This window comes from Molossus molossus, unplaced genomic scaffold (genome assembly GCF_014108415.1).
Source record: "Molossus molossus isolate mMolMol1 unplaced genomic scaffold, mMolMol1.p scaffold_m16_p_9, whole genome shotgun sequence".
Classification (NCBI taxonomy): Eukaryota; Metazoa; Chordata; class Mammalia; order Chiroptera; family Molossidae; genus Molossus; species Molossus molossus.
Genome location: NW_023425403.1, coordinates 55,686,989 through 55,831,167, shown reverse-complemented (window position 1 = coordinate 55,831,167; position 144,179 = coordinate 55,686,989).

The window sequence follows — 144,179 nt, the reverse complement described above, 5'->3', positions numbered from 1 at the left end:
ATATGAAAAAGTCATCTTAGAAAGTGGTCAAATAATGTTAAATACTTATTTTTTACAACCCAAAACAAAGTTGAAATACATATGTATATTGCATTCATCTATGAATATTCCAGTAGAATTATTTCTACAAACATATTTAAAACTTTGTCACTTTAAAAAATAAATTGATTATAAAATTTTTGATTACTTAAAATATAAGAATCCACTTGTTTTTCACAGCCAACAAGTTTCACAAAGGTTTTAATAAGTGGTGTTCAAATTCTTTCTCTATTTATTTGTAAAAGGGTAAAAGTGATTTTTCTGCATTTTCTGTTTCTTGTGATCAATAAAATTGTAAACAATGCCACATCCATTATAGTAGAATGAACAACATTATTGATGTTAGGAAAGGAAATGATTCCAATGTACTCAGTTATTAAATACATTGACTATATGACAGAAAATTATTTTCTTGGGAAAGAATAACTTTTATTGTTTCTATGAAATACAGAGAAACTGCAAGCAAGATATTTGATTTACTTGAGTGTCTAATTATAGTCATAATTGAAAGTGTTGATAGTTATGGTGCTTTTTATCTAACTTGAAACTTGCATCTATATTTCAGCAAGAATGCAGAACACAGATAAACCTGGAAAATAAAGCTCAAGTTTAATATAAAAAGATTATCCGCTCCTGACTCAAGCCTCCTCCAGCCATTCCCTCTCCTCGGCAACAAGTTTTAATGAAGACCAAGCAGATTGACCATATTCTGATCAATGACCTTAAGATCTGACTTATTATTCCAGATTGTCAAAATTACTTTTACTTTGCATTGGTTGGTTTCAGAGAATAAAAATAATTGATGATTTTAAACGAGTCTATGCTAATATTACTTCCTGCACTCCTCAAATACCTAGCTTTTATACTTTTAGCTTTTATGCGTGAAGAAAAGGTTGTCGTATTTCTCCTGGATAATTATATATTTACATTAAACATATATTTATATGGCGTGTACATTTCTTTAAGAATTAGCTCCAACAAATGTGATCTTTGCAAACTTAACCCTCCTTCTCTTCTGTTCTCCTGCTGGTGCCTCCTCTTGTATACAAGACATTCCCTTTGATGTCAACGGGAGATCTTGAGCAACAGAAAGAGGTTATTTAGAGGCATAAAGAGGAATAAGAAAATCAACTTGAAGGTTCTTATCTATTAGCTGAGAACAAAATCATGAAATGCACCATATATTTATTCATTACACCAATATAATCACCAGATGTATGCTTGCAGTTATTTTAATTATGGGCATTATTATTTCATTACTGTCATTTCCCCCCCTTTAGGTACAAATCAGCCTTCCACACTGGTACAATCTCATTGTCAACATACTAGTGAAGAAGAAGAAGAAAAATCCAATACGATTTTATACAAAATTGGTAATGCCTTAAAATCTTACTTTGTTTATTGGAAATAATTTAATTGTAATTCAGATCAAAGTGATTAGGTTTTAATACTTAGTAAGAGGCTTCTAATAAAATATTACTCTTTTAAAACATGTATGCTTTTATCTTTCAACTGCCTGTTATTCGCCAACTATCCTTTCTTTTTTTCTACTAGGCTCCAGCGGCACTTCCTGAATGACATTTCAATAGAACTTTCCAAATACAGTGTAACAAAGAGATCAAGGCCCACTGGGAAAATAGAGCAGATTTTTTTTTTTTTTTTTTTTTTTTAGTGAAATGAATAGTTTTAATTATGTCTTTTCTACCCACTTCATAGAACCTCCCGGCCTCCTCCCCCACACCAAATCCTAAGTCAGCAAACACAACAACATTCAGACCCGTTTCTTCACACCTTCTTACCAACAAGATTTAAAATCAGTGAGGCCTCCAAGCAGGTGCATTGTTCCCTGCATTTACACAGTCTGGGTCCCCTGTCCTCTGCCAGCTCATCGCTGAGAGAGATAAGCAGACCTCCTACTGCTCAATTATGATCTTGTTTTCAGTCATGCCCCCAGGATCTATAGCAATCTCAACAAGAGCTTGAAAAATGGACTTGTTTTAAAAGAAGAGCTAGCTGTTGCTGTGACGGATGACTATGAAACCTCCTCTTATTCAGGCTTTCAGAAAGGGTCAACCCTTCATTTCCAGCTAGTCTTTTCAGTACCTTGAAAACATTTAGAAGCGGTTATATTAGTGTCGATTACACTTCCATAAACCGTAGGTTTAATTGCAAGTGAAAGTCAGTTATCACGTAGGTATTCTGCTTTCACATTGCAGGTGAATCATTATGAAAAATCCTTAATCAGGGCACTTCAAACATTATTTGAATTCAGAAAAGGTACTTTTGATGAGGAGTGGCAAGCTCTGGTGGGTTGCTCAAAATGTTGGTTTTTAAAATTTTTTAAATGACACATGAATGTGTACAAGTATCAGCCACTAGAAAAAACAATTCCTTAGGAAGCAAAGTTTTTGTAGTCTACTAACTTTTAGTAGAAATAAATATTTCATAAAAACAAACATTTAGTTAAAATTTCTTGGGCAAAACTCCAAATTCTCTTTTATTCAACTGTCCCTTCCAAAATTATAATGCCTGTTTTTTTGAGTCGATATTTATTGGTACACGCATAATGTTATGGTGTGATGAAGGAGAAACACTGTCTAATTCAGAATATTCTTGAATTCAATCTCTTAGACTCTTTTGCTAGTTTGATCACTTCTAAGCAAAACTCTGTTACTTGGAGTGAGACAATCAAACTTGCTGGGTCTCATTATCTTTTAGCTCAGAAATCTTGTTACTTTGAGTTTATCTTCAAATGCACACTTTATACAAAAAACAAAAAATTTATGTACCACTTGAAGCTATTCACAACAGCTTTTGTTTAGAGCACAATTTATGGATTTAATAAATATTAAGTTTAATGGTATGTTTAAGGAATAAACATTAATTTGATAGGTAAATATTAAGAGTATAATTGGACCACTATCCCTGAATTCTTGTAATATAGTGTACTAGCTGTGTCTCATTTCAAGAAAATAAAGACATATAGAGTGAAGCCAGCAAAATGTACCTTTGATGCCCATTTGCCATTCACTCATCACCTTAATGACTTTACTTCTGCTTTACACCTGCTCCTTTGATTCTACACACACACACACACACACACACACACACACACACGCACAGCACTCTCACAGTTCCAATGTCCTGTGGCCTCTTGTTATTTTCTTGAATCTTAATTGGTTCTTAATTGCGAGCAATAGAAGGTGACTCTTTGTAGTTATGTAAAAAGGAATTTAGAGTAATATTAAGTAGATCACAGATATCTGGAGAGGGCTGCAAAACCAGATTCAAGGCCAAACCTCATGGAATATTGCCCCAAACCACAACCGCAGAGACACCCTAATGAGAAACCACCTCCGCTGCTATGAGTGCTGTCTTTTCCCTGTTGCTTGTCTGCACCAGGAACTTCATTGGACAATTGTTACAAGATCACTGTGGCTTCTACTAATGCCATCGAATCTTTTCAGTTACCTCCAACATCTGCAAAGGTGAAGACGCACAGACTGTTTCCTTGTGTGGCTTGCTTCTGCACTGAAGTCTTGTGTGGGTCTATCTGACCAGAGAACGTTAGAGCACATGCTCGTGTTCTCCTGGTACAGGAGACCGAAGAAAACCCAGTTTCTTGGGCTCTACTTTGAGGAGTCAGAATTCTCAATGCTGAAAATGTCCCACTTATAATAGGAAGAGTTTTCAAGAAGGAAAGAAGCATTTTCCATAAGTGTTGAAAAGTCTCACAGTGATCCCTCATTCTTAATGGTCCATCCATTTATTTCATCCATCTATGGTAAATCAGAAAAGTTAGAGAAGAAGGAGACTTGAGATGCCCTCTTTAAATAATTCAGTGTAGCTAGAATCAGACAGATGAGTCTGGAGAGGAAATCAGAGGCCAAATCTCAGAGGACTGAAGTCTGTCCCTTTACGGGGACACCTTGGAAGCTGTGTTTCAGCTGATGTAAATACAGAATGGAAGATGGCAACCAGGCCCACATTGGGTTCTTTGTATAAGCCGTTGAAATCTTTAGGGTGTTTCAGTTGTCACAGCTAGCATTAGTTATGCTAAATAAAATATAGGCCACATGGTAAATCAGGAAATTTAGAGTTATCCAGAAGAAGGGGACTTGAGATGTCTTCTTTAAATAACTCACTGTAGCTAGAGTCAGACAGATGAGTCTGGAGAGGAAATCAGAGGCCAGATCTCAGAGGACTTAAGTCTGTCTTGTTAAGAATCTTTTTTTTTTTTTTTTCCTTGAGGCTCTGAGGAGACACTGAAGAATTTTAATACCTTTTCCACCTTTCCACCTGGGAAACGACTTACCAATATCCTCTGCAGAGCTCAGCTAACCTAATACACTAAAATCTGCTTTGGCTAATAAAAAAGGATTGATCTTTTCAGCCTTCATGACTTTACTAGTTCAAATATGCAATGCTTTAAAATTACACAATTAGACTTTAAGTATCAGGCTTGTGTAGGGTAAAGGACAACTTGAGTTGAACCTGTGGTGTTCTCCGAATCATATGTAGTGTCTCATTTACAAGTCAGCCTATGTATAGCACCAGCTTTGGGAAAACCAAGGGTATTGCAACAGATAGATTTATAGACCTTTTAAAAGTAATGCTGAAGAAGCTAAACCAATTCACAGTGGTGTTCACCTGAGCTTTAAGCAATTTACTAGGACTGTATGTTTTCCACATATAACATGACCTTTAGAGAGTGAGTTTTCACCACTGGGAGAAAAGAGATCAGTATTAAAGTTATATTTTATTATTCAGAAAATAAATTCTAAATATTTTTAGTGAATGTTAGAGGAAAAGATGTAATTCATTGTAAGAAAAAAAAAAACTCCCCACAAAAAACATAAAAAATCAAATCAAAACAAAAAAAACAACAACATAGAATATTAAAATTTTTTTAACATGTATATTTTATTAAAAATCAGTATCCTTTTAAGATAATAATTTCTACTTGAGATTTAAAATCTTCATTTTATTACATCTTTCTCAAACAAATGAAAAGTCATATGAACTAAAGCAAGTTTCATGTCCTAGGAGTTTTCTATTTGGCTCTATGCAGGACCATTAGTAACTCCACTAAAGAATTAACTTTGGGGCATTCTTTATGTTGAAATTCTATATAACAACATCTATAATCTCATTGGCCTTATATATTTGGGGATAAATAGTGTGTTTATCAGTAAATCTTTACTAGGTTATGCTTCGTAACAAACAACCCCACTATCTCAAGAACAAAGACTTACTTCTTATCCACATTGCATGTTGGCTCAGATAGACTGCGGCATTCCTGGCTCTGCTCTGAATATCTTCATTTTGAATCCAGGATGAAGAAGTGGCCACTCTCTGGGACATATTATCCACTGGCAAAAGCAACCCATAGGACCACGCCTGGATGGCAGTGGGGAAAGAATATACTATTTCAAAGAGGGCAGCAAGTAATTGATAAGCCTAATCAATCATAATGTATAAAAGCATTTTTCAATGTGAACAAAAATAATAGTTTTTTTTTCCTTTTCTCTTCAGTATTAGCTCACTTATTGTCACTCTTCTATTTCTGCTCTCAATTTAGGAAATTAAACTCAATCTGTACAGATACACCAAATACTACTTACCTTTAACATTCAATAAATAATATTAATGAAGTGCTAGGATTGGATAGAAATCTAAGTATCTTCTCTGAAAAGATTTTGGAGGGTAAAGATTACCATCAGAAGTGGGTCAGTTTGCCTCATTGACTAGACAGATGCAGAATAGTGAAACCTTTAAGAGTGCAGTCTCTGGGTTCGGAATCCTAGGAGGTCAAATCTATCTTTATCAGTTCCAATTGAGTGCCTAAATCTCAATTTTTCCATCCGCAAAATAGGATTAATGATAGTACCTGCCTGTAATTTTAAAAATTCATGGAAACGTCTTAGCACTATTCTCAGCAAGTGTTCTTACAACGGTAGTGATTGTTTTCCTCTAGTCATTCATCCAACAAATATTGACTGTCTACTTTGTGTCAGACACTGTGCCTGGCACTGAAGGCACAGGAATGAAAGGCAGTATCTTGGCCATCAAGGCATTTCTGGTTTAATGAAGAAGAGAAGCGTAAGCAGGGCAGATGGCCTGATGGACACATGACAGAGGCAGTGGATAGAGAAGAATTCTGTTTAATGGGTTGTCAAGAAAAACCAGGTAAAAGAAAAGTATATCTAGGATGAGAAATCAAAATGTTTATAGACTGTAGAAAATACATTAATAGAAGGAATCAGAATATCATAGTATTTTCATGCATTCAAAGCATAGAGTGCAGAGTTTCAGTTTTGGATAATGAGAAAGATCTGGAGGTGAACAGTGGTGAACTTGAGGCTTAAAAATGGTGAAAGTGGTAAGTTTTATGTTGCGTATATTTTTTTCACTACTTGTATATATTTTAACACAATAAGAATTTTTAAATAACAGCATTGAAAGGGGCAGTTGGTCTTTGGAAGGTAGATGCACTCTGAAATAGTTATTAAGTAAAAAACTAACAGAACAATACATATTCCTTGAGATGGTTAGAATGGACTTTGAGGAGCGTAAGGATCTATTTTTTCTTGGTTAAAAAGAGATGCTATTTGCCCGGCCGGTGTGGCTCAGTGGTTGAGCATCGACCCCTGCACCAAGAGGTCGCCTGTTTGATTCCTGGCCAGGGCACATGCTCCAGTTGTAGGCCTGATCCCCAGTGGGAGGCATGCAGGAGGCAGCCAATCAATGTTCTTTCTCATCGATGTTTCTTTCTCTCTTCCTCTCCCTTCCTCTCTCTCTAAAAATCAATAAAGAAAAAAATTCTAAAAAAAAAGGAGATGAGATGTCCGGGCAATAATGGAAAGGACTACAGCAGAATTCAGAACTTGACAAGGCCACAGAAGATTGGGACTGAGGAAAGTCAGAAGCAAATCATTTTCCTGTGAGGAAGTGGGCCGCTGACTTACCCAGATGGTCCAGCTGGTATTAAAAAGCTTGTCTCCAGGATAATATGGTGACACCGCTCTTGGCTCTGTGTCTTCGCATCCTTATTCGCAATAGAGAGCAGTCTCCTAGTGTGATAGTGTAGAGATGAAAGTTAACCAGGGGTATAGAGTCTAAATCAGCATGTAAGGCAAAAGAAGCATGTGTTCAAACATATTCCTCAGTATCCCTCGTGGTGACACCACATTGGTGACATATACTTTCTTTTAATAAGCACAAGAGTCTCAGGATTGAGCAGAAGATGCCATCATCTACTAGAATTGAAGGACTATATTCAATATATATATATATATACACACACACACACACCAGAATCATGCTCACTGTGGTTGAGACACTTATAACATGATAGGCTTAAACAGAAGCCAAGGTTGAATGTGGAAACAAAATATTTTTGCATCTGCTTCCCTCCAAGACCCCCGTCCTTAATCAGTCTCATTGAGTGCTATGGTCAGCATATAGTTGTATCATTTTGCATTAAATTATATTATTATTTCATTGAGCTGTTATATTAAATATGTTAATTAAATCCTTAAATGATACAACTCCAATATAATGTATCAAAGTTTTGTTGTAGAGTCAGATTATATGAAAAAGGAAAGGTTTTTTTGGCGGGGGAGGGGAGGATAGGGATGGAGGGAATGGGTAGCTGTTTTATCCTGAAGAGTCCAAAGACCTAAACCAACTCCTGTTCAGTTACTATGGTCCCCTGATGGCAGTGCTTGCTGTAACCTTCCCATATGCTGCCTGTTCCATGACCTTGACCAAGGCACTTCAAGGGATGACCAGAGTGAAGGAAGAAAGAAGAAGGATGGCAACTAGGGAAAAAAGAAACACCTGGGCACATACCAAGACTGACTCTGTGTAGACAGAAAGGTGACCCTCAGAAAAACTTCAACACACACACCCACACACTTTTTGTAGCATCTTCTTTATAGCATATGTTTTCCTCTGCAGCTAATAGTAAGGTTGTTGTTTCTTTCCTCCTCTAAATGGCCTTTCCAAACATGCATTTTTAGACAGTTGGAGATATATATTGGCTTACAAATGATCATTTACTTTTCTTTTGTAGTTTCTACAGCCTAGAATCAAGAGTGGGGAAAACTCATGGTAAGTTGTCTTGGTCTTGGCTTCTTACAAGGTGGGTTAGAGGGTGCAGAAATTCTGAGTGCTGCTAAAAGATTCATTGAAATGGTTAAATAAATGTGGTTCCAGGCTGGGTTGTTAGAAAAGTGTAATAATTAGGTGGTCATAGCACCTTACAACTGGTTGTATTTTTTAGTTCCTAAGGGTTTCCATTTATGTTTCATATCCATGGGAGATTATGAAGGGGCTGAGAATCAAAGTTCACACAGAGTCTTCATAGGAGTGAAACAGTCAGAGAAAAGAATTTCTGAGTTTAAGATCTTGAAGGTGGAGCAGTTTTAGGTAATGATGAGGTTTAAGGTGTGGTCATGAATGTGGGTGCAAAGGTGGGTGGAGCTGAAGGTCATTGGATGTCATGGAAGTGTGCGACTATGGGTTTGCAAGGGTCATAAAAGTAAATTACTGGGGAATGGATAGAGTAAAGAGGAGACTGGTGGACCAAGTGGGCAAACTCTCAAGTCATATGGGAAGGCAATGAAAATCAGTGGGTGATAGCCACATGGAGAGGGAAGAGCTAACTGAGTGGTATCAACTTCAAAAGAGACCAGTTGCAGAAGAGAATAGACCAGGGTCAAGAGGTGACAGTGATTGATTTGCCTTATTTTGGAAAACTGTGAAATGGGGAACTCAGATTTCCATCCAGGTTAGAAAGAAAGCAGCCAGTCAGAAGAAAAGAACTATATTGTTTCAGAGGTTGTTGACAATAGAATAAAAATTCCCAAGGGAAATATGCGAGGGTGATGATAAATGCAAACAAATACACAAATAAATAAAACAACTGAAAACAGATGGGAGGTGGCAGGAAATCAGGTTTAATCTATTAAGACATCCAAATATGAACAGTTTCCAGGTTGGTTAAATCAAAGTTCTAACCACTTCACTCAAGAACACATGTTCTTCCCATTTTTCCTTTTGCTATATTTACTATTTGGTTTGTCCTTAGGTTAATCCTCCTTACACAGTGGAGAAGAAAATTGTGTTAAAAGTGCCCAAATCCTTCAGGAATTTTGAAAGGCTACATCCAGAAGAGGAACATGGGTATCCCTTCTGGGTTGTCTGTATCAGCAAGAAAACATTTACCTGAAGCTCTTAGATTTCTTCTCATGTCACCATTGACTATACTTGCATTCATGCCTGTTCCTAAACTGATAGCTGGCAAGAAGAATGATGTCACCATCATGAGACTGTAAAGTAGTTTCTCATGAATAGACTATCTAGTACATGAAAAAGAAATGAAGTTCTATTAACAAAGAGAAATTGTTGTTGAGCAGGCAACCAATAGCATTAAACAAACAAAACCTCACAAAAATATTATTAAAACTGATTACATTTATATTTGTTATCGGTTGTGTAAATAAAAATATAATTGTATTTTACTGCAGTTTGATGTGTGCTCCCATTATGTCATGAAAATTTCTCATATAAAATCACTAGCAATCTCCACATTGCTTAAACTTCTAGACCCTTCCCAGAACCCATTCCTGACATAGCTTTACCTTTTGGCTTCTGAATCATTTTGCCCTTTTGCTTTTTTTCTGCCTTCTCTAGTTACTCTTTAAACTTTTACTTTTTGCTTATTCTACACCAGTAGAATTTTGGCCCCTAGGGGACATTTGGCAATGCCTGGGGAGGTCTTCGGTTGTCATAATTGAGAGGGTGCTAGTAATATCTAGTGAGCAGAGGCAAGGAGGCCAGTAAACATCATACTATGCACCGGGCAACCCCCACTAGAAATAATTATTTGGCTCAAAAGCTCAGCCAAGCCAAGGTTGAGAAATCCTGCCTACACTGAGCTTCCTTTAACAGAGCTCCTCTGGGGTCAGTTTTGAATGTTCTTTTTCATTCTACCTTCTGTCGTTAGATTATTTCATCGTTTTCCCCTCAAGTATTAAGTATTGTTTACATACTAACAAATCCTAATGATGTATTTTCAGACTAGATGTCTTTTCTGAATTCCAAATCTAGATGTTTTAACTGTCTACTTGAAAGGTTTCTTTGTGTGGAAGACTTGATTCCTTAGTCTCTACTTAAATAGTATCTATTCTATTCATCCTGTAGGACTCAGGTTACATGTTGCCTGTTCAGGTAGGTCTTCCTTCATGCTCCAGTCTGTTAGGTCCATAGAGGTTACATATTTGAATGTCAAGTTGTTTTCAAATGTAAGTCCATGAAAATTATACATTTACCTACAATAGGCCAAAACATATATAGACTAACTAAATGCATAGACATCTTCTTTGCTTTTTCTTGGCATTGTATCAATTCAGTTTGTAATACAAATTATTTCACACTGATCATAAGAGTCCATCTATCTGTCTAAATATATGTGTATATAGAATAGATGTTTATCATATAGTAAAACAAAGCTATTATTACTAACACATTCTAGTGATTTAGCATAAAAGATTTTCAATATATAAAGTCCATGGAAGATGGTTTCTTTTTGGTGGGGTGGAAGTGGAATGTCAGCATGTAAACATGTACAGCTTTATCGATAGCCATGTCTTCATTTGGACTGGAAAAATCAAGGAGAGAGTTGTACCCATCTTTCAATAGCTTCCACTGGTCCATTGAACTTAAAATAGATTAATCTCTAAAGACAGTCAACTTCCCGGACACAGCAATTACCGTGAAAGATGGCAAGCCCAAGACATCCGTTTAATGGAAACTACCTTCTGATATAGCTCCTTGCATGATTCTAGTCTTCATTCTCTGCAGGCCAACTTCTCCACCTCTGCTGCCAAACTGTTCAATATTGACTTGTTCTTGCCTGAAAAGGCAGAGAAAATGAGTTTCTAAACTTTGCAAGATGTTCATCTGGAAAGGAGGCAAACTTAGGAGGCCTTGCCTTGAAAAATATTAAATCACCTTTTCTGAAAAATAAAAATAAAAAAAATCAGTGAAACCCAGGAAAATAAACTATGGTTTAGATCACATATGCTAAGATGACTGACCCAGGGTCAGTTAATTTGAAGAGGCTGTACCATTGCTTAGACCACATAGCTCCAATTTACTCAAGGAATCAAAGCAAAGATACATGTGTGTGTTTGTTTTATGAAAAATTTATTTTGAAACAACATTCACCAGATTTGATAAGAGGCATTAAAGTTGAATTCATATTTAAGTGGAAGACTTCAAAGAAACTTTGAAGCTACGTGGAGCATGAGTATAATATATATTCATTCATTCTTAAAATTAATATTTATTGAGAACTGCTTATGGAGCAAAATGTACAATTTGCTTCCAATGATTTAAGGAATGTCGAAACTGAAATGGTAATTTAGAAATAGTGAGATCCTATCCCCCTCCCTGAAGAAATTGAGAACTAGTCATACTGTATTAAAGTAGCTACTAAAGTATACTGTTTTTCCCTGAAAATTTTCATGAAACGCCTAATCCAGGTAGTAGCGATGTCTCAGGAATCTGGCCACTCTTCAAAGCCTTTCAGAGTTGTGTGCATTTTCTTCCTCTGCTGGGTGCTAAGCTCCTCTGGAGCATGTCAGTTTGTTATTCTGCAGGACACTGAGCAGGGCCCATTGCTTAAGGCTAGTATTCCCTGTGGAGATGAATGGAAATTCTCTGCTTGCTATAAAAGGTTACATGCATTTTAGTTAAATATATTTTTACTATTTTGAGACTTTGTGAAAGTGTAAAACATTTAAAGTTATGTATGTGAATATTGAAATTACATGCAATAGGTGATTATAAATAATCTAACTTTAAATAATAATAAAAAAGTCCTGTCAAATCTCTAAGATTAAATAAAATGCTTAATTTTCTTGTCAATTTATGATTCTCTGTTCTCTTCTATCTCTTCATTTACAGGCCAAGTTCTATACTGTAAGCCAGTAATTGTATATTTTATATTCAACACATATCATACTGCTAAACTACTAAATATCACTTACAACTTTCCACAATCTATTTGACTGTTACTTATCAATTTTTGAACCACAATTGCTTTCTAACACCTCTTGTTGGTTCATCAGAATCTGTCTAGATTGAGGCAGTTGTATTACTGCAAATTTCTTCAATTATTATATTGAATAAATGTAATTATAGGCCCAGTGCACCAGAATTTTCGTCTAGGAGTTTATACAAACTTCCATGGCTTACTTAGTGTCATCTGTTAAAGAGGGAGATTTCCAACTTGTGACTCTTTTAGTACTGTTGCCATTAGCGGGACATGGAAAATAATAAAATCAAGTGCTTACTCTGTGCCACAAACTGTTCTAAGTCTTTTGATCATTTGTCCTTCCCAGCGATCCTTTCACATAGATATTATTATTATCCCCATTTTACAAATGAGGAAACTGAGGCAGACAGTGGTAGAATAACTTGCTCAAGGTTATCTGATAAATGCTAGTGTGACTAAACATGTAGTTTGACTCCAGAGCCTACACTCTAAACCACCAAGCTCATGCATGACATAAAACTTGCAATGAATTTTTAAATAAAATTACATTTTAATGAAATTATAACCATTTTCTTAAATAATCCATTTAAGTTCCACTATATCAAGATAGAATGTGTGCTTGGGAAAAAAAAATCAATTTGGGTATTCTGCTTCTAGGCCTCCAGATGCAGTAAGAGTTATTAACAGCAAAAATGTGTGATACTATTCTGGGTACTCTCCAGCTCGGGAAATACCAGGAGCCAATTCCTTGTCTTTGTGGTCCTAGAAATGATAAGCTCTGAGGCATACACCAGTGCCTTCAAATATAGGTTTGATTTTTTTTCTTAAATCAAGGTTCACGCTGATCAGCATGCAGACCATGGCCTCCACGCTCTGTCACTCTCAAGGTAGGATTATAAGAGCTGAAGAGGACGACATCAATGCTTCTTCTCTCCTTTTATGAGTGTGAGGCTTAATGGATTACTGTATGGGAACAGGCAGGCACAGTTTTCATCTGGGGTGTGGAGGGGAGATTATTCCCATTAGTTGGGAGTGGTTTCCAAAGAACATTTCACCACCTGGCTCCCGCTGTCAGTGACCTGTTTATGAGAGTTCCAGCAAGCTGCCGGCAGCGACCAAGGCCCTTAACTAAGCAATCGGTGTGGTGGGATAATCCGATCCATCTTGCACATTAAATTAGTTTAGGTATTTGTCATTGCATCATGATAAGCTGCAAAAAAGAGAGACTTGAAGCATAATTCATTTAAAAACTACCATTAAATACCTATTATTACCAATCAACGAATAAACGTTTTCCTGTGCTTCCTTTACTCCCCGAAGACAAGGTCAGGGAGTTGAGGCGTCTTCATTTACTTCTTCACATCCATTTTTCTTCAGTTCTATGAAGGAGGACTTGAGGATACTAACAAGAGCAGGGCCTGGTGGTCTCAGCGGCTCACACAAAGTCCCCCAGGGGCCTGTTACATGCCACGGGCCTTGCTGAGGAGTCACATTTTTTTTTTCCTCATCTTTCAAAGAATTTTTGCTATCACCAAAATGTTTTACTGGGCTCTCGGGCTGGGAGGGGACATACAAACAAGAAATGAGACATAATCTGTACAGCAGAGGACATGTACACAAAGCAGTCAAGAATTTGCCTGTGTATCAGATTTGGAGAAAACTCATTATCAGAGCAGCCAGCCTCCAAATTGCCAATGGGAAGGGAATTTACATGTATTGACACCTAACGCGCTGTATTAGTTTGCTCAGGCTGCTATAACAAAGTACCACAAACTGGGTGGGTTAGCGGGTTAGCCGACAGTAAGTATCGTCTCCCAGCTCTAGAGGATGGAAATACAAGATCAAAGTGTCAGCAGGGTTGGTTTCTTCTGGGGCTTCTCTCTTTGGTTTGTAGGTGGCTGTCTCTGGCTGTGTCTTCCATGGTCTCTGTGTATGTCCTTGTCCTAATCTCTCTTTACAAGGACACCAATCAGATTGGTTTAGGGAGCATGCATATGACCTAATGTTACCTTCATTACTTTGTTAAAGTCTATCTGCAAATTAGTCCCATCCTGAGCTATTGGGGGTTAAGCCTCAACATGAATTTTGGGGGGATACAATTCAGCCCATAACCTATACCAGATCTTTGGTATATATTATTATCTCATTTATTCCTTACACCACCCCCAAGAAAATTATTGTTGCCATTTGCAGATAAACAAATTGAAGAAGTAGAATAGGAAAGTGTAAAGATCTGGGGCTTTCTAATGGGACATGTCCTTCCAAGCAGGCTGTGTGACCTTGGTTAAGTTACTTGAACTCTGAGCTTTACAAGAAAAAAAGGGGGGGGAGGGGATGAGTTTTGATGAAGAATCAGCCTTCTAAAGCAAGACAACACTACCTGTCTGCAGTTAGACAAAGAAAGTAAAAGTCTCAACTGACCAAGGGATCCTTAATATTTAATATTCCTGGATGATCACTTGACTACCTTATACATCTGAAATGTTTTACTGGACAAATAATGAGATCCATTAAAACCTATGTTGTCAGTGAAAAGCCTTTGTGAAATTTGGTAACTTATTGGTACAAGTTCCACCCTCCCTATTTGTATGGATTTTCATGAGGTCTCCTTTCCTACATCTGTGTAATGAGATGAATCCTTCAGGATGAGCAAATGCAATTATTTCTTGGAGGGACTATCTGTTTGACCTCTTGTGTAAATGAAAGCCTGAGATTTTGATGAATCAAAAACATGAGGACTGGTGACCCTCGTTTCTTACTGGTGAGTACTTCCCTCTTGTCTTTCTCCACTTCTTTTTTTTTTTTTTAAATTATAAACTTACTTTTAATTCTGAGTGTGTCAACTTATTACACCACAAATATTCTACTTCTTAGGATTGTTGTGCTGACTAAATGAGATAATATGGGTTTACTTGGGACATTGTCAATATTTTGAATATAAATGATGGAGCAAGTAACAGATGTCCTGAGATATAATCCCTTTCATTTCATTTGAGAATCCTTGATTCTCGGAACTGAGAACTTTCAATAGCTGCTGTTGCTAATGTTTTGTTATTATTTCTGAAATAATGAAAGTTTTTAGTGTGATAATATCATTTGCTAGTAAATATTACACACAAAAGTATTGATTAAGATTCATAAGAAGCCTAATTATTACATGATTTTTTAAGCTCCTGATTAAAAACAAAGTACAATGAAACTGATTATGTCCTGCAAAACATGGGCAGCTAACTTTTCTGACATCAGCCTTTTAAGAAAGAGTTCATTGTATTTATGTGTAAACACTTTTCTTGAAATTAACATTCTTCCACTGTCTGTTAATGGCAGCGATGACCTCTGGGAATTAAAGTTAAATGCTAAGTGTTCTTAAGAAGGCCTTCCATGGCATGCTGAGAAAAGAATTTTGTTTCCCTAATAACTTCAAAATGTTCATGAATATATTAGTTAAGTTTATTTTTTTAATTGCATCTACCTTTATGATGGAAGCTATGAAGCATTTCCCTCCCACTTTTTGGATTTTTAGAGAAGCTTGGTGGAAAACATTATAATATTTTCCGATGTACATCAGAAATGAATGTGGAATTATATCAACTATGCTGTAGTTCATATCTGGGCCTATACTCTGCTCTCATCAGTAGTATAAATTTACTGACAATTCTGAGGACAAATACTGGTGGGGACTGAAAAAATAAGAATACTTTTCCTCCCATCTTCTAAATTCTTCTAGCTGGGTTCGAATGAACAGAGACAGATTAACAGGAGAAAATCACATTTTAATACTTGCACATGGGAAATTTACATAAGCATGAAAATTCCAAAGACAGTGAAGCAACATAGGGTTTACATGGCGTTTTGGACAAAGGAGAAAGTGGGGCAGGGGGAGAACAAGGTATTCAATTTCAGAAGTGAGAATGACTGATTTTCAGGTTGTTGAAGACAAGTGAACATACATGGCAGGAAAATCTTTGCTAGGCAACTCAGAAACCATGGGGGATGGGCATATCTAGCTAACAAGCACCTACTTGCCTGAAGCCATTTTATTTACCATACTTAATTCAAATCCGGCTAAGGCAATATCCTAAGATTCTCTTCCTGAAGCAGGTATTTCTGTCTAAATCTTATAGGTAGGAAAGGGGAGGAGGACGGGGAGAACCAGAGTTTCTTTCTGAATCTTGTTTCTAAATAAAATAGCTGAAAATCACTATTGCAAAAGGCATCATGAGTATGGCAAAACTTTGGTTCCCTTCAATGCAGATTATGTATCTTTAATCACACATTTAGTTGTGATTTTTATAAATGTTATAAAAATTAAGTTACTTGCTTACTGCAAATGGTAAGATTATCTTAACACTTTTTGTAATAAATTGCTTTTTGTGAACTATCTGAAACCTAAGGAACCTTTTGTCCTGCCTGGTAGTACTGATATTTAAACCGTATTCTCCCCATTTAGAATAGAAGCTAAACTTTTAAAAAACCAGGATGTCAAATATTACTGTGTCTCATTATGGAGTTGAGGTTTACTTTAAAAATGTGTTTACTGATTTTAGAAACAAGTGAAAATAATAATTGAAGGGTTGTCTGTCTGGAACAGCTGAAACAGGGAGGCTGGAGGGGGACAGTTTGAAGGGAAGTGTGGGGGCAGAGGGCCAAGTAGTTGATCATCTAGATTAGAAAGAAGGTACTGCCCAAGGGTTGCATTTTGTAAAGCACCCTCTTGATTGGTTTCTCAAATTAAAAAAAAAAATTTAAAACGACTTTAAAAAGTGTCCACCTAAACCAAGTTTTCTTTTAATGCTGATTTCAAGTGGGCTAAACAGGGCATTCTGACGTGTAATGCTGTTCACATGCATAATGGGTTCAGGCTGGCTCTCGGCTTTGAAAAATGAACGTCTTTCATGTGCCTGGTTTGTCAACTTTAATTGGGGTGGTGCCTCAACTCTCTACTTCATTAAAACCCCACCAACGAAGAACAAAAGCAAGATACTTGTTTTCTATATGAATGAAAAAATATAGATAATTTTAATTAAAGTTGCAAAAAGAACTCCCAGAAAAAGAAACCTGGGACAGATCACGTATTCTTTGACAAGAAACAGTAAAAAAAATGTAACTTCTGATATTTAGTGATATTCAGAAATTATCAGAAGGACTGGGAATAGCTATTTCTTTTGTTGTTGTTGTTTTAGCCTCACCGGAGGACATTTTTCCATTTTTTGTTCAGATAGAGTGGAAGGGAGAGAGAGAGAGAAACATCGACGTGAAAGGGACACATCGAGTGGTTGCCACCTGCACGACCAGGGCCGGGGACAAACTGCAACTGAGGTAATGCCCTTAGTGGGAACTGAACCCAAGTCTCTCTGGACTGCAGGCCCACGCACTAACTGCTGAGCCAAACAGGCCAGGGCCAAATAGGTCTTTCTTACTGAGCATCTTCCCGCCAGGCTCCTCGCTTGCATTGTCTGATGTAATTTCCATAACAATTGTATGAGGTAGGGATTTCTTACCAACATTGGGGACCTGCAAGGTAAATAACTTGGCCAAGGTTCTCTAGCTTGTTAGGGGTCCAGCCCTAACTTGAACCCTACAGAAGCTCCTTACCACACTGTCTCTGCTTCCTTCCTTCCTCCCTTCCTTCCTTCCTTCCTTCCTTCCTTCCTTCCTTCCTTCCTTCCTTCCTTCCTTCCTTCCTTCCTTCCTTCCTATACGGTATTATGAATACGGCAATGACCATTCAAAAAACAGCAAACAAACAAACACAACAACAAAAAACCCCAAACCCAAAAGGGTATTTTACCCAAATAAAAAATACTTTAGTACGGAAGAAATGGTTTCCATATATTAGACTTCTTAAGAAGCAGGTTCATTTTTTAAATGTTTAACTAAAAGAACATGTTTTTAAAAAATAATAAATGTTTTCACATTATCTAATACTGTATAGAAATTACTACTAAAACAGTTTTAAACTTAGGGAATAAAAGGAAGACATTGGGCCCGGCCAGTATGGCTCAGTGGTTGAACGTCGACTTGTGCACCAAGAGGTTGACAGTTCAATTCCAGGTCTGGGCACATGCCCAGGTTGTGGGCCTGATCCTCAGTGGGAGGGCATGCAGGAGGCAGCCAGCCGATGTTCTTTCTCATGGGTGTTTCTCTCTCTCTCCACCTCCCTTACTCTTTCTCTAAAAATCAATAAAGAAAAATTTTAAAAAGGAATAGATTGTCCTGGTGTGGCTCAGTGGATTGAGCATCTTCCCATGGACTGAGAGGTCCCGGTTTGATTTCCCGTGGGGGCACATGCCTGGGTTGTGGGCTCGATCTCCAGTGGGGGGCACGCAGAAGGCAGCCGATTGATGTTTCTCTCTCCCATCAATGTTTCTATCTCTCTCTCTCCCTTCCTTTCCCCCTAAAAAAAATCAATAAAAACATATTAAAAAAAAAAAAGAAGAAGAGATTGGTTTTCTTTTCTAGAAAAACAGCTGCACCACCCCATTGCTTGAGAAAGAGTTTGCCGTGAAAGCTCTCTGAGTGGCACAGGCCATCTAGGTACTTGATATTTGATTAATCACGTTGTCTGCTATGTAATAGCTGAGCCTTTTAGGTATTAAAGAGTAGTTGCCAGCTTCTTTACAGATCACATCTTAGTCTTCTTTCTGGACTCGAGCAACCCAAGGATTGCTGATGTCCATCTGCTATCACTTGTAGCTTAAACAGCGAATGACTTTTCGCATTTATGTTTCACAGGTTCTTCTTGCCTCCTGGAGAATGTAGAGGGCAGAGGCCTGGTTCCGCAAGATGTCACTCCTCTAGCACCCACACGCTGTGTTTTAGCCAATGACACACTTTTCCTGCCTGGCAAGAACCAAACCACTGGAAACTTCCAGTGCTGTTTAAATAGACAAACACATTTACAAAACAATATACTTGAAATGGCTCTCAGAAGCACATCGTGGTCTTTATGGGGAGAGTGATTTAGAGTAATTAAGTATAGTAGACAGTGGCATAGAAGATGGAACATTACTAGAATAAATTGAATACATTTTCTCATTTGGAAAAGAAAACAGACACCTTTGGTGATTAGGGCCTACTGCCTTCCAGAAGAGACACTTAACTCTGTCAATTTGTTTCCCAAAAAAGATATTTAATGATGTAGTGCCCGGTGTTGCAATTCAACATAGAGCACTTTGTTAACTGCTTGATGTAAATGACAGATGCTTAATCTTAATGGTGCTGCGGAACACACTTTGTTAAGAAGGCTACAAACCAGATGTTCACAATACAGTCATTTCGAGAGAGAGGGGGAAAATGTCTTTTCACATGGCCGTGGGTGGAAAAAAAATCTGTCAGAGTAGCTAAGGAACCACGTGGACCTCGTGCATGGAAATAGGGTTCCGAACTGCATTCGTGTTCTTGAAATGTAAGATAACCCGCTTCGGGTTAGGGTTTTCTGGGAGTTCAAAAGATCAAGTCCACTATGCTTATGGCTTCCATGTTATTTGGGCTCAGTGAAATGTGAGTGTTCCTGTGGTCATAACAGAGATGGTAAAAAGCTCGGCATTTACAGCTGCAAGGGCAGGAGGTGACAGAGAGCAAAGGAACCTCATACCTTTTCATCTTTAGCCACACCTGCTCCTCCCGGAGTCCCCTAGGGTAAAACAAATGTCCCTTAATCTGTTTCCCTGACCAGCAGGCGATAGGTGGGGGAATGTAAAGTCACAGCTGTTACTTAGAAAAAAAAACAAACAAAAAAAAACAATCAAAGTTTTGAAATTCATATACATATAATGAGTATATAAATACCAGGTACCTTTGCCTACCTACTTGGTTACAGCTGTATATTATGTCACCCTCACCTTTTTCCCCCCCTCTTCAAAGCAACTTCTAAAGTTCATTTTAACCAGATTTTTCTTGTAAAAAAGGGGATCAGGTACCTCTTAGCCTGGGCCCTTGTTCCATGGGAACATCTAGGTATTTTTAGTTACCTGATTTAGAAAAAAAGGACTACCTTCAGGTCATCATTCCTTCCTGCTTTCTGTCCATTCATCACTGTATAGTGGCCCAGGTACCTGCTTTTAATGTAGACAACCATACTTATAAGGCAAAATGCAGAATCAATTCAACTCTTGCAAACATTTCTCTTTAAAAATCTATCAGAATAGATTAGATTATGCTGTGATACTAACCAATTCCAAAATGTCAGTGTCTTACACAATTCATGTTTATCCTGAGTGGCAGCATGGAGCCTCCAGAAGCCAAGCAGATGAAGTAGCCACTGGCAGTTGTGCCAGCGAGAACAGGAGAGTTCTGGAGCCTTTTGCACTAACAACTAAACACTCAGTTCAGAAGTGAACTATCACTTCTGCTTGCAAAGCATTGACCAGAATTAGTCACCTGGACAAACCCAGTACCAGGAAGGTGGAGAAAATAAGAAATACTCTGCAAAGAGCAGTCAGTTGCTTTTACACGAAGAAACCATGGATGGCCAAACCACTGACCAGCACCACCCCTATCCTGACTTTGAATTAATATATGCTGCCTTTCTGTGGTTTTGCTCAGAAATGTAAATATCTGCTCTAGTAAGCATGCATGATCATTAGAACGTTTCGCTTTTCTCTAATGAATAGTAAAAAAAAAAAGGGGGGGCACAGAAATGTTGTTCTTATGAAGGTTTAACCTTAATATGTTTTAAGAAATCTCAATGGCTATAGGTTGACAGGATTACTTTCCATACTCTATGGGCATTTAGATAAATCTAGTGGGAAAAACATCAAAATATTTTTTAAATCTAACTACATTTTCACCATTTTTCTGTAGAAAGTTTATAATTTGGTTTCATTATTTTATATCTTAAAGTTGGTATGAAATCCATAAAAAGTGTCAAGAGAAAGATAATGTGAGTTAAAAATACATTGCTATTTGAAAATTGACTCATCTCTTCTGCGTAACCCCTATTGGGTTAAAATGCAAATTATATTTTCACTTGTGAGAACTTTAGAAAGATTCCTTTGTGTGCAACTGTTGCCAAAAAATCAGCATGAATGGGGAGTTTTCTCTGAGTTCTGTGTATTGTACTTGGTGTAGCGGAGAACAGCAGGACAGCCCTGTGGTATACTGCTTGTCTATTTTTGTTTCACTATCTACATTCTAGTAAGGACACATAATAATTGCAACATAACAGAAGCTTTATGTTTCAACATAATGATTAAAGAATATCAATAATGTAGGCTCCAAAGAAGAGAATAGACTTAGTGCTATTTCCTTTTCAGTCTGAAGGAAGCCAGAATGAACTATCAATGAAGGTTATGGTCCATCAGCCTAGAAATCAATAGAAAAACAAGTCATTGCACAGCACAATTCCTTCAAATTGCAAGAGTCTTTATGAAATCTTTAGGAGCAGGAATATATCTTCCCAAATATACTTTGATTTCAGAACATATTGAGTGTACCAGACAGCAAAGCTGCACTTTGCTGAAGAGCTACCATATCAGAACAGGCACTAAGTTAGGTATTTGGAGTTTATTTTATTAGTACTAGGGAAACCACAAAACAGATAAAGCAGTTTTATGGCCTACATCTGGTTGAATAATAAAACATATGGCTGTACAGTCAAGAATGCGCAGCTGTAAGTTACTGTAAATACCCAACTCAAGATAGTGATGGAGATAACAGCACGGGGCACACAGTAAGGCTTATTTCTTTATACATCATAGAATGGATATTTATGATTCCCAGACGTTTGGGGTGGGATTTGCTAATTACTGTGGGGTTTGTGTTGTTCCTTTGTTCAAGTTGTTTTTGTTTATTTATAGTAGAGCTAATACAGATTCAGAAGGGACCCACATGCACACTTTCATACTTGATTTTATATTTTTTACTTGTGTCATGATTCTCTATGGCTGGTTTCTGACTAAATTCTCTTGTTGGTTTCAGAAAAATATACTAAGGCAAAAAAAAAAAAAAAACCCCAATTTTTTCCTATATTGTAGAGTTACAGTGTTGATGAGTAATATATAAGAGTCTCAAGTTGTTTCAGTGAAGAAGCTGTGAAACTAAAGATGTTTGAGAAATAGTGGAATAGAAAAATCATATCCTCACATCTGGTAAATTATTCCTCATATCACTAGCACAAAGTGCAAGTCAATAGCTACCCCCTGGTCATATAGCTATAGAAAAACAGGGAGCTCTAAACAAATTTATTTTCACACCAAGGGTATAATAAAAACAAGGTATTTGTTTATCACAAAATTTTAGTGTATTTTAACACCTTATGCCAAAGAACTACCCTTAGCCTAAGCTAAGCAGAAGAGTAAAAATGTTTAGTGAGTCATTCTGGCTTGTGGTTTTTGAACCACTCTGCTCAACTAAGGTAGAAGAGACCACCAGGCAGGCTGTGTGATAGGCACAGTTTTAGGAACCTGGGATGTATCAGTGAGCAAAGAAGAGATCTGTGGCCATCTGGGTTACATTTTAGTGGGAGGGGCAAAAAATAAACAACTGACATAGTAGATAAGTAAATTATATAGCATATTAGCATAGGATGAGTTCTACAGAGAAAAAAAAACCAATATAAAATAGTAGTCAGAGAAGGTTCACCAGCAAAGTGCTATTGAGTAATAACTTAAAGAGATGAGGGATTTAGCTTTGCAGATATCTCAGGGTAGATCATCCCAGCAGGAGGCATAACCAGTGCAAAATATGTAATATAAGCACATGCCTTGCCTGTTTGAGGAGTAGCTAGGTTACTGGGGTCAGAGTAGTAGTTAATTGTGGTGAGTATGGATTATTTGGATCTGGCAGACATCTTAAGTGCTCAGATATTTATTCTTCTTTCAAAAATGTTTTTATTGCATTTGGAGAGAGAAGAAGAAAGAGGGAGAGAGAGTTAGAAACATCAGTGACAGGGGAACAACTATTTGCTGCCTCCTGCACACCCCCTACTGTGGATCAAGCCCCAAACCTAGGCATGTGCCTTGACCAGGAATCCAACCAGTGACCTCTTGGGGCATGGGATGATGCTCAATCAATTAAGCCACACTGGCCAGACTCAGGCATTTATTATTAGTGGTATATAAACCATTGGACAAGTTTGGGAAGAGAAGTGACATGAACCAATTTATGTTTTAAAAGAACCACTCTAACTGTTGGGTTCAAGAGACTCAAAGGTTAAAGCAGGTAGACAAATTGGGTGACTATTACAGTAGTCCAGGCAAGAGAGGATGATGGCTTGGGCCAGGGTAAGGCTAAAAAAGTTGGGAGGAAGTATTAGATTTAGGCTGTATTTTGAAGGTGAAAAAATAATTTTTTCTGGCCTGATGGTCTTATGGGAGAAAGAGAGGAGTCAAGAATGACTCCAAAGTAGATTTTTTGTTGTCTTTTTATTTCGATTGAGTCACTGGAAAGATAAAGTTGCCATCAACTGAGATGGGGAAGCTGACCCTAGAATAGCTTTTAGAGGGGAGATGACTAGTTCAGTTTAGGACACGTGAAAATTGAGATATGGTATACCAGTTGTCCATGATCTTTAATAAAATAAAAAAATCCCATTTAAGTGTATTTATTTACAGTAAAAAAAATAAGTTGATTAATTACATGACTAAATTGTAGTACTCTAAGATATAGCAAGTGTTACCATAGTTGTAAATGAATGGCTGAAATTTGGAAGTTATGACTCAAATCACAGAGCTGGTAAGTGACCTACATGATTCTATGTCACTATTCTACGGATTGTGTTACTATTACATTAGACTAAAAAAAGCAAATGCTATTCAGGTGAACTTTTTCTTTGACTATTGTACAGTCTGAATCTTAGACCAACTCATTCACATATTGTTGATTCAAAAAAATATCTGAGTGTTGCCTGGCCAGTGTGGTTCAGTGGTTGAGGGTTGACCCATGCACCAAGAGGTTCCCCGTTCAATTCCTGGTCAGGCACATGACCAGGTTGTGGCTAGATCCCAAGTTGGGGGCATGCAGGAGGCGGCCAAACAATATTCTCTCATCAATGTTTCTATCTCTCTCTCCCTCTCTCTAACATCAATAAAGAAAAAAAAAATTGAGTGTTTTACTTGAGAACAAGATGATTTTCAGTTATCTTAGCAGAAGTGTAAAGAACAAGAGAAGAAATGATTTCAGTTCAGTTTGGATTTGTTGGTACAGATCTGCAGAATAACAGTTCTGGGTGCCACAGTGTGAGGGAACCATTGGCAAAGTAAAATGTGTCCAAAGGAGGCAATCAAGATGCAAAATGACATGGGGACCTTATCACATGAGGAATGATGGAAAGAACTGGGATGCTACATTGGATTAAGAAAAATATCTCTAACTGTTTGAAGAAGATAAAATTTAAGCTATGTGTTTAGAAGAGGGATAAAATTCCTGAGGGCTAACATGGATGGAGTTTGCAAGAAAGCAGAGTGAATCTCAAAAGAAGCATCTCTTACTGATTAGAATATCTGGAAAAGGAATGGCTTACCTTGTGAGCCTCTAAGATCCATTACTGGGCAGAGTCCAGCAGACAGTAGATGATCACTGTCAAGGATTTGATTAAAATAATTAAATTTTAGAATTAAAATGAAACTTACAAAAAAAATTCTACTGAAAGAAGAGCCAGAATAGTGAAACCCTAAAGTCTTGTCCAATTCCCAGTTTCTGTTGCTATAAAAGTTCTCAACTTCTGCCCATTGATTCGCTCTCTTTGTGCTATAGAACACATAACTTGAGCTCTCGTATGCTGACCATTGATTATTGCTTGGTTATTCTCTACTTGGCCCATGTTGCTATTCTTAAGCGTCTAAAAAGTTGAATTATAAGCTTTTCAATGGTCAGTTACATTGGTTCCAAAACCTGTTTATGCCTGTTTTACTTCCTGTTGTAATGACATGAATTAATTAACTGTAACCAACAGCATCTGAATATGAGAAAGGAGTTGTTATTTCTGTGAAATGAAAGTGATTGCTTTGGGAAATTCCCACAGGAGAATAATGAAAAATTATGGTTGCATTACATGTGGGAGAGAAAACTCTTAAAGGACTAAAAAATAATCTAGAAGGATTCTGCTCTCACATTGTAATTCTTGATATGTTTTTAAAGCAAATGAAACCAAGAATTATATGTGATGTTCTTATGGGTTGAATTTTGCTCCCCCAAAATTTGTATAGTGAAGTCCCAACCCCTAGTACCTCAGAATACAACTGCATTTGAAGATCACTTTTAAAAAGTGATTAAATTAAAATGAGATAGTTAGTATGGGGCCCTAATCTATGATGATTGGTGTCCTCATAAGAAAAGGAAGAGGCAACAGAAATGTGTAAACACGCACGCGCGCGCGCACACACACACACACACACACACACACACACAAAGAGAGAGAGAGAGAAAAGACCATGTGAAAAGACAGTAAGAGGATCATTTAAAGCCACAAAAGAGACCAATCCTGCTGAAACCATAATTTTGGACTTTCAGCCTCCAGAACCATGAGAAAATACATTTCTGCATAAGCTAGCCAGCCTGTAATATTTTGTTGGTAGCCTTATGAGGCAATTTATGCAGACACAAGAACGAATATTAATTAGAAGACTCAAACTCAAAAGTTTGGTGGAGAGATAGATATTTTAAATGTTAAATTAAACTATTAAGGTATATGCATGTATTATTTATTATGATTAGCTGCCTGATATACTGTTTTGATTAATACACCAGTAAAAGGTTCTTTTCTTTCAGACTGGAGGGGGTCTAATGTGTTTGATGTCACTCTTTTATTTGTTCATAAACACTTTATCTCGGGCTGTTTATCATAGCACCATGAGAGAAGTCATGAAGGACGTAACAACAAGACATTGTTCTGATGTTAAGGAGCTAAGTGATATGAGCTAGACACACAAATAATTCTCCTTCGAGGCAGTAGGGTGATGGGTCACTACTGAAGAACTTAAAGTGCTCTCAGGAAGGTGGGGTGTCCTCCTGGAGGTGATTAGAGGACATTTGAATTCACCTTTGAAGGCTGTAGGTAAGATTTTGACTAGTAGAATTAGGCAGGAGTGCTATTCTAAGTAGAAGGCTGGTGTGAGGAAAGGCACGAAGCTGTGGGAGGTCAGAGGACACTTTTGGAATGACCAGTGGTTCTGTATGACTTCAGTAAGGCATGGTGGTCAGAGGGTAGTTGTATGGTTTACCAGATCTTGCTTGGTACAGCTCTTCCTACCTGTTCTGGCCCCAATTCCTGTAACTTACTGCTTTTATCTTTCTGCTCCAGTGCCAGTACTCTGAGACCATCCTCACGTAGGATGTGCTTTATCACCTTCCTGCCAGCTTGGCTTAAATCTGCTTTAAAACACTTAGCTCAGGCATCTCCTTAGGAAAGTTGCACTATTTTCCTATCACTCCCATAACACATTACGACAAACTTAGTGGCCTAAGATAACACAGATTTATTCTGTAGGTTTAAAGTTTGATGTGGTCTGGCTGGGCTCAGATCATGATGTTGGTTTGACAGCATTCCCTTCCAGAGGACCTAGAGGCAAACCCACAAGTGGCCTTTCCCAGCTTCCGTAGGCTGGGGCTGCACCTTGGCCCACAGTGCCTTCTTCCACTTTTGCCGGCCATGACATCTCATCCACTGGTAACTCGCCCTTTCACTTTTAAGGACCTTAATGAATACGTTGAGTCCACCTGCAAAATCCAGGCTAATTCCATGAAGTCAGTGAGCTAGCAAATGTAATGTAATCTGCAGCCTTAATTGCTCTTTAACCTAATATAGATTCACAGATTTGGAAAATTCAGTCACGGACATCTTAGCGGGGCCGTTATCCTGTCCACGACAGAAACCTCCCTCGTTTCTCCCATCCCTGCCAGGTCAGGCTTTTGCTCTCATGATATCTTGTATACAGTACACCTCAAGCTTTACACTCGCTATGAATTAATTTATTGGAAGTTTAAACACTTAATCTGTGCACTTAGCTTGCTGAGGGAAGATGGCGTCTCTTTCATCTTGTAATTGATTAGTGTCTCTAATATGCGGCATATGGTAGTTATATAATGAAGTAGAGGGACTAAGAGATACAGGAATTAAATGCCTTACAAAATGATATGGAATGTACTAAATGATGATGATGTTTCTCAAATTACTTACTTGCAAAGTTTTGGGGGAAGGAGATGTCTGAGCGCTCTGCCCTGCAGGCAGTGGGCACCTGGAAATACGGCGCCGAACCTGCTAATACAGGGAGCAGAGTGAAAAGAAGACGCATGAATATATCTTCAACTGTTCACCTTTTTACCTTTCCTTTTTCCTATTAGTGAGCGAGGAATGAGGCAGCAGATAAGGAAATACCCTGGTGTTATAAAGAGGCTGAATTCAGCTGGGCCAACAGAGAGATTCTGGGGTGATAGGGTAAGCAAAGGCGTGTAGCTTTACAAAACAACCCTGAGTCAACATTCAGGCAGCAGAAGACCAGCTGCCTCCAGAGTGAAGTGATAAGGAGGCAGCATTTGCTTTTGCGATCCGCCCTTGGGTTTTGATCTCTCTGCCTGCCTTCTCCCTGTCTACAGCCCTTCTCTCCACCTACTCCAAATAACCATGCTTGAGTGTCACTCCCGCAGTTAGAAGTCAACCCACTCAGGTGAGTGAAATAATCCCCAGAAAGGTGCAAAAGAGGCTACGTCGTTCCACAAAATGATCTCTAAATTATTCTCAATTCCTCCTCTCTCAGAGGCCCAGCGGGATCGGCGCTGCTCCTCCCCATCTGAAGCCAGCCTGGGAGGCGGTCACGTCACCAGCCCGCCCGCCCTGGAGCCTGGAGCAGCACACGCCTTTCTCCCCCAGCAGGACTCATTAGCTGACACGTAGCCTTAAATATTTGAAACTTGGACCCTCCCAAAGATTCATGACCTCCAGATCTGATTGTTCAAAATCATTCTTTGGTTTACTTGTTCCCTACCTGTGCCTGCTTTTCTCTATTCTGGGGATTCTTGTTAAATTGCCTCCTCCTTCCCCTTTATGATGATCACGGTGTCACTTTATGCTCATATTTCTAATAATAATGGTCGTTTTCTGAGCACCTACTCTGTGTCCAGGCATTGTAAACTCATTGTTTCTACTGCAAATATGTTTGTTCTGCCAACTTGATAGCTAAAGAGACTTCCCCGGGGGTAGATCATAGTAAGCAACTGAGATAGGATGTCATGTTGATCTGACTCCAAAACTGGTCTGACTTTTCTGCTCACTGCCATGTGTTTGCAGACGGGAGTGAGAGATAAGGCAGTAGGGGGTGGATGGTGCCAAGGGAGAGAACATGATTCAGATAGGTAAATAGCAACTGAGCAAACTGTTGTTGTTGACGTCTTTTAAATGGTAGCTCATGAGGTTTCCATTAGCAGCCTGTTGGAGGCATCCTTAACATGTTTGCAAGGACAGCTTAGGTGGCATCTGGGAAGGATGGTGTTGGACTTGTCAGGTTTTTTTTCTCCCTTTTCTTCATCTTGCTCAATGGAATAAGTTCATGTATTTAAGACCAGCCAACTGGACTCAGTTACGACGATGCCAAAGTGACTAGAAGTGTCCAAAGTGTGCCAGTCAGGGGCTGGTTTTAGGGCACACTTCTCTCCAGCAGGCCACGTGGCTGTGTTGACCTTGAACCCATTAGATCTTCTTCACAGCTTGTTTGAGCTGGTGCTGCTCAGCCCGGATGTCCTTGACACACACCGCTAGGGTATTGCCCTCAGTCTTTTCCATCCTTTTCCCCGTGATTGGAGAACTTCATGAGGTTGCAGTGGTGGAGTCTGCTTCTCTGTGGAGGGCTCTTCCAAGGATGCATAGGCTAACCCTGAAGTCCCAGGGTCTTGTGCCACAGAAAAGGGAGTGACTATGGATTTCTGTGGCTGTGAACGCCTTTCGGCATCAGCTTCTTAACCTTCAAAGACTACTTTAGCTTTGATTTTACAGGGGAGGGGTGTGGTGTCAAGGGTTTCCTTCTTTGCTTTCAACACCATCTTCATAAAAAAAGATCTCTCAGCCCCAGATGTTTTATATCTTTTACGATCAGTTGCCCTGAACACAATAGATAGAAATGAAGTAAATAAAAGGTTGACATCACCTTTGATGATGTTCTGAAACAGAACAAATTCTGAAGAAAAAAATTATAAATCTTCAAAATGTAGCAACCTGCATACCCAGCAAGAAAGCAAATTGTTTATAATAAGAGCCGTTCAGTAGAATTCGTCCTAGAATTCACCCTTGCTGCAGGAGACCCACCAGGTCACTAATTAGGGAAGAGGGATGCAAACTAGATTGATTGGCGTCTAATTCCTGGGAAGATGACAAAAATGGCTTATCAATAAACTTCTACAAAGCCAGGGAAACAAATGAAATGCAGATTTGACAAATTAGTCTTGAGATTAGTGCACAGTGGGATGACTTTAGGCATTTAGTTTTGCCTCTTGCCCAGATAAAATCCTACTGGGAATCACTCACTGCTGCTTCAGCCCTTGCAGAGCGGAATCAGAAATCAGTACAGTGACATTACAGAATTCACAGCCTTCGCTTTCAAAGCAGCAGTTTGAAAAATAAATTTATGTGTTAAACATTAAGATGAAGTTTAATACCTACTTGTTAGAAACCTTTGAAGAGAGAAAATGGGATACTTTGTTCTGGAATAGATCACTTGCTTGAATTTGACATTACTTTTATCACATTTCCTTTGAAAGATGTTTCTGACTTAACACTTGACCTCTTTGAGAAGATAAAAGTCCTATATCCTATTGACAAAAATGTGTTTGTGTAAATGAAATACATTCTGTAATCACAAAAATAAGGCACAATGGCTTCAAAATTAAATGGTTTAAAACAAATTTTAAAAAATGCAAGCTTGATATACTCTCCAATTGTAAGCATGTTTACAAATTTACCATAGTGACATGGTACATATGCAATGCCCTTATGTAATACGTTGCATTACAATTTCTTTGCCTTAAAATTTTCAGAATAAAACATAAACCTTGTTGGATGAATATTTATGTTCTCTGTGTTTGAGGTAAGGAAACGAGAGAACAAAATCAACATATTTGTATCATAATGTTTTGTTGTTTTATTTGAATGAAACACCTAGAAACATATATATTTTTAAACAAATATGATTGCCTGGTTCTTCTCCCAGAGCTCTGGGTGTAAATTGGTCTACAGTGTGGTACTGGGCCTTGGGATATTTGAAAGCATCCTAGGTGATTCTAATGAGGTGGTCAAGCTGAGGACAAATGTGTTAGAGCTATACATTTTATCTGCAAACATGCAGTGTTTCTCAAACGTGGGCAATCATTATGTACCTTTAATTATACTCTTATACTCTGTTGTAAAACAGCAGCTCTCAGACTTGAGTTTGCAACCAGCATCACCTGGAGGGCACACTGGACACCACCCCAGAGTTTCGGATTCATTCAAGTAGGGTGGGGCCGGACAATGTGTGTTTCTAGTTAGTTCCCTCTGATGCTGATGCAGCTGTTCCTGCGACCACATGTTGAGAACCACTCTCTAAAACAGAGCTAATCACAGAATCACTTGGGGACTCTTTCAAAGAAGCTATCCAAAGTGAACTCTCCTCCTACCCGGGAGATCCTGACTCAGTAGATGTGAGCCCCATTCATATTTCTAACTAGCACTTCTGGTCATTCTGAAATGTGCTACATTTAGGAAATACTGCAATAGTGTAATTAAATCCGCCTCATTGACAAAGGGATGATGTTCTAAGCAGTGTAAAACTAAACACCAAATCAGTGATATTATGGACTGAATGTTTGTGTCCCCATAAAGTTCATATGTTAAATCCTGCCTGCCCCCCATGTGACAGCATTAGGAAATGCCTCTTTGGTAGATGACTAGTTTAGATGGCACCTTGAGGGTTGGGGCCCCTGCAATGGGATTGGTGCCCTTATAAGAGTCACAGGTGAGCTTGCCTCCTCTCTCTGCTTTCTGCCATGGGAAGATGCAAGATGTGGGCAGTCTGCAACCCAGAAAAGGGTCCTTACCAGAGCCCAACTATGCTGGTTCCCTGATCTCAGACTGCCAGCCTCTAGAACTGTGAGGAATAAGTTTCTGTTGTTTATAAGCTGCCCGGTTTCTGGTATGTTGTTATAATAGCCTGAGCTAAGACAAGCAACATTCAAAAGAAAGTTGGGGCATATATTATCTTTTTACCATCTTTTCGATCAAAGGCATATACTCAAATAAGAACCCCTTAAATGTATCAGTGTTTTGTGAGCAATGACATTGATTATCAGGTGCACAAGCACTTTTTAAAAATATACATTTTTATTGATTTTTGTGTGTGTGTAAGAAAAGAAGAGGAAGAGACAGAGAGAAACATTGATGTGAGAGCAAAATATCAATTGATGTTTTCTGTACACCCTCTACTGAGAATCAAACTCAAAACCCAGGGAATGTGCCCTGACTAGGAGCCCAACTAGAAACCTTTCAGTGCACTGGTAGGGCCAATGCCCAACCAACTGAAGCCCACTGGCCAGGGCCACAAGCATGTTTAAAGAATTCTCTCCTGGGGGCCTGGGCCCATTTTCTTATTACCCCCAGTCACTGATGAAATGCCTGTGCCATAACCAGGCCATGTACAAGTTTGTCACAACAGAATGCACTGGTATTCATGTCATGCTGTATATAAAACAGTTTGTCTTGCAAAACGCTTACATTTTATTAGCACTCTGCTTATATGTCAGTTTCACTCATTCTTAGATTTAGGACTCAAAAATTTCCTCACTTTACTCATGAGTAAAGTTGGCTAGCACATCAGCCCATGGTGGCTAAGAGATGGTGTCCCCACTGGTCCAGGTCACTTCTCAAGCCCAGTGGCTTTCCGTTTGCCTCACAGCCAGCATCCTTTCCCAGTTAGGAGTATTTCTTTTTGTGATGCCAAGTTACACAGATACATTTGGGAGAATTTAGATTTTAATGAAAAATACCTATCAATGTTTTATACACTATAGTATACTTAGTATATGCACCCATTAGATTTTTTTAAGAAGAGTCCATATATATGTAAAAAAAATGTATATCTTGCATCTGAAATTCAAGATTTTAGTGATATTTACCAATATTTTATTAATGTGTTATTAGTTACACCAGTATTATCACTGAAGCTGATATAGCCATCTAGGTTTTTGTGGTTTTTTTTTTTTTTTTTTTTTTTTTGATATTGATTTTAGAGAGAGGATGGACAAAAGAGAGAAACATTGTTCGATTGCCTCCCACAAGCCTGGTCTGGGGATCGAACTCACAACCTGGGTATGTGCATGGACTGGGAAGCGAACCTACAACCTTTTTGTGTATGGGACAATGCTCTAACCAGCTGAGCCACATCGGCCAGGGCAATATTTAAGCTTTTAAAAAGAGATCTGTTTTAAAGAATTGTATATCTGAAACTTGTAGACCTTTGTTAACAACGTCACCCCAATAAATTCAATTAAAAAAAAGAAAGAAATAAAAGAGATTTATTTCAAGGAAATATATTAAAAAATAATATGTGGAGATTACTTCAGTACAACAAACATTATGCAAATGTTAAAGTTTGGGAAGCACTTCTTTGCATGAGTAAATAATATTTTATTTAGATAACATGGTCTTGAATGTGGTGGATGGTCAAATAATTTATATGTGCAATGAATAGTTATTTATTGAGGAAGATTCAGACTTCCCAATATTATCTTGAATTTATGTGTGTGTGTGTGTGTGTGTGTGTGTGTATAATTTCCTTTTCAATTCTAAAGATTATGTTTTAAGGAGCTTTATGAAATGGCCATGATTCATTACAAATCTTTTTATAAAAAAGATTTCAATGAAAACAAAGCAATTTTTTTTTTCCTTTAAGGCAAAGAGGTTTCTTTTTATAATCAAGACAATATATTTTTTTAAAGTGGTATTTCTTGACATTTATAGTGTTGGTGACAAGGTCATAATTTCCATCGTAATGAGGTGCCTTTTAATAATGCATAACCCTGAATGCAGAACGCAGCACATGATCTCACAAGCTGTATGATGGTGAATATTTCCTACAAGGGGTCTAGGGGACTCGGAGAAGGTCACATTTTGACTTAGCAGTTCCACTGGTCTTTAGTCCATGGGTGTGCCCTAATCCAAGACTCTTCAAATAGTGTTTGAATAGACCAAGATGCTTTGAGCCAAGAATACTGAATTTTTCTGCTTATATTTCAGGGAATGGTTAACTGTGAATAAAGGTTCTCAGCAAATTCTCATGAGTTTTTAATGGTTACAGTGAGAATGAGTAGGCAGTGATAGGATTACATTTTGGTTTTGGAAGCACTCCTGGATTTTCTTATAGTTTTTTGAGTAATGTCACCTGCGGAAGCATGGCCAACGCAATGAGGGAAGGACGATTTCATAGTGTGCGCACATGTTTTGGTGGAAAGTAATGTATATAAGTAGTAAAACTTGTATACTATAGAACAGGTTTAAGAGGATATGAGAACAAATCACTCATTGTTCATGATTATTGAGGTTCTTCGTGTGTCATTGTCTCAGTCTGCAGACATCACAGTTTCACTTAGCAGTGTGGCCTGATTATTGTACTGTTTGTTATTTAAATATCCTTTTAAAATGGAGTTCTAATATTTTGCAGATAGGAAAAATAAAGCTTTCGTGTGAATCTTAAAAGCCATTTAAACCTATTGCTGAATGTGTGTGGGAAAGCTGCTGAGATACTATTAACAGGTGTCAAATAGAGGCATGGGGTTTTACAAAGTGTCCATTAGAAGTGCCCAGCACACTGTTTGGAACATCGTAGAGTTCAACCCATATTTATTAAATAACCAAGAACAAAAATCACTGTAACAGAATAGCTGATACATATTACTTGTAAACGTTGTGACATGTTAGACATCTGGTAGATAAGCACCTCCCACAACGTTCACAGGACCGCTCACGTAGCCCGAAGACGACCAGAGCGACGAAGCCCAGTCCACTGCCTGTGTCTTCTCTGTGCCGCTGTAATTGCGGTGATTATGGTCCTATACGATCTTCATGACTGCACCACTCCTCTTTCTTATATCTCAGACAGATTTAGATTATACCATAAATTTTGCAAAATTGCTCTTGTCTCTCCCACCTGTGGTTTTACTTTCATGTCTGTTGGCTTTAAAAAATGAATCATGAGAGCAAAACCATGGTGCCAAGTGTCTGCCTCAATTTATCAGAGTTTACATTCTCAGTTAATTGCTGATGTTGTATCGTCAGTAATACACACTATCAGAAAGTTATACATATTGGAGTAAAACATCGTTTATTGTGTGTTTTCTTAGGGCTTTGTTAAATGTTTCCAGTTCGTACCACTGGCTAACCCAATGTAGCCTTCTGTGCTTGTAGAGTGCTTAGAGTTTTAATGCATTATATATTTTTTAATCATCATTTTGTTTCTTATTTATTTCATTAGATTGGTAGCTTAGCCTTTGCCGACATTTCTTTGTGTTTCTTACTGACTTTGTTTTGCTTGCTGGGGAGTCACCAGTTCCTTCCCAGAGATGCGGGGTCAGGTCTGGCTTGTGGCTGCTGGGCTGGACTCCACGTCAGGGGCGGGGCTTCGCACAGCTGCCGCTGCAGTGATGGCTGAGCGGCAATCACACGGATGCCCAGTCCCCTGCAAGTCCTTCTTCACATGGTGATTACCTGCCTTATTTTCATTCTGAGAATTAAGCAAGACCTACCATTAAAGCAGCATTGCCGTACATGATTTAGCACCTGTCCAGAAATAACCTCAGGTTTTCTTAATTAAATTAGTTGCAAATCTCCAGGGAATAATCCAAAGGTCATTATTATCTTTACAATCCTAAAAACCTTATTATCTTTGCAATCCCCAAACCCTATCTCTAAGGAAAAACAAGTCTATTACCTTTGGGGAGTGTAAGTTACTTTGATTCACACAATGCTCAGGATAGTGGTATAAAAACAAAGAAAAACAGATTTTGTTCTTCATATTTTGTATATTTACATTCTTATTTTTGGATAGGATATCCCAAGCACTTAAAAAAAATTGGTACACAGTGCTGAAAACAATAAATTGTTAATGAGCTATTTTTTTTTTTTTTAAATCTTCACCTGAGGATATTTTTCTATTTAGCTTCAGAGAGAGTGGAGGGAGGGAGAGAGAGAGAGAGAGAGAGAGAGAGAGAGAGAGAGAAACATTAATGTGAGAGAAACACATTGACAGGGTGCCTCCCACATGACCCTCACCAGAGCCGGGGACAAACCGCAACCAAGGTATGCGCCCTTGACTGGAATTGAACCTGTGACTCTTTGGTCCATGTGCTGACACTCCAACCACTGAGCCAAACCAGCCAGGGCTAAAGATCTATTTTTTAACCTTCGACTAACTTTATTTACTGTTACTCTACCTGTTAAGCAGAATTATATATAAATATTTTACAGAAATATTATACTTTTCCAGAAGAATTATCCCTTGAAAGCACTCTAAAATGTAAAAGTGCTGTTACGCAAGTATTTTCATCTAGGGTGGCCATGCACGAGGAGTGTAAATATAAATTTAAGTATTCCTTTCTAGACATTCTGAAAAGTTTCTATTTCAAAATTTCAGAGCACAAAACGCATTTCTACTTTTTGATAGTTTGCAGTTTGAAACTTACGTTTTAAAATCCATTCTAAAAACCCCTCTAGTAAGAACTCGTCTTGGTACCCTCCAGCTCACAGCACAAGTCTTCTTCGCTCCCATCCTCACCACAAAGAGCCTCTGGCTCATAAGATTTTTTTTGTTAGTTCATTTGATACAGCTTTCTCTTCTAAGGACAAGCAAGGAATGTCACGAATAGGAGTTAATTAGTTAAGTCCTAGACAAGAGAAGATCAACAAGAAAAATCTTTGCTATCATTTCTGACCCAAAGGCTTCACATTTTCTTAGACTACTTTGCACAACTCTTCATGCCTTTACCACCTACAGTTGGGAATACTAACTTCCCAATCCCAGACATGGGCACCTAAACATGAAGGTAATTCACAGGCAGCATTTCAACTTACATTTAACTGCATAACAAAATGCTAAGGGCCAGAACATGTGTCTGTAGAGTCTCCTATTATTTCTCCTTGTACTACCATCAAATTTAAGGTAGGGAACTCTCGCAAATGACCCTAAGAAGTCAAGTCCTGTGAATACCAAAGAACTATTTCTGCAGTGGTCTTGGGTAATTCTTTCCTAGGGCTCAGAAAGTGGTCTCTATGGAGACCAGCACTCTAGAAATGATTTACCTTAGCGTGATTCATTTGAAGAGTCAGATTTTTCCAGCTAAATGCATAGTTATTTCATAAACCTATCAGTGGAAATGTTATATGTTGCTGAAATGGTATTTCTAATTAGGCATGAATATTATAATTATGGGAGTGATTAACCTTGTGCCTATCAGTATTTTTGTTGTACAGCAGCATCAAGAGAACTGTCAATTGAGTGGGGGAAATCATCTCATTAGCAATTTGGGTTATGACAGGTAAAGAGATGTGTCCGTGGCTTACTTGGAAACAATAGGTATTCTGTGGCTAGAACTTGAACCCTAATAATTATTCCGATGCATTTTACCATAAAGATTTTAGTGAACTTCACAAATAGTCCTCTGAAACAAATGAGTGTAAAATATTTACTCTATAGGAAAACTAAGGAATAAGAGGATGCCAATCTGTTAGCAATCACAAAGTAAATTTCTCCGATGGTCCAACTTACATGGAAAGGCAATTTCTGTCTTCGGGTCTAAGAATTGCATTTCTCGGTATTAGGAAAAGAACCTGGGTTATAGAAAGCTCGATGGCTTAGCTATCCGGTGGAAACTGAAATAACGAAAGAGGAGTGGTTTTTAGAGGATTTGAAGTTTAGAAGAAGGATGCAATAATGCAAGGAGAGTAGAGAAGGCTTTGAGTCTGTAATGTGACTTTAAAAAATACCTGTCATTTTCTTTTCTTTCCTACTTTTTCCAACATATTGATTATATCTTTGTGTGGCTGTTATTTTGATAGAAATGGCAGTTTTAGTTCCTTTTCTGTCCCTGTCCCCAGATGGCTGTCAATCTTGCTACCTGGGGTTTTACTGGTGTCTCTCTGTCATCCAGGAGGAGTGGGGACAGAACCTCTCCTGTGGCGATTGCCTTTATCCTGCTCTAGGAAGTAATGAAAAGATCCATCTAATTGAGACTATGCAATTACTGGACTGCCCATCTGTCTCGAAATATAGAGCAAGTTTTCATTTTGCCGTGAGGTGGACTCCTCGAGGGAATTAGTTTCCTGATGAAATTGGACCCTGGTTCTTTTTGTGTTTTTTTATTAAAGAAACGCTGAAGTAAATCTAAGGTACCATCCACTGAGATGCAGCCCCAGAGATCACTGAAATGAGGTGAGATTTCCTAGATTCATTGTGAATAATCAGTTATAAAATTGAGATTTGTGGGCTTGGAAAAGTCCATTTTGTTCATTTTCATAGCTTTAGGAAAATCCATTTGGTCCATTGTCCCAGCTAAAAGCTCGCTTTACCTGTGTGCACAGTGGCTGATCAGGAGCAATATATTTTCCTAGAAAGAAGAACACAGACTCTCTCTACCTGGCTACTGTTCTTTTCACGAATTGTGTATTGATTTATATTTTAATGAATCTTCAGCTGGCTTACTAAATGTAAGCTTCTCAGAGACAAGATGTTAATCTGTATTTAATGCGTGTATCATAAGGTTAAATCTGGCATGAAAGACAACCGAGATTACCACAGTTCTTGGTTCAGTGCTTTGCGGGAGAGAGCAGTAGCACAAATCTAATTTTACAAGGAAATCGCTGAAAGAATTGATGTAATAGAATGGATATGAGAGAGCAAGGTATTTGAATCTGCATGCTCAGGTGGGTAATAAGCACTTAGAAATTATCTCTGGCCACTGAAAAAGGCACATTTGCTCAAGAGAAACTACTGCTTTTTGATAGCCATGAGTCAGGTTATTAACTTTGCCTTTCTCAATTTTATTTTTTACTATTAAGGTGACTTTACTTCAAGCATATTTTATTTTGAATGATCCAAACAAAATGTATATGCGCATGTATGAATTTGAATATCTTTCTCTCTCTCTCTCTCTCTCTCTCTAAATGCACACACACACACACACACACATATACATATATATGACTTTTTGACATATATGGCATGAATATAATATACATATAGTATGCATATATTATACACACATATCCAGAATGCTGCTGGAATGCTGATGTTGGGCAAAATGGAATCATCGCCCACGGATGCTTCGATGAAAACTATATGCCACAGTATCGGCAGAGAGAACGTGAACGGCCATGCAATTTAATCATGTGTGTATGTGAATGTGTATGTTTATTTAAAAGAAAATAATGTAAATATACCATTTTGCTATAAAACGAATGAGTCCATTGCAGGTTTTTGAATTTCCTTCTGCATTTAAAAATAAGTTTTTGTTTTTTTTTTTTTAAAGATAAAAAGCTGAAAGTAATTTCTAGGTTATTTTCTTCCTTAAAGGCTGCGGAGTTTTGATTGCTGTTGCCAGGCGGTTGCACAGACTTGGTCCACTGGCGAGGTGGAGTGGGGCAAACCGGCAGCCTGCCGTGTGCCTCAGGGGCAGTGGCTGCACTCTCCTACGGATTTGACATGCCTGCACAGAGGCTTGGACTCTAAACATGCAGTGTGGTGAGTCCTGGGGATTGCATCTGACAGTGAAAAAAGATCATGAACCACGGTTCCAGTGGAGCAGGGACAATCTGAGATGCCCAGTGGTGAAGGGGATTGTTCTGTGAATTTCCTGGATGAACTGAAAAGCAAGAGAGAGAAGCTGATTAGATGCTATAGATAATTATTTAAATATTTACTATTCTCTCTGGGCAGTCTGGGGTTTGCAGTGAGCATTAATAGTACATTTATATTTGTGATGTCAGAGTATCCTTTTAAAAAGATAGCATAAACTCTAAAATAACATTTTTAGAAAGATGTGCTAGTTTACAGTAGGTTAAACAGCATTAGAACATCAAGAATACAATAGATTCACTTCTGATAACTCATAGACCTCTCAGTGGTTAGTGCACAGAAAGAACACTTTTGGGGGTGTCATTTCTCCCCTCCCGTTATCAATGTTATCGATGAGATACCTTTTAATAATAATAGTCCATTTTTGAGAGCCCTGTCAGTTGATGATAAAGTGAAAAGGAACTTTTACTTTCAGTTGGTGACTCGGCCATGTTACACTAACAAGGGAGCAAATGTAGTCATTTTATTCAGTAGATGACTTTCTCTGGGCACTGAGGCTCGAACCCTGTTTGAGGATTACAAGTTCCTGGACACTGTGAGACTTGCACGCAGAGTTGCTGGTCCCAGGCTGTCCCCAAAGTGAGTCATCTGAAAATGAAAAATGCCAAGCTGCCCAGGTTCCTTGCAAGAGGAACGTAGTGACGGCATGAATTTTAATGGCATGAATATTTAATCACTGAAGATGGGTTCTGAAGGAGGATTGAGGGCTTGGACTGTTTCTGGAACTGGGTTTGACTTGAAAACAGCTGGGACAGAGCCATGGCGAGGGAGATGAAGGAGCACTAGATACAACCTTCACCCACGGGAACGCGTGGAGGTGGGCATGAGCTCAGGGCTGAGAGCGGCCACTGAGCACTGGTGTGGCCTTCAGCATGGTTGGAAGGGCGCCAGGAAAAAGCACCCACTCCCTCCCCTCCCCATCTCTTTGAAGCAATTAGATGCTCACTCTTTGGAGTTCAGAAACCAAGAGGACATGTCTTGCAGGTAGGCTGTCTCCATAACAAACACCGCTGGTTATCAGACTGGCAACTATGGGCAGCAGGTTTTAATGAGGGGGAGAACTCAGAGTGGGGTGCCAGGGGTGGAGTTCTGCTTAGGAGGACAGGCCCTGCAAAGGCTCCCACAGTGTGTAGTTGGGTGGTGGGTGATTGGAAGGTTCTAGCAACCTTAGTGATGACATTGATTTCTCTCCCTAAGTGTCTCAAAGGAAGAGGAAATAAAGAATTGTGTCCCATCCAAATTCAAATGGGAAGTCCTAACCACCAGTACTTCAGAATGTGACCTAGTTTAGAAATGTAGTCCTTTCAGATGTAACTGATTAAGACGAAGTCACAGTGCTGTAGGTAAGCCCCTAATGCAATACGACTGGTGTCCTTATAAACAGGAGAAATCTGGACACAGACACATGCACACAGGCAGAATACCAAGTGATCATCAAGGAAGAGATGGGTGAAGTTCTGTAAGTCAAGGAACACCAAAAATGCCAGGAAACCACCAGAAACTCGGGGAGAGGCATGGAAAAGATTTCCCTCACAGCCCTCAGGCAGAGCCAACCCACTTCAAACTTGGTACAGTTTGAGCAAATGCTATTTGAATTTCATATGACCAGACATGTGTATAAAGGAAAAGGTGTGGTGGATGGATGATTTAAAATCTAAGTTGATAAGCCAATAATTTGATAGTGATACATTCACTATGTGTTTTGAGTAGTTTATTATAGATTTGTCTATTTATTGTATTATGCTTTATTATAGTGTATTATTTATTATATGCAGCACCAAGCTTGGCTTTCAGCAGCTGGTACCAGTTAAAATGCACAGCAGCCATTTTTAACAGACGTACACGGGGCACCGTTTGTCACCGTGAGAAACCACACCAATAGGTCTCTGAACGACACACACAGGCAGCTGGCTGCACTGAGCCTCCTTCACTACCTCATCACTGGGGCCAGAAATCTAAAAATCTAAAAATCCCAGTACCTCGTCACTGGGGACAGTGCCCGGGTCCCCATTGGAGCTGGTTTGGCAATAGACTCCTTTCTGATGATCATTAACATCTTAATGGAAACTATTTTTCTATAAGGCATGGTTATATACCACATGCAGTAGGAACTCATTAATATTCATGTGCACTTACAGTACATATAAATATGGTTGCACTTTTGTCCATTAAACAGTTTGAAGATCTTTTTTCTCTTTTGTGAAGAAGGGGTAGGAGCGGGAGGAGGAAGAGAAGGAAATCTGAGTTTTTTCCATTTGAAAATGAGAAGACAGGCAGTATCAGGATCTGGAGGAATTCAAGCTGTCTCTCTGTGGGGTTTGAAAGAAACGGAAATGAACGACAGCATCGTCATAACTCACTTTGACACAGAGTCAGATAAAGCTGGAGCCCAGGTCCCGCTCCCAGGTACCTTGCTGAAGTGTCCTGCAGGTCAGAGGGATAACAAGGAGACCTGTGGGAGAGCCAGCTCGTCAACCTCATAGATTGTGATTTTGATCTTCGAAGCGATGGAGGTTAAAGAGGGCAAAGGTTAAAATTCCTCTGGTTACCTAAGCATTCCTGAAGTCTAGATTAAAGGTAAAGACGTCCTGAAGACAAGAAACGAACCTTCTATATAATTCTACAAAGTAAAAGGTGACAGAAATCTGCATGGTAATGTCCGCAAAAAGGAAACCGCTAATTTTGTTCTCTCTCTTGCTGACAGTGCGTTTGCATCGATGGTAACTAGTTGTTACAGTTACCAGGTTTGTGTGAAAATATCAGCAGGGAAGCATCTGCAGCATGGATAGCCATCACTAGGGTGTTTTTCATCAGACAAATGGGCATAACTGTTCAGCCCTAGTTTGTCTTTATCCATTTGAGCTGCTTGAACAAAATACCATAGACTGTGGCTTATAAATGGCAGAAATTTATTTCTCACAGTTCTGGCGGCTGGAAGGCCAGGATCAAGGTGCCCGCAGATTCTGGGTCTGGTGAGCACCCACCTCCTGATTCATAGACTGTTCTCTGCCTGTGTCCTCCTGGGGTGGAGGGGGCCAGGCAGCTACCTCTCTGCAGTCTTTTTCACAACAGCTCTAATCCCATTCATGAGGGCTCCACCCTCATGACTTAATCTCCCCCAAAAGGTTACGCCTCCTAATAAAATCACATTGCGGATTAGGATTTCAACATAAGAACTTTGAAGGCGGGGGCCACAAACATGCAGTTTATAGCATAGTTAAAAAGAGAAGACAAAAACATGTTGAAATACACTTGTGCATATTACTTTTTCCCACTTGATTTTGGGAACGATCGTAGAATAGGCAACTTGCAGGGTGGAGCCTAAAGCAGTTGCCATCAGGGAGGAAAAGGACTTTTGAGGCAAGGGGGTGCCCTGTATGTCCTGGAAAAGGGCTGCGAACGCCAGCCCAAGGCTCCGCCCCGTGCTGAGAAGTAAAACATTCAAAAATAGTTCTTGTTCAATGAAAATAGACGGGGCAAAAATCCCCAGGGCTTCCTTTTCTTATGCAAGTATTGTAAAGAACAAGTTGCAAAATTTCTTTATTACCCCGCCCTTATTTTTTGGCAGTTTGTCAAAGTTCTTCTTCTTCTTCTTCTTCTTCTTCTTCTTCTTCTTCTTCTTTTCTTCTTCTTCTTCTTGTTATTCAAATCACTTCCTTTAGTTACTTGCTTGTATAGTTTTCAAATGTTTCATTATGAGTTTGCCCCATCCTTACCTAGAATAGAGTTGTTTTCCCCAAACCTAAGTTTTTGTTTCTCTCTCCCCGAAAAACTGTCTTAGCCGGGGCTCCACGCCCAGCTCTGTCCAACCTCCACTTCCATTCAAGCTGGGGGCAATTTCTGAGCCTTGCCTGGTTTTCCAGATTATTCTTCCTTCCCTGACAGCTGTTGCTAGGGCTTTGCAGGGAGGATCCCTTGGTCTGTCTTTCCAACTGTCTGAGTGGGTTGTGCAGGGGAGCGGAGGCTCACAGAATCCTGGTATTACAGACACTTCAGCTCTTTGAAACCTGGGCTCCTGTGTCTGTTTTCTTCGGTCCCTGTCATTCCGACCACACAGAGGGCCTTAATAATAGCAATAGAAGATAACAGTACTACAAAAGAGTTCAGTAAGTAGACTTCATGAACAATTTGGAGTAAAGGACAGGCTGGGAGAAAGGAGAGGTTTCTCTCTGTGTAAATATGAAAGGACAGGAGCCGAAGGGTGACCAAAGAGTCGCGGAATTATTGAGAAAGCATTTGAGGGAGCTCAAACCACAGGCATGCATAACTAGGTGGCAATGTGCAGAGACCCAGAGCAGATGCAAAGAGACATGCGTAATTGCTTTGGGTTGTTACTTCACTGTGCAGGCAAGAATCTTAAGAGAATACAATAAATAACTAAAAAGACTCTGAGACTCTTTCTTAACCCTTTAGTAATGAGAGGCTTTATGAGACCGTGGAAACGTGCCTTCTCTGACAACATGAAATGTATACATTTCGGTGCTGGAGAAACTTTGCTTAAAGATTTTCCTCAGCCTTTTAAAATGATTGTAGTAGGGGTCACCTGTTGGCATTTGCTTTTAAAACAAAAAGGAGTGTGTGGGCATTGGAATTAAGCTGCTGGTGGACATGCAGGATTTCATAACTGCTTGCGCGGAATAAAGGGAGAAGAGGATTGAAGGGGCTGAATAAGGACATGTGTGCCCTCTCCCAGGGCAACGGTGTAATGTATCTTCCAAACTTCATCTTTTAAAAACATTTATCTTAAAATAATGTCAGTGTATAGGAAATTGACCAAAAAGGTATGAGGAGTGCATATATTCCCTTTATTCGCGTGGTAGAAGGAATAACTCCCTGAAGACATCCAGTTTCTGACTTCTGTAACCTGTAAGTGTCGCCTTGCAGAGGGAAAAGTGGGAGCTTGCAGATGAGACAGCATTAGGATCTGGAGATGGGGTTTCCCTGGATTGTCCACGTGAACCCTAGATGTCTCCTTCATCAGAGGGAGGCAGAGGTTGAACTGACTATGGAACAGGAGCAGGTGACACAGAGACAAAGGCTGTGGCTGGGAAGGGCCAGGCACCAAGGAATGCCACAGCCACTGGGAGCTGACAGGACAAGGGACCGGATTGTCCCCTCACAGCCTCTGGAGGACCCACCCTGCCGGTCCCCGGCCTGTAGCCCACCGACGCTGGTTTCAGACTCCTGGCTCCGGAGCCTGCAGAATGAACCTGCGTTGCTGTAGGTCATGGTGATCTTCTAGAGCAGCGACGGGAAATGAAGAAACCCGGATTCACTTATTTATAATGCGTCGTCCAGATGCTTTTTCCTTCTCTCACTCTTTCACCCATGTATTTTTACACTTTATTATGGTTGTTGTTTTTATTCTTGTTACGAGGAATCATTGGAAAGTCGTAGGCCAGGACATTTTTCATACTGAAAGGGAAATGACAAGAAAGGTTAACCAAGGCTGTTCTGGGAAAACCAGAAGTGTCGTTATTCTGCTAATGCTATTGAAATGTTTCTGCTGTCGTGGCCAGTGGAGACTGTCCTGGCTGAGTGACTCTGTGCTTCCCGCAGCGCTACCAGCCCGACCCTTCGCGCACCTTCCACTGGACTCCGCACAAGCACACTCCGCGTCCAGGCTGGCCGCAGGCGCTCGTCCGAGCACACCTTCCCGACTCCGCCAGGCCCTCTCCAGCCTCATCCTATCCCCTTGGAGTTTCAGTGTCCTGAACAAGCTAGCTCCTGCTCACTGCCCCGCCGCTCACCTGGCCAACTTCTACTCGCTCATCAAGCCCCTTAACCTCGTCTTCCTCCCCCCAGAGAAAGTCTTCTTCCCCTGTACCCCAGCTTTTCACCCACCATCACCCTCACCCTAGAGGTCTGTTTTACGCATTCCCATCACCTTGTACTTGGTGTGTGTGACACTTACCGCAATTATAATTTCGTAGTAATTTGTGTATGGAGCATGCTGATGAGATAAGATAAAATAAAAAAGTGCCCCTCTCTACAAATCTGGGAGTGGGCAGCAGGTCCCCATGAAGCAGATTTTCCTGGTTAGGGGAAAAACGTCATTGGATTGCTTCCCCTTGGCCATATGGAGATGATGCAAGTAACTCCGGATTAGGTAAGTGAGGGGGAGCTGAATCACTGAGTCATCGTTTCGTGTTGTTTTTCTCTGTCTTAACAAAGGCTGTTCTTCCCTTCGGATCTGGAGTGCTGGGAAAGATGCAGGCATTTTCCTAAGGAGCACAGAGTCCTTTGAGAGGGAAGAAACTCAGCGCCTTGCAATGGACCCTCCTCAAGGTGTGAGACGCTGGAAGGACAGCAGAGTGGCCCAGATGAGACCCCTGCAGGAGAGGACCCAGACCCTCTCACTGGCCTCCCTGTGAAAAGACTCGGCATCACCTTTTGTGATGTAGTGTTACGTGGTTGGGAAACGCCACCTCTACCCCTTTCATTGTGTAACTAGAAAAAAATGTCTTTAGCTTGAACTTACTCTCAGTGGTCAGAGAACGTTGTGCCATGCTGGCACAGTAGAGTTGGTAGTGGGTGGGCACAGGATGATGCCCCTGCCATGAACAAAACAGTGAAGCTCTTAGGAAGGAGGAAATGGGCTGAGAAAGGGGACTTGGAGGTGCCAGAGACGGAGTTCACCAAGTTCATGGTTTTGTCCAGGGCTAAGGCTGCTCCTCCTAATCCAAATGCTTTGTAACTGTTTCTGGCTGACTGACATGAAAGTTTGCATAAAATAGGCTTGTTGAATAAGAACTGACCTTGATCTTTATCCAGGCCCACAGTGGAAATTTTCAATAGCAAAAAATCTGTTTAATAAATGCATTTTGTAAACATTAAATCGAATTCACCAAAAGTTTTTTATTTATTTATTTATTTTACTTTTATGCAGCTTTGCACAATAAGTTCCATCTGGGAAAAGCCACATTTTCTGGGGGTGGGAGTAAACGTCTTCTCTTTTATTCCCAGGAAAGTCTGTGAAATCATCAATTTCTCTGGCTCTTTTGACCAGAAAAATTGAACATCACGAAGTGATGGAAAGAAGGGGGCTGCCCATGATGAATCTGTAACAGTTTCAGCATGAATATTTAATTTTTAATACTGTGAATTGACTTTTTAGCCAGAGAGTGCTCACTGGAAAGGACAGAACCCTGTGGTGTATTAATTTCCTAAGGTCAACATTCCACCCACTGCGACAGCATTTCATTCTTCAGGTGTGTCTTTAGGAAATGACAGCTTTTGTCTGGGAGTGGTTTGCATTTCTTTTTAACAGGGCAAGAGGCACATCAGATGTGGGAAAGACCGTGAGGATGCATGACCTCTTCCGGGGGAACCCCAAGTCAAAAAAATCCCAAAGTGCTAGTTGCAGGTGGAGCCGTGAAGATGGGGTGTGTCCTTGCATCTGATCTGCAGTGCGTGTAGGTAGGCAGATCTCTTCGGAGTCTGGGCAATTCCAAGCAGTTCTCTTAGACTTAATTTATTTCCCCAATGACAGAAAAATATGCACATCTATGTCCAAACTCATAAATTGAATCCAGAAGTTTGTTGAAGCCTGAGAGAAATGCTCCATGATAACAGCCACACCTCCAACTGTGGAAAAGCCCCAAATCTCTTTAGCACAAAAAAGGCAAATAGTTTGTGTTGTTGGAGGCAAGAGTTTTGTTCCCCTCTATTCCTGTTGGTCTCTGCGACTCACATACAACATCCTCCAAATCCTGGGGAATCTACTTTAACATATGAGCAAGCAGGAACCTTATCACCAAACCTGAGTTCTGGCAGTGGCCACTTCTAAAGCGTAGTGCAGACCTAGTGTGCTTCGTTTAACCTAAGGAGACCAAGAAGTGGGATATTCAATAGGGAATAACACAACCCTGGCTCTCCCATGTCTGCCAAAGTTGAAGTGTTTTCCAAACAAGGTGACCATGTGGCAGGCCACCTAATCCTCAAGGACTCATTTCTGATCCAGAGTCAGCCATCCCTGACCAGTGGCTGCAAGGTGGCCTGATTTTAGAACTCTCACCCAGGGGGTGACTGAATGACATGACCCTTGCTTAGGGATTGTGAATGGAGACCCAGTGAGAGGGACTTGGGAGTCATTCGAGATGTAAGAAATATATTGAAACACGTAGAGGGCCCCGGGTACAATGAACCCTGGTTACATGACTGACTGACTGTAGGATCGCTTTTCTTCAAAAACCTTTTTTTTTCTTTACCTCTTGGTATGTTTTATTGACCTATTGTTGCATATTAATCTACCTCGAAGTTTAATGGTTGAAATTGACATGACTTCTTAGAATTCTTTGTGTCAAGAATTTGGGCAGGGCTCAGAATTCTATTCCATGTGTGGTAGCTGGGCTCACTTATTCCTGCATTTGTCTGACTGCTAGAGGGAGCAGGAAGGTCCAAACAGCCTTTGCTCTTGTGTCTGGCACCTTGGTGACTCCTTTCTCTCCATTTTGCCAACTTGGACTTCTGTCTGCATAGTCGGACTTCTTGCATAGAGACTGGCTTCTCAGAAGCAGGATAAAAAAAGGTTAGAAGCTAGGCTTAGAACAGGCACAGCATCACATCTGTCACATTTTAGTTGCTCAAAAGCAAGATGCAAGGCCAAACAAAATCCAAGGGAGAGAAAATAAGTCCTACCTCTGAACACGAAGAGCAGCGTGTGCTCAGAGAGGCAAAGAGTTGATGGTGGCCATCTTCTTAGACCGACAACCTGCTGTGGACTGAGTGTGCTCCCCCCGCCCCCACCCCAAATTTATATGTTAAATTTCTAAACCTCAATGGGATGGTATTTGGACATAGGGCCTTTGGGAGACAGTTAAGGTTAGATATGAGAGTGGGGTCCCTGTGATGGGATTAGTGCCCTTGTAGAAAGAGAAAGAGAATCAAGATCTCTTTCTGCCATGAGAGGTAACAGCAAGAGAGCAGCTGTCTGCAAAACAGAAAATGAATTCTCCAGGCCCTAAATGTGTTATCACCTTGATCTTTGACTTCCAGCCTTCATAACTCTGAGAAATAATTGCTTGTTGTTTAAGCCCCCAATCTATGGTATTTTGTTATTGCAGCACAAATGGACTAACACTACTACCACAGTACATATTTTTGCAATAATAAATCTTTCCACCCAAGATGTCCTGAGCACAATCTTATTCTTTGCAGACTGACAGAGCATATGTAACCCATCGGCTTTCTTAGCTGGTAAGCCTTCCTTATGACCAACCCCTATTGATACATGCAAGGATTTGGGGAAGGGGATGAAATCTACAAACATCCTCCGGAGGGAGAATCATGCTCTAGTTGGGAATACATGAATACAGAGACTTAAAAACTGACATGGACTAAGTTTTGAGACAAGGAGGCCTAAAAATAGAGAAAAATAAATGAGTAAAAGATGAGGGTACGTTGAGAATAAATTAAACAGATAACTGGTGAGAGTTTTTCAATAGAAAGTTAGGAGGATATGTCCATATGTTTCTCTTGTATACGTTAGGGAAAGCTCTTTATGAACTTTTGAAGAAACCCAATGACTTAGCAGAATGGGGAACTAAGACTGATTTCTTTTGAGGCTGACAATACAAGTGTCATAGATTCACTCAGTCACTTATTCATCCTTGCATGCCAGACACCGTACTGGGGATTCAGACTGGATACTACAAGACGGAGAAGGTCTATTCTTGTAGAGACTGCATTCAATGTTCAGAAGGAGGACGCTTCCCGCCTGTGTTGTGGATCTGGCTCAACCAATAAAAGCACCATGGGCTTCCTCTGAGTGTTCCTGCCCCTACTTCCTGCAACCTCCCCAGACACACAACCCACAACACACCAAGGGCCTGTACCACCCCCAGGGAGAGAGAAAAACAGCCCTGATAACACTCCCCACCTCTTTCCGCTCACACCCTGGGCTCACTAGTCACCAGCTACTTCCAGCAGAAATGCCTGGATCGCTCAGCTGGTAAGTTGTCCTGGCTTTCTTGGAGGGTGAGAGCTTTCATTGTACTTGGTTTTTGTTTGGAAGACCAGCTCCCGTCTGGTGGCCATATGTAGCCACCTTGGTTTCCCATAAAATGCCATAATGAAAAGGCAGGGCTCATAATATCATTTTAGTTTGCCATAGATGGGTTCATTTGAATTTGATCTATGTTTTATTCATCATGTTAAGAAGATGGGACCCTCAAGTCAGTTAATCTACTATTACGTTTTTCTGCCTTTCATACACCCAGGGAGAGTCCTTTCTGCTCCTGAACCTTTCAACACCTCCTTCTATCCCTGAGGCCCTAATTTGAGGGCAGGACTTGGTTCCCTTCACCCCTTTCATCAATCATTTTGGCTCCTTATGCAAACACAGACAGTTTTGTCATTATTCTAAATATAGGTGCTTTCAAGGAGGCTGGTAACCAGTTTATCTTGTTCTTTTCTATAGCTGATTTTACTTGTAGCAGCAGTAACAGGACATGCCCACTATTTTTCAATGCAGTAATATGGTTCTCTTCCTGATATAAACAACTCACCTTTTGGCCTTGTAGTTTACTCACTGGGGAGCATGATTATTTTTTTTATTGCCTTATAAAATAGCTTGGCTGTCACATTAGAGCTTAATTGGAAACACAAAATAATAAATTATTTAAATAGGAATATTCCGTCTACACAGGGAGGTGAAGAAAACAGCCCGGATTCAGCCCCTCTGGTGTCGCACAAGGGTCCCAGAACACGAGCTTCGAATACTACCTGGTGCCCAGGATGCCTTTGGAACTTCTCTGAAGTTGTTCCTGCCTCTAATTCCTCAATGCAAATGAATCGAATGGTTTTGTTTTTCCATAAGCAGGTTGAAAATTTCTTGCCATCAAATTTATTCAACGTAAATGATCTTAATATCTCAATACTTGCATTGTTTTATCTCTAAAATCGGTGATAATAATAGTTCCAACATCACAGAGATAGGGAAGGTGCCAACATAAGATCATCTGCATAAAACGCTTATCATAGGGCCTGGCACAGAGTCAAGAGTAAATAAATGTCAAGAATAAAGCAAGTCCAGTGCTTTCTTACAAACGTAGAGCTTTTGAAACAAGTAGGATCAGTGCCTTTTCCTGAAAGAATGAACTTGGACATTGAAAAGGTTGAGCTCTGGGGAAGGCAGAAATGCACTGGGATGGGAGCCGGAGCCCTTTGCTTTGTCCCCCTGTGATGGTTAATTTTATGTGCCTACTTGGCGAGGCTGTGGTGCCTAGTTGTTAGCTCAAACACTAGTCTAGATATTGCTGTGAAGTTGTTTTTAGATGTGATTAACATTTACAATCAGTTGATTTTAAGTAAAGTAGGTTATCCCCTTAATCTGAACTTCTTCCAATCAGATGAAGAGTCAACAGTGACCTTTTCCAGAGAAGAAAGCACTTTGCCTCAACACTGCAGCATAGAAATCCTGCCTGATTCCCAGCCTGCTGGCTGACCCTTCAAATTGTAGGCTAGTCAGCTTTCATGATCACACTGACCAATTTATATATATATAAATTTATACACGCACACATATATATGTGTATGTGGATAGATAGATAGATAGATAGATAGATAGATATTCCATTGGTTCTGTTTTTCTGGAGAATTCTTATTTACTTGAATTTATTTTTAACCATATCCTACATATTATTTTCATTATAAAATATTGGATTTCAGGGTGCTGATAAAAATGAGGCAAGCCTTGGAATGTTTCTTCACTTAATTCCTGAGCCATGTGGTCATGGAGACCGCCCGGCACAGATACACTCTCAAGTCCCTAGGAGTGTAAGGGTGTGGTGTCATTTTGTGGCTGCTGGCTGGGCATGTGTTAACTGGACTCTAATTCCTAAAGTTGCAGTTGGTTCCCAAATAGTGTTAGTTGTCAAAATGTAAAATGCTGTTTCGTGATAATTTGGGACCTATCATATATCATCAGGAAATCATTAAGTTGCTGTAGTGGAATACGTGATTTTGTCCACACAAGCACTTAATCTTTTGAAGTGTGGGGGTGGTTTGGGGGGTATGTCAAGTGGCCATTTATAGCTGAGTAATGGAGGGAGGGGAAATCTAGACATTTAACTAACAGTGTAACCCTCACTTTTCTGGGCCTTCTGTCTTGAAAATCAGGAAGTTGGAAGTAAACAATCTTTTCATTTCATTCTCCAGCTCCACAGAGTGAAAAGTCCTGCTCAAGATACTGCGCTGCCGGGTCCAGCGATTGCCACATGCCCTTTGCAGCCGAGAGCAAGCCCTTTCCCTGTGAGGTTTGACCTGCGTGACCAGTGCTGAGAAGGGAAGGTGGTTCCAGCCTGGTCGACGCCACCGCCTGGGCTGAGGAGCAGTGGATGAGGTCCTTTGGCTGGAAGTGGTTCGCTCGCCAGAGATGAGGTGAGAAACCAGAAACAGCCCTGAGGCTGAGGCTCAGGAAGCTGCCAAGAAGTCAGATATGGCAAAACAGAGATAAGAAGGAGAGCTGCATGCAAGAGGAACACAGATTTTTGTACATCAAATGTCAACATTGCACACGATTTATGGGCTGGACCTTTATCTGATACAAACTGTACAACACAAGTATGTTGGTATTACTTTTCTAACTTTTACAAGTAATGATACTGAGATTCAGATCATTAAATAGCTCTCCCAGAATATTTAAACTGGGAAGGTGGTGGAGCGAAGATTCTGACTGTGGTCTTCTGACTTCAAAATCCATAGACAATCCATGACACACCTGTGTTTTGAATGATTAAATAAAGAATGAATAAATGAAAGCATATGTTGACTGGCTTGTTCGTTAATTTATAACAATAAATTATCCTATCCTTTGCACAATCCAGGTAGAAATACTTTTCAAAGCTGTGCTTATAAGGATGAGGAGGCGCCTTTAACAAATGAGGAATGTGGGTATTGCAGGCTCTCTGAAGGCAGGTAGAACGCACAATGAATTCTGTCTTTTTTCATTTGAGAATTTGGCCAAGTAGGGCTCGAGGAGCTGAGCAAGCGTGGAAAGGTGCTGGTTTCAGAGACCTCACTGAGCCACCCATACATACTCTAAATTCTTTGTCTTTTCCCAGCCTGGGAATCAGTGACAAAAATCTCCCCCTTCAGCACTGAGCTGACACGCTTTGTAGATGAGATAAGTCACGTCAACTTGCATTATTGGCTTGATCTCATAGTTTGTCATGCATGCTTGTTTTGTGAATAGTTTTTGAAGAAAGAATTCATGACCATAGGGCATACTTAGGAGCAGAGTATACAGACTGTGGCCCAGGTGCTACAATCAGAGGGGTCTCTTTTCTCGGCCACTGGGAACAGGAAAAGAACCCCCCCTACACACACACACACACACACACACAGACACACTCCTCTGCTAGAGAGGAAGCCTTTCTCTGAGAAACAGAGGTGGGGCAGGGTCTCTAGAGAGTCATTGCTAAGTTACTCATTCTGTCCAAAGCCGCAGAGTTGTGAGGAGTGAGTTGGGCTCCTTCCAGTTCAGCTCTTGTGCCAGCATGAACTATCTGATCAAATCATATTATTGAATCACACAGAAAAAGGCCCTCATGAACTAGCTTCAGTTTTGTGGGTCAGGCAGAAGAGCTGGGAGCCTGGCAGGCGGCACGGGCGGCATCAGGATGGTTTCGGTACTGGGTTCAGGAGCTGAGCAAGGTCAAACCAGAGGGTGGACAGACCTTTTGTGTTTTTCCAAATAGTAAATGTGTGCATTCAACACTCTGGGGGGCAGGGTGATTGCAAAATTGGTCAACTATTTAAAAAATTTGAACTTCCTACCAATTAGAAGCAGAAACCCATTATTGATCCCAGGTTTGAATAATTTCAATACAAATAATTTAGGCTTTTAGAAAATGTTATAAAATAACTTTTTCTAAAAGAAATGTGGATCAGACATCATGTAGAATGGCAAATGCACATCTCTTTCTGCCCAGCTCTTCGGTTTGTCTGCAGTGTGCTGTGGCCACAGGAAGCCTGGGAAAGGTGTCTTGGGTCATGAATTCCCCACACACGTGCTGCGTGGTCTCAGGCAAGTTGTTTCACTTCTCTGAGCTTCTGTGCCCTCATCTATAAAATGAGGAGACTGGATTGAACGAGCTTTTCATTTCTTTCCAGGTCTAAAATTCTGTGATTCTTTCTTCCACACCTTGTTTGTTTGTTTGCTTTTTCTCTGCTCCTATATTGCTCAGGAAAGGGGAAGACAAAGGCAGAGAGAAAGAAAGTGAGCAAAAAGGAGACAAATATTTAATAAGCATCAGCCAAACACCAAGCTCTGAAGACTTAGTGTTTTATTTAATCCTAATAATAAATGTAGGAAACACATAGTATTATTGTCTCCTTTTGACAGGTGTGGACTCAGAGGTTAAAATTTGTCCAAGGTCACACAATTAGTATGTGGTCCTGCTGATCATTCAAACCCAAGTTTGAGGAATTTGGGAATGCATGATTTTTTTTTTTACATGCATTTTCCCACCATGTTGCACCTTGTCTCAAGAAGGGTAGAGAAATAGGGGGATGACATGGGATTGGAGGCAGTGGGAGAGGAGATGTGAGCTACTGAAGGGTCAGAGGAGAGGTGTTTTCTTTGTGATGTGGACAAATTAGCAGATTGAATCCTAGACACAGTGGTCTTAGCCTGTTCCCACCCCCTGCCCCAGAGGTCGCAGCATGTTCTCCATGAACTCCTCCAGTGACAGTCTTAACAGGGAGAGGCAAGCACTCTGGGACTAGTAGGATTCAAAGGGAGACTGGGAGCTGCCTAATGGCCTCTTGATACCCCTAATATCCTTGCTGAAATAGTTCAGAGACATAGCAAGGGAAACAGATCATTCAGGTTAGTGGGGGAGGAACAAGGACGGGCGTTTATTTCTCTAACTCCTCTCTGTAACAGGTCTCTAAAATTAAAATTGTAAGAACTATTCTAAGAAGGCAAACCTTTATGTTATAAGGTTTTAAATCCATCCAAGTAATCAAGTGCACACTCCACTTCTGTCATTTCATTCTGTGATCTTCCATGTGTCCGGATTCCCTTGGTGTGAGCAGTTAGCCCCTCTGCTGGGCATTCCTGACTGGGCTGTGGGATTCTGCAGGGAGTAGCCTCGGTGATGCAGGACTTGGTGCTCGTCCCTCTGAGTCAACAAGAAGCTGATTTCCCAGTAGGTCAGGGGGCAAGTAATGGAGGTGGGTTTGTTTAAATAAGTAGTAAACCTGACCACAGACTCTCCAGGTTCCTTCTTTCTGAGCAAGGAGGTTAACACCAACGTGTTTTCTTTGTCCCAGTTCGGGTCATTGTATTTTTAATTATCTCTATAGATTCAGTAAGACGCACCATCACTCACTTTCTGTCTTCAACTGGAAAGCATCGGTGCACAGCGCAGCCCTACTACTAGGAAACGTCTCCGGGCGCTCTCCAAACACGGCCGCATCCTCTTCTCCACTCCAGGCTGCACTTGCCTTTCCACCTGATGGCGTTCATGTGGCTCCTCAATAACGAAAGACAAGTGCCAGGGTTTGGTCTCATTCATGAACCCCTATGTGCCTTTTGTGGGTTCCTGAAGGCTGGAGGGCTGACTCTATGATCAAATGTGCCTCTTCTGCTGGAATCAGGTGGGAGCCCAGGTGGTCCCTGGATTGGCTTCCAGGGCCGGAAACGGATCACTGCCCTTGGAACCCACTCCTGGCCTTCCTGCTCTTCACGTCTCCCTTTGAGATGCAGCAGCCCTGGAAAGAGGGACGCTTCTGCTATCTGTGCATAGGAATCCTGGGGGTAAGAAGGTGATAGTTGAAGATCAGATATTCGGGGGAGGAAAAAGAGTGAAGGAGGGAAAGGAAAGTCTCCAGGAGAAACTCCACCTACATCATTCATTGTATCCAAAGCTGGGCATCCCTGCTGCACCTGAATGACCGACGTATGTCAGCTGGAGGACTTGGGGAGGCCTGTCATCAAATGGATGAGCTCGAGCCAACTTTCCCAGCTCTCTCACCCTCAGCACCACGGCCAATCTGGGTGGATACTTCTTCACGGTGGGACTGTCCTGGAGGTTGCAGGATGCTTAGCAGCATCCCTGGCCTCCACCTGTGAGAGGCCACAAGTACCCTCTTTCCCACTGTGACAACCAACTTTGTCTCCAGATATTGTTAAATGTCCCCTGGTGCCAAAACTGCCCCTTTGAGAACCACTGCTCTGGACCTATTCCTTTCTCTCTAAGCCATGTGGAAGGAATTTTCCCAGAGCAGCTATAACCATCCAAACCACTTATCACTTCCCAGGTGACACAAACTATTTGCAGACAAAAGCTACACCAGACCGTGGTGGTTGCAGAGCCCAGTGGGGGACTTTCGGGTTCTTGGAGCAGCCTCTCTTCTCTCATAGCCGAGAGGATCTGTCAGGAAGAATGCCCAGAGGTGGGGTCCGGGAGTGACGTCAGGACCTTGACAATGCTCACAGGGTCACTGATGGTCCTGGTTTGCTGGGACTTTCCTCAAGGTAGCACCACACATCCCACGTTCAGGGAAACCCCTGAGCTTAGGATGAAACGAGACAGCTGGGTACCAGGCTGTTTCTTTGTTAGGTTGTTGTTCTAAATGGCTTTGGCAGCTTGGTGGTCATTTTGAGTTTGGGACACAGGTGCTCCTAACTGCCAGCAGGAAAGGAGGGACCTTGGAGCCACCTTCTCGCTGGCCTTTAGGAAGCGGCAGGCATCCCAGGCTTGCTGCTGCTCTCCTGTGGGGAATGGGGCTGTTGCCTAGAGGTGAGAGTCGGTGAGCTTCCGGTAAGAAAGCGGGGCGGGAACCAGTTCTTGAGCTTTTGCTGAAACCCATGTCTGTCCGTGCTGAGACCCAGGGTGGTTCCTGTGGGCACCCAGGTCTGCTGACTGCGTGTGTGTCAGTGTGCGCCCACACTGGAAGGTGCTTTGCGGGCGGTCACAGTGGGGGTGCGTCTCTGCTGTCAGGAGCCTTGCTGAGGCTGTGGGTGCAGAGGCTCCTCCGGGCGTGTGAACTCTGCGCGCCCTTCAGATCTGGGGAGCAGCCCGCGGTTTATGAGCCAGGACGCGGCCTCTGGAGCCGGGGTGGGACATCCAGTCCCACCGGGGCCGTTGTAGCTGCCCGCCCGTTTGTTTTCAATTCAATCTTTTCTAGATTCCTTAAGTTTTAAAGAAGGAAACGTAGTCATTTTTGAAGGAGAAACAATCGATTTTTTTTTCCCTCCCTTAAATTATGTAGATGAAGATATGTCTACACTTGGTTAGTCTCATGTCTACCAAGATGTCATTACTTATAGAAGAGCCTGGGGTTTTCAAGAATAGTAACATGGTAATTTGTCTTTCAAATACTATTTTACTTATAGCAGCAATAACAGGAAATGTGTACTATTTTTCAGTGTTATAATCTGATTCACCCTTTGATATAAACAGCTTTATCTCATCTCATTGTTTATATCACATTCCTATTCCTCTGGAAAGAACAATATTTACCGCCGTGAAAAGTAATATATTCTTGTCTAAGAACGGCTTAAATAAGTAACAGATGGTCCTATTTGTGTGTGTGTCCCCTACCCCCACTCATTCTCCGTATTTGATCAGATATTAAAACCAGTATTTTTTGAAGCATTGCATGTGGCTGAACACACAGGTTTGTTTCCAGCTTGGGTTCTTATTTGTATGTGAGAATGGCGTAGCTTCAAGAGCTCTAAAATATAATATAGGCAATTGAACAAATTTATTTGCACTTGTCAAGTGGAATGTACTTAACAAATCTCTTTTCTAGTTCATAGTTACCCATGATCGTCATGAGAAAGACAGGCTAGAACTCAGGGTGCATGTTGTCTCGGCCACAAACGGAGCTCACGGCACCCTAGGCCCTCACCGTGCAACTTATTTATAACTTAGTTCTGATGCTAAAATTTGTTCTGAGACCATAACTGAATCTTCCTTGTCAACACAAAATTTCATTACTCCGCTTGGTTCAGGGGAAAGACATGAGATGAGAAGCCAGGAGGTTCCTGTTGCTGCCCTGATAGGCAAGTCGCCGGACCAGCTCACGTTTGTTTTCTAACCACGAAATGCAGACACCTTACCTACCACAAGGGCAGTGGGGACTGTAACATGAAGTCATAGTTATGAAGATAATTTAAAGTAAAATACTATCTAAGCCTAAGGTATCAGTTTTTTTAGGTAATTTCTATGTTGTAAAATGATAGACCCTTATCTGTAACACTGTGGGTGACAGGTTAGCCCTGTTGTCAAATGGCTTTCTCTCAAAGATATCTTTTCTTTGCAATCAGAGTTTCAAGGAAGGAAACACAAATATACCCAAGGTCAGTACTGCGAACTTCTATAAACGGTTACCCTGGAGCAGGGATTAGGGCTAATTCATTTCTGCGCGTGTACTCCACAGTCCTGGAGCCTAGAAGGTGTTTAAATGCAGGCTGAACAAACATAAATATTGCTGTGTATAAGCTGTTCTAACTTATTTTACAAAAATCTTTAAGTTTGAAAGTGATATATTTTGTACTCTCTGGTTATGCATTTTTGTCATCATTGAAATTCTTCTTTCCTTACTAATTAGAAAGGTGAGGTCATGATTCCTCATGTTGATATCTTCTCTTTGTCTGCTTTTTTTTTTTTTTGTGGTCTGAAAATAACATCTTTCATATCATTACAAAGTTTATACATGACTACCTTAGAAAATTTTAAAAGTAAACACATACAAAAAATAGTCACTCATTATTCCACAGGTATCACAAAGACAGATATACAATATATATTGGAAGTGTATTAAAAAAACAAGCCACATAATATATGTCTTTGTGTATATGTATATGTATTTATATGTGCCTGTATATGTTTATCTGAGTATATGAATAAAAAAAATAAGGCCAGGAAGGGTATATTTAAATGTGTAGATTTTATCTGGAGAGAAAGTGGAGAGGAGGAATTCAGAGAGAGAAATCCTTGTGGGCAGGAATGTTTGGAAATTGTATGGAGGAGGTAGGATTTGAGCTGAGCCTGGAAGGACAGGTCCAGTTTTGATAAAGAGAGACGATGGGGAAATATTCTTGGTGAAGAATGGCGTATGAATCAAGGTGTGGAGCAAGGCATTAGTGTGGTGGTTTAGGGTGCATGAGAAGTCTGGTCTCTCACTACTCTGCGGGGAGAGGGAGACACTGGACTGGGGAGACGGTGGAGGGATGCGTATGCCAGTTTGAGGCATTAAAAGCTTTGAAAGGGACGAGTGAAATGAAAAGCTAAGATTTCTTGAAGATCAGTCAGGTGGTGGTTGTGTAGGATGAATTGGAGGGGAAAGAGAAGGGAGATAGTAAGATAAATTAGAAAAGAACTATACTAATTGCTGGAGGAAGATAATGTTCCTGGAAGTATGAAATGGACAGAAGTAGATAATATTCTGAAGTCATAGGACGTCATGCCTGATAAGATATGAGCACGTAGAAGAAGAGATAATAGTTATAAGAAAAAGATAATAGCTATAAAGTTTAAAAGCCAAAGTGATGGTTTAGAATGATGCTATTATTGACAGAAGTAGGGAAAATAGAGACTGTGTTGTATATTTTTAAAAAAGCTTTATAAAATGTTTTTTACTGAAAAAAAATCCAAATTTCAAGAGTTGGTATATGATTTAAATTGTCAAGATTTTAGACTCCTGTTTCTTGGAAGTGTGATATAAAATGCTGAAAGGTGGTATGCTGCTGCAAATTAGGTTTATTGATTTGTTATTGTCAAGAGATAAAACACCTCAAAAATAGACATGCTAGCGACAAAGATACCCCATCAGCAGGTGCAGGTGCAATTGTGTAATTTTCTAGCATTGAGATTTACAAAAAGACAGCCTTGTTGATATTGGTACCAATGATGTCAAAATCGAATTTTTCTTTTTCCAAGCTCATCGGATCAGAAATACATGTCCATCCACCATTCCCCACCCCACCCTATGTATTTCCAATGCATGTGACAGCTCTTGATGGCACATGGGAGGAACAGATGACCCTCTCGTTCTTTTGTCAATGAGGTTTTCACAGATATACCCTAAGGACTTGATATTTTTTGACTCGGGAAAAGGGGATAATAACTAGAGGCTGTGATTTGAAGGCTCAGGACAAGAGGGCAGCACCAGGGGAGAGTGAATCAGGGAAGACCAAGAGGGGCTATCTGGAAATGTAGTCATTGGCTACCCGGTGTGCTCATGCCTGTTATTGCTGGTGGCCCACTCTAGTCTCCAGACTCACACAGCTGTCCTTTCAGGGCAGGAGTGATATTTGAGAATCTGGTAGGAGCTTGTGGTTTTTCATGGCATTTATGTTGCTCATGGACTCATATTTATGTATCATTTACTTAGGATTGTGTTGCAAAATAATTTGCACTGATGCAATTAACATCTATTCTGAAAAAGATACAAATGTAACATATTTTACTACCAAGTTTACCTATAAAATATCTTAATAAAACCATATGTTAGCACTGTTACAATCACAATAAGAATTATTATATTTTTATGGTAAAAAGAAGCAATATATTTGTTACTCTTATTATCTTTGCTTAAACATACAGGCCTTTAAGACTTATGCTTTAAAATTATTAAGAGGTGAACCAATTCCCAATCTTTTGGTATTAATTAGACTATTTCTGGCACTGTGAGCAGAAGTAGGTGAAGAAGATAACTCAATTTTTAAGTGAAATTGGCTGTTTTCTTAGTGTTCGTATTAATTTATCAGTTATCAAAAGTGTGGGGTTTTATTATTAACCAGTTCTGTTATTTCATTTATGCATAATGGTAATTTTCTGAAGCTTTGTTTTTAAAAAGCCGTCACGGACCGTCATAAAACCACATTGTGGACATTGGTAAGAGACGAAGTTGGTCCGAGCCGGAGCTCTCGGTGCGGCCGCGTCGCCCGGCCGGGCTCCTTCCCTCTGAGCCCGAGCACAGGCCCGGCTCCAGCCTGCTCCCCGGGGCGCTGCCCTGGCTCAGTCCCTTCGAAGCCCGCTTCTGTCGTCCCAAGTACTCTGCTAGGAGCCCAAACTCTCCCTTTGCGGTTATTTTATGTCTATATCGAGTTCGGTATCAATTGGTGGCTTGAGGAAATGTGGAAGTTCTCTTGTGAAAACACGGGGCTATGACATCTTCCCCAGGCAGAGCCAGCTGTGGGTTCGGGGCCGCGGTGCAGCCACGCGGGGGGAGCCGTGTCCGCAGAGCCGGGGCCGTGGCCTCTTCTTCCCCCGGCAGAGCCAGCTGTGGGTTCGGGCCCGCGGTGCAGCCACGCGGGGGGAGCCGTGTCCGCAGAGACGTGTACCTCGGGGGGCGGAGGGCGTTGCTGCCTTTGTCAGAGATGTGCCTCCTTGGTACCGGTTGCTCTTCAGCAGCGTGGGAGCTCCCACGGGAAGGTGGCCCCTCAGCTGACCTCGGGCTACCTGGTTTGGAAGAGTGAAAAACAGATCTCGGGATGACAGCTCTCACACACACCCTCTTCTGGGGCCACAGTGTCCTGTGCTCTTAGGGAAAAGGCCTTTGGTTTTGGGTGTCAGCCATAATAGATGGCCATAGATCCTTATTATTTACTCACTGATATTCTCCTGACCAGTTCATTTACTTGTCTGGCCAAAGACACAAACAGTATCATAGATACTCAGGCCTCAGAATTCATACAGCTGGCTGACACGCAAAAGACCTTCTGAAGTAAAAACATCTCAAATGTGGCAAGTTACCAACAGTTACAGGAAAAAAAAAAAGAGCATTTCCCCCCCAGGTTTCAAGGTTGTCATCTACCATTTGCTCCACTCTCTGAAAGATAGGATGTTATGCTTCATACGCATTTCAATCTGTTATCATTGTTTACTTCTGGAAAAACATTGAGTCGAAGAGGATTAATAAACATTTGCTTTAATTACCTATTAAACCATTTAAAAGTATACAGGATTAATATCTAGACTCTAAATAGATATTCTTAAAAGATAAACTTAAATTAATCCAATTAATCTGGGATTCGAACCCAGAGTTTTCAAGCCTAATGGAATATGTGTTTGGTATTCGTAATGATTCATCAGTAGGTAGCATCACCATTAAATTCACTAATAGTTTTAGTTTTAAGCGACAAATTAAATGTGTTCAAACTAATTAGGCATACAGCCTTTCCTTTTATTCATATTTCTTTATTGTCGATTGCTAATTTTTCGTCCTAAGGATCAAAATAATGACACCACTCATTTGCAATGCTTCCGTCCTTTAAATAAACAATTTTCTAATATTACTTCAAATGACGTTAATTTCTTTGCTCTTGGTACTCTTTTCCAAATACACGCAGGGCAGCGGCCTGCTTCTCCAGCTCTGAGAAGCGACTGTGTAAGCCCTTAGAATGTTCTCTTTGGCCATCACCATACTAGAATCTTACTGTTAATCTTTCCTAAGAAAAATAAGTATTTCCCCTTGAAAGCTTAGGACTTTAAAAATAACAACTACAAAGTGTTTTTATGTGGTAAATGCTCATCATAAATTATTTTTTTTCCTGAGTCCTACTGTGTCTCTTCTTGAAGAATGGTAAAAGGGGGGTGGAGGGAGTTTGTACTGTGACCCACCCATCCCCGGCACCATCATCTGACTCAATTAGCATTTCTTGGAGATGTTACTAGTTCTCTATGAGGTGACTCAGTTACTATGACTATTCTTTAAAAAACAAAAAAAACAGAAAAAAAACAAGCCTCTTGAGAGAGATACACCCCCACTGGGCTGAAGCAAGAAGAAAAAGCTAAACTCTGTTTAAAATCTGGACCTTTTGACCTGTGAACTTTCAGTCCTCTTCCTGTAGGCTTCTCCAAAAGCCGTAATGACTGGGATGTAACTCCCACTGCATTGCAAGAAAGCAAGCAGATGGAGGCTGTTTTTAAGAAGCTGGACTATGATTATGATGATGTTGGTCAGTGATTCAACTATTTCCATTAAAATTATTTGGTTCTTTGAAATAGGATGCCTTTAGCAAGGATCTTCTTGCAAATAAAATCCCATTAAAAACAAGAGAAATGCTAATACACAAACACACACAGTCACACACACATATACACACCATATAGCCATATGTAAACTGCATTTTGTTTTTTCACGTACCATCCTCTGTTGTTTCAGAGGCTATGGAATTCTATGCCAAGTGATGAAATGGTCTCCAACCAGTAAGTAAAATGTCTTTGAAATGGGCTTTCCAGAGCAGAGGTGAAGGTCAAACTTGAGCTAGTGTACCTAGGGCAATAAGTATGCCTTCCCTTGGGAGAAAGCCTTTGTTTACTTGGTTCATTAATATTATGCTTAATGGTTAGCACAGTTAAAATGTAGAAATAGTCACTCTGCTCTCTTGACCTTCCACTGAGCCAGGATCTAGCCTGGGACTCCCTGGGAGAAGCTGGAAGGCCTTGTGGTACAGATGACGTTCAAACCAGCATTCTGAACAACAATATTGAGCTAACCAACTCGGTTTGCTTATTTTGTGATTCAGGTCCTGGAAACAACTGTACCCACATCAGAGGACAGATGTGCTCACAACAAATGACACAGACCACTGACATGGGTGCTTGTAATTGCTCTTGGAAAATGTAACTGAGTAAAGAAGACATTTTAAATATCACAGCAAACCTTGAAGTCATAAAAAAAATTGATCAATTTGACTCAATAGAAAAATTTAAATTTCATGTCAAAGAACTTTCACAAAGTCAACTACAAAAGAAGAACTGGAACTAAATAGTGAAACATCATGGGGATGATTACTATTTTTGGCATGAAAAGAGGTTTTAAATGTTTGTAATAAAAACTCCAAAGAAAATTGGATAAGTGATATAAACAGGTATTTCATTGAATGGAAAATATGAATATCCAATATAAAATATGGTAAGCCTCAGGAAATCCAAAATCCATACAAAAGATATATTTTGAGTTGAAAAGGCAAATACTAATGTTTAAATTTGATTATTCTCTACTGGGTGTTTGGGGAAACAGTTCTCATATTATTGATAGATGCACTAATTAGTACAAGACTTTTTTTTGAAGAATCATTTGGCAATACCTACTATAATTTAAAATGTTCATAGCTGAAATATACTGGCTATTCCAATTCTAGCAATGATTCTATATAAATTATTGCATAACTGCATAAGCAAGAATATATAAGTTGCAGAAATTGTAGTGGTAAAAAGTTAGAATCAATCCAAATATCTATTATTGCACAAATAAAGTACATATGTATATTGGATACTATATAGTCATTGATAAAATATATAGAGCTTAATATACTAATATAAAAAATTATGATAAAACATAAAAATCACATTTTTTAAGATATATTTAATTTTCAGTGTTAAATGACTTTATTGAATCTTTTCTTTTTTAAAAAAATTTTTATTTACTAATTTGTTTTTGTTACAGATGTTTCTCACTTTTCACCCATTGACACCTTCCTCCCCTTTCCCCCCTACCTCATCCCCAGCTTTGTTGTTTATGTTCATTGGTCATGCATACATGTATATAAGTTCTGTGCTTTATCTCTTTCCCCCATTACCCCCCTTCCCTGAGGCTTGTCAGTCTGTACCCCACCTTTATGTCTCTGGGTTAATTTTGTTGATCAGTTTGTTTAGTTCATTATATTACACAAATAAGTGAGATCATGTGATATTTGTCTTTCTCTGCTTGGCTTGTTTCGTTTAGCATAATAATACTCTCCAGGTCCTTCCATACCATCTCAAAGGATAACAGATCTTTCTTTCATACAGCTGCATAGTATTCCATTGGGTACATGTACCATAGCTCTTTTACCAACTCATCTACTGATGGACACTTGGGCTGTTTCCAGATCTTAGCTATTGTAAATAGTGCTGCTATGAACATAGGGGTACATATATTCTTTCTGATTGGCGTTTCAGGTTTCTTAGGGTACATCCCTAGAAGTGAGATCACTGGGTCAAATAGTAGTTCCATTTTTAACTTTTTGAGGTAACACCATAGTGTTTTCCACAGTGGCTGCACCAGTCTACATTCCCACCAGCAGTGTGCTAGAGTCCCCCTTTCTCCACACCCTTGCTGACACTTGTTATTTGAGAAGATATATTTTTATATATTGTATCTGTGAGACAATTTTGGAAAAAAAATGTCCACAGTCTTGTCTCAGTGCTCACCTTGAAAGTGAGAGGAAGGTGCAGGGTGAGGATTAGGGAGACTGTACCTTTTTTTTAAATTTTTAAAATTTATTTTTTATACAAACGACACATGACTCTTCTAATCAGAAACAAATTATTAAAAATAAAAAAGTGACTGGATGGATGCTTATGGTCAGCTCTGAATTATCACACTTCAAAAATTGAATATCACAAACTAGGTGATTGAACAACTGTTCTGGAGGCTGGAAGTCTGAAATCATGGTGTGGGTAGCACTGGTGCCTTGGGGCTGTGGGGGAAGGGTGTGTTCCAGGCCCCTCTTTCTGGCTGGTAGATGGCCATCTTCATGTCTCTCGGCCTTCTCCCTGTGTGTGCCTTTGTATTCGAATTTATCCTTTTTATAAGGAACCAGTCATATTGGATGAGGACCCATCCTAATGACCTCATCCTAACTAATTATATCTGCAATAACATTTCTAAAACAGACCATATCTTAGTACTGGGAGTTAGGACACAATATGTGAATTTGGAAGGAGGAATATAATTCGCCCACACTCACCCTCAGCCCCGTTTTCCCACTGTGAGTTCACAAAGTAAATGTGAGGTGATCTGCACCAAGGGACTCGGTCATTCTTCCACGTATGGTAGATACAGTCCGACGCCCAGCCGGTATCTAGCCTACCCTTCTCCTTTTGGAAGAAAACTACCCTTTGGTTTGGGAGGCTAACGTGCTCACAAATCCACACTCTCCACACTCTCCTTAGATGGAGGTCACCATATGATCTAGTTTTGGCCAATGAGATATAAGTGGAGGTTTTGGGGTGAAATGATCAGAAAAGCTTTTGTTATACTGGTTAAAGTGACAAAATCAACCAGCAAGAGCCCATTGCCCTTCACCCTGCTGCTCGGAATGTATCGCGATGCCTGCAAGCGGAACGGCCCCCTTTGACCATGAGGACGAGAGCGGCCCTGCGAGACGGAGAAAGGCAAGTGCCCGAGTCACTGGTGGGTCTCGATTGGTGTTATGAGGATATAACCTCCCTTTGCTTACACTTAAGCAGTCAGATCCTGTGGTAAATCATTTCCCGGAATCTCAGTATCCCAATTTATAAAATTTAGGGGGAAGAGGAAGAATCTACCCTAATTCTCATAGGGTTAATGTGAGTGTAAACCCCCCCGAGAGACATGGAAAGTTAGTAACTTTAAAAAAAAAATTTTTTTTTCAATAACAGTTTACATTCGATACTATTTTGTATTAGTTTTAGGTGTACATCATAGTGGTTAGGCAATCATATACTTTTAAAGATAATACAAATATAAGGGATTATTTTCCTCATTTTTATAAGCCTTTACTTCCAGTGGAAGATCAATAAACATCTGTGACTTGAATTAATATTACTTAGCCTGGTTGGACAAGAGTACATTTCGTGAAATATGCTAGTTTTCGCTTTTAGACATATTGATGAAAATTCTATCAAGTGGCAAAGAATGTAGAGAGGCACCAAGAAGACCGGAAAGCTCTTGCCCTCAAGGGTATTACAGCCCAGAGATGGAAACAAGGGTAAATCAATACACTGAACAATTAAAGAAATACATTATACAATGAGTTCATCATGATTGTGGGGAATAAATTACATTTTACAATATTATTTCCCTGAAGACTCTTGTGCAGAGCTGACTGGCCCACACCGGTCCACCATCACCCCAAAGGGCCCCAAGCTCCTTTTTTTTTTTTTGGTATGTGCCCCTAGTGGGAACTGAAACCGGGACTCTCTGGTCCCCAGGCTGACGTTCCAACTGCTGAGCCAAACCGGCCAGGGTTTGAGATCCTTTTGGATAACACCTTACAGGTACTGAAAACCTGGTGGAGAAGTGCTTACAGGAAATCTGGGATGGACCATGAAAATGTATAAGTCATGCTTCCCTCCTTGGGAAGGATCCACACATTCTCAGAGAAAGCTTCGAAAACTAACACTTTTTAAAACTTAGGTTTACCCCCAAATAGTCATAAACATATTTGAAAAGCAAATCTATCTGGGCTGACTTTTGTTTCACCCTGTGTTCTCCATATTCTCTAAATTTCTTTTTTTTTTTTTTTAATTAACTTTTTTTTTTTTTTATTGATCTGAGAGAGAGAGAGGAAGGAAGAAGGAGAGAAAGACAGAAACATAAATGAGAGAGAACATTGATTGGCCATCTCCTGCATGCCCCCCACTGGGAATCAGGCCCACAACCTGGGCATGTGCCCTGATTTGGAATCGAACTGGCAACCTCTTGGTGCATTGTTTGATGTTCAACCACTGAGCCACACCAGCTGGGCGTAAATTTCTTTATGATCTTTTGAGATGAGAGTCCCGGTTGAAAACTCTGATGTTTCTTTAACTTGCTGAAAGTTAGTCTTTTTTTTCCTTGTGAAGGACTAGAAATGAAGTGTACATGATCAGGGGTGATGGGATTAAAGTATTTAATGACTTACAGAAGTATTCTATTAAGGAACAGAGCTCATTCTTATAAACCATGAATTAATTTTTATGAATTAGGTCCAAAGAGCTTAAGTAAAACACAGCTAATATTTCATAAGTAATTTCAACCTCTTTAATAGTACAAATCTCTGGTGTGTAATATTTAGGTAATGATTATCATAAAATAGATATCTTTTGAGGGCAATTATGTGTTCTCAATACTTCTTTACGAGGGAGCCGGGAGGAGGATGTCATTACACTTGACAGTATATTTATGTCACCTCCTATGATATTCTGATAGAAAAGTGGTTATCTTGCTATATTTGGGTGATTTTCTGGAAGCACTGAATACTGATTCTGTGCCACTACACCTGTTCAGACATGGAAGGCGGTGGAACAGCACCCAGAATATCAGCTCTTTCTAGGCACACATATTTGGAGGTTTTGTTTGTGAAAACAACAGTTACACCCACTGGGTAAATTCTCCTGGGGGTAGGTGGCCAGCTGCGGAGAAGACAGGACGACAGAAGATGAGCTAAAAAGGCAGTAGAGATACTTGGGCTGTGCCTAGGAAGTAACAAATGCATTCGAAGATAAAGTTGAGGATTTGAGGTCTTTTTAAAAGGAAATAGGAATGAGCTGAGAGAGGCGCCTAGGACAGGCAGCAAGCTAAACAGGTCCACAGGTTTTTGTTTGTTTGTTTGTTCTTTTACTTTTGTTTTAGGACTAATTTTAACATGGAAGATATGATATGATCATGTTTTCACAATTACTTTGAAATATCTTATTTGAACCTCCCAATATTCTGATGGGGTAAAAAAATGGACTATTGTTCTTCGTTTGTAGGATTGAAAACCAAGTGTGTGATCCAGTATGTAATCCAGTTAGAACTAAAACTGGAACTCAGAACCCCTAAAAGACCTCTAAAATCCCAAATCTGTCATTCGATGGCAGGACCTGATCTGGTACATCTCATAGACTCAGGGGTCAGCTTCCATCCTGAGTCCCGGCCTGTGTTGTTCCCAGCTTTGCTACCCATGTCTCAAAGCCTGAGGGATGTGTACATAAAAGTTATAGGGTCATCTCATGGCTGGGAAATATTATGGTTCCTGCTAACGAACCTATTAAGTCAATTATCCAAGTGTGAAAAATGGGAATGGGAGAAGAGAGATGAGTGAATTTCTGTTTTGTTCTTTTACAATTCAGAAAAGAAGACACATAGAATCTGGAAAACTGAATACTTGATTGTTTTAGTCTCCTTCATAGTTCTGGTCCAATGAGATATAGGAGTACAGCTCTGGATAGAACCATCTTCCCTGATAAACAGTAGAAGCCCTAGGAAAAGAAAGCCCCTCATCCTTCAACATTCCTCTTACTCAGCATTTGGACTTGATAGCTGGAGCTGCAGCAGCCATCCTGTGATCCTGAAGCAACCGTCATTAGGAAAAGTCAAGGGAGTCAGAGAAACACTAACCAAGCTACTAACTAAGGCCACCGGCCACTGAATTCTGCAGGTCTCAACCTGCTTACTGAGGTTACTGATAATCAGGTATTACTGTCTTAACTGATCATGTGTACAAAGTTATTTCCTAAGCACCTCTCATTTTGATAATGAAGTAATATGACAGATAAGAAGGAAGAAATGTTTACTAAACTGCCTATATTTCAAAAAAGCACTTAGTTTAAATACTTTTGTTAACTTCAAAAAGTTGCCCAGACTTCACCTATTTTTCCCTTCTGTTTGAGATTCAAACGTTTTTAATTATTTCGTTAGTACTTGCCCTGTAACTACATTGCTATCAATTGGCAATATTGTGTCTCATTTAGCATTAGAACCAAAAAGCACATCTGTTCCTGGAGATTAAAGATGGAGTTTTCCTGTCCTAACGCCCCCCAGATTAAATCACACATTTTCTTATTCCTTCTGTATATTAAAAATAGATATGTATTTTATACTGTAACCTGAGTTCCTCACAGGTCTCTAAAGTCTGGGAATATTACTGAGATACCATAAAGAGGGAAGATTCAGTTTCATGACCTTGTGCCTCCAGGATGGCACAGGGCTCCAGACCCCTCCTTCCAAAGCCCCAACTCCTTGTTCTTGGGAGTTCCTGGAAATGTCTCACAGGGCATCTGGAGCTGGTCCCTCATGCTTCACCTCCACTTGATCAGAATAACGCAAATGCCTGTGATGTACAGAAGCTCTACCTGCTATGTGCTCCCAACCTGCAGGAACACCCCCCCCCCCATGCCCATCCCCCATAGCTGGCGCGGCGTGTGTGGGGTCTGCCCTGGGTGAGCAGTCTACCTCTGTAAACTGCCGTGGCTGTCTCCCAGGTTCCTGACCGGTGCCTTGTTCCCTGGAGTCTGGGGGGGAGAGGGAGGGTACACAATTAGGCTGAATTTTGGGGAGATAGCACTTGCAACGTATGCTACAACATCAAGTCTAGACCTAGGTTGTCATTTAAAACAAGAAAGTATGCAAGTAACAAACAGTAAATCAGATAAAGACTTAGATTGATTTTTAAAGCAATGGTATCACATGATGACAACAAGACTGTTGTTCTGCCCCAGAAGCTCCTCCTTCCTCCTTCCTTCAAGCCCCCTCCTCGGCTGTGGAGACGGCAGGTGGGGCCTCTCCCATCCTGGGGGTGGGTCCTCAGCAGCCTAGATCCAGCTGGTAGACCATGGCCCTAGAGTGATGGATGTTAGCTCAGCCTAAGAAGAAGTGCAGCACAGGAGACCCGAGGGCAGTCAGTTCAGAGCTCGAGGAGACTTTCCCTTGCAGACCTAAGTTCCAGAGGAAGAGATGCACGCTCTCCTGCAGCATCGTATGTTGTGCAGATATTCCACCTGGAATGGGAAGCGCTGGAGCCAGGTGTCCTCGACACATGGAGCAGATTTGTTTTTAACACCTCCTCCCTGTTATACATATTTTTCTGCTATAATCATATAATCACCTATAATCAAGTTTTTCATATAGATGGACAGACTCAAAAAACCTCAAGCACTGTTATTTATACAATCTCTGAGCTCAGGTGGTTTACTTTAAAGCCACCGTGTAAATGCTGGAATATGTAGTATCTCAGGGACTGAGGACATTAGCTACGTCTGCAGTGAGCTCAAACAATTCCAAATTCTTAGAAAGTTACCTTGAGACTTCTGTGTGGTGCCGCGTTCAGGTGCAGCAGAGCCAACGAAATCACGGAGGTCTCTGCTACTCTGCAAAAGGATAAGGGATGATGTGCTAATTCGAAGCGCACATGTATTACCAAAACTCCACAGTTGCTACAGTGATTGCTTAGAAGTGGGGGAACAAAAGATTTGTTCTGGGAGGCACATTCTCATCCCTGACAATGCGTAGTTGTGCCAGCACACGGTGATAACAAGAAGCAGACTGTGAGTTGGTTTTATTATTGTTTTCACATTCACTACAGACAAGGCGCCCCTGTTTCCTGCACCGGCTCGGCCCTTGGCACGCCTTTGCTGCAGGGCCTCGCAGTCCCAGGCAGCTAGTTAGTCTGAGGTCAAGGCCAGGTACACAGGGGAGAGAGAAAGGAGTGTGGTTTCCCAAGGATTCTGGTGAGCATCTGAAGCAATCAGTCCTATGAGAGCATGTTTTCCTTATTGGGTAAGCAACACAAAGTCAAGTTCTTTCAGCCCAAATAGTTCTAACGGATGAGACCAGACATACTGGTGTTTCCATGGGCCCTTCTGCTCTGCTCATTCTGCACCTGTCCGTCCTGTTGGGTGCACAGGAGGGTGTGCCCTAGGGACCAAAGCACCAGGTTGTCTTGCCCTCTGGCTTCCAGTAGAGTTGACCCAAGGGAGCACTTCAGGGATTCTGGGTGGAGGGGGTGGGTGGGAGGCATGGCATTAACTGCTTGCTTCCAGGATGCCTTGAACAATTCTAGCAGAGGCTGCATTTCTCCACTACCCCCACCCCGCTCCTTCCCCTAGCTCCCCCTACTGTTTCCATAAACTCTACTGACCCCCCTCTCTCCCCTTGTCCCTCTGGGCCTGGAGTAGTGACCTCCCTGCATTGCCTAGTCCCTGGATGTTGCCCCTAACCCTGCCTTCAGCTCCCAAATAATCCCTCCTTTAAATGGTTTCAGTCAGACCTCTGCCATCTGTTGCTGGAACCCTGCCTGACACTACAGGTATTATTTCTTATGTTTCAATTGTTCCTTTATCAACACATCTTATTTCAAATCGTGTTCAAAGGTCCTAATTAGAATGCTTATCTTCTAAATCTTTGTGAATTTTAACACGACATCAAATTCCTTGAGGAGTTTAGCTTTTCTCGGACTTCATTTTAAATTCTCTCTGACGATTCGTTCTCCAGTTCTACCCTAGGTCCTATGCTCAGGTCATCATTTCTGACATGACCCACTTTTGCAGCCCACTTTTGAGGCAATTTTCCCGCAGACTTCAGGTTTGTAAAGCAATCAGTTCCCTTTTGGTTCTTAAAACCCGGAGGCCACCAGTGCGCATCCCTTTCTGCCAAGGCCTTGGGATGTGACAGCCTGTTTCTGCCATCAGATGCCTCCTTCCTGCTGGCATTCCTGTCTGTCTGTCTGCGGCAGAGCAGAAGACCAGCTCTCTCCTCCCTCACTGCTCAAAGGGCTCTGACACTGGCGCACAGGCTTCTCCTCCCGCTCCTGATGTCTGCAGGGAGCAGACAGAGATTAACAGGAATAATAAACATGGAGGGGGTGAAAGGGACAAGACACCTAGAAAGTATTACTCATAGTTCTTTTGTCTTCTTCCAAATAAAAATAGCTTTGTGTGTCGCTGCTTTGCTTGACTGTCTGCATAGACCTTCTCATGGGAGCACAAGTGTTGCCTGGGACGGAGACGGGCCGCCCAGTCGAGCCGCGGAGGCTGCGGGGAGTGGGGTGCGCACTGGCCGGAGCTGGGGCACCTCGGCCTCTTTGAAATGATCTCCTTTGCCTCACTGTTAGCCCAAACCTTTGGCTCCACAACCCTGTGAATATGGAAAGTATGTCTCTTTTTGCTATCTGAATTTTTTCTTTCCTGGGGTTTAGACCATCTTGGACTGACAGGGAATGATACTCAGAACTACTGGCCTTTTGAAAGCTGTATTAGTTTACTGGGACAGCTCTAACCAAATCTCACAGCATGGATGGCTTAAACTACAGAAACTTCCTTTTTTGCCATTCTGAAGCATCTTAGTTCAGGCTGCTATAGCAGAATGACATGTGGCTTAAAGAACAGACATAGTTTTCTGCCATTCCAGAGGCTAGAAGTCTGAGATCAGAGCGCCGGCACTGTCACGTTCTTGTCGAAGGCTTTCTTCTTGGTTTGCAGAGATGACGTCTTCTTGCTGTTTCCACACATAGCTGGGAGAAAAGCCATCTCTTCTGAGTCTCTTCTTATAAGGGCACTAATCCCATTCATGAAGGCTCCACCCACATGACCTAATTACTCTCAAAGCCCCTACCTCCAAATAACATCCCCCTGGGGGTAGGGCTTCAACATAGAAATTATGAGGGACCCAAACAGTCAGTCCATAGCAGAGAGGCTGAAAGTCTAAAGTCAAGGTGCTGGCTGGGTTGGTTTTCCTCAGGCCTCTCACCTTGACTTGCAGATGTCTGCCTTCTCCCTGTGTGCTCACAGGGCTTTTCTCTGCAGGCATGTTTAGCTCTTGGTGTTATGTGAGACATAGGCTTGAACCATTATATTTGCTACCAGAAGACTAGAGGGTCTGAGGGTCTGGGTGGGCAGTACGCCCAGGTTTTATCAATAAAAATAACTGCCCTGGCCTGTTGGGCTCAGCAGTAGAGCATAAGCTGGCGGACCAATGAGTCACAGGTTTGATTCCAGCCAAGGGCATGTACCTGGGTTGCAGTTCATCCCCGGCCCTGGTCAGGGTTGTGTGGGAGGAAACCAGTCGATGTGTCCTTCTCACGTTGATGTTTCTCTCTCTCTCTCTCTCCCATTCTCTCCTTCTCTCTCCCTTCCACTCTATCCGAGGATAAAGAGAAAAATATCCTTGGGGTGAGGATTTAAAAAAGTAAAAAAATGAAAACTAATGTGGGGTCTACTAGAGGATACAGATTGCCCTTCCTTCTTGCAAAATCTGATTGCTGAGATGGGTACATATCTGTTACTAGCTTCCTTCTATCACATTTTCCCCCTGCCTCTTGTTAATCATAAATAATGTGTAAACCCTTCTCTTGTGTAGTCTCCAGGTCCCTATTTCCCAGACTTCTTCTAGCTCAGAGTCTACTGCCTTGCTCTGCTCCAGTTCTGCCATTACCCTCCTTGTTAGGTGGTAGCTACAGTTTCAGTTACCAGTGGATTTTGTTTTAAAGAGGCAATTTCCCTTACCAACAGAATGAGCAGTTTCAACAGCAAATTAAAGGGAAATTCAATTAATTTCATTACAATAAGGCAGATAATATGGTCCATGTCAGTGGTTTTTCAAAAAAGCATTTGGCAGCAGAGTTGGGTTTTTTTTTGTTTTTTTTTTTCTTTTTCTTTTCAAAAGAAATTTTACTTGTAACTTCAATATGGAAAACAGAAAGTAGAAGCACCTTCTCATTTCCTTTTCAGGGGGTGGGAGTGGAGGAGCAGCATACAAAGAAGCAGGCTGCGAGCCCCTTGCTGAGCCCAGGCCCACGGGAAAGGCACTGAAGTCCCTGCTGCAGGTGGTTTCCAATGCTCTTGCTGCAGGTTGGCTAGTGCAGGACACACTGATGAAGGGTAACGAGAGGTCAGTCTTGGAGAGATGGGCAATAATTCATCATTGAATAAGATGATGGGGTGAAGAGCAAGGTTGTGTCTACAAAGTAATAAGCTGTCAACGTGAAACAGATTTAGTAGGGGCAAGTAAAAGGATTGCATTGTGCTGGGGTTATATTGTTAAAGTAAAGGGGTTTTTGAAACTTTTTTCTTTTAATAGATTATAAGAATAAAGGAGTTTTGAGGGTTCAAATCTTCAACCCCCCCACCCCTGCTAACAGTTAAATTATTTATTGGTAAAAGATAAGATTTAGTACTGACTAATATCCAATCTGAATAATATATATTTAAAAATGCTAAGTTGTTAAAAGGCATGTATTTGTGGAGTGACATTCATAGACACTTTCAATGACATTTTATATTATGAGTGTACAGTTTTTAGAAAAATTAAAAAAAATTAACAGACTTTATTTTTAAAACAGGTTTTCCCTGTTCTAAATATCTTGCATTAGTGTTACAGCTGATGGGTGAATATTGATATGTTATTACTAATTAAAATACATAGTTTCCATAGGGTTCACTCTCTATGTTGTACACTCTATGGGTTTTAACAAATGTATAATGACGTGTATCCACCATTTCAGTCTCATACAGAATAGTTTCACTACCTTAAAAATCCCCTTTATTGCGTCTATTCTTCCTTTACTCTACTTCTGAACCCAAGGAAATACCCATCTTTTTATTATCTCCAGAGTTTTGCCATTTCCAGAATGGCCTGTATTTGGAATCACACAATATGTACGCTTTCAGATTGGTTTCTTTCATGTGGCAACATGCACTTAAGGTTCCTCTGTGTCTTTTCATGGCTTGATAATCATTTCTTTTTTATTGCTGAATAATAGTCCATTGTTGATGTACCACAAGTTGTTTATCTACTCACCTATTGAAGGACATCTTGTTTGCTTCCATGTTTTGGCAATTATGAATAAAGCTACAATAAACACTCATGGTTAGGTTTTTATGGACATAAGTTTTTAATTCATGTGGGAAAAAAACCCCAGAGAAACAACATGCCTGCTGAATCATACGGCACAATTGTGTTTAGTTTTGTATCAAACTGCCAAGATGTCTTCTACAGTGTTTATTCATTTGTTTGACTTTTTTGTTTTGTTTTGTCTTTTTGTACTTATAGCTCTGGTCTCAGTTTTTTTTGGCAGTCAGGTTATTGTAACATTTATGAGGCATCGATTAGGTTTCTTGCCTATACTTTGCTTTTTTAAAAAGAGAGACCTTAAACAATACATGCAATTTTTATTTTAAGTTTTTAAATAAAAACCAATTTAAGGGAAGAAAAATCCAACAACAAGAATTGATTTTTTTCACATATGCTAATTTCTTAGAGGTATTAAAAATGTGAAGTTAATGTTAAAACTTAATTGTTAACACTGTGTTGCAAGAGTGTTTTCCAGGTTGCTTGCTAGTCCTTCCTATTTGTATTGTTTTCCTTTTGCTTTGCATACTTAGTTTGGGAAAGACAAAGATAGTAAAATTTTCCAGCTGTCTGTGTTTAATATGATTGTCAAAACTTAGCCCACTGAGTTACAGTTTGGTGGCTAAAACTGAGTCTAGACTTCAGGGCTCCAGCTTTGTATTTCAGTATTTTATCAATTAAATTCACCCACTTTCCAAAAAGGAAGGTATCAAAAGTATGAATATATTTCGTGGCAACGCCCTTTTCCAGATCAGTGTGAAGTCGTTCCATTACAGTCTGACAAAGTGTTATCGGGCGGAGAAACACAGAGTAACCAGGACATTCGAATGATGAGATTAGCTGCATATCTGAGGCCATTTCTCCCTATTAGCTGAGTCTTTGAGTACTGTTTTAATGATGGAGGGTCACCTCTCCTTCATCCGTGAACGAGATTTCTGCTGTGCCTTGTGAAGGGCCTGCATGCACTGACCGGGCCAGCAGACACCAGGCCTCGGCAATCAATGGACTGTGCTCTATCAGGAAAAAGGAAAATCCTTTCACTTCCTGGTGATGGGTTGACTTTTGGAGGTTTCTGGGGACATAAATATTGCTCTTTACCAGAAACAGTTAACATATCTAGGGGGAAAAATGAGAGATCTATTTTCTCAATGGAAAGTTTAGGCCTGATGGTGATAACACAAAAAATCAAGCTGATTTAGTGACAGGCCAGAAGATATGCAATAATAGAGTTATGAGACTAGGACTTTACAAGTGTCTGAGCCCAAAGGACAAAGGCGTACCACCCTGAGAACCGTGGTGAGTGAGAGAAGGTAGTCACAGCATGACTTCAGCATCCTGTAAATGCAGCTGGATTAATTTCTCCCTGTGTTTTTGCATCTTTTTTTCCCCAATATTTAACTATTACCTGTATTTCCTGTTTCTTGGAATGTAAGTGCAGGAGAAGGTGGTAGAGAGGTTCTTAGGTGAGGTGTTCTCGGCAAAGGCTTGGGTCCATGGGTAGAAAGCCATCTCTTCGCCCATTCATTTGACATAACTGAACCCGTCTGACAGTGCTGTGACAGAGTGTGGCAAAAACGGTTTCATGGCCACCCTCAGGATTCTGTGTAAGAATCCACGATTGTTTTCTAAAGAGAGTGTTTTGAAACATGCTGCAGAATGGAATTGTTTCCCCAGAAGGCTGAGAACACAGCCCCCTGCAATCACTGGGTACAGCGACAGCTCTCTGGTGTCTTTCCACTTGGGTTTCAGGGCGGCGAACACTCACGCTTTGATCAAGTGTCAAGAGTGTATGGTAAATCTCTCTCCTGAGAAGCCCCCTTTTATGTACTTTTCAGGCAGCCTGTGGGGTGGAGAGTGGAGGTGACCCAGCATTATGTGTTCAAAGTGGCATCTCTCTTTTGAGCTTATTAAGTCAGGGCTCACACACGTTGCACACAAAGCGAAAGCCTCCAGGTTCCTTCTCCTTTGATTTAGATTGTGCCACCATTGTTCCAGGTATCGCCCGAGAGAGCTTATTTCCATATGTATAGAGCAACGAGATGCTTTTTCCTGCCTGTTAAACTGTCATCTAGTGTATTTTTAGAAACACATAATCTAAAGAAGACAGAAGATGAGGCAGGAAATCTTACAGTGGCAACATTTGAACATTCTCTGCCACTTGAGGAATGTTAATTAAAAGATACCTCATTGCACTTATTTTAATTACCAAGCAACACTCGATTTTTTTTTCCCTGACAAAAAAAAAAAATTTACTTTAAACAAACTGCTTTGGAGGATAACCTGTTTTCTCTTCCACAACGTGTGTGTGTCTAATGAAGACTTCAGCTTCCCTTAGGTGTGGACGGTGTAAGGAATGTCCCCCTCTGTGTGCAATAATATAATGTAGTGTCAGTATCTTTATTCCCGGTCACATCCCGGATGCTGAACATGTGGTTGTCAGAGAAACACAAGGAACATATTATTAGATCGTTCATAATTAATCAGAAAGTTCTTATCGCAGGCGCTTCTGCTGGGGTGAACTGGAACCCAACAAAGGCAACGCTGGTGCTTGCTCCGCGCGATAACAAAGGAAGACAAAGGCAGGCCAATTCTGCCCTAGGTTTATGTGCAGGCTGTGTGTTTTGGTTATTTTTTTCAACCGTGCGATTCCGGCGGTAGGGAGGAATTAGAAAGCCCGGCTCTCCCATGAAGCTCGGAGCCCCTCCTTGATCCGATGGTTTCCTTGCCTCTGAGTCACTTCACAGCCAGGTGCTGACTAAGGCTGAGGGCTGTGGGAACCGGATTTAATGCGTCTGGCACGGCCTTTTCAGGTAGAGCCCGGGCTCCCCTGGGAGCACTCGGGTTCCCTGCCTGTCACGTCGCCCCCGGCTCGCCGGGGCGGGATTTAACAGCGGCTCCACCCCGCCAGCGCTGAGGCACCGGGCCCTGGACCTTGGCGGCGAGGCCCGCGGCTGCGGGGAAAATGAGCGCGCAGCGTCCACGGCTGTTTTGACAAACTGTTGTGTGTTTTTTTCTGTCTGAGTATCTGGCAGCGCAGGTGAAACAATGTGCTGCTGGTATCTTGGCTCGCCACCCGCTCTCAGGCTCTGCAGGGAGTACCAGGCCAGCCCTGCAAATGTTCCGAGCAAAGCTGTGAAAACAAACGCCGCCGATTAGTTGGACAAACGCACCAGCTTTCGAGCGCTAACTGCCCCGCTGCCCTTGCTCTCAGCCCTTTCCCATTCTGCTCTTCCGCCCTGCACTTATCAATTAACACCGCGGCGGCTCGGGGTCTTCCTCTCTCCTGCTGCGTTCAGCAGGATCTCTGCGCTCGGGCCCTCAGATGAACACCGCTTCTGAGATTTTTGTCTCCCAACACAATATATAATTTATTATTCCTTTTAACCATAAGGGCAGTTTTCATTATTGTTATTTTGTTGTTTTGTTTTGTTCTTTTAAATCCATGTCCACTCTAGAGATATGAGAGAATGCAGATAACAGGAATGATCTTTGAAGTATACATATTTTGGGCGGGACTTGGGGTTCTTCCCTGTGCAGTGACAGATGCGCATTTAATACATTACACTATTTAAACCAAAATGCTTCTGAACCTTTCCTGTGGCATGACGACCATCAATTTCTCCTCCTCCTCCTCTTCTTCTTTCTATTTTACAGTATAGTTCAGTATACTATGTCAATACCCCTGAAGTTCCAACCATTTGGGAAGAACTCTTCAAATTGGCTTGACATTTTTATGCCTTCCTCTGGTTTGAAGTGAGAGCCAACCTGGGATAAAGAGAACTCGGGTGTCCCTTTTGAGGTGAAATCAGAGTGAATTAAAAAGAGTGATTACACCTTTCTTTAATCAAAGGCTCCAGAGATCATGTTTCTTTAAAAAAAGAAACATCAAGGAGAGGGCTTGGAAAATTACTTTCATATTTTCTTGAGCATTTCAGAGCTATAGCACATTTTAAGAGTTGTCATTTTTTCTTAAATATCAGACCCTCGTATCAGTCTTTTGTCTGTGCCTGTCCTTCAGTGTACCAGGGAGTAGGGAGCTTGCCCTTGCTTTGTTGTGAAGAAGCAGAAGCTGTCAAGTGACTAATGCTCTTGGAATCTTACCGAGGCATTTATTCTGCCTCTGTTGCTATGAGCCCAGTGTTCTCTTTGTGGCATGTAACAATATAGGAATATATCCAGAGTATGACCCTGACCAAAGGGACTTCGTCATAGCATCATGATTTTGCTTGAAATAATAATCATAAAATGATTAAATATACCAATTAACAGAGTTGCCATATACACTAGGGTAGGTTGTGCACTGCACAAAGCCAAGAGATCCATTCTCATTTTAATCTATGTGAACAATTTTAAAAACAACAGTGATCGTGTTTGTAATTAGTCATATGGACTCATTAACTTAAAATAGTGTTAACACAGTAAAAAAAAAAAATGATACTCAAATTCACATAGCAAGGTTTTATTCAAACGTTTCACAGTGACTAAGAAGAAATGCTACTCCTTTATGGAACTTAGGAAATAAATTAATAATTTAAAATTAATTAATTGACTAACAGTAATTTATGTTAAAGTCCTTTGCATTATTCAAAAATAGATCATGTATTTTTAAAAAGAAAGGCATCATCAGTGGTTCAAAAATTTAGATTTATAAACAGCTCTTAAAAATAAATATTTCCTGTCAATTCCAAGAATTTGATTGGCTGAACTCCTCACAGATGCCAGGTCTGGTGCTTTAATTTGGTGAATAATAGAGAAAGGACTATGAAATATATTTTTGTTGAAAATTAAATGTATTTTTATTGCTTGACCTGAGACATTTAAAAATTATTGAAAGCCAGAATCAATTAGTAGTGCCAGATTTCTCTCATTTTTTGGCTTTTTCTTTACCTGTTTGTGCCCATTTTAATTAGAAAATAATACAATGACAGTATTAATTTTACCTGGCAAGCTCCATTGCTGCTACAATGTTGGCACTGTGGAAATGATACTTTTTTTTTTTTTTTTTTTTCCCTAGAGAATGTTAGAATTCTTATCGTTTAAAAACCGTATTACTCTTTTAACCTTTTTTCTAACCATACATTATTTATTATAAAATATAGTTCTAGATAATTAATTTTTGAAGAATACTCAAGATTAAGACTGAAATTTCATCATGTCCTAGGAAACTATAAAGACTTTGAAATTAAAATAAAATATAATCCTTTAATTTATATTTTTATTTTTGTTTCTTTATTGGCCAATTTTTAGGTATGAACATTGAAGATACAAAGTTAAATATTCTCAATCTCATTATATTTCTCTAGAAACTATATCAATGACTACAGATAACATTTAAAGTTATTGTACTTTGTTAAAAGATATTTGATGTGAGATTAGCTGAGATGAAAATACAAATTTTAAAAATATACAGTATATGTAAGTTAGAAAAAAACCACATTAGACCCACATTTGAGTTAAATGCTACCATCAATATTATTTCAGTGAAACTGACCAAGTGCGTTAGGGCAGTAAAACTCTATTATTTTTTATAATTTTGATTTCTTTCAGCTCATCCCTTTACTCTTTCTGCAATCTAGACCAAATAGAGTATTAAAACAAAAGAAATAAAATCTTTATTTTATTCTTTTGACATCATGTGTTCTGTATATCTACTAAGTAATCATATATCGATGGCTCTAAATTAATACTATGTGTAATAAATTAAAAACAATAGTGTAACAGTAGAATACACACATGACACATATTAACAAAGTAACTTTAATATCTAATGTTTAATTAGGTGTAGCTCATTATTATTATTATTCAGAACATCAATACCCATGCATTTGATAATGCATAAAATTTAAATCTGTTCAAAGTGGTGCCATGGAATGATATGCTATTTGATAAAATAAATCTGAACATTGTTTTCTTTGGCATAATTTCATTTTATGAGACAAGGGAAGTATGTGAGGTTTAATTATACATCACCTTGTATGTGAGGTTTAATTACTTTCCAACAAAAGGGATGAAACACCAACTTTTATAATCTAGGTATGAACTTTCCTAAGCCAATTATTAGATGATGCTTTCAAATGAATGCAGAATTTGGATCTGAACATTTTTGATACTAGTCTTTTAATTGCTCTTTTATTTTCATTCCTTAAAGCTATAGTTTAGGTAAAAACAGAGAAATAGGATGTTTGCAATCTTTCAGTAATCTTTTTAATCAAATGCAAGACATTAACAAAGAAGGAATGGGAATTAAGAATCCTGGACAACTTAATATTTTGGTTGGTCTGCTACTTGGTCCCCATTCTTGTATGCAGCACCAACCTGGTTTTTATATGCAACGGCAAAGCTTTCCTGGATTTAAGTGACTTTGATGGGAGCAGATGTCATGCATATTTCTATAGAATACTCATAATCATCTATTTTTTCTTGGCACAAGTAACACAGCTTTTAAATGTATTGTATTCTCAAATACTATTTTTGTGTGTAAAATGTAATCAATTATCTTTAAATATGCTCATATATTTACTAATTTTACAAAGTAACTTCTTACACTGGGGCTAGAAAAAGTCTCTGGTTATCAATTAAGGTTATTTTATACAATAAAAGCATTACATTTTACCTGCCTTCATATAGTGTTAATAAGATATAGAGCGTGTTCAAAGTAATTGTTTTGCTTGACAGTAATAACATGTTAATGATTTTGGAGCAGTTCAGACCTTGTAAGTGACTAACCTTTTTGCACTCAAAGTTGATTTTCCCCATTAATTAAATTAAAATAGCAACAGTGTGGTGAAAATGACTAGGTTGGTCCACTAAGAGTGTTTCATTTAAAATACTTTCTTCTTTTCACTATCAGTAAAGTATTAGGTAAACTGTGTAGGAACTTGGTTTAGTTTATTTTCACAAAAATGAATTTTGTCAGTATAATAGTAAATGTTTTATCAGATTTTTGCTTGTAGCCACAGCAGGTATTAATATATTTGTTGCAAAGATAGACTCTACAAATGTTTCTCAAGTCAAAGTAAATTGAGACGTGTTTGCAAATTTATTTTAAATGTGTGATATATTCTTTAGTTTGTTTTAAAATTTTGAATTATATATTTCTTCAAGGGACAATATGCCCTCACTGTGACACCTTAGTTATCTGGTACTATTTTAAAGTCTCAAAAAAGAAATTTCCAAGGGGAATGTACCATCAACTTCTGAAAATTTTCCTTCACAAATTATCTTTTTCCAAAAAGCAAAATTCCAGATTTCAGGAAACAGTGAGCAGCTGCAAAAAACATTCATGTTAAAATGTAGATCATCTTTCTATGAACATGAACTCAAAAGTAATGTGCAGGTCATGACCATTTTCAGCGGGCAGTATTTGGAGAATTGCTTTTCCTACTCGGAGGGCAGTAGTTGTTCATTAAGGTAGATTCAGCTGTACTCTTGGCTCTTCCTTTGTAAAATTTAGAAGATTTTCTTCTCCTATTGGTGCATTTTAAAAATAAAATACATTCTAAGAAATGGTATTTGAATTTGTGAGTCCACATTACTTTCTCAGAAATCTTCTAGTATCTTTAACTGTAATTTCCTAAAGTCAGGTTTGGGGTCGTGGGAGTGGGGGTGGGGACAAGGACAAAATAGCCTGTGACATCCCCAGGACATATTACAACATCCAGTCCTTTGAAAAATAAAAAAAAAAAGCCTTATTTATGGTTATGAAAATGCTTGCTATTTCCTTGTCTCTGAATGCCAAATATTTTATAGGACTTCTACATTTACAAGTCAAAGCAGCATTTTTATTTGAGAAATCCAATAAACTCACAGCTGACTACATATTCTCTATGAGTCTGTTTCTCTTTATCCAGTCTTAAATTTTTATGGTCTTAGGTGGTAACTTTAAAGGCCTATCATGAAACTGAATATTTGTCTTTCTGATTTGCTTCTGTTAAGAGGAAATACAAAGTATTTCCTTTCTAATGTAAATGAAAAAAAAAAAAAAGAAAGAAAGAAAGTCTGCCTTGAAGTAAGCAGGGCCTGCATCCCTGGCTGGATCCTGGTGCAGTCTCAGATTAGGAAAACCCAGGCTCAGGTTTACGGGGCCTGTAAATTCGGAAGTGACAGTTTCGATGTTTTGATTTGGAGACTGCCATTAAAGCTGACTCAGTACAACAGCTCCTTTTTTTCTACTTCCCCAGTTTGCAACAGGCCACTTTTAGATACCTGGGGCTTCCGAGTGACCACTGGGCAGCATTCTGAAGGGGAGCCCAGAGATGCCCCATTGCGGCTGCCTCAGAAGCTGTTCTTATCTTCACTGGTGTCAGGAGAGCAGTAGCTGGCTTACACAGCTGGGATCTGGGGGCTTCGGGTTTTATTTGCTGTCTCTATCTTTATTTCTTGTACCTAGATATCAGTTGCCTTTAAATTGGGAAAAAAAACCAAAACAAAAAAACCCTGCCATCTCCTTTGATAAGGGGATTTTGGACCTCAAGCTTCAGTATATATGAGCTAGATAGACATCTGTTAGTGGGAGTTGCCTTGAGGGAATAGATAATGGGGAAAATCTACATTGAAAGCAAAAGGCTATGTTTGAAGTCAATAGGATAAGTGGAATTTAAGCAGGAAGTTCAGCATCTAAATCAATTTAGTCATACTACTATTTTAAATGTCAGTGAGGATGGCGAGCGGCTGCCTCCCTATGTGTACAGAACAGTCTGGCTATGTGTCTCATCTCTTAGAGATCAAAGCACACTCGAATACCGACTTATCATGCAAGCAGATTTATCATCCTCATTGCTTTGTATTCCTTCTTGTCCTTCATAATTTTCCAACCTTCAAAGCTGTTAAATCTGAGATAGCACCATAAAAATGTTAAGTCACTACTCATCTGGCACCTAGTGTAAGTTATAGAGGCTGAGATTTGGGGACACATGTGGGTTCTGGAGCTACTTGATAGCTGTGTGATCTTGAATAAGATACTTAACTTCTCTGTGCCTTTCTTCTCTATAAAGATAAGATAATGATGATACCTACCTCACAGTGTTGTTCAGAGGCTTACATATGTTAATTTATGCAAATTAACCACTTAGAACAATGCCTGGAACGTTGTAGGGACTCTATTACATAAATCATCTTATTATAGTTCTTACCCACCCTGTAAGGTTAGAAGAATTTTTATCTTCTGCCTTAGTCCCTATTCCTTTGAAAGCAAAACCTGTGGCTAATACATAACCCCTGGAAGCAGGAGTAAAGGATAAACTGGGAGGGAGAGAAAGCCAATGAAAGGATGCATTTTGGAGTTGTCCACCAATAGGGTGACATGATTCCAGAGGCCTTTTGAAAAGGCTTAAGAACTGCATCTATCAAGTACTGGGGTATAAAAGGGAGGGGAGTGTTTATCCATCAGCTTCCATACACCCATCAATCAAGGTTGGTGAATGGATAGTTAGCTGTCCACCTATCCCCTTTGAACCTCTTTGAGTGCAACCCCATGGGTACCATACACAGTGGTGTGTTAAAGACACCCTGGTAAAGACGTGAAATGAAATGCTATCTCCTTGCACCGTCTCAGAGCTAGTGGAAGCTGAGCCCAGCTGTTGTCTGCACCAGTGACTGGAATAAGAGGTGGGGCAGAGAACAAGTTTCTAATACATCCCCATTTCATGGATAGGAAAACTGAGTCCCCATCAGAGAGTAACCTAGTTAAGCCAACTAATTAGTTATTAACTCACAGACCAGCTTTTATGAATCCAAAGCTTGTCTTTTTCGATTCTACCACATAATCTCTAATCATGGGCAAATCTCCTCCACTATCCTTACAGATGTATTTATTTCTGCTCAAAAGTGTGATTTTTAGCACACTTTTAGATGATTGAGGAAAATTTTTATATTGGGGAGTAATTCACAATGCAAAAGTTGTAGCATAACATGAATATCTCCAAATTTTAGGTAATGCATTTGGTTTCTGTTAGTTTCATTTTCTAAAATTATATTAAATATTAATAGAACTAAAAAGGAATTCAATAAAAAATGGAAATGTTGCTATTGATACATTTTAGTCTGAAATCATAATTACTAAAAAAGTTTTCTTTCTTTACACATTTTTGCTCTAAATAAGGTGTGTGGGTTTTCCTGTGTACGAGGGGGTGTGAACACTTCCCAAGGAAACGATACTATTATGATACTGTTTGCAAGTGACATGAATCAAACCCATTTGCTTTATTTTTGAGTCATACTTATATAATTTATAATTTTATTGTAATTACATATGCAGTGCATCCATGATTATATATGCAATTTGATCAATGTTTAAAAAAGGATATGACTAACATGTGATTGAGCATATTATTTACCCCCAGAAATTTACAAATAAGAAAGATCGAGAATTAGAAATATCAGTGTCTCTGACATAAAAAAGTAAATAAAAATACAAGTCTTGATCAGATTCATTCATATATTTGTTCTAAAAATGTATGTGGCAAGTATTGTTTTGGTGCTGGAGACAGTAAGATGAAAAGACATTTCTTGCCCTCCAGATGCTCACTGTGCCATTTAGAAGTGAGACAATAACTGAGTAGTTATAAGGATCATCATTTCTGGATTATTATAATAGTCTTTTTACTAATCTTTCTACCACTTTATCCCTTCCTGCCCTTGAACTACTTCCCCCACCACCAGCCACTGCTACCTCCTATTATCTTATTCCCCCCAATATATCCCACGAATCCATTTGAAGTTGCTGTCAGAAAGGTATTTTTTTCCTCTGAAATTTGTTCATACCACTTCCTGGCACAGAATTCTTCAATAGCCCATCACTGGATTCGGGTAAAAGATGTTCTCTATGCTTCCGCTGTGGCACAGACAGCTACCTGTCCTGTCTCAGGTCTTACCTCTTCCATTTGTTTCAGCTCGAACCATTGGCAACTCTTTGTACCGTGTATAAGCCTCTGTACTTTCGCAGTTTGGCTTAAAAGTGAGTCTTAGGTTGTGTGTGCTCATTTACTGATTTGATATGGAATTAAGAATTGCTCTTTATCACTGGTTTTGGGCATTTTGAATTTGATGTGCCTTTGTGTAGTTTTCTTCATTTTTTGTTTGTTTGTTTGGAGTCTGTTTAATTTCTTGAATGTGTGAGTTTATAGTTTTTATCAGATATGAAATAACTTTAAAAAAATCTCTAATGCCTGGCTGGTATGGCTTAGTAGTTGAGCATCGACCCAAGCACCAAGAGGTTGCCAGTTTAATTCCCAGTCAGGGCACACGCCCAGCTTGTGGGCCAAATTCCCAGTGGTGGCATGCAGGAGGCGGCCAATCAATGTTCTCTCTCATCGATATTTCTCTCTCTCTCTCCCTCTCCCTTCCTCTCTCTCTAAAAATCAATAAAGAAAAAAAAAATCTCTAATAGCCCTGGCCAGTATGGCTTGGTTTGTTGGAGTGTTGTCCTGTATACCAAAAGGTTGTCAGTTTGATCCTGGTTAAGGCACATGCCCAGGTTGTGGGTTTGATCCCTGGTTGGGTTGCATGTGGGAGGCAGGTGATAGATGTTTGTCTCTCACATCAATGTTTCTCTCTCTCTCTCTCTAAAATCAATAAAAACATATCTTCAGGTGAGGATTGAATAATAATAATAAAAAAAAACGCTAATAATTTTTTTGTGTGTGCTTTGCTTAATGTTAACATAGCCATTCCAGCTTTCTTTTGATAGGGTTAGTGTGCTATATCTTTTTCCATACATTTAGTTTATATATTTAAAGTTGCATTTTATATTTAAAGTTGGGTTTGTTGAAGTCAGCATATATGTGGGTAATGCTTTTTAAAATATAATTTCCCAATTATTGCATTTATTTGGTGTGTTTAAATCATTTATATTAAACGTAGTTATGATTGGGTTTAAATCTGCCTTCTTGTTTTTGTTTTATATTTGTCTCATCTGCTCTTTGTCTTCCTTTCTCTGATTTCTTGCATTCTTTTGGAACAATTTTGTGTTTTTGGTAATTCCATTTTATCTCCCTTTTGGTTTTTTAGTGATAACTTTTTGATTTGATTTTTTTGTGATTAATTTATGATTTATAGTACAACTTTAACTTATCACAATCTTCATGCACACATAAGAATTTCAATATATTGCCATTTATTGCATCTACTTTTTGTGCTATTATAGGACATTTTATTTCTATATTCATTATAAACCCCTCAATACATTGTCATTATATTTGCTTTAAACTACCTATTTGCTTTTGAAAGCTCTAAGCACTTTTTTTCTTCCATTACATCAGTCCTCCTTATTTGAGATTTCACTTTCCACAGTTTTAGTTATCTGCTGTCAAACTTGGTCCAAAAATATTAAATTAAAAATTTCAGAAATAAACAATTCATAAGTTTTAACTCGTGCATCATTTTGAGTACCATAAAGTGTTGTGCCATCTTGTTTGTCACACTGAGAACACAAACCATCCCTTTGTCCAGTGTCTCCACACTTATATGCTCCCCATCAGTTAGTCACTCAGTTAGCCATCTAAGTTGTCCGATTGTCTGTCATGATATCGCAGTGCTTGTGTTCAGATGACCTTACTTTACTTAATAATGTTCTCAAAGCACAAGAGTAGTGATGCTGGCAATTTGGATATGCCCAGGAGATGCAGTAAAGTGCTTCCTGTAAGTGAAAATGTTTAAGTTCTCAATAAGAAAAGAGAGAGAATTGTATGCTGAGGTTGCTAAGGTCTACAGTTAGAATAAATCATTGTCTGTGGAATTGTGAGGAAGGAAATATAAATTTATACTAGTTTTGCTCTTGCACCTAATTGCTAAAGTTATGGTCACAGTGCATGATAAAGTGCTTAGTTAAGATGGAAAAGCTTTATGTTTTTGGGTGGAAGGTAAGAACAGAAAACGTGTTTAGATTGATGGCAGTACATCGAGCTAGAAAACATTGAGCATATATAAAAATTTCATCAAGAGATATCCTGAAATGACACCAAGCCATTTACTGCAAGTAAGTTATGGTTACACTGATTCAGGAGTAGGTTTGCATCGAAAAATATAAAAATTAGTGGAAAAGCTGTGTTTCTTGATGAAGAAGCTGCTTTCATATTTTCGGCAGAGTTGAAGTTGGTTAGCATTTGGTATCTGCAATTTTAGGCATTCACTGGGGGTCTTGAAATGTATTCCCCATGGATAAGAAGGGGTGACTGTATTTTAAAAATGCTGCTCCACTGTCTTCCAACTGACATGATTTCCAATGAGAAATCTACTGTTATTCTCATCTTTGTTCCTCTGTACATGACCTGTCTTTCTTCTTTGGCTGCTTTTAAGAATTCCTTTTTCACTGATTTTTGGCAAATTGATTTTGACACGACTTTGTTTAGTTTTTATTTATGTTTATTTTGCTTGAGGCTTGTTGAACTTCTTTCATGTGTGGATATAGTGGAACTTCAGTTATTGAACTTAATTTGTTCCAGAAGGCTGTTCGAAAAGCAATTTGTTTGAAAACTGAATCACTTTTTCCCATTAGGAATAATGTAAATTGAATTAATCCATTCCAGACCCCAAAATGATTCCCTGTTTTAACCTTTCTTATATACTGTACAGGTCTAATGTACTGTCTAATCTATAAATAAACACTTTCTTTATTAAATTCATTGAACCACCCCTACTAGCCTTAAAGGAATCCCTTCCAGCATTCATTCCAGGGGTGTCTTTCAGGAGGTCAACATGCAGCATCTTCACTTTTTCACATATCGTTCACTCTGAAATGCTGTCACTGGCTACTTGCTTTTTGTTTATCAAATTAACAATAATTTTTCTACCTCTTCAGTTGCCTATGATCATTGTTTAGTGAGCACTTTCACACCCATAGCAACATCAGCACTTTGATGGCCTCTTTATGTTTTAAAATTGTTCTAATTGTCCATTTCACCAGCAACAAAAATAAAAACATGAAAATATTCATAGCACAATTTCCCGAGATGTTAACAATGTGAGGTTTAGCAGTAAACTGACTCAAACTTGCGAGTTCTCTCCTTTGTCACCTGAGAGACACTTTTTGTCCTGCTGAGGTATCAGCATGAAAAAGTTGTTGGGTCAAGAACTGAAGTTTGTTTTGACACCAAGATTTTTTTTTCCATGATCAACTTGGCCAAGAACCAAATTGTTCAAGATTGGAGACATTTGAGAACTGAGATTTGACTATATATAATTTTAATCAAATTTGAAAGTTTTGTCTATTATTCCCTTGAGTATTTTAAAATTCTTCTCCTTCTCTCCTCTATGTGAATTCAATTACACTTATAATAGGACTCTTGAAATTGTCCTGTAGCTCAGTGACACTCTACTCTGCAAACCAAAGCACCATTGGTTCCTCTAGAAGTTTCTACCTCTGTGTTCTTAACTCACAGACATTTTCATACTCAGCTTGAGTTGTCCCTTTTGGTGACTCAGCTTGGAAATTTTCCCTAGGAAGTAAGTTGGGGCAATCACAGGACATAGGACTCATCCTATTGTGTTTTCTGGCATCATTGTCTTTTTTTGTCTAGTGTCCAGTGTCTTAAATGTCCAAAAATTCTTGCTTATTAGTTGTTTCAGGTGAGAAAATAAATTGGTCTCTGTTACCTCTGGTTTGAAGTTTGGTTTTTCCAATGCCTATCAAAGTTTTAGGCCTATAGACAGACTTCTGCTAAAATTTTAATAGTTATAAAGAAAAACTTAAACCACAGGAGAACAAGTCTAAATTATCATCTAAAAACTAATAAATAATTTACATTATTTATTCTTTGGAATATTTTGTATGAGTCAGCATAATGGTAGATGTGGCAGCAAGATTAAATAGAGATAAGATCAAATTCCATCTTTACATTCCCAATCACAGATTTTTCAACATTTCAACATTCAATGAGGCTACATCAAAATATTTGACCAGGAAGTGATTGAATTGAAACTTTGCTGATGAATATTAAACTGATACTGAGAGGCAACATCACATGATCATTAGGAATATGGCTCTAGACTTAGCTTGCCTGAGTCTGAATCTTTGATCAAACTTGTAATAGCAATATGACCTGAATAAAGTAATTTACCTTTTATAATTTATCTCAGTTCCTTTATCCCTAAAGTAGGGTTGCTATGAATATTAAATGGGTCCATGTTTATAAAATAGTTACGTAAGTGCCTGGTATACAGCTAATGGCAATGGCTGTAGATAGGGAGTTTGCAATAAGACTTGCAGGTGAGAAGCTTAGCGAACAGCAGAAGCAGGTCCATATCTCAGGAGAAAGAACACAGGGTGATAAATACTGATCTATGAAGAGATTGCATGAAAATAATGACAAGAAAGGTAGAGTAGAGAGATAAGGGCCCAAGTATGTCTTGTAGGGAATTAGGCAGAAGAGTTTGGGAGACATAAGAAACACATCTTAAAGAGGAAAATCAGGACAACACAATATTACACTATTCCTGGGAAAGAGTTTCAAGAAGGATGGAGTCTATAGAACCAGGAAAAAGAGAAGGCCACTGCATGTGGCTACTGAAGAATCATGGGTGACTGTCAAGAAAATAATTTCCACTAAGCATGAAGTATGAAAACTGATTGAAGTAGGCATGTCAAGATGATGAAGTCATGGACAGTTTTTGTAGCCTGTTTCTTAAAGAAGATTCTGTGCTGATTAGATAACACTGGGAAAGTAGATTGAAGAGTGACTTTGGTGAAGGCAAGAATTCTCTCCCCACCCTTCCCTGGCATCACAATTTTGCAAGGACATATTGGATACAAAAAGTCTTGCTGAACAATTTCAAATATTAGAGCAGGCTGGTGAGGGAGGCTCTGTTTGGCAGTGTTAGTTTTTCTGCATTGTTTGCATTACCTGACACATAGGGACTCTTAGTACCGGGCCATATGTGTTTATATTTGTAGTACTTTCTTGCTTACTTACTTATGCATCAGATTTACCTGGTGATCTTGTTAAAATGAAGATTTTGGGGCTCTACTTTAGCGATTCTGTTTCAGTATGTCTAGGGTAAGGTCTAGAAATCTGCACATAAAAATATTTGTATAGTTTTAAAATAGGCAATACATTTACATGGTTTAAAAGGTACACACGGATATATAGGCTGAAAACTGCCTTCCTATGAGTGTTTCTTGGCCTCTCAGTTCCCTATTCCAAAGCATTTGATTTTATCAAGTTCCTTTGTGACTTTCAGGGAACTTATGAAAAGCGTCTGCCTTTTGTTGCTCTTGCCTTTAATATAATCATAGGGCAGGAGCTGTAAGTGAAGGAGTCTGAACAATATACGTGAGAGAGGAGGAAATCAATGGAAGATTTTACTTACAGATAGCATTTATAGTTGGTGTAAATATTAAGTAAAATCTCTCTTCTCAAGTTTTCAAAATGCAGATAGCAATAGTATAGGTTAGGACAAAGTCTTCAAATACAATATTTGATCTTCAAATACTGGATCCCATCTACCTCTGCTTCAATAGTAGAAATCTTGAACGTGTGTGAGGAGACTGTGCTCAATTACATATGTGTTTCTTTCTTTCTTCTTTTTTATTTTTGTTAATCCTTACCTGAGAATATTTCTTCCACTGATTTTTTTTTTTTTTTTTTAGATAGAGTGGAAGGGAGAAAGGAAGGGGAGTGACTGAGAGAGAGAGAGAGAGAGAGAGAGAGAGAGAGAAACATCAATGTGAGAGAGACACATTGATTGGTTGCCTCCCATTTGTGCTCAACCAGGGCTGGAGATTAAACCTGCAACCTAGGTATATGTCCTTGACCAGGAATTGAACCTGTGAACCTTTAATGCACAGGCCGATGCTCTAATCACTGAGCCACACTGGAACACTTTTTAAATTATTATTATTATTTTTATTTATATCAAACTAAAAAAAAAAATTAGCCCCTCAGTTTCTCTGAAAATATAAACTCTATGTATCTGCCATGCTTTTTTTTTTTTGATATTAGGTTATCGGGTCAAATAACATTGAACAGATTAAAAAGATACGACTTCTCAGCATCAAAAACATTTTAACAAGTAAACATGAGCACATGCAGCTGAATCCCCCTTGGTTCTGCCATGCTTTCGTTATTTACCTCACCCTCTGCATTTTCCATAACCCTTCTGTCAACATATGGGTGTTCAAGTTTCAAATATCATCTAAAGGCAAATGGCCTTGTCATTAATAAGACTTTTCAGTTCTCAACATATTTTTGGTAAAAGATTGTTATGACTACACATTAACAATAAAGAGTGAAGATTCTGAGAAGTTTTGTGTAGTTCTGCCTTGGGCTTTTTAGTTATGTTTCTTCAAGGCATTTCTTATTTTGTAAAATTATTTTTAAAAGAATAGTAATTATGGGAAATCCAACTGAAATATCAGTTTGGAGTGAACATTTCTCCAACTTCAGTTTTAAGGTCTTATGCAAAATCTCAGAATGCAACCACCTCAATGAAAAAATATTCCCACTGAGATGAGAGTGAATTCGCAGCACATGTAGAGCCTGGTGCAGAATTACAGACTCACTCCTTGAAATGCACTGGGGACATAATTTCAAGTTGGAGAGTATGCTTTAACATTTCAGCAGTGACAGGATGTTGCAGGGGCACAAAAAGGGATATAGTGAGAGATTATAGTAATGCTAAATATGAATGAAAAAATCAATTTAGTTTTCTTTTGAAAATGTCTCCTTCTGAATTATTTTGAAGATAGTATGTTCATACTGTGGTTATGAATGTGGTTTTCTAACCCCCAACCGCAACATTTACATCAATTTATGTTTAGAATCTGCAAATGCCCTTTAGGAGGTGGTCAATTTAAGTTGAAGGTAAGTAGAGGACATTATTTAAACTTAATACAAAAATAGAGTGATTCTTTATAGAATTGGAAAGTAAAAAAAATTTTGTGATTATTTTTGTTTTTTGTTTTTTTGTCTTTGACATTTCTACTGAAAGTAGCTATATAAAATAATTCAGGGAGTAATGGAAAAAATAGACATACATTATTCTATGACTTTTAGAGAGCTATTTGATATTATTCATAAATGTGAAAAATTAAAATGGGCAGGTGATGGTACTTTTGAAAGGATATTCAAAATATTCTAGCTTTAGAAAGGATACAAATGCAGCATTACTATATTCTATTTCCTAAAAGTAGAAAAGTATAAGTATTATAAATTATTTCTCTACAAAATAATTTTAGAAAACTTTGAAAGAACAACTAGTAGATAGATTGAAATAATGTTTTCCATTTATAGTAAGAAAACATAAATGCAAATTTAGGGGTTGCATCTATTTTTATGTTATAATAAGGGAGGCAAATCTACATTATAAAAAATGTCTATAGCTCTAAAATTTAATTATGTAATTATCACAGAAGTTGATGAAAAGCTTTAAAAAATAAACAAGAAGTGCAATTAGTGTATATATTTGGGAGGTTAGGAGAACAACAAACCTGATTGGAGCTAATAATATCTCTCAGCTTGCCAATTTAAAAAAAGTCATGGACCTTTAATATGAATAATATGGAAATATGGGGATGGCTTGCCACATTTTACCCAGAACTCAGAAAAGTAAAACCAATAACTATAAAATAAATAATTGGTAAAGAAAATAATGAAAACATGTTAGGTTTTAATTTTGTAGTAATCATTAAAAATGATACATGTAATTTATCTTAAATGATGATCAGTGATGGTTTCCAGTATAATAGTCACCTCTGTTTTGGAAGGTGGTGGATGCATCATTACACAGCGACTATGATAGAGAAAAATGTCAGAGAAATGTAAACTAGAAAATTATTTGTTAGGTGAGAGGATGATCTCTCTTATACATTTTAATATAATTGTCTTTGCAATTTAATTTTGTTTGAGAAATTAAAAGAGGCCTAAAAAACAAGATGCTCATGTAAAAAATAAGTCTAGTTTTTTTCTTTATAAAGCAGTTTTGCTACAAATTCTTAGATGCCATTGTATTCAAAAGGCCAAAGTATCACTACCTGAAAGAGATGGCATTTCAAGTCCCTCTAGGACCTCCCATAGAATCAGCTTTCCTGCCTTTGTGGCCTATTTGATCGAAAAGATAGTCCTTTCTATACTGATGATAAGTCATTCAGGAGATTTATTTCATCCGTTGAGAATCAAAAAGGAGAAAGGGGAATGGAATGCAGAGTAGAATTCTGAAGTTCAACACTTACAAAAAAATTACTGCTTAAATGAACACATTTTAACATCACACAGGATGGCCTGCCTTCATACTTATCTCAAAACACAGGAGTTGGGTACTGGCACAGGGGAGATGAGAAGAATAAGAATCACCTGATTCCTGCTTGGTCCAGACTGAGAACTGAAGGGAACACTGAAGGTGTAGGCTCACAGGTCTCCCTGCCAGTAGGCAGACTGCAATCACACGCTACTGCTCCATGCTTCTTTCCACTTTGAGGGCCTTGCATGCTGGTGTGGCTCTCGTTTCCCAAGTGCTGCTACGGTTTCCAAAGTGCTCATTGCTTTATCTAACTACAGGAGACAGTTTGTAGCTGAGTAAATGGAGAACAAAATTGACTGAAAGTAAATTCACCCATAAACCTGAGAATCTTCTTTGTCAAAGACTATTTTAAAACCATAAGCAAAGTTGCAAAACTTTATTATAAAATCAAATATGGGTTTAGAAAATAAGATAAAACTAAAAAACAAACAAACCCTGTTTAATCTCAATATGTTCCTTTATGATGAGACAACATTTTATTGTTATAAATACTGGTGTAAAGGACGAGTGTTAATAACTTTAGATTTCTTTTATGATAAATAAAAGTAAAACATGAAGTGTTTAGGAAAATCTTTATGTTGATAAATATTGGAAACTTTTACCTTTTAGAAATACTCTTCTTTAAAAGGAAAATTAGTTCTCTCTTCGATGTTTCTATCTCTCTCTCCTCTCCCTTCCTCTCTCTCTAAAATTAATAAAGACAAAAAAAATTAAAAACCAAAAAGCCCAGCCGGTGTGGCTCAGTGGTTGAGCGTCAACCCATGCACCAAGAGGTCGCCAGTTCGATTCCTGCTCAGGGCATATGCCCAGGTTGTGGGCCAAACCCCCAGTGGGTGGCATGCAGGAGGCGTTTCTATCTCTCTCTCTTCTCTCCCTTCCTCTCTCTCTAAAATCAATAATCAAAAAAAAAAATGTAAAAGGAAAATTAGAAATGTATTAGTTTATCTCTTTATGACATTGTTGCTCATTTCTCACTGATGATTCTGTGACTTATTTGATGTAAGCAACCTTTGTCACTGTTCAAGCAGGTATAAAACAAAGTCATTTTTGCTTTTTGTTTATCTTAAAAATGTAATAGATGATTTTGACATAATTTTTTTAAAGAAAAAATTTTAATAGCAATGGGCTTTTTTGATATAAAGATGTTGTATTTTATTTTTTTGGTTTTAATGTGCAAGTTCTAAATTTATTCCTTGTGTAAATGAAAATGGATCTTGCTGAAAGATTAAGAAAATAATTTAAATATGCAGGCTTGGTTATGATAAGTCTATAAATGAGGTTTCTGCTCATTGGAGGCTAATTCCCATTGTCTTGACCCGAGGAGCAGTTATTTTCCCAATTTTCAATTCTTTCTCTGAGCTCACGCCTCTTGGAAATGTGCCTTCCAGTGTCTTGTAATGTAAAATAGACACTTTAAAAGTTCTAAACTACACCACTAGTTTTTACCCCTTTCTTCCTTCTGTTATTTTTTACTCTGATTAAAGTAAATAAAAGCAAAAAAAAAACCAAACAAAAAAAAACACAACAGCACCAACTAAAAGAAACCAAACAACTATTATCAAGTCAACTTTTGCACTATTCAAGTCTTCCGTTGGTGAATGGCTTAAAATGACCCATTTGCATCAGAATGATCTCTCTTTGGCTTTCTTGTATAACTTTAAAATCACAGTATTTCCTTAACAGAAGCCCAGACAGTGTATGAATTGTAAAATTACTGCAGTTTGTACAACCAAGTCTTTAATTCTGTGTGAATTGGTCTCTTAGAATAGCCTCTTAGAATAGGCAAAGAAAGGAGTTCCCTACTCCTGGTCCTGTGTGTGTGTGATTTTGTTTTGTTAGCAGGGAAGTAAAGGCAGTATGCCTGCTACACAGTAGCATTATTGCTGAAGTTCCAGAATTTACAGTGTGAGAAATGAATGCCTGAACTTGCTATAAACTTCATTAGTAGGGGATGGCAATTTAAAAAATGCTCCAAAGGTAAGTAACAAATCCTCTAACACAGGGAATCTTTCTTCTTGATGCAAGTTATACCAGGAAGAAATATTGTTGTAATATTGTATAAATATTGCTTGTAATTATAATTTGTTGCAAAATAAGTATTGATGCAAATGTTTGGTGTATGAGACAGTAGTTTATTTTTTAAATTGTGCTAAAATATAAATAACATTATATTTATCATTTTAACCTTTTGTAACTGATTCAAAGGTATTAAATGCATTCATAATGCTTTGTAACCATCACCACTATCTATACCAAAAAAATGTTTTCATTGCCCCAATAAAAACTCTCCCCATTACACAATTAAAACCCCCCTCCCCCATTTCTCGTACTCTCTTTCTGTCTTCACAAATTTGCCTATTTTAGGTACCTCATATTAGTACAATCATAAAATATTTGTTCTTTTGTGTCCAATTTATTTCACTAAGCATGTTTTCAAGATCTATTTATATTGTAGCATATATCAAAATTTCATTCCCTTTATGGCTGGATAACATTCCATTGTATGTACATAGCACTTTATTTTTTTACCTAGTCATCTGATGACAAGACATTTGGATGGTTTCCACCTATTGACTATTGTGAACAATGCTGCCATGACCATGAGGGCACAACTATGTATTGGAGTCCTGCTCACAGTTGTTTTGAATATATATCTGGGCGTCACATTGCTGGACATGGAGTCGTTCTATGTTTAGCCTTTTCCAAAGCATCTGTCCTGTGTTTGTAGAGTGAGAATGTGCAATCTGAGTCTAGTTAATTTCTAAAGCACACTTTGCCATTTCTAAGAGTGCCATCATTTTATTTCCTCAAAATATGTCTTATTCATTGTGCCAATGGTAATGGAAGTGTTCTGATGATAGCTGAATCACTGCTGTTCTGGGAAATTTAGTTAAATGGTTACCCAGATGGAAATTGTTTTAATTAGATTATTCTATGGCAAACAGTAGACAATGGCCCACACCTTGGCACTTTCCCCAGGAAGTTTCTCCAGTTTTCTCTGCCTTTAATTTCTTGCTTCTCTCCTTTTGTCTTGGTTTCACCTGCAGATTAGTTACTTTCAGTGATTTTTCATTTTCTATAAAATCAAACTAAAACCTTGAGTACAGTATTTATTGTGCTGCCTCAATTCTCTGAACTATATTTACAATTCATATTTCTCTTTCTTTTTTTTGGTGGTATGTGCCCCTAGTGGGAACCAAACCTGGGACTCTCTGGTCCGCAGGCCGATGCTCAACCGCTGAGCCAAACTGGCCAAGGTTTCTTACTTCTCTTTCTAACTCCATGTATTCAAAGCTGGTGGCAAACATAATTCCTGTTCACACTTATCAACATTTGATCTTACTCTAACTTCTACCTGTTCACACTTATCAACATTTGATCTTACTCTAACTTCTACCTGCAAGAACATACCTAACCTCTGCCTATTCCTTTCTCAAATCTCAGGTCTCAGGCTAACTTCGTTATAAAACCTTCTGTTCCAACTCTTCTAGCTTCTCCTCCTGATCCACCTTCCTCTGGCTCTCAGGATGCTGTGTGAAAGGTCCTCAGACCTGCGACTTTTAGTTGGGGAGGCCTGTGGGGAACCCTGGCGGAAGGTCAGAGGAAAGAAGATAAAGAAGTCAGGGAATTTTGTTCTTGGCTCCTGCTGTGAGGTCACTTCTGGCTGGTTATGTCCTTTAACTAACACTCGCTGCTTCTCTACAGGAGTCCATCCGGCCCTGTTGGCTTTTGAGTGAACCTTTGAGAGAACACTCTCCCTTTGAGCTCCAGTGGCAACAGCTCCAGCTGCTACTAGCCACAGGGTGCTGGGTTGTGGTTTCCCAACACCCACACCTCAGGCTGCAGAGCTGCCTCTGTAAATCGGCCCTTTCAAAGTTCTCTAACGTGCAAGTGCTGGCTGTTTCCTCTTGGGACACTCGCTGCCACGTCTTCCTTCATCCCACCGAGTGGAAACTGATCTCTCCTCCCTCCAGGTCTTTAGAGTGGTTTGCCTTCTTTGATAGAACTTAACACATAACATATTTCTAGTGATTTGTGCATATATTTTTAATTTGCATTTTCAGATTATTAAATTTCCTAGTAGAAGATACTGTGTTTTGCTTGTTTGTACATTTCTTGGGCTCCTTCTCTGAGAGAATGATTCTATAAATGACTATTATAAAAGTCAGACTACATTTGGCTCAAGGAAAAGGATTTTGACAGCTCTGCAGATCCATCCTGTCCGTGGTATATATTGGAGGATATACTTTCAAAGGTCATCTAGCTTCAAAGAAAGAAACACGTTGATATGGATCAAAAGCAAATGAAAATTATTTTATTGTAATAGCTGTAATGACCATAATTAAATTGAGAATTTGAAAATGACCAGCTTCTTCTGTGTGGAATGATTCATTTTGAAGGAGCTTGAGGTTGTGCCATTTTCGGGCCTCCCAGTAATCAGACACATAGCGGAGTGTTTCTTTCAGACAATATGTTGGGTATGCAGATATTTCAGATGCAATTTTGTGAAGCAACATCTTGGAGACAACTCTGTTCAAATTAGGAGTTTCAGGTTGTTTGCAAACTCATATCCCTCCCCACTGTATAATTCCTGTCAGTACACAGACACGTGGCGGCATCAATCAGACAAATAAACAACTCTTTCTTAACCCAATGTCGCAGACCTGTTCAATAGCTCCATCTGGAAGTCTCAGAGATGGCTCCATGGTGTCTACTCACTGCCGCCAGTCCCCACCTCCAATTTTCCCCTTTAAGTAGTCAGTCCAACCAAGTATTGTCCCCACCCTCTTCTTTAAGACAACTCTAGTCAGAATCGCTGAGTGTCATGGGAAATTCAACAGTCAATTCTCAGTCCTCCTCTGGTTTGACATTTTAGGCACATCTGATATGGCAGACCTTTCTTTCATTCTTTTTTTTTGTTTTTATCTTCACCCGAGGACATTTTTGCATTCATCTTCAGATAGAGCGGGAGGGACAGAGGCAGGAAGAGAGAGAGAAACATCTATGTGAGAGAGACACATTGACTGGTCGCCACCCACATGACCCCAACCGGGGCCGGGGACAAACTGCAACAGAGGTGCATGCCCTTAGCGAGAAGTGAACTTGGGACGGGCCAACATTCTAACCACTGAGCCAAACCAGCCAGGACCAGACTTTCATTCTTAAGAGACGGTCTTCACTTGACCCCGGGGACACCCCTCTCTCTACAATGTCCCTTGACATCACCAGTCACATCCGTGTCCCTTTGGGGCTATCCTTCTTCTTCATGCAGGCCTCATCTGGGATTGCCTCAAGATACTCTTCCTTCTCCATATTCTCTGTCTGTAAGAATTGATCCGGTTCCATAGCTTAAGCTGCCAGGTCTGTGCAGAGGCCCTTTAGCTCCACTCTGGAGCGTGTCCCTGAGCGTGAGACTCTGACAGACCCAGACCTGTTCAATAGATCCATCTGGAAGTCTCATCGGCATCTCCAACAGTTAGGTTGCTTCAGAGAAACAGAGACAAAAGATTTAAGGATAAAAAAGGAGACTTTTTACATTGGAATTTGTTCACATAATATTAAGGTTAAGAAGTCCCATGATCTGCTGCCTGAAAGGTGGAGAATCAAGAACACTGATGCCATAATTCAGTGAAAGTCCAAGGCTCTGAGAACCGAGGGAGCCCATGGTTTAAGTTCTGGTGCAAGTTCAAAGACTCAAGAAATGGAGTTTGGGAGGACAATGGTGTAAATCCCAGTCAGAGTCCACAGGCCCCAGAACCAGGAGCCGATATCTGAAGTCAAGAGAAGATGGATAACATTCCATCTTATCAATATTTTACCTTGTTTTTCTTACTTAAAAGATTTTTTCTTGCCAGTCTATGAAGCTTTCTCACTGTTTACATTGTGTGAACTAGTCTACTGTATGGATGTACCATAATTTTATGTCTCCAGGAATCACACCCCAAGCCCTGTCTTCTCCCTCTCTCCTGAGTATGCTAGCCTGGATCACTATTTTTAGTGGCTCTGAGCTTGCATTTCACAGACTTCTTACTATAAGGAGCGTAATTAAACAAGGGCTCAAGCTGGGCTTTGAAATCCTTGCTGTGTTGTGCCAAGACCAAGCCTCTGCAGGGCTATTCCATGCTAAGAACTGTGCAGAGCTACCAAAGCAACCATTTCTGGGAGACATGAGATTCCTTGTTGGCTGACCTTGGCACAAGGATTCCTCACAGGTTTTGCCCACCCACTCTTAAACTGCATGACAGTCTAGGATGCTTCTGTCCATCCCGTCACTGCGATCAGACTTGCATGACCCTATGACTGCTCTCCCAGACATTCTGATTCCTTCCTGGTTGATGGGCACACAGGCGTTTCCAAAATGAAATCCGTGTCCACTGTATTCCACCTTGGCATCTGGTTCTGAAGACACAGGTTAATACAGCTCCCCAAATTTCCACTGTAACCCTGCTACTTAGGCTACCATCATCTCTCTCCTGGGCCCCTGCGATGGCATTATCAAGACGCCGTTATTGTTCTCTATCATTATGCTCTCACCTATTCCTGACCATGAACTTTTCCTGCAGATCTCTGAACAGCCCACTCCTTTTCACCATTCAAATTACCACTTGAATGTCACCTTCTTAGGAAAGCCTTTCCTGGTAACCTGCTCCGTCCACCAGATGTTCCAGATCCTCTGACCATGTTTTAATTCCTTCATAAATGATACAACTCACTGAATTTATATTTTTGATTATTTGTTTACTTGCTAATGATCCACGTTGCCCTCCAAAAAGGTAGCTCCATGTTCTGTATTATATCTCCATCACCTAGAACATTGCCCGGCACTTCATAGATGCTCAATAGTCTTTTGTGTAATGACTGAGTAGATGTGTTTTAGGGGCTAATAAAAATGACAAATTTGATGTGTCTGGTGTATATAGAGCAAGTTTGGTGAGCATATGACTATTCTTTATACTGGCCATGGTCCAAGATGAGAGCTGTGAGACCTCGAGGCAGCATTTCTATGTCCTGGAGGAGGCAATATTTCACAGAACTACTGGATATGAACTAAATATGCACATTCAAATCTGAGTGACTTGTGAATTACATGTGAGTTTTCCTCTGTGTCTTAAAATGTTATCATTGATTCGATCATGTTCCTTTGGTAGTAACAGATTGGTGCTACATCTATAAACAGACATGTAGCTAGACATTCATAAATTGGGTATCCTGGCAGGGGGAACAGAGAGCATTTATTGCTAGAATAAAACAGAAGACTAGCAGAGGTGGGGGCCAGTGTATAAAGAACACAATATTTTTCTAGAACTTGTTACACATGTCAATGTATGTAGATAAATATAAATCAGCATTTCCAGTGGCCACGATGGTCTAATAAAACACTATATACAAATACATGCTTGTTAAATAAATTTTTTCCTTTAAAAAAAATAATCATGATGATTAACATTTCTTCACAAGCGTCAGTCCACATCTGCTACAAAGCTGAGTAGGAACTCTGACTCCCAGTCTGTAACCTCTGGTGAGTGAACTTGCTCTCCTCAGTTCCTGTTCCCTGTTCTTTTTTGTGTTGTCTTTTTGAGTCAGCAGAGTCGAAGCCAGAGAAATGACTGAGATTAAACAACTAACTGCAGCTTGTACTCACACTGTTTTACTCCCTGGGATTGCAGACATTCATATTAGTTAGAAAATTACTGACCCGTTGTTATGTTTATTACTTCAAAATTCTGAAATTTTAATTTAATATTTAGTGATTTTTACAAGTGACTTGTCTTAATTATGTTCATTAAAATGTATAGTTCTTGCTGAAGAGTATTAATCTTTAAAAAAATACCACCAACTGCTAATTGTTCAGGGTTCCTTTTGGTTTGAGAAAGGGAGCTTTTCTGGATTTACAGGAAGTTAATTTGGTTAAATATAATATAGTTTATGTTTTTTTCCTGACAAATTAAGGCATTTCAAGAATAATATAAAGAAGGGAACAATAAATTTGACCCTGAAAAATTGTATAACATATCTATTCTATCTTCAAATAATGTGAAAATTAATTTGTTGTCTTTCCTTTAGAAAATAAAAAATTAAATCCAAAAATCCATAAAAGCAGAAAAAAATATATCTAGGTATATCAAGTGTTATCTTTAAGGGCAGAGACCTGAATACTTTAGCATTTTTTACCCCTTAAGAGGAATGAATAGTTTTGTTGTTTTATGTCTCAGCACCCATGGCCATTGTATTATCACGGAACCTAGAATTATGTTCAGGTACATGCTTATTCTACAACTGAAATATAAAAAAGACATACAATTATTTTAAAAAAATGAACAAGTCAAAATTAAAAAGTTAAGAAGAGAGCAGTGATGCGGATGTAGAATGCATTACTTTTTGAACTCTTTCTGTGGTCAATTACCTTATGATGTCTCAGAGTCTAAGATGGCTTTGGCTGGGTTGAGTCAATGAAATATTTATGGATCAAAGAGTCCTGGAGATGCTTCCTATGGGAACGTGTATAATAATATAGTATTTATACAGTGCAGTCTTTGATGTGCTCAAAGACTTTACAGACATTATATACTTCATCTGCACCACCCGTGTAGCAGGTTGGGGGTAAGCTTGAATCTTGTTTACAAATGAGTAAAAGGAATACAGAGCAGGACTCCACTGAGGTTCACAGTGGGGTAATGACAGAGCAGGAACCCCCTGTCTGTTCAAAGGTGCAAGGAAAGGGATTCATTTCATCATGTCCATAGGGATTTCCCCCTCCAAACTTCTGATTTCTCTGGACACTCAATATCTAGTGCTTCATGACCTTCCAGTTCTCAAATTCCACCACTGACTCCAGAGTCACAGTTTGCATGATTGAGGGAGAGAGGTCAGGCTGTGGAATGAGATCGTCTGGGGTTTGAATCCTGGCCTCGACAATCACATAGTGTGGGGAAACTGAACAAATCACTTATTTGAGCGACAGTTTCTTCATCCATGAGATGGAAACTCCATCTCTTCCTTGTGTGCTTGTTATGAGTACCGTTGAGATGATGTGATGATAAAGCCGAGCCTGCACACAGTAGGTCCCAGTTAGGGTGACCCCATAATGGTGGCAGAGGTAGAAAGTGGCTTCTTTCCTGCCCACCTTTGTTCAACAAAATAGAATGACTGACCCATTCAGTAGGTTTCTACTACAAGCAAAATAGTTGGGAATTGTGTCCTTTCTTATTATGAAGTCAGATGTTGGAAATCAGGTTTCTTTTTGAGGCATTGTTATTAGAAGGATGGCTTAATTCAATAGAATAACCTTGAATCCAGTGTGTATTAACAAAGCATGCTATCAGACTGAAGGTCACGTGGACTCTCAGTGTGGGGCCAGCAGCAGTGGCCACTTAGAGGGTAGTTTGCAAGAATCAGTGGCTGGGATGCGAAGCCACCTGGGCCAGGCGTTCTGAGCTTCTTCGCCCCCCCCCGGAGGCAGGTTCTTACATGAAAACAGGGTGGGAGAGGTGTAGATACTTTCCATAATGATGAGATAAGGGGAACTCTGGATCTAAAAAAAACCCTCAAACATAATAAAAACCTTAGCATAACAATGCTGGCAGGAACATTGAGGCTCCGTTTTCCAGTGCCCTTTCAGCTTACGTCCACTGTGGGACATGTGCTATTCCTTTCTCTAGTAATGCACGTTCAACCCCAAAGAACGTCAGTGGTATTTGTTCACTTTATTAATACAAGAAGCAATATATACACCCAAAGACTGAAGTCAGTCATTCTATTTATTTATGATATAAAAATTATATTGATGATTCTAACGGATATAATTGACTTAGAATTGTATTAAGTGATCTAACTTTAAAAAAAGTAAAGTTTTTAAATTGAATTTGGGATTTTCCATGTTTATGTACTATGTATTTGTGTATATTTACATAACATAAATTTTTGTATAAAAAACTTATAACACCAATGACATTTTGGTTATCTTTTATATCATATTATTATTAATAGCATTTGAAAATACACATTGTAGTATTTGACAATAACACCAACTAACAGATGAGATAAGAAAATGTTTTCTCTAAAGAGAAGAATAAAATTGTCACAAAGTTCATGCATTAAAATAAATACACTTTCATGATAAAGATTCATCATAGGGATTTTCTTAAATCACCATATTTCTTTTGAGGGTGCAGGATATATAGGCAGTGATGTGCTAAAAACCAGCTCTCAAAAAATCCTAATTTATATTTTAGCAAAAAAGTCTTGATTTGTAGTGTTTGCCAATTATCATTGTGTCAATATTCCAATCATGGCTCATTTCAGGTTGCCAAAGTGATGTCACTGAATGTGGAGAATGACAGAGTTATACCTAAATCAGGTTTCCGGGGACCACAAAGCAGCTCCCCACACGCCCTGGATAGGCTGCTGGACTAACAATGGCACAAATGGACCACATTAAGGGAGGAGCCAGAAAAACAGTCAACACTGGCAAAAAGCCACAAAAAACCCAGCATTCTGGAGTTGTTTAATCACAAGCACTTATTAAAATGCTGATGCTGTGAATAAAAAAACAAAGTCAACACAGCCTCAAGATAGGACACCTCAACTTCAGAACAGACTCCTGGCACTACCTCCAGAGTTAGTCTCATGAGTTTTTGCCAGGATTCTCTTCCTTTCTGTAAGAGAGGGTGCTCACTGTGTCTGCCTCAAATGATTGTTAAGAAGTTAAAGAGATCCCACAGGAGAAGTGTGTAGGAAGTGCCCCAAACAGTGCTATGGCACTGTGTTCCCCCAAGATTCATCTGTTGAAATCCTAACCCCCCAGTAGTTCAGCACACAACCATATTTACAGATAGAGTCTTTACTGAAGTGATTAAGTTAAAATGAGGCCATTAGAATGGGTCCCAATCCAATGTGGCTGGTGTCCTTACAAGAAGAGGAAGACGTTAAGGGCATGGAATGATGGCCATATGAATAGGCAGCAAAAGGAAGCTGTCTTCAAGCCAAGGAGAGAGGCCACAGAAGAAACCATACCTGCCAGCACCTTGATCTTGGACTTGCAGCTTCCAGAACTTTGAGAAAATAAATTCCTGTTGTTTAAGCCACCCAGTCTGTGATATTTTGTTTATGGCAACTTTAGCAGACTACACATAGCAAAAGCAAGGGCTTGGTGTTATTAGTAGTAGTAAATTGTGTTTGTTTACTTCAAAAAATAAATAAATAAAAAAGAAAGCCAAAGTGAGTAGAATAAAGACAACAATGAAAAAGTGGTTTAGGCTGTAAATGGGACTAAACATTCAGTCATTTCAAATGACTTGAGGATTTCTTATGAAAAGTGTACCAGAGAAAAAAGAAATGTCCCCTAGCAATTAAAATGCCCTCGTACAAGAAAGGGTATGGTATACTACTGGTTTTGGTGTTACTGGTATAGATCACATGTGTACATTGAAGTGTGAAAGCAGGTGTGCTTTGTCAAAACAGCAGTGTGTGTACCCAAGGGTGGGTTCCTTGTGATGTTTTAAGTATTCAACCAAACCTGTGCATTTAACATCCTGAGAGGCCCCATGGTTAAAATATCGCCTCTAACCCTGTCTTGCTTTGCAATGTGTATTTATCATGGATTTTTCTCTTTGCTTCTAGTTCCTTGTTTCAGTATTAAGTAAACTATCACAGACTGAAAAGACTTCTAACCCCTTAGGGGGTGAACTCCCGGGTCGAAGGCCACTTCTTCAAAGACAAGATAAATATGTCTAGTAACTCATGGGGAGAAAAAAAGAAAATCAGTCTCTCTTGACTCTAGCCGGGTCTACCATGGTTCCCCGAAGCAAGTGCTGACAGTGTCTGTGATGAAGAATAGAATTTCTCTATTTGCAGTGTCCTTCCCTGCAGGACATCCTCCAAGGAAATTTGAAGTGTGAACTCTAAATGCAGGCTGCAGAGAAACGTACATACGCAATCAAATCCAGCTATAAAAATACGACATGACCCACGCATCTTACTATATTGGAATCATAGCACTTTGGGTACTTTTATGGTGGTCATTAAAAAGTGTCCGTGAACTCGGACAAATGATGTGAACGTAAGGTGAAGCAGTTGTGGTACAATTCTGTTACCTTTTAAAAACCACCTTCAAAATAGGACGAGAATTAGGTAGACAAAGAGCAGCAGCTTCAGAGTTTTGTAGCTGTTTCATAGATCTTAAGAAAAATGCCTCATTAAAATAGAAACAATGGAAACATACCACTTTAGAGAAAGGAAATAGTCAGTTAAGTCAAGGATAAGACTTCTCAACATTTAAGATGCAAAAGAATCACTTGGAGGTCTTGCTGAAATGTAGATTCTGATTCAGTAGGTCTGGTGTCTGAGAGGGACCCAAACTGCATTTCCATTAAAACATGTTCTAGGCCAATGAGCTTCTTAAGACCAGGAGCTCTCTTACTTGTTTTTATCTATCCAGTATATAGTCTAGTGAATATCAATGATTATCTGGCCAACAAATGTTTGCAGACCAAGTGGTGGATATATTTGAAGCCAAAAGACAAAGCTGAGATAAATGCATTTTGTTTTTGCTTTATTCCTCAGGTTGCCTATTAAAAATAAGGAAGCATGCCTGGCTGGTGTGGCTCAGTGATTGAGCATCCACCCATGGACCAAGAGTCACTGGTTCGATTCCTGGTTAGGGCACATGCCCAGGTTGTGGGCCAAATCTCTGGTAGGGGGCATTGCAGGAGGTGGCCAATTGATGTTCTCTCTCATTGATGTTTCTTTCTTTCTTTTTTTTTATCCTCACCCAAGGACACTTTTTCATTCTTTGTTCAGATAGAGCAGGAGGGAGAGAGAGAGAGAGAGAAACATCGATGTGAAAGGGACACATCGAGTGGCTGCCACCCACACGTCCAACCAGGGCCGGGGACAAACTGCAACCGAGGTACATGCCCTTAGCGGGAACTGAACCCGGGTCTCTCCGGACCGCAGGCCAACGCTCCAACCGCTGAGCCAAACTGGCCAGGGCTCATTGATGTTTCTATGTCTCTCTCCCTCTCCCTTCCTCTCTTTCTAAAAAATCAATAAAGAAAAAAGAATAAAAACAAGGAAGCACTTTCTAAGAACAACAACTTTCAAACTAGGAATGGTCTTCAGTCATGACTTTTCTGTCAGTAGAGATGTTCAGGCATAAGCAGGACACCGTTTGGGGGTTTGTAATAACACACATCTATGGGCCTGGCCAACAGGACTCGAGAGCATTTAAGATTTTTTCCCATCCTGAAATCCTACAGGAATAAAGGGTAAAACAGATGGAGGTTAGTGAGGCAAAGCGATGAACAGTTTTGACTTTATAACCCTTCAGGCAGTCGTTTAAGTTCTGGCAAGTTCCTTCTATGAGCAAACTAAAAAAAAATGATGGTGACCACACCTTTTTCACAGTGTTCATGTGAGAATTAATCACAATTCTTTTAAACATTAAAGTGGCACACACTATAGTAGACAAAATACATCGCTGTTCCTGCACAGTGGTGTGCTGGTCAGTGTTTAACAACTGGCTCTCCTTCCCTCTCCCAGGCCCTGGTTGTAGTGCTTGCTGACTTCCATGGGGAAATTCCTCTAAATATTCTCATCACAGCCCATTTCAAGCTGGCAGTAGTTTAACAGTCTGCATGCAGAGTTCTTGAAGGTTTACCAGTTGGCTCTTGTGAGCCACTGAAATGAGTTAGCTACAGACACCACTGCTTCCAGGATTCCCTGCTTCCCTTTGCTCCAACCCTTTGGGCACTGACCCATAAAGGAGCATTCCTTCTCTTCTACTCATGTCTCATTACATGGAACAGACTCAGCACTTTAGTAACCCCATCTCGAATATTGGATGAGTAAGAAAGCACAGAAGGGAGAAGGAATTGGATTGGAGAGATGCTTACCCATCAGCTGACCTAATACAGGAGAAACTAGCCTAAGGGGGATGAGTCAAATGTCCTAAAGTCAACTCAGAAGCTGAACAGATTTGTTCCTGAGAAAAAGAGAATTGAAAGAGACTGTGAAACAGCAGGAAAACTGGGATTGAAGCCAACGAAATGGTGGGCAGGTGTGTTAAAACAGATGGCTTTTTTTTGGAGTGTATGCTCCTAAGATTTTCAATGTTTAGAATTCTCATATGTTTCTCAGATTAAAAGTACTGTATTCATGAACATAATTACTCAACAGTTCTTTGTTAAATAAATTCTGAATGTTTAAATCTATTCTTCCAAATTAGCCATTAAATATATGAGCATTTCTATTTGAACTTAATTTCATTACCTGACAAGTGTTAGTTCTTCATAGTAATGACAAAAGTATGATTAGATCATTATATTCAATGCATCAGAACAATTTTCGAATGATATGCTCTTCATGCATTTGTATTAAGTTATGGCCTAATGCAAGACCAGCTAGCAAATTCATTTCAATCTTTGTTAAAAGTGACATTCTCTGGCCAAGTTGATGTAAAGTCATACGAATAGTTTCATTCTTCCAATTATAAAATCAGACAGTAATGATTAAAGGGAGAATTGGGCAAGTTCACAGTTCAATACAGAAAGAAATTTCTGTAATGAAAAGTAGCACTCACCTGGCCTTAACATTTCAGTACCAGTTTTTCTGATTAGTGATCCTACTTTTACATGTAATAAGCATATACAATTATCAAGTCCCTCAAATTTATTCAGAAGTTAGTTAAAAGCGCTTGTTTTGTTTAATTTCTAATCGTAAACAAATGATAATATAACTGTTGATTATATTTCAGTTTTATGCATTTTGGCAATATTTATGAATCAGAACTTTTTAAAGGTAATAGCTGAAATTAAAAGCTAAATAAATTAATAACTGGCTGGTGGCATTAACACCTTGGATATTTATCAAAGCCTTTAAAGAACACACATATATATATAGTTTGATTGAATTTCTTCTTCTCTGAAGTTCTATGTGCTGATAAAAGAGGAGATATTCACAGTTCCAACTTAAGCCCCATTCTCTGTGGGTTGGGTGGTCCTTCTTTGTCTTTTTAGTCTGGACCCTAGGAGGGTCCTAGTGACTTTTTAGCTGAGGTGACTTTTAATTGTTATATCCAACCAGGTTCTTCTAACTTGGGGTTTTTAAGAAAAACAAAATGATTTAGTTGAGAAGAACTAAATTTATGTTCTGGGATGAACTACGCAGAACTACAGAAGGATTTTTAAGAGCTAGATCATGTACAAATACTTGAAGAAAATTATACATCATTTATGGCATAATTGCCTCTTGAATCTTGTATTAAGTAAAAACTTGTCCTCTCATCCTATGGGTATCAGTGTGGCTCTTACAAAAAACTGGCTGGGATTGTCTTGTGGTGCCTTTCTTTTGTCTCCTTGGGTATGTCTTTAGCTTTCTTGCACCATCCACTTTTGAGATATCTCTATGGGCTCCTCACTATCAAGAAAGTACTCAATACTCTTGGTATTTGGAAACACCTTTCTTTCTAGACTGTGTGGTTTGTTTTGTTTTATTTTGGATCTTATGGGTTTTCCTGGAGGCTATGATAAGGGTCTCAACTCCTGTGTGATGACATAGAAAAAGGTGAATGACTTCTCTGGAATACCACCAATCATGAGGTAGACTCCTTCTCCTCAAATCTGAGTGGGCCTTTGGGTCACCTCCAGGAACAGAGTTCTGTGACAGTGATGCTACATGACTTCTAGAGGGAGCTTAGCAAAAGTCCTACAGCTCCTGCCATTCTGTCTCTGAACCTTCTCTCTAGGAGGAAGCCGGGAGCTCCTGATGCCCTCCTGTGAAGAGCACACACAGCATGAGAGGGAGTGATACTCAAAGAGCCCCAACTGCTACAGCCCTAGATGTTTGAGTCTTCCCTTCAGCCATGTGAGTGAAGAAAACTTTGAGGTGACCCAAGCCCTGGGCACCTTCTTACTGTAGTTGAATGAAAGACCTTGAGCCAGAACTGCCTTGCTGAGCCCAGTCAGCCTCCGCATAGAACAAAATAAAGGACTGCTTTTTTTAAGCAACTGATTTTTAATTTTTTTTTTTTTATCCTCACCCAAGGACATTTTCTCATTTTTGGTTCAGATAGAGTGGGAGGGAGAGAGAGGAAGAGAGAGAGAGAGAAACATTGATGTGAAAGGGACACATCGAGTGGCTGCCACCTGCACGACCAACCAGGGCCTGGGACAAACTGCAACCGAGGTACATGCCCTTATTGGGAACCGAACCCGGGTCTCTCTGGACTGCAGGCCGACGCTCTAACCTCTGAGCCAAACCGGCCAGGGCTTGAGTGGTTTGTTATACTGCACTAGACAAGCAGAGCCACTGGGTCTTAGGTGTCCTACGTGCTATATTTCAGTATCCAACCAAGAAGAATCATTTCAAACTGATATTCTGACATTGAGGTTACTTGCAGACCCACAGTCCCTGACTCTGGAGATCCACATAATCCCATTCCTCGAGGCTGCTTTATTGGAAGGCCATTTCTCAGCATGAACCTGCCAAGAACCCATTCATAGTTCAACCTGATAAAACATGTTGGTTTCTAGCAAGTGAAAGAGGTTTGGGAAGATCACGTATTGATGGCACTTTGGGCTGTAGGAGATCTCTGACACTGGATGCTGCCATTTGACCACTGTTTGGCATCAAGGGGGCATATGTTTCAAGATTATCGACGTTTTCAGAATTTGGACAAATAGTATCCCAGATCCAGGCTGCTCTTTTTTTTCTTTTTTTTCCTGGTTTTACACAGGTTTCTTCTTTGTATCAAAGCAAACACTATTTTCTGCCTTGTTTTCAATGATTAAAGTTCATCTTAAGATTCAGAAACTCTGCCACAACAGTAGAACTTAATAAACTTAATTTCTATTGCTCTGTTATTATATTCTTGTTCCCTGTTGCATAAAACTATAAAGACAAGTGGAGAATGTGAATCTTGGGCTCCTTTTGAATGCAAAAGCTTCCCAAGAGTAATTGCAAATACACTGCAGGTTGCCTCTGAGGCTGATGTTCAAAGGCCACAAATCTATCTCATTTTCAAGCTTCCCGAAGTGTCTTTCAATATGATGTTAGGTCTCGGGGGTTTTGTTGTGGAACTGTTTTATATCTCTGAGGTATTGGTAATTCTTGTTAGTTTAGGGCTGCTGTGTCAATACACAAACATCACACACACCTTAGCTGAGGTAGCTCTGTAAATGTAATTGATGGCTATGTAAACAGAATTGTAATTTTGTTGTTTGTTAGTCCTGCACCTTCTTATTAGGTTTTAATTGATCGCAACAAAAGGCATATTTCATCACATCTCAGGATGAGCTTCTTGCACCTTGCATCTCACTGTGGCTGAGGTGTTTCTGGATATTCATAATTGCCGCCAGCATGCTTTCCATCCAGATGTGGTCCTCTGCTTGGATACATAATGACCATAAGATTTAAGAATCATTTAGTGAGCTGCTTATTTGCTGTAGTGAATATAAGACTAATGTCTGGATCACCCAAAAGCTGCGGAGTTGTTCCCAAAGGGATGCAGAGAAAAAAAACAACAACAACAACTATGAAGATACTTGGCTCTTGATGTTCAAAACTGGTGTTCCAGAAAACAATGGCCATGTAAGTCAGGCTATTATGTTGAGAACAAAGTTTCCACATTCATTTATTTCCACATTTGCCCTATTAAACAGGGTTTGGTGACCTAAGCTGATAGAGTTTTTTGCTGTTTAGACAAGTCAGGAAGGCTTTTGTGGAAACAAGAAGGGAGGCATAACGCAAAACAAGGCAAGGGAAGGCCTTTCCTTCTTGCTGGGGCCGAGGAAGGAGGGAGGCAAGCTAAGCAAGCAGATGTGGTGCCGATTTCTGCTGTGTCTTGGCCTTGATCTTGGAGATGCATTCAGCGGCAACAAAACTTTACCATTCCTGAACGGGACGAAGGGCCCCTGAGGGCCCACACCCTATTCATTCATTCATTCATTCATTCATTCATTCATTCATTCATTCATTATTTTTATAATTCTAATTGTCACTGACCTTCACAGGGGTCTCATCAGTGTTTTTTTGATAATGATGGATTCACAATTAAGTAGTATTGTAATTTAAGCAGAAAGTTAATTAGGACCATTTCACAGTGTACTAACCATGAGATAGATATAAGATTATGAGATTTTAGGGAGTTTTCCAGGTTTAATCTCTTCTCTATATTGGCACCTCAACTCCTGCCTTATTTGTCTGTTACCTGCCACCTTATCTAAAAGAAACTTGATGTCAAAAAATAAAGAGTAGCGTCAACCTTGTGAGCGGTTCTTACAAGCCAACTGGCTACAGCAGGACACAGGATTAAACCCGACACAAATGATGAGTCCTTCACGGAGGACAGTTACAGAGGGAGTTAGGGGAGCTGACGAGACTGTGGAGACCAGCAGCTGTGGGCAGCCTCCCGAGCTCCAGGACCGAGAAGGCAAGGGGGGGGGGGAGTTTTCCTAAAGCTTGCTCAACTGCAGCTGTGGAGGAGGCCCCCGAGACCACCCTGGTAGCAGAGATGCAGGAGCTGCTAGGGACCCATGATCCTGAACTTTACCCAGACCCTGGGATCCTGGGAAACAGCCAAGGTTAAGAGATTTCTCACCCTTTGTGTTCTGAGAAATGGCTTCGTGTAAGGAATTACCCTTCTCCTTGTGACCGAGGTAAGATTCAGATGCCTCCTTTGTCTACCTATGACAAGGCCCAACACAGACCCTCCAATTCCCATTCTTGGGCTCATAAATGATTAGCTGAACTGCTTATCCCCACTGGTCAATGAGAACAAAATGCGTGTTAGTCAAACCTTGGTTAAGCTTTTCTCCTGCCCCCAGATGCCTGAACTTTGGCCCACCCACAGCCTGAGCCAGAAGCCAGCCCTTCTGAGAACAGGCTGGCCCCAGAGTAAAACATTCTCTGATCTACATCCGATTGTGTCCCCTTTTCACCTCACTCCCACACACTGGGGTCTCTCTAGCCTTGTTTATTCCTCTCTAAAAAAGAAAACCCATTCTGCCTAACTCTGGAGACACTTGCAGATCTTATCATAGTATTGCAATAATCCCTTCATCATCTCTTACAGAAATTCTTTCAAGTATAATCTCTCCTTACTAAGTCTAGATTTCTTTTTTTTAACTGTGATATGACACAGCATCAAACAGGAAGGAAGTAGGGAAGAACTCACCCGACCTCTCTCTTCCTGTGCTCCAATTTCCCCCAGCGCCTCTCATTGCCTGCAGACAGCAGAGGTCTGCAGGCTCAGCCCTCCAGGGATCATCTGGACAGAGAGGCACAGAGAGAGGTGGGCATGGTGCAGGCTGGGATGGCACAGAGAAGGGCAGGCATAGTGCGGCTGGGGATGGCACAGAGAGAGGGAAGAACACAGTGCTGACAGAGTGCTCTTTATTCTTATTACTTATACTAGGGTGGTATTTTTGTCCTGGTCTATTTATTTTTACCATTCTGGATTAATTCTTCTAGTTTGTACTCTCAATTTCTATACCTCAATTTGGTCCTGAAATTTCTTTCATAATTTTAATATTCAGAAACTACTATTATTAAGAGTTTGATGTACATTACTTCCGATCTCTCTATATGTATATTGCATATATATGTATATATGTATATTGCATATATATATCCAAACATAAAAATAACTTCTTAACAAAAATTGTTTTATAGAGTATATCTAATTTGCAAACTATGTTTTTTTTTTTTTAATGTTTAGCAATGTCTCAGATGTCTTTGCATGTGAGCACATTTCATTATATTTTGATAATGACAGTTCAACAGGGATGCAGTCATCATTGTAAGAGATCACATTCTGTGAATTCAGTGCTTCTAACCTGAAGACATCAAGGAAAGTCACGGCTGGAAGGTGTGTTGCTTACATTTCTGCTATGCATTTACAATGAAGAAATTAGAACTACCAGAAAATGCTCATCTGTACTTCCCTGCACACTCTGATTAAGACTTCGTTGGTAGTTGTCACCAAGCATGTACACTGCAGTCTGAGTGAGTCACTGGAAGCCTGTTCAAGGGTGGCAAAGCAAGCAAATGGTGAAGTATGTTGAATAATGACATAACCAGCATTAAAATATGTGGTATTAAGGTACTGCAGCAGCAGGAAGGTCTATACAGTTTCAATACAAACGCTTTGAAGAGCCATGAACCATGTCATTGTAATCACAGTGTTGTTGTTGTTGTTTTTTTCCTGCATAAGAAATACAAAATTAGCCAGGAACAATGCAATTGACAATAAAAACAAAACAAAACATGAAGAGATGCTTGGACAGGTACACTTATTAGTCAATACACACATATGGTTTAGAAGATAAATAAAAAATAAGGAAAAGAGAAAAAACTACATGGTAAAAAAAGAATAAAAAAAAATAGAGAGAAAGTAAAAATTGAAACAAGTCCTTTCTATCAAGTATTGATAGATTTCCACACCATGAGAAATGTGTTCAACTCAATTTTTATACGTGAAAATTAGGTATTAATAAACAATTCTTTACCTTAAAAAATTCAAATAGTTCCTAAGTTTTTCACCATTATATATCATATAGCAAAGTATGTCCAATTTTTTAAAATATATTTGTGTGAGTTTTTGAATTGAATTAATTCTTTAAAGTGAAATTGTTAGTTAAAGGATATGAGCATTAAACATTTTAATAGATATTATAGTATTTCCTTCCAAAAAATTAGCAAGTTTTATACTCCCACCAGCAGCATATGACAGAACTTGTTTTCCTATGTTCTTGCCAACACTGGGAATTATTAATCTTTTAATCACTGCCAATGTGATAGTTGAAAATGGTGTCTTATTGTTATTTGAATTTAATTATTTGTGAGACTTAAATTAGGTTTTTAAATGATTAATGGCCCCTTCTGTTTTGTCCTCTATGACATGACTCTTTATATTCCTTGCCCACTTCAAAATAGATCAAGCATCCTTTTCCTATTGACTTAAGCCTTCAGAATATCAAGAAAATTAGCTGTTGTCAGATGTGTTGTAAATATTTCTCTCAGTCTTTCCCTTCCACTTTTTAAACTTTACTTACTTTTTGATGCAGAATTAATTTTCATTTTTATATATATGTATATATATATTTTATATTGATAATTTATATAAATTATATATATATTTTTTACTTTATAACATTTGCATTGGGCTTAGAAAACTTTCACCATGCCAAAATCATGAAAATATTCAGGCTTTTTAAATCATCTTAATGTTTTACCTTTAAGTGTTTGTTCCATCTGGATTTTATTTTAGAGATAGAAAGCGAGGTAGAAATGCAGATTTATTCATTTATTTTTTCAAATGACTGGTAAGTCCTGCCAACATTATGAAAAATAAGTATATTTCCTGGTATTCACTTGCAATACCATCTTTATCATATGCTGTATCAATGGATGGAGTTGTTTCTAGTCTAGACTCTCTGTTTTCTCTCATCACTATTTCTTGGCATCATCACTATTTTAGTTTATTATTTACAATTCTGCTTTTCTCTTTGCTCATTGGAGTTTTTCTGATTATTTGAAAAAATATTCTTCCAACTAGTCTTGGGAATAATTTTCTTAAATTCTACAAAATTATTTCATAAATTTGATTATAATCATGCTTAATCTAAATATTAATGGAGACTTTATCTTTATAATACTGAGTACTTTACTCATAAACATAGTATAACCTTCATGTATTACTCAGTAGAATTGTATCATGTGCTTTATATATTTTCTTTAGTTTCTATATTACATTATATCCGGACTCTTTACACAAAATATTTAGACATGACAGCAAAATTAATTGGACTTCAAGATTTTGTTTTTGCCATTTTGTAATTCTCTCCTTGTACAAGCAGTTCCAATATGATTTAGAAATGTTGACAATCCTCATGCGTGGGTCCACTCCACGGTTTGACACACACTGCCATTCGCATGTGAGGGGCCCCTAAGTGCGTCACACCCAGCAGAGCTGCTGGCACGATCCAGCCAAACTGTTAACCATACATGTCCAGAAACACGAGTTTCTCCCCACCCTTTCTACCCACTCGGAAAAGGAGGATCTGGGACGGGATCTTCAAGAGAGAAGCCGTTCACTCAGCAGCTACTGCATGACATCCGTCTGACAGACGTGCTGACTCTTCCTAACAGATGGGGACGTGGAGAGGTGAATATACAGGAAAGTGGGGAAGGTGGGCATTTTCTCAGCGTCTTAAGATACGTTGCCCGTAAAATGTGGATTTCCAATTCTGTTTAAGTTTTGTGAATCACAGGGACATCAGACACATGTACATTAAAATGTATGAGTGAATTCCAAATTCAGTTACATTTTGGATTATCCACTGTCTTTCAATATTTCCACAACTCTACTTCCAGCTTCCTTCACTTCCAATTTCCTACCTATAATTCTATTTCATACACAAACAGATTAAAATATGTGTTCTTACTTAGAAAGAAAAGATTGGCTTAAAAAAGGGGTGAGTGGATAATTTTTCTTTTCAAGCTGCTCTGAAATTTCTACTGGATCACTCTTGTACCTCTGTGCCAACCATTTACCAGTATATTGACATTGCAAAATCATGCCATTAAAAAAAGAAATTAATTTGAAAATTCATTATAAATTAAATATATTCTGTTCTGTCTTCCTTGAATGTGTGTGATGATATAACAGTTCATCTGCTCTTGCTAGGTTATTAAATTCCAAGCCAAAGTATCTTGTGCTGGGAGGGAAAAAGCTCAAACAAAATATGATAGATCACTTGAAGGGGTTTCCATACTTTCCTGAACCACAATTTTACTTTCATGCCAAATATCTTTCTTTGCCAAAATACACTCTGATTATGGCAGTAAATTTGGATAACTTAAGTTATAATTTTTGGAGCAGAGGAAATTCACAAAAAATACAGTTTACAAATTAAGAATGACTTGGAATGCACAATATTAAAAAAAAAAATCAGAAAGCCTATAAATGCCATTTTTCATATCACTTGGTTATAATTGGTTCAGGAAAGGTTAGCTCCTACATATTTTATCCCCATGATACATACAATACATGGCCCACTGAATTGCACATAATTTAATAACTTTCAAATAAGAAAGATGTTTTAAAAATAAGAAAGAAGAAAAGGATAATTTTTAACTTTCGTGTGTCATTAATATCAGATAATCTAGACAAGTCTTTGAAAGTTTGGACATGTTTTTTAGAGGTGTTCAGTCTTATAGAAATGGGTACTACGTTAGAGAATCTTATTCTTCTGCACACCAGACAAGGCCAGGAAAAGAAGGGGAATATCACAAGTTTGTCCCATGTGCATTATACAAGAAGACATTCAGCTGGATTTATATATTCTCTTTCTGAAATGCAATGATGGTAGGAAGGGTTAACCCTATTAGTCACTTACATCTTAAAATAGCTACTTTTTTTTTTTAAATCCTCACCTGAAGATATTTTTTTCATTTATTTCAGATAGAGTGGGAAGGGAGGAGGGAGAGAAGGAGGGAGAGAGAAACATCAATGTGAGAAAGACATCAGTTGACTGCCTCCCGCATTTCTCCAACCAGGACTGGAGATCTAACCTGCAACTGAGGTATGTGCCCTTGATTGGAATCGAACTCTTTAGTTCATAGAGTGACGCTCTAACCGCTGAGCCAAACTGGTCAGTGCAAAAGTAGCTACTCTTAAAAATATTTTTTCCTCCAAAATACCTTACTGAGGTACAATAGCCCTGAGCACAAAGGCAACTGGTTGGCAGAGGATGAGGATGGGTGTCTTGTCAAGAATTAAAAGTCACTTGGAGGTTCATGGAGAACAGGTAGATCTATGAACTACAATGTGTTGGCTTCTATACAGCCACAAAGAAAAATAAAGATTCTGTTTATTTGGAAAGGCACAAAATTTACTTAATGGAGTGGAAGAGATTTTGCCCAGGATCCTACACTTTCCAAAAAATTCATATTTTGTGTCGTTTTTGTTTGAGACAACCCAAACATCTGAATAGTTGAATGAATGTTGGAGTTTTCATTGGTGTATTTGGCTCTTTGTAGCGTCCTATTGTTCAGAAAACACTATGGAAAGAAAGCAAATAAACTACTTGATTGTTATTCTTTGGGAATGTCTGCTATGCTGAGAAATTGAATTTGAGGGGTTTTCAAAAAGGTTTAACAAATTCAACAGTTTTTGATTTAGCTCTTTTTATGTATAGATACTGTCTTAGACTCTGGGGATACTTTGGAAAATAAAAAATATAATAATTTCTACCTTTGTTGAACTCACAGTCAATTGTGTGTGTGTGTGTGTGTGTGTGTGTGTGTGTGTGACATGCTATAAGTAAGTTCATAATGTGTTAAAATTATTTTTATCTAGTATTTCATTTTTATATGATATGGTAAGAGGTATATCGTATTAGAAATTGTTAAGTGTTATTAGAGAAATAATGTGGTAGAGGTGAGGTTGTGTTATTGAAGAGAAGAGACTGAGGGCTCACTGAGAAAGTATCATTTAAGCTAAGACTTGCAGAAGGTAGAAGAACGGGTTGTGCAGATTTGGGGTGGAGATGTGATTCCAGGCAAGGAGAGCTCTGAGGTAGAAGCATTCCTGACCATTTTAGGAATTCAAGTTGGCTGATGGAGCGCACTGCCATGAGTGGGGAAGAGCTATGGAGATGTGGTAGTGAGGTAACAGAGGACTGAACTGGAGTGGACATGTATGTCACCAAAGAGAATCTGGAGTTCACTCTGAATGAAATGGGAGATTATTGGATCATTTTAAGAAAAGGGGTCACACAATGTTTTAATGGGATCACCCTGGCTGCTTTATGGAGAACAGACTGAGGAGACAGTGGGGCTGTTGGGGGACCCCTGCAATAATCCCAATCAGAGATTAAGGTACCTAAGTATTGCAGCCATGAAAGTAAAAATATGTGGTCACATTTGGATATAGTTTTAAGGTGAAGCCAACCAAATTTCGTTTTGGATAGGATACAAGGTGTGAGAAGGCTTATGAAGTCAAGAATGATTCCCTGGTATTTTCAGGGATGGAGGTGAACTGAGAGGGCAGGAAAAGGGAGCAGGTTTGGAGGTCAGCATCAATAATCCAGGTAGTTTTTTTTTTTTTTTAAATCACAAACATGAGAAAACATTTGGAAAGCATTACTTGAGAACTAAAATTAAAGAAAATCTCGCCCTATTTGGACAAACACATGTATCTTTGTTTAGGACAATTTAGCAAAATGTGCTTCATTTTTAAAAACGTTTTTATAATTTTATTATTATTACTATTTTTTAATTGTCACCAGAGGATATTTTTCTATTTTTCTTCAGACAGAGTGGGAGGAAGAGAGAAAGAGAGAAAGAAAGAAACATTGATGTTAGAGGGACACATCAATTGATTGCCTCCTACAAGACCCAAGACCCCGGACCCCGACCAGAGCCTGGGATGAACCAAAACCAAGGTATGTGCCCTTGGCCAGGATTGAACCTGTGATTAATTGGTCCGCGGGCCGACACTCTACCACTGAGCCAAACTAGCTAGGGCAAAATGTGGTTCCTTTTGATGTGTCATTGTGGTACAAAATCTTTTTAATGTGGATTTTCTGATTGAAACCTAAGAGTGAAAGTGAGGTCTGTGTGGTAAATTTAAGAAATGTTTATGCTTCTTGGTTTTATTTATCCCAAGAAAGCACTAAACCATATTAAGTTGAAAGTTATTCATTTAGTGTTAATAATTTGGGGACTGAAAATTTACGTTTCATTATTTCAACACTATTAATTTATAATCCCCATAAGATTATAGACATTTTTGTGTTTTGTAATATCTGATACATTTTTTTGAAGTCTACATTGATTTCTGTTTCCAATAAACCAGAGCTTTGCTTTTCTGCTTAGTTCCTATAACTCTTCTTACTTTTAATGTCTTCTGTCCTTTTCTATCTCCTCCTACTCCATGACTTCTAATCTTCTATCCTCTCCATTGGGAAGGTTATATATGCAGCTTTGGTTTTAAGCCATTTCTAATCCTTTGGAAAAGGTAGGTTAAGTTGATTAGGAAGCATTGCATCTAACATATAAAATGAAGAACAGATTATTTGGAGTTTATCTATGCTTATTACTATTAGCTTTGTATTATTAAATTCCATTTCAAAATCAGGGAAATAAATCTCTCATTGTAAAAAACCACATTCCAAAGTCTACATAGGACATGGTGCTGGACAAGGCGAAGAAGTTCAACTATAAAGAGAAGAGTACAGTGATACCTCGGTTCTCGAACGCCTTGACTTTCGACCAAATCGGTATTCGACCAGGAGATTCGAGAAACTTTTGTCTCGGAATCCGAACAAATATTTGGAACTTGAACTTCCGAGATGAGCCGAGTTGAGCCGAATGGCGTTCATTCGGCCCAGCGCGCCTTGCTTGCGTCCTCAGTGTGAGTGCAGAGAGAGAGTCACGCTTTGTGGAGAGAGTCACGCTTCACACTGAATTTACCCCTTAGACATACTGTACACTTTTATTTCTTGTTGAGACTTATGTTTTTCTACATATTATATACAAATTAGGCCAGTAAATAGGCATTTTCTGGGGCTTGGAATGAATTAATCCAGTTTCCATTATTTCCTATTGGGTTTCATTGCTTCGGTTCTCAAACAATTTGGTTCTCGACCGTCCTCCTGGAACGAATTATGTTCGAGAACCGAGGTATCACTGTATATTAGTTTGGTAGGACAGCCCTAGAAAATACCATAGACTGTGGGACTGAAACAACAAAATTCCTTTTCTGATGATTCTGGGTTGATTTCTTCTGAAAGTTGGTTTCTTCTGAGAGTTGTCTCCTTGGCTTGGAGATGGCCATCTCCATCTCTCTGTATTTTCACATGGTTTTCTTTCTGTATGTCTGTGTCTTAAATCTCTTCTTATAAGGATGCCAGTCACATTGAATTAGGGCCACCCATATGACCTCATTTTACCTTAATTACCTCTTTAAAGGCTCTGTCTCCAAATACAGAGATATTCTAATCACTGGAGGTTAGGACTTCAACACATGAATTTTGAGAGGGACACAATTTGGTCTACAATAGGGAGGATGGGCTTAAAATATTTCATCTACAGTGAAAAAGAGCCCCCTGAAATTAAATCCCAAGGCTTCAAGGAGAAGCACATGGTATTCAGATTGTCAGGACATTTCCCCTTAGCTTCTCAAACACTGAGATTTGGGAACCAGAAAATCGGGTCATTTCAATTCATTCTTGAGGGACTTTGCTGTGTTTAGAGAGCAAAAAGCATGAAAAGAAAATTTGTTAGAAAGTGAAACTAAGGAATTGATAATCCTTTCTTAGTGACAATAACAAAAATTCATAATTAGTGATTAACTTTTTCTGTTGGCAGTTTGGCATTAGTACGTAATACTTGAACATTTCCATGTACACACTACCATTGTTTCACTTTTCACAAGATTCAAGTAATTTGGGGTTTTTAGGGTATAATGACACAATTCAAAGAAAAAAATAACTATTTTCTAAAACAAAAAATGATAAGGAGAACAATATTTTTACATTTTGTGTAAATTTCTTCTTCTTTCTTTTTTTATCCTCTCTCGAAGACATTTTTGCATTTATCTTCAGATACAGCAGGAAGGAGAGAGGGGGGAAGAAAGAGAGAGATACATCGATGTGAGAGAGACATATCGACTGGTGGCCACCCACACAACCCCAACCGGGGCCGGGGACAAACGGTAACAGAACCCAGGACTCTCTGGTCCGCAGCCAACACTCTAACCGCTGAGCCAAACTGTCCAGGGCTCGTGTAAATTTCTTTAATGTCAAGGTTGATAAAAGACTGCTGAATTCTTGTGTCTGCTTCTCATTTGGTTGGTTGAGATATGTGGTCTTGGCTGAAGCATATGGAGACAATCCTTCCTTACCCAGATGTGTGATGGGAACAGGTAACTATGCTTAGTCTCCCTAGATGCTGTACCAGAACTCAACAGGTGATCATTACTTAATGGTTAATTACAATGTGGAATCTGAAACTGTATAAATCAACTTCCTGAGGAGTTACATCAAAATCTATTGATTTGTCTTGCACTTTGAATGGACTTTTTACCCATTTTTAGAATAACAGTTGTCTTCTATGAAAAAACTACTGACTGGTTGAGTGCTTTTCCTTGAGACAACTATTGTATTTGAGTATGCAACAGAAGCTCTTCTCATTTTGCTGCAGAGAATATTTAAAAAGGCATGTAATCAAAGGTCAAGATTTATAAAGTTAATAGTTTGTATTGCTCCACCGATGACAATTAAATGAAACTGTAATTTTCTTTTATTGCAAGTGCATGGTGGTGAAGAATTCCATGTCTCCTAGTATAGTTGTGTCCCACTGTCTTGATTCAAGCTAAGGTGACAGCAGTTTTAACCAAAATATTTTGGGTTCATTAGTGCAAATGTCAACACAGTGGAAAAAGGAAATGATATCTTAATATCATTATGAAATGGTTTTGACCTCCTGGGTCCCCCATAAGAATCCGCTAAAAGATGTCCATGGACCAAGCTGATTTATGTAATGTTGATTTAAAAAACGATTGATTTATGAGAGTGTTGAAATCTATATTATTGAATCCTCAAAACAAACTTATGAGTCTTTGGCTCTTATGATTTCATAGAAGAAGAATCTGAGGTGTAGAGAGGTTGAATAACTTTTCCAAGGTTGCACAGTCAGTAACTGGTACAGCTTTGACGGGACACAGCCTGTCTGGCTCTAGAGCATGTGGTTTTAACTACTTAACTGTCCTCATCTGTCTATTGTGTATCTCCCATTACCTAATATTTAACTATGTTTAATTATACTGCTACATCCTCCTTCACAAATATTGTTTACAATGACACCTCTTTTCAAAGAAATGAGAAAGATGTATTTACAGGTGGCTTTTGCATTGTATTCAGGTTTTCAACTACTAAGCTTTGCTTTTTTTAAAAACAGTTAACCACACATTTTGTATTAATATATTTATAGAGAGAACATGTGTTAAACCATTTTCTTTGTGGTAAAACTACTTTTTGAATATATTTATAAACAGGTTCACACAAACCCCTGAAGAAAACTTAAAATTGATGCCACATGATAATGTAGAAATTCTTATTTCACGTGGAATGCAAGCTTTTCACTAGGATGTCAAATAAAAATAAAGAAAATAAGAACACTGGTGGAAGGGCCCCTTGCTGAGCATCCTTTCAACAGTGAGTCAGACAAGGTGACAACCCAACACACAGTTTCTTAATTGTACATTTCTGTCTTTCTAAGGCTCAAAGTGTCTTTTTTCTTGGCAGTGGACAGTTCCTGAAATCAAAGTACTCCAGTCCAGATCAGGAGTATTAGAGTTTCTTCCTCTTGGAATCAGTGACTTCGGGAGGAAGGCCGGCTGTGGAGGTTTCTGCAGCTTCCTTTCTCTGAGGAGTTCCAGCAAGATGCCTGTTGCCCTGGCCGGTCTGGCTCAGTGGTGAGAGCGTCGGCCTGTGGTCCAGAGAGACCCAGGTTCGTTCCCGCTGAGGGCGTGTACCTCGGTTGCAGTTTTTCCCCGGCCCTGGTCGGGTCGTGCAACCACTGGATGTGTCCCTTTCACGTTGATGTTTCTCTCTCTCTCTCTCCCTCCCACTCTATCTGAACAAAAATATAGAAAAATGTCCTCGGGTGAGGATTAAAAAAAAAGATGCCTGCTAATCCTCCAGCCCTGCAGCCTCATGTATCACCAAAGTGCTATTGTGACTGAGCATGCTCAGAGGACTGAATAAGAGGGCTTAGGCTGCCCGAACTCTGGCGAATAACAGCTGCACATCCTTGTGGGTTGACTCAGCTTTCGGCCTCCTTTAGGGAGCTCGCTTGCATGTGGATTGCCATGGAGGAGTCCTGTGCTGAAAAAGACCTTCTGTTTGAGGGCGCAGGTCATCCCTTTAGGTCAGTCGCTAAGTCCTGCTGCCTGGCAACTCAACTCACAGTGCAGACGCTCCCTGGAGTTGCTTTCCTACAAGTGTGGGATGTTCAGTTGCTGCCTTATGATGGGTAGGCAGCACAAAAGCAGGTCAGGGGCATGCTTTCTGAGGACGTTCTCAGGGCTCCTCCCTGTATTCCAATCACCAGGCTGTGCCCTCCAGCGACGTGACTGCTGCTTCTTGGCTTTGCCTGCCATGGGCGCCTGAGGTCTTCCGTTTGCTGTGTCTACCAGCAGTCAGTAGCTCCTTGATTCCCGGCTGCATCACCTACTCTGCTGATGTGTGCTCAGCTTTCCTGTCCCATTTTTGTACTTGCCCATCCTGTTTTTCTGCTAACCAGACACTGATATGACTCTCAGCAAAATACAGTAAGTATGGCAGCATTTCCTGTTAAAATGCCCGAGGATATAATGCCAGTGATTCTCATGTCAGTAACATTGCTTTCAGTAGGGGCAGAAAACACGTTACCCTTTTCAGTTCTCCTGAGATAAGCATCTATGAAGACGTGTCTGTCCTCACTCCAGTATACATGCTCACAAGCACGCACGTCCAACTTGTTCTGTCGTTATCAGTAACTGCAATTCATCACATCCAATAGGATTGTAACTTGTGACACAATGTAATTCCTTATATCTCCCCTTTCACTATTGAAGGGTAAAAATAAAATGCATAAAATGGAACAGAAAAGGCCCTCTGATCCAAAGATTTTTATTGACATCAGTCTTCTAAATGAGCAAATGGACTTCGTAGACAACAACACAGATTTTATCTTCATTGAATCAAGAATCCTTTCGAGGGGGGGAAGGGGGGACATCTGTAATACTTTCAACAATAAAGATGGAAAAAAAAAAGAGAATCCTTTCAGTCTTTTTATCTCTCTCGATGACACAAATTCATTTTTGAATTTTATGAGATGTCAGACTTCCTGGCGTGGTGTGAGAAGCAGCTGGAGGTTGGAAGGAGAAAGTTTCAGGTCATGACTGACACAGCATGATGAGGGCGTGGCTTTCGGGCGAGCTGCGAACTTGGCAGTGAATTACAGTATACAGGTGCTTCTTAGGAAGGCTCTGACTAGATAATTTGTGAGTATCAGCCCCTAGATCAACTGCAGGAGCTTGTGAATGCATCTTGTCTTTGAGAGACGGGCTCTTTCCTTAGCCCAGAGAGTGTGTGTGTGGCTGTGACAATGAATTATGGCAGCCAGTGGAAGGGGGATTGTAGATGACGCTGATGAAAAGTGCAACCATCACTCAAAGTAGCTTTGACAGAACCTTCCAATCACGATTCCACTTCCTGGCCCTGGTGGATTAAGTTAAAAAAAAAAAAAAATGCTTGAAGTTCCAACGAGAAGCAAGCCACATCTTCATAAATAAACCTTGACAACAAAGGTGCTTGAAGATATATGCTCTTCAAATTTAACAAATGTAAATCACGAGTGAAATATCTGTGTGACTGCAGTGTCCTACTGACTGCTGGTTTCCTTTTTGTTAATAAAAACTTATTTCTTTTTATTCTCTTGTTAAATTCAGGCATTTCTTGCCTCACCAGGACTTGAAATAAGACTGGATTTCACATGAAAGAAAGCGGGAAAAAGTAACTTTACTTATAATTTCAGTCCATAAATATGTGCATGAACTTATTATTTTAATAATTTATATGAAAATCTAGACAAAGTTCCCTGCTCCCTCCCTCCAGGTACTCACATGTATTGGTTATTTCTGTTTGTCCTTTGAAGTTTGGGTTGGAAGCTTTAAAGGTATTTTCTTTTTTTAAATTTTTTAAATTAATTTATTTTTTTAAATTAATTTTTGTTACAGATGTTTCTCCTCCCCCCCCCCACTGATTTCCCCCTTCCCCTCCCTCCCTGCCCTGTCCCCAGCTTTGTTGTCCATGTCCATTGTTCATGCATACATGCATATAAGTTCTGTGGTTTATCTCTCCCCCACTACCCCCTCTTCTGGGGATTGTCAGTCTGTACCCCACTTCCACGTCTCGGGGACTACCCCGTTCCTCAGACTGTTATGTTCATTATATTCCACAAATAAGTGAGATCATATGATACTTGTCCTTCTCTGTTTGGCTTGTTTCACTTAGGATAATACTTTCCAGGTCCCTCCATGTAGTCTCAAAGGATAAGAGATCTTACTTTCTTACAGCTGCGTAGTACTCCATTGTGTATAAGTACCACATCTTTTTTATCCATTCGTCTACTGATGGACACTTGGGCTGTTTCCAGATCTTAACTATTGTAAATAGTGCTGCTATGAGCATGGGTGTACATATATTCTTTCTGATTGGTGTTTCAGGCTCCTTAGGGTATATTCCTAGAAGTGGGATCACTGGGTCAAATAGAAGTTCAATTTTTAATTTTTTGAGGTAACTCCATATTGTTTTCCATAGTGGTTGCACCAGTCTGCATTCCCACCAGCAGTGTACTAGAGTCCCCTTTTCTCCACACCCTCGCCAACAGTTGTTGTTTAATGATTTCTTGATGGCGGCCCTTCTGAGAGGTGTGAAATGACACCTCATTGATGTTTTAATTTGCATCTCTCTGATAATTAGTGATGTTGAGCATTTCTTCATATGTCTCTTAGCCATTTGTATGTCCTGTTTGGAGAGGTGTCTATTCAGCTCCTCTGCCAATTTTTTAATTGGGTTCTTTGTCTTCCTTTTGTGGAGTTGTATGAGCACTCTATATATATTGGAAATTAATTCCTTATCTGATATATCATTGGCAATTATGCTCTCCCATACAGTGGGTAGTCTTTCCATTTTGATGATTGTATCTTTCGTTGTGCAGAAGCTTTTGAGTTTGATGTAGTCCCATGTGTTCATTTTCTCCTTTGTTTCTATTGCCTTAGGTGATGTATCAGTGAAAATTCTGCTGCGTATGCTGAAATTTTGTTGCCTACAGTTTCTTCTAGGATTTTTATGGATTCATGAGTCACATTTAAGTCTTTTATCCATTTTGAGTTTATTCTTGTGTAGGGTGTAAGTTGGTGGTCTAGTTTCATTTTTCTGCATGTGGCTGTCCAATTTTCCCAGCACCATTTATTAAAGAGGCTGTCCTTACTCCACGGTATGCTCTTGCCACCTTTGTCAAATATTAATTGAGCGTATTGCCTTGGGTCTGTTTCTGGGTTCTCTGTTCTGTTCCACTGGTCTATAAAGGTATTTTCTATCGTACTATTTTTACTGATGTTCACTTTTAATCTTATGTTATAGGTGGAAACATAATAATTTCTTTGTGATTTTCTTTCCACAATAGCTTTCTTTTCCTGGAATCATCACTGGTAGCTTTTATGATAAGCAAAGTAGAAATATGTTATTAAAAAATTCCAAAGGCATAAGTTTGCCAATCTCCTTCGTGCCCTAAGAGATAGATGATAGCACCCTTGTTCCTGACAGTGTATACATCCCCATATGACATGTTAACATGCAACTAATATATTTTTTTCTAGATTAAAAGACAATTAGCTGCTAATTTTTACTTGGTTACTTTTTAAAAGTTAATAAATTACAAAAAAATAACTAAAAATATAGGTAGAAGATTCCACTATTAAATAACAAAAGGTCAGGAAAATGTAATAAAACTGTAATGTATGAGAAAAAGTCTTTTTTACACTGCTGATTATATGTGCGAGTTTAGAATAAAGTTATAAGGAAAGAAAAATGAGAAAGAAATAGTACAATATAGGGTAAAATCAAACTGTTAGAAATTTACTTAGTAGTTTTTATTTCTCTCTCTTGAATTTTTATATTAAAAAAAAACATGGTTTATATATTTATTTGCTTTCCCTGTAGGCATTATGCCTGATATAAAACAAGACTAAAAAACAAACTAGAAATATTTAAAATGAAACTTTAAATATATCAGGGAACACCATTTATGAGGTTAGAATTGCTCCCTTATCAATTTTCTCTGAGCATTTATTAAAGAATATCTTTTGTTTTAATTTGTTGGAGACAAAGCAGCTTAGAGACATTTACACTGATGAGGAGGGAGCTTTAATTAACCTTCATTTCTGAGTTACTTTATGTGCATGAATTACAATATAACAGGGTAATTACCTAATACCTTTTGTGAAGAAATTCTAATAAAGAAAGAAATTGATTTATACATAATGAAATTCAAGCTGTTCGTTTTATTTCTCATCAAATTTTTATTATTAAAATGGTTGTTAACTCTAATTTTGAGACCATTGAAAAAAGTTTCTAACTTAACATATAATGTTGAAAAAACTCTATTACTGTAATTTATTTTAAAGTAAATTAATAGCCAAGCTAGAACTGTAAAAATGATGTATTCTTAAAAGTCATTGTGTGCAATATGGTGCTCAACTCCATTTTATTTCCTAGAGAAATTAGACATAAAGGTCTAAAGTTTACTCAGCTATGGCAAATTCTAAATATTATTTCATTAATAAGAAGATATTTTCTGGAGCTTTCCATTTAATAAATATGATTAAAATTTTTTTTTGGTGGCTGCCATACATTTTTTTTTATTGTTGACATTATTACAGATGTCGCGATTCTTCCCCCCCTTACCCACTTCCATCCAGCACCTCTCCCACCCCTTTCCTGGCCATCACCACACTGCTGTCTGTGTCCATGGGCTAATCTCTTTACCTTCTTGTATCCCGTCCTTCGATCCCCATCCCTTCTGACATCCACTTCTAAGTGAGATCATATGGTATCTGTCTTTCTCTTATTTCACTTAACATAATCATCTCCAGGTCCATCCATGTTGTCCGATAGGGTAAGAGTTCCTTCTTATTTATAACTGCATGGCATTCTATTGTGTAAATATACCACTGATTTTTTATCCACTAAATAATATTTAGTCTGTCATTTAAAATAATAATTGTGAGCTGCTTTCAGATTAATAAAAAAAATATTTTTTTTTCTGAAAGTAACCAATGAGAAAAATAAAGTGAATGCTTTTAAGATTACTTTAAAGTTTGGAAATCTCTACAGTCGTCTTGAACTTACTAAAAAATACAACTTATGGATAATAGTTAAAATTACTCTTATGCCCTGGCTGGTTTGGCTCAGCGGTTGGAGCGTTGGCCTGTGGACCAGAGAGTCCCAGGTTCGGTTCCCGCTAGGGGCGTGTACCAGAGATAAATAAATAAATAAATAAATAAATAAATAAATAAATAAATAAAATTACTCTATGTTCACTTTCCTTTTCTTAAGTTTGGTGAAGCGTCAGGTAAAGTTAGTATTGCTGGTTGTGCTTGGAAACAGTCTCTTCTTGTCTTCTTAACGCCAATGTGGAAGGAGAACTTCTTTTAATCAGGGTTGTGAGAGAAAACTGGTTTGCACATCTTTGTTCTCTGGCAATAGATTTGTTTCTACCTCTTCCCCCACACGTTTCAAGAAAGGTTTGAAGAGAAAGGATATTGTTTATACCAGATACTTCAGAACAGACAGTGGAAGCTGAAAATAGCAGCTGAAAAAAATTGTGACCAGTTTCCCTTAATGAAAGATATTCAAAAATAAAATGTCCTCATCAGGTTTTTATCTCACACCTATTAGTTAAAGCAGAACTTTTCTCTATGTTTAATGTTAACAAAGCATAGTGTGAACACATGTGTACACTCATATATTCTGCATCTGTAATGTGTAATCACTAAAGATATGACAATCCGTTTCAATAATTATAATAATGATATATATTTTTTTAAATTAAACTTTTGTTTTCCAAGGACTATCGTGCACAATATATAGTTCATACATATAATACAAGTATCACAATAACTAAAATACCCAGTACGGTTATTTTTTTCCTTCCAGTCTTCTTTTGGCAGTTTGACATTGTATGAGCAGAACCTTAATGGGAGAATCTAAAAATAATACTTGGAGTAAAATTGTATGTGGTTAACATTTTTTTCACAGTGTCTCTTCAGATTTGCACTACAATTAAGAATTTTCATGGACTGGAAGCAAAAGAACAGAATGCAGTAATGTGATGATTAATAGCAAACTGACTGGGTATTGGTAGTGCTGCTGAAAATTTTGTAGGGAAGGCATCTGCAAAGGGATTGGTGGTAGATTCCTCCTTCCCTGTTCTACTGGGAAACCCAACAGGTCATGCTCATCAAATACTTCCTTCTTACTAAATCCACTCAAGTTTCAGGTTTGAGTTTGCTTATATTCACAGCAGCATTTAACAGAGCTAATGGCACACACTCTTTCTAAGCATCCTGCTCTTTCTCTATCTCTTAGATAATAAGATTCAGTTTTACTCTTCTCTTTGAGCACTCTTTTTCAGTCACCTTTGTTAATTCCTCTTCCATTGTGCATCTCTTGAATGCTGGGAGTTATTCAATATATTTTCTGAGGTTTCTTTTTTCCCCCAGCTACTCTGTCCTCCTAGACAATTTATTTATTTCAATGTGCATCTTAAACACATTTCAACTCTAACCCTTTAGTCCAGAATTATTTTGTGAGTTGTAGGCTCTTATGTTCAAGCATTAACTAATATCTTCAACTGGATGCATTCTTAAGTGTATCACTCTTGATATTTTCTCTCTTCATACTACTGGTTACCACTTCATGTTTGTTCTCCTCATCTGAGGATTGTTATTATTGATTTCTACAGAGAGAGGAAGGGAGAGAAAGTCAAACATCAATTTGAGAGAGAAACATTGATCGGTTGCCTCCCACAGGTGCCATGCCAGGGATAGAAACCACAACCTAGGTATGTGCCCTGACTAAGCATCAAACTCACAACATTTCGTTGTAGGAGAGGATGCTCCAACAATTGAGTCACCCAGCCAGCACTCCTAAACAATTTTTTTTATCTTATTTTTAAATTTTATTAATTTATTTTTGTTACAGATATTTCTTCTTTTTTCCCCATTGTCACCCTCCTCCCCATCCCCCCCACCCCATCCCCAACTTTGTTGTCCATGTTCATCGGTTATGCATACATGCATATAAGTTCTGTGGTTTATCTCCCCCCCCAACCCCCGCTTCTGAGGGTTGTTAGTCTGTACCCTACTTCCACGTCTCTGAGTCTACCCTGTTCCTCAGACTTTTATGTTCATTATATTCCACAAATAAGTGAGATCATGTGATACTTATCTTTCTCTGCTTGGCTCATTTTGCTTAGGATAATACTCTCCAGTTCCCTCCATGTAGTCTCAAAGGATAAGAGATCTTTCTTTCTTATAGCTGCATAGTATTCCATTGTGTATATGTACCACTGCTTTTTTATCCACTCATCTATTGATGGACATGTGGGCTGTTTCCAAATCTCAGCTATTGTAAATAGTGTTGCTATGAACATGGGGGTACATATATTCTTTCTGATTGGTGTTTAAGACTTCTTAGAGTATATTCCTAGAAGTGAGATCACTGGGTCAAATGGCAATTCAATTTTTAAGTTTTTGAGAAAACACTATACTGTCTTCCATAGTGACTGCACCAGACTGCATTTCCACCAGCAGTGTACTAGAGTCCCCTTTTCTCCACACCCTCGCTAACACTTGTTGTTTGATGATTTGTTGATGGTATCCATTCTGACAGGTGTGAAATGCCACCTCATTGATGTTTTAATTTGCATCTCTCTGATGATTAGTGATTTTGAGCATTTCTTCATATGTTTTTTAGCCATTTGTATGTCCTGTTTGGAGAGGTGTCTATTCAGCTCCTCTGCCAATTTTTTAATTGGGTTCTTTGTCTTCCTTTTGTGGAGTTGTATGAGCACTCTATATATATTGGAAATTAACCCCTTATCTGATATATCATTGGCAATTATGCTCTCCCATACAGTGGGTTGCCTTATCATTTTGATGATTGTATCTTTTGCTGTGCAGAAGCTTTTGAGTTTGATGTAATTCCATGTGTTCATCTTCTTCTTCCCTTTTATTTTTTCTTCATGTCTGATTGCTATGGCTAAGACTTCCAGTACTATGTTAAATAAGAGTGGTAAAAGTGGGCATCCCTTCTTGTTCCTGTTCTTAAGGGAAATGTTTTTAGTTTTTGCCCATTGAGTATGATGTTGGCTGAAGGTCTTTCACATATGGCCTTTATTATGTCAAGATATGATCCCTCTATTCCCACATTGCTGAGCGTTTTTATCAGAAATGGGTGTTGGATTTTGTAGAATGCTTTTTCAGCATTTATTGATATGATCATGTGGTTTTTATCTTTCATTTTGTTTATGCTGTGTATCACATTTATTGATTGAAAATATTGTACTAGCCTTGCATCTCTGGGATGAATCCCACTTGGTCATGATGAATAATTTTTTTGATGTATTGTTGAATCCAATTTGCTAGTATTGTGTTAAGGATTTTGGCATCTATATTCATTGGGGATATTGGCCTATAGTTTTCTTTCTTTGTAGTGTCTTTTTCTGGTGTTGGAATTAGAATTATGCTGGCCTCATAAAACGAGTTTGGAAGCCTTTCTTCTTCTTGAATTTTTTGAAATAGTTTGAGGAGAACAGGTATTAGTTCTTCTTTGAATGTTCTGTTAAAGTCCCCCTTGAAGCTGTCCATGCCTGCGCTTTTGTTTGCTGGGAGAGTCTTGATTCCCTCTTCAATTTCCTTAGTTGTTATTGGTCTGTTCAAGTTTTCTATCTCTTCCTGGTCCAGTTTTGGGAGACTATGTGTTTCTAGAAATTTGTCCAAAACTGTCGAATTTGTTGCCATATAATTGTTCATAATATTTGTTCACAATCCTTTGTGTTTCTGTGGTGTCAGTTATTAATTCTCTTTTCATTTCTCATTTTGTGTATTTGGGTTCTCTCTATTTGTTTCTTGGTGAGTGTAGCTAAGGTTCCATCAATCTTGTTTATCTTTTCAAAAACCAGTTCTTTGTTTCATTGTTCCTTTGAATTGTTTTTTTGTTTTTTGTTTTCATCTCTATGTCATTTATTTATGCTCTGATCTTTACTACTTCTTTCTTTCCAGTTGCTCTGGGGTTTTCTTTTTGTTTGCTTTCTAGTTCTTTAAGTTGTGAGGTTAGATAGTCTATTAGAAAATTTTCTTGCTTCTTGAGGTAGGCCTGTAATGCTATAACCTTCCCTCTCAGAACTGCTTTTGCTGTGTCCCATAGATTTTGTGTTGTTGTGTGTTTATTTTCATTGGTTTCCAGGCAGTTTTTAATTTTTTCCTTGATTTCCTCAGTAACCCATTCATTGTTTAATAACATGCTATTTAGCCTCATGTGTTCAAATGTCTTTGCATGTTCTTGTTGCAATTGACTTCTAGTTCATGCCATTGTGATCTGAGAAGATGCTTGATATGATTTCAATCCTCTTGAACTTGTGGAGACTTAGTTTGTGCCCTAACATGTGGTCTATCTTTGGGAATGTCCCATATGCACTTGAGAAGAATGTAACTTCTGCAGTGTTGGGGTGTAATTCTCTGTAGATATCTATTAAATCCATTTGGTCTAGTGCTTCATTGAGAGTCTCTGTTTCTTTGTTAATTTTCTGTCTAGAGAATCTATCCAGTGATGTCTATGGGGTGTCGAAGTTCCCTGCTATGATTGTATTGCTGTCGATTTCTCCTTTGCAGTCCTCCAGAAGATTTTTAATATATGTTGGTGCTCCTATATTGGGTGCATTTTTTAATCAAGGTAATATCTTCCTGTTGGATAGGTTCTTTCAATATTATGTAGTGACCTTCTTTGTGTCTAGTTATGGCCTTCTTGGAAGATTTTTTTCCATCCCTTCACTTTCAACCTATGTGAATCTTTTGTTGTGAGGTAGATCTCTTGTAAACAACATATACATAAGCTACTCTGTGCCTTTTTATTGGAGCATTTAATCCACTTACATTTAAGATGATTATTGATATGTACTTTTTATTGCCATTTTTGTGCAGTGTGGTTATACTTTTCTTCCTATTTCTTCTACTAATTGCAGCAGTCCTTTTAACATTTCTTGCAGTGTTGGTTTGGTGCTAATGTATTCCCTTAGCCTTTTTTTGTTCTTGGAAGCTCTTTATTTGACCTTCTCTTTTGAATGATAGCCTTGCTGGGTAGAGTATTCCTGGATTCAGATCCTTGTTTTTCATGACCTTGATTTCTTCATGCCATTTTATTCTAGCCTGTAGTGTTTCTGTTGAGAAGTCAGCTGAGAGCCTTATGGGGGTTCCTTTGTAGGTAACCTGTTGCTTATCTCTTGCTGCTTTTAGGATTCTCTTTAATTTTTGGCATTTTAATTACTATGTGTCTTGGTATGTGCCTGTTTGGGTTCTTCTTACTTGGGGCTCTCCGTGCTTCTTGAACTTGAATGCCTTCTTCTTTCAGCAAATTAGGGAAGTTTTCTGTCACTATTTCTTCAAATATATTCTCTAACCCTTGCTCATTTTTTTCTTCTTTGGGGACTCTTTTGATGCGAATATTAGTATGTTTCCAGTTGTCCCACAGTTCTCTAAAGCTGTCTTTCTGTATTTTAATTTTTGTTTTGTTGTGTTTTCTGATTGGCTGATTTTTTCTACCCTGTCTTCTAATTCACTGATCCAGTCTTCAGCTTCCTCTAGTCCACTGTTTAGACCTTCCAATGTGTTCCTAATTTCTGCTATGTCATTCTTCATTTCTTCTTGGTGGTTTTTCATTTCCAATTGGTTGATTTTCAATGTTTCTATGTCTTTACTCATGGTGTTGATGTTCTTACTCATGCTGTTGAGCTTCCTCAAGATCATGGCTCTGAATTCTACCACTGATAACTTGCTTAACATTTCATTTATCTCATCTTCAGTAGAGGTCTCTTGTTCTTTCATTTGGGATTTGTTTCTTTGTTTCACCATTTTGGCTATCTCAGTGGGCTTTGGAGCCTGCCAAATTTTTTCTGTGGGTGTTGGTGTTGTTTTTTTGGCTCCCTCTACTGGGTTTGAATGAGTGTGGGAAGACCCACATTAAATACCACTGTCAAGTGTTACTTTTCTGGGTAGATTTGCAAGCCCAGGAAAGGTTCAGTTATTCTCTAGCTTTTTGCCTGGAGGCTAGTAGTTGTGATTACTTGAAGAGCCTTGGTTTCTCAGTTGAATGAAAAACTTTCTCAGTGTTCTGCATAAAAGGATTTCCTGAGGATCTCTTTCTTCCATAAGAGATACTGGTTGTTAATGAGTCTCAATTTTCATTTCAATGACCCACCTGGGGGGGGGGTGAATCTCTGAGAGAGGGGCCACCACCTCTCCCCAGAGTCCTGGGAAAGAGTAAGATGGCCACTGTCCTGTGTGGCTGCAACTCAGCAAAAGCTCTTAGTGCCCTCCAAATCCCGAGTGCCCCCACACTGTTCCAGTCCTGTCTGCCCTTCCTCTGCCGGAGCCCAAGGTGAGTGGCTGTGGCTATTTTAGTGCTCTGTCCTGGCCCTCTGTGCTGTGGAGTGGGGTTGGGATTTTAACCCTGAGGGCACTGCTCACAGCTAAGACCGCTGCTGTCCGTAGGCTCCCAGCCCCCCTCTTGTGCCTCTGCAATCCTACTACAATCAATTCAGTGTCCCTGGTTATATGGTCCCGGCAAGCTGCTTTTCTGTTCCTTTTTTTTTGATGATTTGTCTTTATTTTAGTTGTAATTCCTGTTTGGTCCTGGGAGATGATCTGTGTAACTTCCGTTCACTCTGCCACCATTTTGGAATTTCTCCTAAAGAATTCTTGAATCAATCATCCATGCCTTTCCTTTGTTCTAGACCTGCTATAAATAAGCTATGACCTGAGGATCAAATCTGGCCCACTGGTTGTTTTTTTGAATAAAGTTTTATTGCAGCACAGCCATTCAAATTCTTTACATGGTCAACAGCTTTCACAAGCTAGTGTTGTCTCTCTCCTTCAGCATGTTATTCTTATGACTGAAAGTTGTCCCTGAATCAGATGTTCAACTTTGGGGAAACCTCTTGTGACCACTGGAGTCTGAGACAGGGCTTCTCCTTTGTGTTTGGATAGCACCATGTGTTTCTTCTGTAGGCTTTTTCATGCTAATGGACAATGCCTGCTTGTCACTTGTGATGGTTAATTTTATGTATCAATTTGGCTAGGCCACAATACTCAAATATTTGGTCAAATAGCAGTATAGATATTGCTGTGAAGGTATATTTTAGACAAAGTTAGCATTTAAATCAATAAACTTGCCCTGGTTGGTTTGGTTCAGTGGTTAGAGTGTCAGCCCGTGGACCAGAGAATCCTTGGTTCAGTTCCCTCTAAGGGCATGTACCTCAGTTGCAGTTTGTTCCTAGCCCCGGGTTGGGGTCCTGTGGGTAGCAACCACTTGATGTGTCTCTCTCACATTGATGTTTCTCTCTCTCTCTTCCTCCTTCTCTCCCTCCTGCTCTATCTGAGGATAAATGCAAAAATGCCCTTGGGTGAGTATAAGAAAAAAAAATCAGTAGCCTTTGAGTAAAGCAAATTATCCTCCATAATGTGGATGGACCTCATCCAATCAGTTTACAGCCTGAAGAGAAAGACTAAAATCCCCTAAGAAAGATGAAATTTTCTCTCCAGATGGTCTTCAGACTCAACTTTTCCCTGGGTCTACCTTGCAGATTTTAGATTTGCCAGACTCTACAATTGCATGAGCCATTTTCTTAAAATTATTATCTATGTCTTTCTCTCTCTCTTTCTCTCCATCTATCTATCCATGATCTGTTGTTTCTGTTTCTCTGCAGAACTCTGACTAATACACATGTCTGTATATTCAGTGCAGGAGGCAGGGAGCATGTCTACCTTGCTCATCATTACTCCACCAACTCCACCAGAGGCTAGCACAGTGCCTGGAATACAGTAAATACATTTAAAATAAGAATAAAGACTGGCATGTCACCTCATGTAGACATGTAGCTGAAAAGGCAATACGTAGGGGAGAAAAAAATGTTTGCAGTGAGAGGAAAATGAGTCTGTACCTGAAGGTGACTCAAAACAGTTCTCAGTGGAGACAAAAGAAGGGTCCTGAATATACCTACAGGTTCCCAGTGGGACAAGAGCTCTGCCAATGTGAATAATATGAATGCTGGTAGCATGCCAGTGAGGAAGCATGGATGAAATCTATCTAACTTTTAAAATTTCATAAATGAGAGAAATAGACCCATAAGATGAGGGCTTTGCTCTCTATATACACCATTCCCTAATGGAGTGTTCTGTTGTTGCAAATGATCAATCTAACACTATGGTAAGAACACCAGTTTCATGGGCCACCTGTTCTAAGGAACACTAGTAAGGGACTGTCCAACCGTGGAAGTATTCCATGAAGCTAGTCACCTGAGGGAATTGGTGAAAATGCACTGATGTGAATGTAAAATCAACCTTTTACTTCATGATGGGAATTACAATGACCACGCCATCTTTAAAAACACGCTCTCAACTTATAAACATTTTTCTTTCTTTTCTTTTTTTAAAGTTCACTCAAATATGACATGGTCAAATAACCTGAACCACTATTTTCTACTCAAGAATTTTGGAATGGGGCTTTCCATGAGTCACACTTTCTGGAACATCACACTGTAGACATTATTCTTTCAGATTCTTCGTGAATCTGATTTGTTCCCTTTATTTAATAAAAACATACACATTATCTATTATGTACAAGGCATTGTTCCAATTACTTTACTAATAAGTAATCAATAATATTTACTACTTAACAACACCATGAGGTGAGCACTATTATTATCCGCAAGCTACAGAAGAGAAAACTGAGACACGCAAAAGTTTGGTAGGTTGTCCTGGTTCATGCAACAGTAAGCAGGAGAAGCAGGATTTATTCCACACTGGGAAGCCAGGGTGCACATTCTAAGTGCCTGTATATGTAACCTGTTCTCCAATCCATCTTGTTCTGAGCCCCACTTTTAGCCAGGTTGAGTCAGATTATTCTTCTAGGTTCTTCCTGTACTCCATAACCCTGTACTCCATGCTCAGGACGTTCAAGTGAAGCTATCTCATTTCTAGGTTTCCCATTTTGACCTGGTCCTGGTTGTCTTTTTGATACACTGGTCATTCCAGTTAGCTGCCACAGTCCTAGATAGGGAAGATGATCATGCTGAAAGTATTTGACTACATCAAAGAAAAGAATCATTTTTAAGAAAGATAGAGGGAATATAAACAGAACTTATTTTTCATACCGTTAGTAAATTGAATAAACAGATTTATTTAAAAGTGTAAGCACTTATGTCTTCATTATTCTGCTGTAGATGTTTCTTCCACTATGCGTGAGGTTTGGGTGTTTGGGGATAAGTAGACTGTACCCTACTTTGCAGAGAAATATAACCTTTTTTCTAATTCAAAAATGCAGGGGTAGGATCTAGATTGGGCCTATTTGGGTACTATAATTTTCAGTTCTAACTCAACCTATGTGGTTGGGGGTTGGAAGGAAGAATAGTCACCTTCAGAAAAGGGTGAGTGTATGAGATACACTTCTCAGACATATCATTTTTGCTTTTTGTAGAGCTTTATATATTCTGGCTACTAAACCTTTATCTGTTGGGTGGATTATAAATGTCTTTTCTCAGTTGCTTTTTTTTTTTTTTACTTTGTTTATGGTGTCTTTTGTTACAAAGAAGTTTTAAATTTTAATGCAATAAATTTTCTCATTCATTAAAAAAAAAGTGTAAGCACTTGAGAAATCCAGTTGTTAGTCACTTGCAGGTTCAAAAAAGAGAGACACAAACTGGGTGTCTTAGTAAATGGGTGTTTACTGTAGTAACAGCCTCATGGCCAGTCTGAAAAGCCAGCATGATTCACCGCTGCTCAGGGCCCGGCAGTTGCTCTGCCCACTGGCAGCAGCTGCGGTGTTCTGCCTGGCTCCTGCCTCCGGCCCTCCGACCGCCTTCCTTCCCCTGCACCACCAGCCCGCACTCCGCCAGCCCCTGCATCCTTTCCGGTCTCTCTGCCTCCTGCCTTCTGTTGCCTCATGAATTCCACTTCCCCAGGCTTCCAACTAAATGTTACATTTGCTTGTATTAGTGGAACGGGGCTCTGTGTCATTCATTTTCCCCTCATTCTCTCCATATTCTAAATTTTATCAGAATCATACACTGTAATGTATTATCATTTTAAAAACCATTAGGACACATCAGAAATGATTCATTCTAATACATATCATTTTTGTTTTTGCATTAGACTCTGTCTACATGACAGTCCTCAAATATTTTAAAAATGAATAACATTATAGATTGGGTTATGTCTTCAGTACAAGTCACCGGAGAAAGAGGAATCTGACCAGCTTCACACAGTCCAACCTTATTTGTCTCTCCTGTCCCAGGAGTGAGCTGGATTTTCCTCCAAGTGTTTATGCCTCCCAGGAGGCAGCCTGGAGGGGACACTGACGGCGCTGGCACTGTGCAGGTGCCTGGGAGCTTTGCACACCTCCAGCTGCGGAGAACTGAGTCCACTCTGAAGAATTCTGTGTAGTGTGCTCCTCTCTTGCTGCTTTTTCAGACCCACAATTTCCGCAGACACCACAGCAAGGGCGTGCTGCAGGCAATGCACGCTTCTGTTTGAACTGTAAAAGATGTTGCTCACAGAAACATTTTCCTGCTCTTGACATTGTCTTCTTAAGATCGATATTGAGATGCATCATGTATTTAATGGTATGCTTGCTTTGTTGGTCTTACTAAAATGAGAATGAAGTTTACTGTTGTGTCCTGGCACACAGTAAGCCCCCAATAAACAAATGTGGGGTGAATTAACAAGTGAATGTACGTGGGCATCACATAAACCTGCGTTTTCTACAAGGCAATATCTGATCTTAGGACAAGTAAAAATACCTTACTCTTTCTATGCATACTGTATACAGATATACATATAGTACGTAAGCTGTGGCATTACAATTTCATACTGAGGGGCAGTTAGAGGAAAAGGGGGTCTAAAACTCTTCTTAAACGGTTTGAAAAACTAATGAGAAAAGGATTGAGGAAAACACTGAAGCAGACATTGGAATGAATGTAATTCAATGGCTTCTGTTTTTGTTCTTCTTTAGAAGTATTTACACTCTTCACAGCATTGCTGGGGGACTCAGAACTTGATTGCATTTTCCACCAAAGTTTAGTACCTTACTCTTTTCTGTAAATATGAAGCAGTCATTTTCATTTTGAGGACAAGTTCACCATGGACCTGATATAATTTTGGGGGAGTAGTTTTGTTTTCTGGTAAAGACCTGTCACTGATTGGACATCGTAACATTATGATTTTTTAAGTGTAATTGAAAAAATTGAATGAGAGGTGTTCCAATGGCTTCTCTTTCCCTTCGACATTCCTCTCATCCATCATTCCCCTGTTCAGCCAAGTGTTCTGAAGACCACATGCGACCAAATGTGTTTTATGTTGCAACCTACACGTAGGGAGTTAATTAAGACAATATCCTGTTAATTAATTTCCTAAGTGCTTATCAGTATGAAGGCGACTGTCAAGCTCATTTTAAGGAAATATTTTTTGTTTCTGCTATGACTGATTTCAAAGTGTATTTTCTGTAATGGTGAAATGTGATAACTCTAGTCCTGCTAGATTTCTTAAAAGCAAGGAAGTGAATTAGGCCAACATGATCAATGGAAGAAACAAAAACAAACAAACAAACAAAAAAACAAGACAAGTTGTATAATGCTAACTTTAATATGTGCACACAGAAAGAATAGATTTTCAAAACAGAGACACAATGCCAGTTAAGTAATGTCATAAAAAAATAGGTGCTAGTATCTTTCTATAAGGTAAAATGTATTTAGAGTACATTGTTCAACTTTGTATAAGTGAACACACATGCAGTTGTGGAATAAGAAAACTTTCCAAATAATGGTAACTCTTTCATAAGTGAGCTGGCAAGGGTGCATTTAGCTCTTATCACGTGCACTGGCTTGCTTATGGTTTCTACTTGTCATTATGGCGGTGGGGGATAATGGCTCCTCAAAGATGTTCATGTCATCCTCACTGAAACGTGTGACTATATCATGTTACCTGGCAAAGGAGAATTAGTTTTGCAGATGGAATTAAGGTTGCAAGTCAGCTGCTCTGGAGATAGATTATCCTGGAGTATCCAGGTGGGTCTGATACAATCACAAAGTTGTTTCTAATTGAAAGAAGGAACCAGAAGAGAGAGGAGTCAGGATAATGTAATATGAAGATTTGACTGGCCATCCTTGCTTGATAGCAGGGGGCCATGAACCAAGGCATGCGGGCAGCAAATTCTCCCCTTGGGCCTTTTGGAAAGGAATATAGGCAGTCTTGCTGACACTTTGATTTCAGCCCAGCGAGACCTGTGTCAGACATCTCACTTAGCGACATAGCTTTTCTCATGTAATCTTTCGACAAATGTATGAGCCAAGGACTATGATTTTTATTTTACAAATAAAAACCCCAAGATTCAGAGATTTTAAGCTGCTTTGTCTAACTTCTCAGAACTAGGGACAGAGCCACCCTTGAACTCAGGTCTGTCTGACTTGGAAAATCTGTCCTCTTTTCTCTGTACTATAGTGGCTCTCAGTCCGCCAGGTGTGCACACCCTCTCCGGAAGTGATATGTCTTTCTTTTGAGACCAGTAAGCAGGTTATTTGTTTATTGTTATTTATTGATTTTTAAAACAAGGATGTTCATATAGTAGTTAAATAAAAGAGTTGTTCAATATGTGAATATTGAAAGAATGGAATACAGATAAATAAATGAACAAGTTCTATTGCTACTCCAAACAAACAGGTATGATATTTTAGACGAGGGATTTTTTTGTATTGAGAACAAAATTATTGCCCTCTGTTAACCACCAGTGTTTCTCTGTTAACTTTCTCTGAAGTTTCCCAAGGAGAATTAGTTACTCATTTTTTTTTTTTTTAATCCTTACCTGAGGATATTTTTCTATTTATCTTCAGATAGAGTGGGAGGGAGGGAGGGAGAGAGAGAGGGAGAGAGAGAGGAAGAGAGAGACAGAAATTGATGTGGGAGGGACACATCGATTTGTTGTCTCCTACATAAAACCAACCAGGGCTGGGACCGAACCACAACCGAGGTACATGTCCTTGACTGGAGTTGAACCCAAGACTCATTGGTCAGCGGGTCGATGCTCTAACTCCTGAGCCAAACTGGCCAGGACAGTTATTCATTATTTTTATGCTTAAATAATATATCTTAATACTCCTGAAAGAACTTTAACTAGATACCTGTGTGTGTCTCTCCATCTAGATTCCAAATTCATTGTGGAGTTGTAGCATGTCTTTCTTATTCCTGGATACTAAGTACTTAGTATTTGTATTATGAATCATCATTATAATAGAGCCTCTGAGAGGTATCCTTTGCTTGCAAGCACCAGAAAACAAATCTGAATAAGACAAGAAAGAGCGTTTAGTGGAAAGATATTGAGTGGCTCTTAGAATCAAAGGAAGAGCTGAGCAACCAGGTAGTGAGAAGACAATGACCAGAACAATTGGTTGATACTCTCACAAAGGCTCTTCCTTTCTCTGGGTTCAGTCACCTAATGACTAAACTCCAGCTCCCTTCTTGCTCAATGTTCACATGCCTAGGAGAATCAACATAGTCCAGCCTGTGTCATGGACCACCTCCGGGACCATTGGCTTTACCTTGTGGAAGGTGGGAGAGACAGCTTCCCAACAGAAAGTGAGGAGTACCAGATGAAAGGGCAAAAAAATTCTAGATAGATCAAAGTTACAAATGTCCTCTTTAAAAGTGCTTTGGGGCAAGACAAGCATGGGTTCAAATCTTACCTCTTCTGTTCACTGTTTGTGTGGCTTCAATCCATTTGAAATTACTGTCTTCATCACTAAAGTGAAAATTATAACATTTTCTTCTGCATAGTGTTGTTGTGAGGTTAAATGAAATAATACATACATGTATGTCTTCGGCAAAGTGCCTGACATAAAATATGCAAACATTAACATTTTTTTTAAATTAAAGAGAAGTGTCATACATCAAAACTTAGAGAATCGTGTCCTTGATGATTAATTGGAAGAAATAATTTCTCTTCGTTCTCTTCACTGACGTGATCCGCTAGAGGAGAAGGTTTTCAGTCGGCGTAAATAGGCAGTGTGGTCCAGTGGGGACTGTGAAAGGATCTTCTACTGGCCCCAGGTGGTTTGAGATTTCAGAAGAACACAAAGGCCTGTGGGTGGGCAACAGATCAGATGGCATTGCTAACCCACAGCTAGGTAAGTCTGCCCACAGATAAAATCGAGTTGACTGTATTTGCTTTTCATCAGCCTCTTTTTAGTCACTCAAATTTGCTAGGTAAACACTGACCAGTTTCAACCTGCTTAATTTATGAAAATTGATAAGATCGCAGACCATTATTCATGGCTTCTGTAGTATAATTTTCTTTTCCCATATTCATTCGAGTTGTTTGAATACCATGTTATTCTTGTATTCTTCCTTTTCATTTTTTTCTATTGCATTGTTGAAAAACCAAAGCAAAAGCTTTTAGTTAGCTGATCTCAGTCTGTAGAACTGACAGTCTCATAAGGTCAGAATTGTTTTATTACAAAAGCAAACATTTGAAACCACAGATATACAGCAGAATGTTTGACTGAGCAGGTGACTTCAAAGATGAGTAACTAGACGTACTCCTAGAGTTTTTCAGGTCTTATGAAATGAAGTGGAACCTTTTTTTTAAAGAGTGTTCTTTAAAATTCTTTTTCTTTTCTCTGATGATAGGATCAGTATTGCATATCAAAGAGCTTGATTTCAAATAGGCACAAATACACAGATACGTAATCACGTGTGTTTTACTTATTCATTCTTTTTTGATGGAACTATATTTTATGAATCATAAAAAATCAATTCTCCATCCTCCTGAACTGGCTCAAGTTGCCCAAATGGACTACCCCCCCCAATCAAGCATAATTTATTTAAATAACAATTTAATTGCATGTTGCAGGTAAACCAGTTGTAACAATATGAAAATGTGGAATTCTGAGAATATCTGGCAATTTAAACATGCATCTAATAATGCAGAGTATTCTATAATACCAAAGAATAAAAAATAAAATGGCTTTCAAATTGGGATGATTTATTTGCCCTTAAAAATACAATTTCTAAGATGACATCTGTTTTAAAAAATGTCGTGGTGTTAAAAAATAAGCTACAGGAGCTGTTGTCTTCCTGATGAAAATTTAGGTCTCATATAGAGGGTTTACGCAAGGAGGCAGAGGTGTTCACTAACCATTTTAATTCTGTGGAAGCTTTTGTATCCAAGCAACAAACAGAACCTGTTTTAAAAGTCAAACTTCTTAATTAGAAGAATGTCAGAGTGAGTACTTACTACAAAAGAAATAAAATGTTATTATTATTATTTAGCTAAAATATGAAGACACATTTAATGAGCTGCAAAGATGAGATTCATTAGCTCCATCATAAAAGCAAATACTCGAAGGACAGGCAGTAAGATGATATTGTTAATGATCTCGCCACAGGCTTTATTTGTCATTACCAATTATTAGGAACACTCTGATATCACGAGACTTATAATACACATGGCAAAGGTGGCACTTCTCCTGTGGTTAAAGTTCAGCTCACAGGGCTCCTTCCGCTGTACTTCAGACAAATATAAAGGGGCCTTTGTTTCTTGACAGAGTTCACTTTTTCTTCTGACAACTTCAAGTAATAGAAGCAACAGCAATGTGGCAGCAGACAATTTATAGTTGAGACATTAAAGCAAAGTTAAGACATACTTAGGTATGGCAAAGATCTGCTCTGCCTCAGTAAACGGAATAGCCATTCTAGGAGTACCATCTGGGTTCGTCTCGAGAATCAGAAGTGATCCTGATACAGGTTTAGTTGTGGTATTTGCATCCATCTCCATAAAAAGGTCATTCAGATTCAGGGCAAGTTT